The 144179-nt window shown below is 38.2% G+C and overlaps 1 protein-coding gene and 1 long non-coding RNA gene across 3 annotated transcripts; both read left to right on the forward strand.

Moving 5' to 3' along the window:
• Positions 1-990: 990 nt before the first annotated feature.
• Positions 991-114793, forward strand: LOC122683905. 2 transcript variants are annotated; one of them, XR_006337867.1, is made up of 6 exons: positions 991-1049; positions 45127-45222; positions 51475-51527; positions 108725-108869; positions 114400-114505; positions 114622-114793. It is a non-coding gene; the product is annotated as an uncharacterized LOC122683905 (long non-coding RNA). The 2 variants fall into 2 exon arrangements; XR_006337868.1 differs by lacking the exon at positions 45127-45222 and having other exon boundaries at positions 996-1049.
• On the forward strand, positions 22138-22601 carry LOC122683904 (cytochrome c-like). Its single transcript, XM_043887830.1, has one exon. The coding sequence runs from the start codon at positions 22209-22211 to the stop codon at positions 22524-22526; it is 318 nt and encodes a 105-aa protein (XP_043743765.1). The 5' UTR covers positions 22138-22208; the 3' UTR covers positions 22527-22601.
• Positions 114794-144179: the final 29386 nt, after the last annotated feature.

The raw sequence follows: 144179 nt of genomic DNA on the forward strand, positions 1-144179 counted from the left end.
CCAACTTAGAAGTCACCTACCACAGTATGTTTCTTGATGTTTTGATTGTGTGTGTGTGTGTGTGTGTGTGTGTGTGTGTGTAAATCAAAGAAAGGATGAAGTTCAATATTTAAAATGACACAATAGGCTGTTGGAATGGAGTTATCCATGAAAACATATATTTCCTGAAAATATGAAGAAAATTTGAGACAGCCCTTCACAAGCCGTGGCTGCTGCTGCTAAGTCGCTTCAGTTGTGTCCGACTCTGTGCGACCCCATAGACGACAGCCCACCAGGCTCCCCTGTCCCTGGGATTCTCCAGGCAAGAACACTGGAGTGGGTTGCCATTTCCTTCTCCAATGCATGAAAGTGAAAAGTGAAAGTGAAGTCGCTCAGTCATGTCTGACTCATAGAGACCACATGGACTGCAGCCTACCAGGCTCCTCCATCCATGGGATTTTCCGGGCAAGAGTACTGCAGTGGGGTGCCATTGCCTTCTCCGTCACAAGGTGTGGAGAGAGGGCTGAATTATATTATTTGGTTCTCAAGGGATGCTTGGACCTTAAATTCCAACATATTTCAATAATTTGATTATCCAGAGCATTGCTGTAACTCTCCACTTTTCCTTCCTTCCCTTACAAGTCCTTTGGAGATATAATAGACTCAGAAGTTCTCAATATTGCCAGAGATTTAGGGAGATTTGTGTAACAATTGTGAATAGAGGGAGTTTTACAAGGCTTTGCACCATAGAGTCGATTTGCTTCAGTGGAACAAAGTTCCCAAGTTATTTTATAGTACATCTTGGCTTAAGGCCTAACAGAAAGTTCTTTAGTGATCTAGCACTAACTTTGTGACTTGTAAACTCCCTGACTGATTAAATTAGAAAGATGTTCTATTATAAAGATAATTATTAATGCACTTATCTAATATTAACCTGCTGTGGGGAGAATAGTTGACTGACAGCCTGATGCTGAGGCCATTATTCTCCTAGACTGCTAACCAGCCAGTGGCTGAGCCTGGCAGAGGTACTGGAGTGGGGGCTATTCTCCGATTTTGGAATCTTCTAATAGGTAGGGACTCCCATCCAGCCTGCTGGAGGCTTTCACTGTACTCTGCTTTGGTATGAAGCTCTTCCTACTCTATCCTTTCTTCTATATCTCCCTTCACAAGTATCAGACTCACACAAGTATCAGAACTGAAAGCTCTTCCCACCTATTTCTGCTCTCTCCTCCTTTACTATTTGTACAGAACTTGACTCACTGTCTCTTGAGCATGTCTAACGCCATCTTGGTGTCAATGTGTTGAAGGGTCTGAACAGGCCTGGGATGAGTTCACCGTTGCAGGTGACAGTTGTGTCATACACTGTTAGAGTGGGCATGCCCAGTGTCTGGAATCGTCATGAAGAACTTGGGGTCCTGAGGAGACTGGGAATGGCGCTGATACATACTTCACTTTGATCTAAGCAGGGTTACATTTCAAGCATGGCATTTTATTTAGTAAATCAAAACAGTGTTTCATCACATTAGAAGGACTCTTTCCTTTAAAAATAGGATTTCCAAAATTGGAATGTGTTTTTCTAGGACAATTAAGTTATTCAGATTACTATGTTTGCAGTTTGTGACAGATGGATGAGGTGGTTCACTATAATATTAAAAAAAGAAAACACAATCAGTGGGTCGGGAAATGCATATTTGGATTGAGCTCATCTGTTTCCTGTGTTTTTAGATGTATTTTGATGTGTGCTGGGGAGGTTTGTCATTGACTGGGACCAAAACCCAGAATATGAAAACTTAGTTCATCTTAAGTTAGAAGAACAATCCAAAGCTGATACTTCCCTGGTAAAATCATGATAGCTTAAATTCACAGCAGGATTTATACACATCTTTTGAAAAACCCAGGAGACATTTCTGGTCTCCGTGATAGGAGAGTTCAAGTCCATCATGTACCCCATTATATCCTCACTTGTCTATATCATGTGTTGTATAGGGTAGATGGTCAAAAATATTTGTTGAAAAAAAGATGAAGGTCATTATAATCAGGATAGTTTTAATTGTGAGTAAATATGACTCTGTTTTGACCATTTTTATATGTAGAATAATCTGGTAACCACAACTGGTTACAATCATGTCTATTCTGTGATCTGTGTTTCTTTAACACTGGGTGGCGCAGTGGTAAAAGATCCATCTGCTAATGCAGGAGATCCAAGAGACACAGTAGGATCCTTAGGTCAGGAAGATCCCTCTGGAGGAGGAAATGGCAACCCACTCCAGTATTCTTGCCTGGAAAATCCCATGGACAGGGGAGTCTGGTAGGCTATAGTCCATGGGGTCCCAAAGAGTCAGACACAGATGAGTGACTGAGCACACTACTGGTCACATGACCAGTAAATACGGGAATGATGTTGGTAGGTGTTGACTCACACATGACTTTTTTTCAGAGTTTTTTTTTTTTTAAGTGATCAAGGTGAACTATCATAATAAATGTCTTGTTGTTGTTCAGTCTCTTAAGTCATGTCTGACTCTTTGTGACCCCATGGACTGTAGCATGCCAGGCTTCTCTGTCCTCCAGTCCTCTTTTCCAAAGTAGCTCTTTGCATCAGGTGGCTAAAGTATTAGAGCTTCAGCCTCAGCATCAGTCTTTCCAATTAATATTCAGGGTTGATTTCCTTTAGGATTGACTTTGATCTCCTTGCTCTCCAGGGAACTCTCAGGAGTCTTCTCCAGCACCACAATTCAAAAGCATCAATTCTGTGGCACTCAGCCTTCTTTATGGTCTAACTCTCACATCTGTACATGACTATTGGAAAAACCATAACTTTGACTATATGGGCCTTTGTTGGCAAAGTGATGTCTCTGCTTTTTAATACATGGTCTTGGTTTATCATAGCTTTTCTTCCAATGAGCAAGTATCTTTTAATTACGTGGCTGAAGTCACCATCTGCAGTGATTTTGGAGCCGAAGAAAATAAAATCTGTCACTGTTTCCACTTTTTCTCCATCTATTTTCCATGAAGTGATGGAGCCAGATGCCATGATGTTAGCTTTTTTAATCCTGAGTTTCAAGCCAGCTTTTTCATTCTCCTCTTTCACCCTCATTGTGAGGCTCTTTGGTTACTCTTCATTTCTGCCATTAGAGTGGCATCATTTGCATATCTGAGGTTGTTGCTGTTTCTCCCAGCAATCTTGATTTCAGCTTGTGCTTCATCCAGTCCAGCATTTCACATCATGCACACTGCACTTTAGTTAAATAAGCAGAGTGACAATATACAGCCTTGTCATACTCCTTTTCCAATTTTGAGCCAGTCAGTTCCATATAAGGTTCTAACCATTGCTTCTTGACCTGCATACAGGTTTCTTAGGAGACAGGTAAGGTGGTATGGTGCTCCTATCTCTTTAAGTATTTTCCACAGTTTCTTGTGATCCACACAGTCAATAGCTTTAGTTCAGTCAATGAAACACAAGTAGACGTTTTTCTGGAACTCCTTTGCTTTCTCCATGATTCAGTGAATGCTGGCAGCTTGATCTCTGGTTCTTCTGCCTTCTCTAAACCCAGCTTGTATATCTGGAAGTTCTCAGTTCAGATACTACTGAAGCCTAGCTTGAAGGATTTTGAGCATAACCTTGCTAGCATGTGAACTAAGTGCAAATGTGCAATAGTTGGAACATTCTTCGCTATTGTCCTTCTTTTGGATTGTGATTAAAACTGACCTTTTCCAGTTCTGTGGTCACTGCTGAGTTTTCCAAATTTGCTGACATATTGAGTATGGCAGTTTAACCACATTATCTTTTAGGATTTTAAATAACTAAGCTGTAATTGTGTCACCTCCACTAGCTTGGTTCATAGTAATGCTTCTTAAGGCCCACTTGACTTCACACTCCAGGATATCCAGCTCTAGGTGTGTAAAGGTTATAGCAACATATAAACCTGTATTAAAATACCTAAAACTCTATAACAGTGAATTCTTTTAGTGTAAGCTGTGCTTGTACTCCATCATGTTATACTACAGTGAATTTCAAGTGCATGTGAAGGAGATGGTGCTGCCATTTCCTCCCTTATTCAGTTCAGTTCAGTTGCTTAGCTGTGTCCGACTCTTTGCGACCCCATGGACTGCAGCACGCCAGGCCTCCCTGTCCATCACCAACTCCCAGAGTTTACTCAAACTCATGTCCATCAAGTCGGTGGTGCCATCCAACCATCTCATCCTCTCTCTTCCCCTTCTCCTCCTGCCTTCAATCTTTCCCAGCATCAGAGTCTTTTCAAATGAGTCAGTTCTTCGCATCAGGTGGCCAAAGTATTGGAGTTTCAGCTTCACCATCAGTCCTTCCAATGAATATTCAGGACTGATTTCCTTTAGGATAGACTGGTTGGATCTCCTTGCTGTCCAAGGGACTGTCAAGAGTCTTCTCCAACACCACAGTTCAAAAGCATCAATTCTTCGGTGCTCAGCTTTCTTTATAGTCCAACTCTCACATCCATACATGACTACTGGAAAAACCATAGCCTTGACTAGATGGACCTTTGTTGGTAAAGTAATGTCTCTGCTTTTTAATATGTTGTCTAGGTTGGTCATAGCTTTTTTTTCAAGGAGTAAACGTCTTTTAATTTCATGGCTGCAGTCACCATCTGCAGTGATTTTGGAGCCCCCCAAAATAAAGTCTGTCACTCTTTCCACTGTTTCCCCATGTATTTGACGTGAAGTGATGGGACTGGATGCCATGATCTTAGTTTTCTGAATGTTGAGTTATAAGCCAACTTTTTCACTCTCCTCTTTCACTTTCATTAAGAGATTCTTTAGTTCTTCTTCGCTTTCTGCCATAAGGGTGGTGTCTTCTACATATCTGAGGTTATTGATATTTCTCCCAGCAATCTTGATTCCAGCTTGTGCTTCATCCAGCTCAGCATTTCTCATGATGTACTCTGCATATAAGTTAAATAAGCAGGGTGACAATATACAGTCTTGATGTACTCCTTTCCCTATTTGTAACCAGTCTGTTGTTCCATGACCAGTTCTAACTGTTGCTTCCTGACCTGCATACAGATTTCTCAAGAGGCAGGTGAGGTGGTCTGGTATTCCTATCTCTTTAAGAATATTCAAGAGTTTTTTGTGGTCCACACAGTCAAAGGCTTTGGCATTGTCCATAAAGCAGAAGTAGATATTTTTCTGGAACTTTTTTGTTTTTTCAATGATCCAACAGATGTTGGCAATTTGGTCTCTGGTTCCTTTGCCTTTTCTAAACCTAGCATGAACATCTGGAAGGTCATGATTCATGTACTGTTGAAGCCTGGCTTGGAGAATTTTGAGCATTACTTCACTAACATGTGAGCTGAGTGCAATTGTGTGGTGGTTATTAAACAATGGTTAACAAATGAGGCTACTATCTGGAGAAGATTTTTGATTTGAGGAACATGTTTGTTTTGAAAGCAAAGGCCCTCCAAAAGTTCACATCAAAGAAGATAGAAGTGCCACAACTGAAGTTGGGAAGAATTAACTGTGATATCAGAAGCCAATGCCAAACATATTTTAGATGCATTTATGTTTTTATTGGGGCTTCCCAGGTGGCTCTAGTGGTAAAGAACCCGACTGCCAATGCAGGAGACATAAGAGACTCAGATTTGATCCCTGGGTCGGGAAGGGCCCCTGGAGAAGGGAATGGCAACCCACTCCAGTATTCTTGCCTAGAGAATCCCATGGACAGAGGAGCTTGGCGGGCTACAGTTCATAGGGTCACATAGAGTCAGACACGACTGAAGCGAAAGCGACTTGGAATGTATGCATGCTCTGTTTTATTATGATTGATATTGTTTTGTTAGTTCTCTGGATATAGTAGGCTTTTGGTGATCTAAGCCAACATTATTTTCACCATGAGATTTTACTGGAAGCATGTCCTCCCAACCCTGAAACACTTATGTGGCATGATAGCAAGAATGCTTGTATTTAGAAGAAAAGCATTATAGTAACTTGGTTAGGAATTCAGATGTAGAGTCAAATTGTTTGGATTAAAATTTCAGCTTTGCCATTTTCCAGATGACTGTGTTACTTACCTGGGCATGGCCCTTCATATTCTGTGCCTTCAGACCTACACTGGTGAAGAGGAGAAATACTAGTATTAGCCTCGTTGGGCTATTTTGTTGTACATGAGTTGATGTAATAAAGAGCTTAGGCAAGTACCAGGCACACAGTAGGCACTCCAATAATGTTAATAATTGTTATGATATAAAGTAGCTCTTTCTCCAACTAAACCATGTAAGAGAGAGTTCACCCTGGTATGTGGAGATATAGTGTGGTTTCATAACTGGTACCTTAATATAGAAGTTCCTTAAGGCTTGACTCATAGTTTTTTGCAGAAATTTTAAGAGCCAGTCCTTTTTTGAATTTGTAGTCACTGTTGCCACAACCTGTTTTTTAAATTTCCTCTGGCTAGAGTCACTAGACTGTGATTTAAATTATAACTTTAAAACTGATTTCCTCAAGTTACTTGTGCTCTTTAGAGTCATCACATACTTACTGCTTTTATTTGACATTTTCTCTTACTATTTTTCTTGATAAATTATGACCTGTTATGCCACTTCCCTTATATGTGAAATTGATACAATGTAATAGAAACAAGATGTACTATCAATAAAATGATCTATCATAAACACAACTAAAACTGGGAAACACATGTCCAAAATTAAGTGATTACAGAATTAAAATACACTTTTCTTTCTCCCTTGGAAGAGGCTGATGAAACCAAAGATTAACACAAGAAAGAAAACCTTTTGCTACCTCTAGCAATGCTTGTGTTCCTGAGAATATATGGGAAAACGGGATTAGTGCTATGTGAAAGTTTGCTTTAAGAGCAGGATCTGTGCATTGATGTGCCTTTTCTTACTTATATGCTTGGATTTCCAAAATAGTCATTTATTGTCTGGGGTTAAACAGTGCTCTCTTCCAGCTGTCAATTAAAAAGGACTTCAAAATAGTGAGTCAACTGCTATCAATGGATTAGGTATGATTATCAGGTGGAAGTATAGGTTGGATAAAAGGATTTCAAAGGGCCTTCAATTCTATGAAATGCTAACTAATAAAAAAAGAAGGTCCAACACCTGAGAACCAGCTACTGTATCTGTTTTACTTTCCACCATTCATGGTGGAAGGAAAATACTATGAGAAAAACAGTTACTTAGGCAGAAAAGGACCACGTGGAAACTAAAGTTGCTTGTTTTCAAATTCTTAAGACTAGGGTGGGTTGTGGTGTTAGAGAACTCTTGACAGTCCCTTGAACTGTAAGGAGATCAAACTAGTCAATCCTAAAGGAAATCAATCCTGAATATTCATTGGAAGGACTGATGCTGAAGCCGAAGCTCCAATACTTTGGCCACCTGATGCGAAGAATCATCTCATCAAAAAAGAGCTTGATGCTGGGAAAGAAAGAAGGTGGGAGGAGAAGGGGATGACAGAGGACAGGATGGTTGAATGGCATCATTGACTCAGTGGACATGAGTTTGAGCAGGCTCCGGGAGATGGTGAAGGACAGGGAGGCCTGGTGTGCTGCAGTCCATGGGGTCACAAAGAGTCAGACACAACTGAGTGACCACTGAACAACAACGGGGCAGGGGGGTGTTGCTCTATTATGAATTGTTGATGTTTAGTGGTGGGTTTCTCTGTTATGAATTGCTGTTGTTTAACTGCTAAGTTGTGTCCGATTCTTTTGTGACCCAGTGGACTGTAGCCTGCCAGTCTCCTCTGTCCATGGGATTTTCTGGGCGAGGATACTGGAGTGGGTTGCCATTTCCTCCTCCAGGTCATCTTCCTAACCCAAGGACCAACCCCATGTCTCATGCACTGGGCAGGTGGATTCTTTAGCACTGAGCTACCAGGAAAGCCCTGTGTTAAAATACACACAAGTAAAATTATGATAAGGGGAAAAAGTCAACTATATATTAAACACTTATGTGAGGCTCTGAGAATGACATCTACTATTTCGCGTAAGTCCCTTCTTCCTCCCCCAAAAAACCAATCCTGTGAGTTAGGTATTATTTTGTAGCTACGGGATCAGGTTAGAGGAAGAGTAATGATAAGGTTACTCAAAGTCTGTATTCTTGCCATTATTTAATACCTTGTCTTAGGATCTTCCTTCTTATTTACAGTACTCCTAGTTTCAGATTACTTGGATTGTCCTCTCCTTTTCTACCAGTTCTCTCACCTTGATTCTATGCAAGTCAGATTTTCAAGGAAAAGAGCCAGGATCAGAGTGTCACTGATAAGTAGGTCTGTTGGTTGTCTAGAGGAGACTCAGTGGTTCTTCTGCCTGGATGCGCCTACTGTACTGCTTAATCTAACTCTCAATCTTAACGGTTCAGAAACAGGTTTCAGCAGCAATGAGAGTAGACTCTGTTTCTCATGCTTGGCTTATGCTAACAGAATTCATACATGTTGATACATAAGATGAGAACATTAGTTGATTTGTTTATAATAAGAAGCAAACTGGCTAAGGTCCTGAACACTCATATTCAGTGGTCAATGCTTTCATTCTCTGCAGACGAGTGTCTTAAGAAGCTACTTTATCATCACAAACTTGCTGTGATTGGTAAGCCATTGGAACAGCAAGAATTGGTAACTCAATGAGGTTTGATGGCTTCTGGTAAATGAGAATTCATATCCAAAGTACATATGTAATACACTGATAGATTGACTCAAGCCCTTGGGCACTGAAGAATTTGGGTGGGTACTGTCAGTACTGTTTCTATTTATTTACTTATGTTTTCCTTGTCTTGTAAGTGCTTTGGTTTCTAACAGTTCACTTTTTGATTGACTCATTCCTCAAATCTTGTGGACTCCAAGGAGAACTTCTATAACTTACTATGACTTTACACATATGTGTTTCAAGCAATTTGATATTGATGTTTAGTTCAACTTTCAGGTAGCAGTCTTTCTTTTTCTTATCTGGAAATGAATTTTGGGTTGGATGGAGGAAATCCCTCTGTGCATATCAAAGCCATAGATACCAGATTGCTTTTCAAAAGAAAATGAAATTTACTCCTTTGAACAGAGGTATGTGAAAGATGACATTCTTGGAAATGATATCCAATTAAGATTTAGTGATATCTTAATAATGGGGCACTGTATTTATATTTGCTTTAGGAATTTTGTTTATGGTAAGTGAAAAGTGAAAGTCACTCAGTCGTGTCTGACTCTTTGTGACCCCATGGACTATACATTCCAAGGAGTTCTCCAGGCCAGAATACTGGAGTGGGTAGCCTTTCTCTTCTCCAAGGGATCTTCCCAACCCAGGGTTTGAACCCAGGTAACCCTCATTGCAGGCAGATTCTTTACCAGCTGAGGAGGGCCTAGTCTCAGAATATGTTTTATAGGAAGAAAACCCCATCAATGTCTGCCTCCAGGATAAGAGTTGTAAAGCCTTAGGAAAGCCATATAGGCCTCAGTATCAATACTTATCTCATCATCTGTCTGTTATTTAACCTTTGAGACAAATTTCTTTGCCTTACCATCTTTTGTTTCAAAAATTTCTTCTTAGGATGTAGATGTACCTGAGATATTTAATGCATTAGACTAGTGTTTAGCAAATGGATATTAAACAAGCTGCAGATATAATTTCAATGTCTAAAGAAATTCTGTAGAAGAATTCAACTTTAATAATGCAGCAATATGTATATTCTAGATCGCTTGAATGACTACTTTGTAAATCAGCACTCTCGTCTAATCTAAAGCCTGAACTTGTGTTTTAATTCCTTTTAGCATCAATTATTGTTACTTTAATTATCACTGGCTTATTAATAATGGGATGCTTAAAAAAAAAAAAAGGCCAGACACTATCATCTCATTCTACAAATCAGGTTTCTTAAAATTTTAAAGTGCAAAGAGAGATGAAAGAATTGAGTTCTACTAAAGGGTAATGTAAACAGATCATACCTAGGTAATTATTATCTGGATGACTACTGATTTGAGGCAAGTGGATGTTTAAATTCTGCTGATGGAGTGGTCAGATTAAAATCAAGCTACCTTATATCAATTACTTCCTGAATTTGAATTAAAGAAGATAATTTTGGTCCATTAACTTGTCCACTATAGAAAAAATATCGAGTGGCTCTGATTCCCAGTAGTGAAAAATAAAATGCATTCCCCTATTGCAGGAGATTAAAATTGTTTGGAGTGATTTTTCATCAGAGAATCACATAGTAGCCTTCTTTTTCTTTTTTGGAGTTTGTGGATTGATTGCTGATATACAGACTAGGTTTAGAAGATTGTGAGATATTGATTTGTGAGTCTCAAGTGATATAGATCCAAGAAATATGTTTTCCTATCCCCTTAAATGGATATACACCATCAAGCTTAATCTCTTCTCTCAAATTTAGGATATCATTTGAATTTTTGAAGGGAAAAAAAAACAAAACACTAAAGGCTCTGAAGATTCTAGTGGTTGTCACCAACAATAAAGCCAATTAGTTAATGTAATACACCTGATACAAGAAACCAGATATAATAGTTTCTTTGATGAAGGGTCTATGTGAATAGACTCAAGTTCTGATTGAAATAGCTTGAGTTGTTACTGCAGTGTGGATTCACCTATGTTTAGCTACCCTCAGTGTGTCTGGGGTAAACAATTCATGCCATAGACTTTAGAGAAATTCTTCCTAAGAAACTCATGGTAATATTAAAGTATTTAGCACACAGTTCAACTCTTTTCTTTTTCCTTTTAAAATTTCTACTTCTTCCTTTCATTTTCTTTCCAATTTCAAGATCTTCTGTTTTTATTACATTTTCTTTTCTTTCTTTCTGATTTTAAGACCTTATGTTTTTCTTATTTTTTATTACATTTCAGTTTTTTTCTTTCTGCACACTATGGGGAAAGTAAGGGGAAAAAGGGAAGAATTTTTGCTTAGGTTGGCTTTTATAATTATGACTGATCATTAATCCACATCCCTTACAAAGTAGGTGAATTGAGGTTCTGAGTGTGTAAAAAACAGCTTTAGCACAACTGAAAATTGATAGAGCCAGTTTTGAATTCATGTGTTGAAGTATTCTGTAATAAGAGTATTATTTTATCTCTCTATATAATATTTCTATGCATAATACAGATATCCACTATCCATGTATCTGTAAATATCTATGGTAGCACTAAGAAATATATTTTATTAATATAGTCATTTCCAGGACCCTATTCCCCACCCCAAAGAAAAGCAGGATGATTTCTGGCAAATATTTGGGCTGTAAATATTTGTTAAATAGAAAGCATATCTCAAAAGCTCACTAATAGAAATATTCTAATATTTCTGGGTCTCCCGCATTCCAGGCAGACACTTTAATCTCTGAGCCACCAGGGAAGCCGTTAGGTACAGTACAGCATATAATATTCATGACCATGGCTTTGAGATTTAATCAAAACACCTAAATCTAATTTTCATTCCTTTTTCCATTGCGCTTAGTCGCTCAGTCGTGTCCAGCTCTGCGACCCCATGGACTGTGGCCTGCCAGGCTCCTCTGTCCATGGGTATCCTCCAGGCAAGAGTACTGGAGTGGGTTGCTGTGCCCTCCTATAGGAGATCTTCCAACCCAGGGACTGAATCCAGGCCTCCCACATTGCAGGCAGATTCTTTAACATCTGAGCCACCAGGGAAGCCCCCATTTTCCATTAAATGCCCCAGATCTAAAGCTCAAAGAATTCAGAAATTTGAACATTCTGTCGGTACCAAGTATTATGCTTACCATCAGAATTTATATCATTCAAGAATATAGTTAATCTTATCATTAAAAAAAGAGTAATGACAGGTATAAAAACTGAGTTAACAACATAAAGATTACAAACTGAGTGTATTTATCTTTGAAGGTAATTAATAATTGTATGTGCCAGAGATCTATAAAAGAATGGCCTCAGAACTTACTATAGGGACTTTATCCTTTCCTCTACAAATTGCTCAGTTCCACCAAAGCAAAGACACTATTCCCCACTGAGGACTAAATAAATGACAAGATTGAAGTGGTGAAAAATAAATTCCTTCTCTGAGTTGCTTGAGTAAAAAAGCTATCCGAAAAAATATCACATTTTTCTCTTCACATAATGAAAGCGTAACACTTTTCACAACATTGTACTTATTTGAGAGGAAGCTTGAAAAATTCATTCTAAAGGGAAACATATATGGGATATTAGTTCTACCACACACATAAATAATGCAGAAGAGCACTGAGAATAAGGATGATTTGGCCTATTCGGTGCCTACCCCCTCCACCCCAACCTTTCATCTGTGTTATTACAATCCATGTATAAACATTTTCTGGTAACCAGGGAATAAGTTATTTACGCACTTTATTTTCACAACATGTCTATAAGAATGTAAAAATGTAAACATTGATCTACATAATCATATACACATATTAAGTGAAACTTCCTGCCACAGTGTGAGTCAGATCATTAAAAAATAGCAAAATTTGCTTTCAATGGCTTATTTGCTGAAAGTGGATGTTTTAATTATTCTAGATAGTTTAAATTCATGAATGACTTATTAGTCACTCATTCTGTTTTTTTTTTTTTTCTTGTTCATCATCCTTGTGAGCTTCTGATATTTAGATCATAGTCTTCAATGTTGTTTATTTAAATTCTTATTAGAATAGCCTGGGAAATTATATGACCAGCCAGAGTAGATTCGGTTCTTGATACAGTTGGCCATATGATTGTATATCTCTTTAAGGAAAAAAGGACCAAAAATGTAACACAGCATGCTAGAAGCAAGACTTTTTCCCCAATGCAGATGACATGATAGATACTGAATTATACTGGAAAGATACGTATATATATATACATATATTTTTTTTTCCTCCACATATTTTTGTTTCTAGGCTCTAAAGTAAAGAACATGGACTAGGAGTCATGAGACATGAACCATTACAAACAGATTTTTGTTGACTGCATTTTTCACCTGCTATAGTGCCCTGATCACTGTCATCAAAGTCCCCAGTGTCTCTGTTACTACTGTCCTGCTTGCTCACCATCCCTAAACATGCCCAGCTTCTATATCAAGACCTTTCCTGCATCATTGTTTTGCACAGTATTTCCCTTCTTTACATTTTATTTAATCATTTCCTAATCATCCCTTAGGTAACAATTAATAATCACTCTCTAAATAGGCCTTTTCCAAGCCCACCATCTATACGGGGCTCCTATATAGCATTCTTGCAGAATTACTTCATCACTACCTGCATGTATTACTATTTTTAAATGTAAATTTATTTCAATAATTGTTTCTTTATTGTCTAAATAATGTAGGTAATATGCTTCATTAAAGCAGAGAGTTTGTCTAGTACACTGCAGACACTCAGTAAATATTTGAGAAACAAATAGATGAATAAATTAGTAGTAAGAGTTGGGGTAGGATAAATGAGTTACAAGATTTCATCCATCTGGAGCAGTCTATGATACTGGGGTAAATTCATTGTTTCATTTTCATTCAAAGACAGCCCTGAAGGAGATTTTGTTTTAAAATCATGCTTCATGCACACAGTCAAGAACTGCAAGAAAGTTTCTTCAAAACACACTCTGAATTTTGGACTTTCCATCAGCCATTCACACCAAGGAGTTAATCTCTAAAACATAAATATGATCCCACAGTTTTTTACTTGACCTGGCTCTTTGAAACCTTGACCTGGCTCTTCACTGTATATAAAGCAAACCCTTTCACTGTATGAAAAGCAAACCCTTTGGAATGATACGCAAAGCCCTCATGGTCTGCTTGTGCTTCAGACTGTAGCTAAGACAGGAGTCCTGCATTTGACGTTTAAGACCTATCTACAGCTCCCAAAACCTCATCGTGCCTTTTCATGTTGTTGTTTTTTATTTGTTGTCATGCCTTTGTAACTACTATGTCTACTTTCTAAATAGCCATTCTTCCCATTCTTATTTTTTAGTTTTTGGTCACTAGGCAAATTCCAACTCACACTTTAAGATTTGGCTGGAATTTTGAATACTTAGTCTTTTTTTTTTTTTGTATGTCCAGAAAGATCAAAGAACTTTATTATATGCATGCCTCTAATATAGCACTTAACAGATTTCTATAATCATTTATCTGATTACCTGATCACAGAAACAGGACAGTTTTTCCCTTAATATTGACAATCCTGGAGAATAGGCATTGCATTCTTATCGTGTGGGTACCTGGGTCCCCAGCAGAGTGCCTGGCACACGTTAGGCAGTTCTTGAATGTGGAGTCAATGAATGACAGTCTCAATTTACTGTCTTGGCAGCTTAGCCTATGTTTACTAGTGCTTTCATATGTTCAGGTGTGAGTGGGAGAAAGTGGTCTCTAGCATCCCAATTTCCTTCTAATATTATAGTTTATTCATAATGGATCATTTTATATATAATGGTTGCCTTTATAATGCTAACACCTACAAACAAATATTTTTAATAATTTTATTAAAAATTATTTCATTATTTCCTCTGAACATTTGCCTTTTATTTTTTGCATTTTTGTTAAAATTAATTTATTCAAACTAGAGTGAATCATTTATGCACAAAGAGCATTCTCTAGATTTTGGTGGTCATAATCCTGAATACATCAGCTTCTTACAAGATTTTAAAATCAGAGAATTGTTTTTCAAACCTTTGTTCAGTTTTGTATTTATGATCACTTTAAATCTTTATCTTTCATATTTATTTACTGGTGAGTCTTCACTATTTACTGATTTCTTCCTATGATAAAAATGCATGATTAGCCCTTAGCTCCTTTCAAGAGAACACTCATTTTATTTTTTGGAGTAATCATAAATTCTATTTCTGTTTTCCAAGATGTTGGAAATAACAACCAAGCATTTTGCTTATGATTATAATAAGAAGAAATTCTGTATCACATCATGATGTAGTACCCATTGATATATTTCTTCTTTTACTAATTAATGAGAACTCAATCCAAAACCCTGAGCTCTTGTGACCCTCCAGTGGGTCATGGAGTGCAGACTCGTCCATCTCAGGTATAGGTGCTCAGAGTTGGGCATTTTTAGTCATGTCACCTCTTACTGCCGTTTATTTGGTGTTCAGTACCTGATACTCAGCCTATGATGAACTAGAAAATTCAACCAGCATTTCCTTGTAAATAAGAGTAATGAAATATCAAATATCTTGGTTACATGGTACAAAAAACAAGACTCTCATCTTTCAGGTTTGTACTTGTAAGAGAAATGAAGACAGAGAGTGACAAAGGAATGGTTTTATGGACACATGTTTTAGAACCACCCTACACTAATAAAACGCAATTTTAGAAGGCAGAAAAAATATTTCCCAATACTTTAATAGTCCTATTTTAATCGTGTCCATTGACTGAAGCGCCAAGTGCTAATGTGCCCTTGCTATAAATTATTTCAAGAACACACAATGAAAAAAAAAAAAATGAAGAACTTGCAGTGGATGGAGCCTCCCTGAGGCTGGGAAACAGCAGGGGGTCCTTTACCATCAGCCGGGCATCTTACGAACAGTTCAGTTGCTCCCCATAGACCACCACTTTCTCTTGTTGAGAGTCAGGCCATCTTAACTGAAGCTCTGCCAGCAAGACTTTTTGTTGGTAAAAACATTGTAAACTGAAAGAGAAGAGATTTGATAACCAGGAAGGCTCATTCCCTAATTTTAGGTCAGAGCAACAGGCCAGGTGCTATGAGTTACACAGTATCTCTAACTGGATAAGGAATTCAAAGGAAGACTTGAGAAGCTGTCTTTCTTGGGTGCCATTTTACCCTTAGAGATAACTCACAGCATTTTAAAACAAGAAGGATATGATAGCTCAAGAGTACCTTCACCCCCTCCATGTGGGACCAAGTGTGTGACTACCAACTAGTTTATACAGCATCCACAAGGGGTTTAAGTGTACAGAAAAATGTTTGCAAGGTTACTTACGCTATTATTAGTGATTACTCTGTTTATGGAAAAGGCATCTGGAGAGGGGCAGATGCATTGAGGAGGAATAAAAATGAATTTTTGCTTTATATATTTTATATTTTTTAAATGTTCTTTCACAACAAAAATGCTACTTGTTTTTTAAAAATATTTTCCAGACCACAAATGCCGCTTATTTTGTAAATAGTAACCCATGTAAGCTTCTCTAACTGTGGTAATAATTTAACTTCATCAGCTTTGCAAAGGCTGATAATTTTTAAAGTATTAAAATATTTAGTATACACTTTAATTGTCCTTTACCATTAGTAGGGCAAGGCAAATTATTGACCAACTGGAGAAAATCATATTTAGGGGACAGCAGAAGGTCCCCAACTAACCTACCAGTGGTCATTGTCATCATCATCATCATTATCATCATCAGCAGCATCATCAAGCAGCAGCTTTAAACAGTCCATCTGAGCACGGCGCGGCGCAGGCCTCTGCAAGGTTAATGAAACAGAGTGTCAAGGACTGCTGTTTCAACGTTCCCGTTCATACCACAGACCAAACATCAATAGCAATATGCATATACAGGTGTAGACAATTCTACCATTGTAAAAAAAACCTGACTAAAAAATGTTTTTGGAGATGCTGTTGGTCATTCCTAATTGAGGAAACCCAAATGCCACATAGAAATTGTTCTGTTTTCCTTTAAGCAGAAGACCCTTATTGGGTAGTTGTTTGAGAAGATATTCTGGAATACCATTGTTTTCATCTGTATAGACTTTGGTAAACAAATCTTTCTTTGAAGTGCTGGTATTATCATAGAACAGTTACTTGCAAATAACAAAAGCATAATCATTCTTAGTAAGCACTTGTTTGCTGCTGACTAGGATAGGACATGTTGTTCTAGTTATATTTGCTAGAATAGTTCTTTTGTTAGCTAAGAACGAGTACTATTTTTCTTGACTGAATTTTCTGCTGTTGGCGTGACATGAACTTCAAGAGCATCAAAGAATATTGAGTCTAGAGTCCTATTGTTGATTTTAATAATTTTATCTCATAATTGGCTTAGAAATTGATTTTATGTTGTCTTCATGCTTTGTAAGAAAAAACTGAATTTAAGTTTTGATACAACAGTAGAACTCACCTTATAAAGAGTATCTTGTTTTGTTTTTGGTGTTCAGAACTTCAATAAAATCTCTTTGAAAATGATATGTTGATCTTTCTGAAGATTACTACTGTTGTTTCTTTTTTTTTTTTTTTTTGTATTTACTTTTTTTTGAGGGACCGTGGAAGAATGACATAAAACTTTCTTGCTGAGACTTTTAAGAAGGCCAAGTAGAGCTTGATGCCATGCCTGTGAAAGCTTGTTTTCATGTACAATGAAAAGAAAAGGTTTAACATTTCAGAATCACTTTTATTTTTGTTTTAAATTAAATTAAAAATTGTTCTAATAGTTTTAAGTTCACAGCAAAATTGAGAGGAAGGTACAGAGATTTCTTATATACACCCTACACTTACATATACATAGCCTCCCCCATTATTAAGATTCCCAACTATAATGATGCACTGATGCACTTGTTACAATTAATAAACCTATATTGACACATCATAATTACCCAAAGTCCACAGTTTACCTTAGAGTTCATTCTCAGTGTTGTACATTCTGTGGATTTGGACAATTGTATGGCGACATACATCCACCATTCTGGCATCATACAGAGTATTTTTACTGCCCTAAAACTTATCTGTGCTCCACCTTCTCTCCTTCATTCCTGGAAACTGGATCTTTTGACTCTCTATGGTCTTTTTGTCTTTTCCACAATGTCACGTAGCTGGATTTATATAGTATGTACTCATTCAGACTGGCTTTTTTTTAAACTTACATTCAGATTTTCTCTATGTATTTTCATGAGTTGATAGTTTGCTTCTTTACAGCATTAAATAATATTTCATTGTATGGATGCACCATGGTTTATTTATCCATTTCTTACTGAAGGACATCTTGCTTGCTGTAAATTTTAGAAATTGTGGATAAAGCTGCTATAAAAATCTGTGTGTAGGTTTTCATGTGAACATGAGTTTTAAACTTTTTTTTTTTCCTTTGGGTAAATACTAAGGGGCATTCGCTATCAATTTTGGAAAGAAAGGCAGAGACTCAAATTGTGCTCTGTGTAGATTCATTGCTCTGTTAATCAAAGATTCTAGTAGATGATGCTATTAGCTGTACAGTCTCCACATTAAGCCTTTTTCTCATTTGGATAATGTTTTCTTTAAAAGAAATACTAATGAGAAATAAGGTTTCAAGGACTTTATTCTACAAGTAGACTGTAATTACTATGAGAACAAGAACTATTTCAAAATTTTGAGTATAATCTAATGTTATGGGTTCTCAATATACGTCTCTTAATGATAATGACGTGGTTAAATCAGCTTCATAAAAACAGTTCACCTGAAAGTATTATTGAGAAGTAGCTTTGGTTTTCTCAAGAATATCACCGAGTTTCTGAGGAAATTTTCTGAATTTGTAGCAGGCCATATTAGCTTTTATTGTTTTCTACTGATCCATTTTTTATTAAAATCAAGTGAAATAAACTGTGCAGTAAGTTTAGATTGATTATATACATATTCCTTAGCTTAGATAAGAATGCAACAATGAACAAGAACAACTCTTGTTCTGCTCCACTTCAAAGCCTTAGCAAACCTCTTACGACTCAATATGCTATTGGTATCATTGAAAAGATCCTGAGTCAGTCATCTAGAAATGCTCCCACACAGACTTACAAGAGATTACAGATCATTTTTCAGACTGGGGACAGTCAAATGGACTTAGGCCTGGAGAAAATGTAGTTATGAAGGAATCTAAAAGCAGTAAAAAATTTCCATTAACTATACAGAGGAGAAAACCATTACCATTCTGCCATTTCAGCAGTATGACATAAAACAATGCTCTGATAAAAGATGAAAACAAATCTATAAATCCAGTATATGCTTGCAGGGGACGCATCCAGAGTGGTACTAAATGTGACTTCAAATCACACGCAGACAACCTAAAGACCTTCTCAGTGATGGTCAACCTCAATATGATTGTGAAACTCAGAAACTTGGCTCTCCAACAAAATTTGCCCTTATTTCCTTGAGAGCTTTTATTAACTTCACTTATAAATCTCATTTGATATCTAGATAGGAGCAATAACATCGAGGATTTTGACCAGTCCATCAGCATTAGAGGAATGTCATGAAGTCAAAACAAAATATATCTATGTAGCATCTATTTTGTGCCCCAAATTGTACTAGACATTATGGGAGAAACCAAAGCCATTTTTAAAAAAGGAAGAACAAACTAAATTATTTTAGAGTTGACATTTACATGCGTGGAGAATTAGTGAGCCATGTAAGACAATTCACAGTAAAAATTTAAAATTTTCTGAACAGAATGTAAAGATGAATTCACAAGAAGAGACGCCAATGTGAATTGCAGTATTTGGGCTTTGTTAATAAAGCAGGTCTTAGGCTGTGCACTAAAAAGATGCTTTATTGGAGTGGTATAAAGCAAAGAAGTTTTGACCTATCTTAGTTGCAATAGCTACATATGTAATATGAATGAAAGCTAGCCGTTGAAACATCAACAAAAAGAACTCCAAAATACTGCATGGACTCTCCTAAAAAACTGGGTATGGTATTGTGCAGTTTAAAATATGTTAACAGGATAGATTTAATGTTAAATGTTCTTTAAGAAAGAAAAAAGGAAATAAAAAACTAAATAAAACAAGAATTCCTCCAAAAGAGCAGAAGTAAATTTTTGGAGGTGATAGACATGTTTTAAGCCCTTGGTTGTAATGATGTTAATAATATCATGGGTATATGCTTATGTCCAACTCATTAAGGCATATACATTAAATGTGTGAAATTTATAATATATCAATCATATACCAAAAACAACTGAAACATAAAATAATCTTAATATGTGGAGATTAGCAAAGAAAAATGATAGAGGGCCACAGTCAGGGCTAAAGTTTGTACATATTAGCAGAAACGACTGAGTGGAATACTTACTACACATAAGGAATAATTTTATAAACTTTGAAAATGGGTCTGATGTGAAAGAATAGTATCAAGAAGAGTGTATTCAAGACTTTGCAACAGAACAGATATCCAGAGATGTTTGTTGATGGCTTCATATACGTAGGGGTTTCCCTGATAGCTCAGTTGGTAAAGAATCCGTCTGCAATGCAGGAGACCCCAGTTCAATTCCTGGGTCGGGAAGATCCCCTGGAGAAGGGATAGGCTATCCCCTGGAGAAGGGATAGGCTATCCACTCCAGTATTCTTGGCCTTCTCTTGTGGCTCAGCTGGTAACGAATTTGCCTGCAATGCGGGAGACCTGGGTTTGATCCCTGGGTTGGGAAGATCCCCTGGAGAAGGGAAAGGCTACCCACTCCAGTATTCTGGCCTGGATAATTCCATGGGCTGAATAGGCCTTGGGGTTGCAAAGAGTCGGACATGACTGAGTGACTTTCACTTTCACTTTCACTTTCACATACATATGGTTCTCATGTGTGAAACCCAAAGCCTTAACATCATTTAAAATCATATCAAGCATGAATAATCAATATATGAATAAACTGCAATAGGTAAATTCAAATTCTAAATTATTGTGCGCAAACTCTAAGAGGAACTGCGTCTTCTCCAAGCTAGGTCAGTCCCTCCTCTTCCCTCCAAACTTCACAGAAAACTTATACCATCTTTAGCCCTTCTCTTTCTCTTATCTTTAATCTCTTATTGCTTAATAGGTCCTTCCAAAGAGCTTTTAGGTAAACTTGAGGCTCTCTCATGTTTAAAATCAAACAAAACAATAAAATGACCTCAAATACATACATATATATACCTTAACAAGCTAAATTTTTTGTTATTTATTTGTTAATTATTTGTCGGACCTCATCTTAAATGTTAATACTTACTGTGCTTAGTCGCTCAGTCGTGTCCGACTCTTTGTGACCCCATGGACTGTAGCCCACCAGGCTCCTCTGTCCACAGGGATTCTCCAGGCAAGAATACTAGAGTGGATTGTCATGCCCTCCTTCAGAGGATCTTCCCGACCCAGGGATCGAACCCATGTCTCCCGCATTGCAAGAGGATTCTTTACTGTCTGAGACACCAGGGAAGCCCATTAATACTTACTAGTGGCATTTAATAAAGCAATATAATTATTACTTCGGAAAATTTTTCTGACTCCTGGTGTATGGCTCTGTAAAACTTTCTACTTACCTTTTGCAGCCACTGAGCTCAAGCATTATCAGTTGGCAATCTGTGAAACAATTTGCTTATTGAATGCTTTCTCTGCTGGGCTGTAACCTCTCATTAGCTGTTTATGGCCACAGCACTGAATTCTCAGTGCCTAGAACATTGTTTGGCACAGAGGGGCCCTCAGGTGATTTTTGTTGCAAAATGAATAGCTATAATACTCAATCTCTCTAATATGTGAAATTATTGCATGTAACCTTATAAGATACACTAGGTGAGGGAGGACTTAGACATTTGTGTGTGTGTGTGTGTGTGTGTGTGTGTGTGTGTTAGTTGTTCAGTCTGTGTCCAGCTCTTTGTGACCCCATGGACTATAGCCTGCCAGGTTCCTCGGTCCATGGAATTCTCCTGGCAAGGATACTGAAGTGAGTTGCCCTGCTCTTCTCTAGGAGACCTTCCAGACTCAAGATCAAACCCGGGCTCCCGCATTGCAGGCAGGCTGTTTGCCATGTGAGCCACCAAGGAAGCCCGACATATCTTATGTGTGTCGTCAAACCTTATCTCGCTCATCCGTTCTCTTCTTTGGCTCCTTGTGTTTGGACCCTGGATTTTGCATGTCCAACTTGAAGGAAAGAATGATGAAGAATATGCTAGGGTCCTTTGAGGAGCATTTCCTACTTAACTCTGTCATCTGTACATATTTATAGCTTTACCAATTTATATTAGTCTGGTCCTGTGATAGAACATAAGCAATAAAGTATAACTTGAATGGTCATTATTCTTAGAGTACTTACTTAGATTACTATATGATTTCTCCTGAAACTCCTAGGCTTCTAATAATGGCTAAATTCTATATGGTAGTATAACCTAATTACGGCATAATTAATTTAGCCTTTTCAGCTTTTCATCTTTATGTCCTATCCTGCTATGGTTAGTTGTGGACCAGATTATTTACAAAGCCTCTCCAGAATGTATGACTTGACTCTCATAGACAATCTACTCACATCAATTAGACGCAGAAAGATACCAGACAAATATTTAAATGGATAGGGGCGGCTTAGAAAGCGGGGCGTTCGGCTTGCGAGCGGGAACTTCTCGGTCGCACACAGAGAAAGAACGATTTAAAAATGGGTGATGTTGAGAAGGGCAAGAAGATTTTTGTTCAGAAGTGTGCCCAGTGCCATACTGTGGAAAAGGGAGGCAAGCACCAGACTGGGCCAAACCTCCATGGTCTGTTTGGACGAAAGACGGGTCAGGCTGCTGGATTCTCTTACACAGATGCCAACAAGAACAAAGGTATCACCTGGGGAGAGGAGACGCTGATGGAGTACTTGGAGAATCCCAAGAAGTACATCCCTGGAACAAAGATGATCATTGCTGGCATTAAGAAGAAGGGAGAGAGGGAGGACTTGATAGCTTATCTCAAAAAAGCTACCAATGAGTAATAGTTGGCCACTGCCTTATTTATTATGAAACAGAAGTGTCTCATGACTTTTTATGTGTACCATATTTAAATTGATCTCACACACTAGAATTCAGATCATGAACGGCTGATGGAATAATTCTGTTGGACAGTCCGGATTTAAATAAGATTGGTTTGTGGCTAAACAAAAAACAACAACAACAACAACAACAACAACAAAAAATGGATAGGGGCTATGCTGTAAATAAGGAAAAGATCTTTTGAAATTTCCAAGCCTCCATTTCTAGGCAACGATTCTGTAATTACAGGGCAGTCAGAGTGAATATTATTGACTCCTTTTTAAGGGACTCTCTGATGTAAAGTTAAAGTAAACATTGGATTTTGGTGCAATTGAGATATTTAGTTTCAACAGCCTTGTATGAAGGTGGAAAATAATTTTTAATACTTGCTGATATTTACAAACCTCAAATTTAGAATTTTATTTAAGTGATGGGAAGAATACTGAGATTACTGAGGATAAAAGCAATTATAGTTACCACAGTCATATTTTGTAATTTATTCACACACAAAGGATAAAATGGAGCCTGGAATTCTACACAAATGAGGAGGGTAATTGAACCATTTAATATGGTCATTTAAATTTGAAAAAGCAAATTTGATGTGGTCATGCACTAGCACATCTCTGTACATCTTATTTCTGATGTCTTCTGATGTGTACTGTCTAGTTACAGAACTTGACTGCCTTGTTCCGTATGGTTGTATTCTATAAATTAGCATGAAACAAACAAACAAAATATTTCTAGTGAGCCTATACTTTTGTTTGGCCTTAAAAGCCTCTTGGAAAATCTGCCTCAAATTTTTGTACAAGTCTTTCGCTTTCAGTGGGTTATGAATGCAAAGGCAGTGAGATTTGCTTTCCAAAAAATTTAAGTGATTTGCTGTAAACTGTGGTACATTACCTTCCACCACTTGATCACAGGCTGCTTTTTTCAGTCAAACCAAAATCATCCAGCTTTCTTGTGAAATTAGAGTTGGTATCTATTTGATAGGAATTACTGAAAATACTTTTGAGAATATAATTGCCCCTACAAGTTAAAAATAAGTGACTAAAAATGTATGATATTTGTTTCTCTTTTCTAAAGAAATTAATATCAAGGAAATGCTTAGTCACTCAAGCAACTGGGACCTATGCTCACATGAAGATCAACATTAATGTAAAACATAATTTTAATATCCTTTTCCATGTCTCGAGAATGCAGGCTATTCAATTTGTGTAGTAACACTTTTCTGTACATAAAATCATGCAGAATACTTAAGGATGTGCAGAGTATGATGATCTCATACCTAAAAGTTTAGATTTTCACAAACAGGATGAAAAGCAAATGCATATAAAGTGGTTAGTATGAGATAATGTGTTAAAACATCAAAGAGAGGGGTATAGATAATGAATACTACACTGGTTCTGAGGAGAAAAATCAACTGGAGACATCAAAGACACTTCACTGAGACTGGAGGTTTGGGCTGGCCTCTGAATTAGTAAGGTCTGGGTAGACAAAGGAGAGATTGGGTGAATACTCCAGGCCACAGCACAACATAAGAACAAGCTGAGAGGCTGGAAAATGCATGGGAAGCAGTGGAGAGAATCACGGGGAGAGCAGGCTAAGGAGACTTGATATGAAAACCCAGTACTGTTATTCATTATTTGTGTCACCTTAGGGCACTTAATTAACTTCTTTTAGTTTCAGATTTCTCACGTGTGCAAGTGGGGTTAATAAGCTCACAGAGTTGTGTGTGTGGTTGGAAACAATGTTTATTAAGATTTTTTCAAAATGCCATGTGCATAGTGAATTTTGACTTTTTCCACTTTGTTTTCCTAGAAGTAGGAGAAGATTTATAATGAAAGAAGGAACACATCAAGTTGTTTTGGAAGACTTCAATGACACACAGGAGGCATTTGAATGTTATCCTGTAAGCAGAGGATAGATTTTGAAAGTTTTGGGGTGGATAGTAGGTTGGTTACAAAGAATGTATTTTATTTTATTTTTATTTATTATTTTTTTTTATTAGTTGGAGGCTAATTACTTCACAACATTTCAGTGGGTTTTGTCATACATTGATATGAATCAGCCATAGAGTTACACGTATTCCCCATCCAGATCCCCCCTCCCACCTCCCTCTCCACCCGATTCCTCTGGGTCTTCCCAGTGCACCAGGCCCGAGCACTTGTCTCATGCATCCCACCTGGGCTGGTGATCTGTTTCACCATAGATAGTATACATGCTGTTCTTTCGAAACATCCCACCCTCACCTTCTCCCACAGAGTTCAAAAGTCTGTTCTGTATTTCTGTGTCTCTTTTTCTGTTTTGCATATAGGGTTATCATTACCATCTTTCTAAATTCCATATATATGTGTTAGTATGCTGTAATGTTCTTTATCTTTCTGGCTTACTTCACTCTGTATGATGGGCTCCAGTTTCATCCATCTCATTAGGACTGATTCAAATGAATTAACGGCTGAGTAATATTCCATGGTGTATATGTACCACAGCTTCCTTATCCATTCATCTGCTGATGGGCATCTAGGTTGCTTCCATGTCCTGGCTATTATAAACAGTGCTGCGATGAACATTGGGGTGCACGTGTCTCTTTCGGATCTGGTTTCCTCAGTGTGTATGCCCAGAAGTGGGATTGCTGGGTCATATGGCAGTTCTATTTACAGTTTTTTAAGAAATCTCCACACTGTTTTCCATAGTGGCTGTACTAGTTTGCATTCCCACCAACAGTGTAAGAGCGTTCCCTTTTCTCCACACCCTCTCCAGCATTTATTGCTTGTAGACTTTTGGATAGCAGCCATCCTGACTGGTGTGTAATGGTACCTCATTGTGGTTTTGATTTGCATTTCTCTGATAATGAGTGATGTTGAGCACCTTTTCATGTGTTTGTTAGCCATCTGTATGTCTTCTTTGGAGAAATGTCTGTTTAGTTCTTTGGCCCATTTTTTGATTGGGTCATTTATTTTTCTGGAATTGAGCTGCAGGAGTTGCTTGTATATTTTTGAGATTAATCCTTTGTCTGTTTCTTCATTTGCTATTATTTTCTCCCAATCTGAGGGCTGTCTTTTCACCTTACTTATAGTTTCCTTTGTAGTGCAAAAGCTTTTAAGTTTCATTAGGTCCCATTTGTTTAGTTTTGCTTTTATTTCCAATATTCTGGGAGGTGGGTCATAGAGGATCTTGCTGTGATTTATGTCGGAGAGTGTTTTGCATATGTTCTCCTCTAGGAGTTTTATAGTTTCTGGTCTTACATTTAGATCTTTAATCCATTTTGAGTTTATTTTTGTGTATGGTGTTAGAAAGTGTTCTAGTTTCATTCTTTTACAAGTGGTTGACCAGTTTTCCCAGCACCACTTGTTAAAGAGGTTGTCTTTTTTCCATTGTATATCCTTGCCTCCTTTGTCAAAGATTTTAAACAAATCCACCTGGTAATAATATGCTAGATTTATTAACAGTGAATGAGAATGAGTCAGAAAAACTAGGTGAAAGACTCACTTGATAAAGCTGACTTTTTTTTTTTAATTACTGAAAGCAGGAATAAAGGTAATTTTGAAAAGTTAACATTGGTAATTGATAGGTTCTGATCAATCTCTTTTGTCATAACACCTCAACCAGGTTAAGGCTTATATAAGTCACTCTGGAATTCAGGGTAACAAAAATTGGATTCTTAATTGCAAACAATAGAAATATTCTTAATTTAGGTGAAAATTTTAAAAAAGATATCTGGTAACTCACAGATTCTCTGAGGCTTCCTCTCCAGAAACAATGCCTGAAATTGTACCATAGACCCTTTCAAGGCTAGAAAGCACTGATGTCATGGCTGGGCCCCCGGTATACAGCTAAAATCTTGGTACTGCTGCCCCTGGAAAAAAGATGGGTTTGCCTTGTTTTTTCCCAGAGTGCAATGCTCAGACCCCTCATTCTGTGTGTCACTGTGTTGTGAACTTAAGCTAGATGCAAGGAAATCTCGGAATGTGGCTTCAATGGTTCTAGGAAAAGATTCACAATGTAGGAGATTCCTCAAATATAAAAACACAGTGTTCTTATAGGCCGAATTGTGTGCCCTTAAAGTGCATACAGGGCTTCTCGGGTGGTTCAGCAGTAGAGTCCGCCTGCAGTGCAGAAGCCATGAATTTGATCCCTGGGTCGGGAAGGTCCGCTGGAAAAGGGCGTGACAACCCACTCCAGTCTTCTTGCCTGGAGAATCCCATGGACAGAGGCGCCTGGTGAGCTACGATTGAAGTGACTGAGCAGCAGCAGCAGCAAAATGCATACAGTGAAGTCCTGATGCCCAGGACCTCAGAACTGAGTGTATTTGGAGACAGGAGTCCTTGAAAGATTATTAAGGTGTTAGGAAGTCATTCAGAATGGACTCTAGTCCTACTTTTTTAGTGTCCTTATGAAAAAAAAAACATTAAAATATAGACATGCAAAGAGGGGAGACCATGTGAAGACACAGGAAGAAGACAACCATCTACAATCCAAGGAAAGAAAAGACATAAAGCAGTATCTGAAGGTAGCTGGATGGGAGAATGGGCAGAGATTTTTTTAAGATGGAAGAAGGCCGTGAATGTTTCGAGACTGACAGGATTGAGTCAGTGTAGGGGAAGATGTTGACTTTATTGGAAAGAGAAGCTATAATGGCCAAGCCACGGGCCTAAGACAACAAAAGGTTATGATACGTAGATCATGGGTGGAAGGATCCACATTATATCAAGACATATTTATTTCATGGTAAGGAAGAAAAGGAAGATGTAAGTATGTTTCAGTTTGGAGGTTGGAATGGTATATATTTCTAGTGGCTCACCTGTTTGTTTGTTGGAGGGGACAGGGCTGTGGTGCAGAGTTGTTGTTGCTTAGTCTTACACATTCATGTTCGACTCTTTGTGATCCCATGGACTGTAGCCTGCTAGGCTCCTCTGTCCATGAGATTTCCCAGGCAAGAATAATGCAGTGGGTTGTCATTTCCTTCTCCAGGGAATCTTTCCAATCGAACTTGTGTCTCCTGCATTGGCAGGTGGATTCTTTACCATTAAGCCAACAGGGAAGCCCAGAGAAGCTACAGTAATAAATTTAGATGCAGAAAAATATTTTTGTCAGAGGTTAGTCTTTGGAATATATCCATGAGTCTATTCTATCCTATGGTTGATTATGTTTGGCTGAGATTTCTAAGTACTGTGTCATAAGAAGTTATTATTTGAATAACTGAATTATTATGTAAGAGAAGGCTTGGCCTTCATGGATATAAACAAGTTTATAAAGATATTTGATTAAAGCACTTGACCTCTAGTAATGTCCTAAAACATCTCCCCAAAAATGGCAGTGCCAACACATAGTCAGCTGGATTATTATTATTATTATTTTGCCCTATGTGTCTTTTTTCCAGTCTTCATGAAGAAAAAAAAAACAGATGCAAGAGACAGAAAGGCAGATATGTGAGACAGCAATGCTGCTGCTAAGTCACGTCAGTCGTGTCCGACTCTGTGAGACCCCATAGACGGCAGCCCACCAGGCTCCTGTCCCTGGGATTCTCCGGGCAAGAATACTGGAGTGGGTTGCCATTTCCTTCTCCAGTGCATGAAAGTGAAGAGTGAAAGTGAAGTCGCTCAGTCATGTCCGACTCTTAGCGACCCCATGGACTGTAGCCTATCAGGCTCCTCCGTCCATGGGATTTCCCAGGCAAGAGTACTGGAGTGGGGTGCCATTGCCTTCTCCAGAGACAGCAATAATAGTGCATTATTTAGACAATCTGTATCAGTACAAAGTTTAGATCAGTGCCTTTAGCATTCTGGGTCTTCTGCAGTGGCGGCAGATTTTCTATATGAGAGGAAACAGAAAGGAAGAAGTGGGGCTGTGTGGACTGGGAAAGAAATTGTTTTTTTCCAGTGGATTGACTCTATCCCCTAATTAGGTAGGGATTGGAAGAACAAGATTTACTCTCACAAATTCATTTTTCTAAGCTAAACTCAGCTAGGAACCTAATCTTTGAATGCCTCTGAGTGTCACTATCTTTTAAAATATTGAATATTGAAGCTTCAAATATGTATTATCATTCCCATTTTCTAGATAAGAAATGGAGGCTCTGGTAAAACACAACTACAAGGTCAAATAGCTTGGTCCTGAACCTAGGTCTATCTGAATTCAGTCTATTTTCCATAACACTCAGTAACCTTCCACATGCTCTTCTGCCCAGAAATCCTACAAAAGTGTAAAGGATTAAGGAAGAAGACTTCTTATGTCGGTGACACTTTCTTCAGTTCCTACTTTTCCCTTTATCCATTCTTCTGTTTCTTTTACAGGTCAATAAATGGGTTCCTTGGCCCACCTTTATTTTCATCACATCCTCTACCACTTTCTTTCCTAATTCTCCTTCCCTCTTTCCCTACCTTTAAAATATCAGGGCATTTTGAGACGGTAGCAGGCAATGGTCATCAAACTGCAAGCCTAGTATTAAGGGAAGAATTGTGTTAGAGAAAAAATCGTGTCACAGAATGAGTTCCTTTTTTTTCACTGATCCCATTATCCTGTAAATTACTCTGCTTCATCCATATCCTTAGCTGTAAATGGACAGGCCATATTTCATAGGTTGTTTAAGCTAAAAATCTTGCTGGGTCCATCTGCTATGTAGAACCAATTTCCATCAAGAAATCTAAAAATCTGCAGCTGGAAGGGACTTGAAGAACACCTAATCATACTATGTCATTTTAGAACTTGGAAATTGGGTTTCTGTAAGAATAAATGCTTTCCCCAAGGTTACCAGGAAGAGCAGATTCATACCTGCCCAATGGAGGGCTTCGAACAAATGAGAGTCTTTGGCTTGAAGCATCAACATCTAATCAATTATTTAGCTAAAAAGGCTTTGTACATATTGTAATGGGATGCATAGTTAAGTCCATGCATCCTAGTAATAGAGAAGATGTAAGGTTAAATCACAACTCTGCTGCCTCTTGTGAGAAATTGTTTTGCTCTATGAGCTCTATAAAGGCAGTGGGCATGTATTTTTTGTGATCATAGTATCCCCTGCATCTAGCATGATCCTGCTAAGTTAGGAGTACTTTGACTTTATTTGAATGAATGAATATCTTTTATATGGTTGGGAGGTTTCAAAGAGAATTTAGCACAATGGACCTATAAGAAGCTCTATGCTTAGTTATTATTATTGCTAAAAGCACAGCTGAGTATCCCTTTGCTTCACAGTCCAAATTTCTGAATAGCAAGAATCCTTCTGATCATGTTCAGTAAGTTCTTTCATCTTGAATGCTTTTCTTAGAGCCAAAAAATGTTTGAAAAGTGAAAGTGTTAGTCCCTCAGTTGCGACCCAATGGGCTGTAGCCTGCCAGCATCCTCTGTCCATGCTATTCTCCAGGCAAGAATACTGGAGTAGGTAGCCTTTCTGTTCTCCAGGGGATCTTCCTGACCCAGGGATCAAACCAAGGTCTCCTGCATTGCAGGCAGCTTCTTTACTATCTGAGCCACCAAGGACTGTAGGCCACCAGGGTCCTATGTCCGTGGGATTCTCCAGGCAAGAATACTAGAGTGCGTTGCCATGTCATCCTTCAGGGGATCTTCCCAGCCCAGAGACTGAACCCACATATCTTATATTTCCTGCCTTGACTCACGTGTTCTTTACCACTAGCACCACCTGGGAAGCCCTAAAGAAAGTTTATGGGGTGCTTAAAAACAATTGACAGGCATAAAAGGACAAAGGGATAGAGAGTGCATTTACTGCAGCATAAATGAGTAAAGATGATACAATGGAAAGCGAGAATAAACCTCTGTGTGTTGGGAGGTTGTGGAGAGGAAGGCAGCATTAGCATTTCGATGTATGGCACTATTTCTGCCATGTTTTCCCTATGGCTCTCTCTCAGTGCTGAGCAGGTATAACCCTGTATCAACACCAAGTGTTGGCACCTTGGTTTTCTTTAGTTCTTTGGAAATTTCTAGTGAAACCACAAATTTTAACTAAATTTAAGGGACTCTTTTTCTTTACAGAAAAGTGGAACCCCCTAGTTTTGGAAAGTAAAATAAAATCTATTCCATGAATATCCAAATTTAGATAGGGATGAGTTGTCACTCTGGAGTGGCTACTAAGAGTCATTGTAAGTTTTCAGGGCGTACATAAATAACAAATAGTAGCTTGGTAAAGGATTGTGAAATTGTAGCTCTTAATCGTAAATGTAATGACTGTCATGTCTTTATTTAGTATTTATATTACTACAAGGCTTTAAAACAAGGAATGCAATAGAACAAGTTCTTTAAAAAATTAGTCATAATTTCTCAAAATGTATTGATTCCAGCAGATGATTGTACTGCATTTTATTTTCAGTGAAGCAGTAAACTAATATTGGTTTCTATAAGGATTTGGATCATATTTAGTTTTAGAAAAATAGTGACATGATTTCAGTGGCTTGTGAATTTCTGTTTTCCTTATAAGCTAAACAATTAATATGGCCATTTGCAAAGCTATACAGAGATCTTTGAAATATTGCTCTTGGAAGAGAATCTCCACTTGGGACAATGTTTTTTAAAATCCATTGCTTGTAAGGGGCTGTAAAGAAAATATCTGGGGTCAAGAATAACTAAACCCTATACAAAGTGCAGTCTGTCAAAAAATCAGGGCATCTGGAATCCTTATCTAAGTATCAGAGATGCCTATTGCTACTTGACCCACTTTTTTCTCTGTGTGTAAAATAATTCACATTTGTTTCAGCGATATGAAAAGGAAGCAGGCTACAAAATTTTATTTTGAAATGTCTTAAAGTAATCAAGAAATCCATTTTTAGATGTCAAAATTTATTAGGAATATATAACCCTGTACAGGTAATTTGAATTGTAACTATACATATGGACGACAGTCTTACTAAATTGGATTTTAAATGGATGGGGACACATGATAGCATCTGACATACAGAATTTCTCATTTCAACAGAATTTATAAAATCTGCATCAGCCAAGGTGAAACTCACATGGGCTATTGAGCCATTGATTAAGATATGAAAAAGTTTCTTTATCACACAAACATTTTCCAAGGGCTTACTCATCTGTAACTTAGTTTATAAGGTATCCAGTTATATTTTAGTTATATCATTTTTGAAAATTAATAATGAATCTTATTTTTCCTAAGTTGCACCTTTCTAATAGTACTTCTATCAGTCCTTCCAATGAACACCCAGGATTTCCTTTAGGATGGACTGGTTGGATCTCCTTGAAGTCCAAGGGGTTCTCAAGAGTCTTCTCCAACACCACAGTCCAAAAACATCAATTCTTCTGTGCTCAGCTTTCTTCATAGCCCCACTCTCACATCCATACATGACTACTGGAAAAACCATAGACTTGACAATGTGATGCAAGTCAAAGAAGTGGAAGTCACCAGGAGATAAACTATTGCATTCCTCTTTTGTACATTCTCCTTCTCCTATAATGGTTAATTCCTTCTGTGGTCAACAGCATGAGGTACTCCATTCCTCAGAACCACTTTCTGGGTCTTACCTTTCTGAAAACCTATTGACTATGGGGGAGACCTACCAGGAATCCTAGCTAACAATGATCCTCCAGTTTTAAATGGACATGCAGCATTAAGGTGTTCAAGGACTGTCCCCAGTGACATTGATGAGACCGAAAAGAAGGCCAAGCCCATACTCCAGAGCAATTGCCCATAATCGATGTCCTGAGCTCCTAGGTTGCCCCCTTGGTTTGGCTGGCATTCCACGAGAAGTGACTCACTACTCTTCAGAGTGTGCCTACTGCTGTCAAAGAGAAGTTCTGAGACTTACCATTCAACCAGTAAAATTAAAGTACTAACTTGGTCAGTGGAGATATTTGATCTTTTAGAGTTTCAATATCTACATGAAATGTTTGACATAGTAACATTGATAATTTTCACTGAAATACTTACATAGAAGCAACATCTTTAGGGTTTACAAATATAGTTTCCTGATGTTAACTATATTTGTAAAGAATTAAACATTAAATAACCCATTTTTAAGAGTCAATAAACTGAGGCAAAGGAGAAAAATGCATCATAATTCAATAGAATTAAAAAAAAAAAAAAACCCTCAGAAGCTTCATTCATATATTGATGTCCTTTTGGGCAGAATATATTTTATGGTGTCATTATAAGTCCAATTGTAAGTCTGTCTTTACAGATAAGTGTCACATTAACACTGACATACATTTCTTTCTGAATGGAAATTGCACTGGCCAAGCTTCTGTTTTGAGTGCACCAAATCAGAACCTTGATTAAAGTAATTGGTTTAGTAAGGGGCCACATTTTAAATCCACATTTTCTAGCATGTATGGATTTGTTAGGTGGTGGGTATTGATAGTTAACAAAGGAGACCCACTCTATTGCTCAGTTGAATCAGTACCTTCTTGCCCCCAGGACTGCCATTTTCTGTGAAATATTGCAGTGTAAGTACGTATATGTGATATGTGATATACCTAATATCCCTTATTTCTGCTACATCATCAAAAATAGATCAATTGTTACTATGAATGTCTTTACAAAGAATTATTCAGTTGCTATTGTTTAGTCGCTAAGTCATGTCTGAGTCTTTTACGACCTCATGGACTGGAGCCTGCCATGGAGCTCCTCTCTGTCCATGGAATTTCCCAAGCAAGGATATTGGAATGAGCTACCATTTCTTTCTTCATGGATCAAACTCACATCTCCTGCATTGGTGGGCAGATTCTTTACCACTGACCTCCATAGGAAGCCCCAAATTATCCAGTAGAGGCCTACTAAGAAGAAAAATTACTATTAATATATGCTTTTTCTCTGTTTGTGATCCTCATATCTTTGAATGTGGCACCTTTTCATCAGTCCTGTCACCAATATATGTGAAGCATGCATGCACAACCTATAATGATTCAGCTTATAGAGGAAACAGTAACAGTGATTACATTTAGCTTATAGAAGTACTCATTACTCTGCTTTCTCTAAAAAGATCATATGTCATATCATGGTTGTATTGCCTAATTAATACATTTATGTTTGTAAATACAGTCAAAACCTAAAAGCCAAACTTCATCAATGTCATTGTGCAAGGTGGCAGCCTTCCCTACATTAAGCAGAGCGTTTTCATCCTGGGACTAGCAAGCTGTCTCTTGATTTGAGTGAGTCAGCTGACATATATATGTGTGTTGAATTGTACCCAACTGACAAAATATTGACCATGTCTTCTGCAAGAGTCTTTCATTCTTCTGAATGTTTACTGAATGCCAGACACTGTATAGCAGAGTACAAGACAAATGAAGTCTCTTCCTACTTGGTGTTTTCATAAGCCTAGCAGGGGGACATGTGCAAGAGAAATAGATGCAACTAATATTGAATAAAGTGACAAGTGCTAAGAATGAATAAGTAGAGACTGTGATGGAGAGTCACAAGGGGACTTCTTTTACATAGAAGGAACAGCAGGGTGTAGGGTGATAGCAGAGAAGCAGTCTCTGCCCTCAAATTGCTGATGGCCCTGGGGTGGCTGAGATGTGTCCACGGAGAGTCATTACTCACTGGTGTGCTATTTCTCAAATAGGATTCTGCCAAATCCTTATCCTTATTTTACAAGAGAGATGTTAATAGGTATTTTATGAAAACAATGAAGTGTTCTGTGGTCGAGTGTATTTAGAGAGTTATGCATAGCAGTTTAGCTCCTTCTGGAAATTCACAAATCCTAGCATAGTGTAGCATAGGCTCTGAGAAGTCTGACAGGGATAAAAAATATATAGAAATCTGCTTAATCCTACATATTAAAAATATTTTTGACTTTGGATTCCGATTCCAGTTTAGTAAGTGCTTTATGATGCAATGAATTTGAATGATGTCAAAAGTGCATAAGTGTCATGAGGCTTGGCAGCATCAGATAAACCACAGTATTTTGTGAATGAAAATAATAGTTATGGAAAGTTTGGAGATCATCACACTTTGCTGATGGCCGTCACTGTCCAATAATCCTCAGAATTGACTTCCTAGTGGAAATGATTTTGGAATAGTACGTAGTTTGACTCATTAGGGATTTTAATGTATATATTGTTGTTCAGTTGCTCGGTTGTGACTGACTTTACAACCCCCTGGACTGCAGCACATCAGGGCTCCCTTTCCCTCACCATCTCCTGGAGCTTGCTCAATCTCATGTCCATTGAGTCAGTGATGTCATCCAACCATCTCATCCTCTGTCATCCCCTTCTCCTCCTGCCTTCAATCTTTTCCAGCATCAGGGTCTTTTCCAAAGAGCTGGCTCTTCGATTCAGTTGGCCAAAGTATTGGAGCTTCAGCCTCAGCATCAGTCTCTCCAATGAATATTCAGGGTTGATTTCCTTTAGGATTGAATGGTTTGATCTCTTTGCTGTCCAATGGACTGTTGAGAGTCTTCTCCAACACCATAATTAAAAAGCATCAATTTTTCAGCACTCAGCCTTCTTTATGGTCCAACTCTCACATCCAGACACAACTACTAGAAAAACCATAGCTTTGACTAGATGGACGTTTGTTAGCAAAGTAATATCTCTGCTTTTTAATAGGCTGTCTATGTTGGTCATAGCTTTTCTTCCAAGGAAAAAGTGTCTTTTAACTTTTTGGCTGCAGTCACCATCTGCAGTGATATTGGAGCCCAAGAAAATTGCCAGTCTCCTAAAAGTGGGATCTTGTTTCCATTTTGGCTGCTCCAGGACTATTATAAAGATACTATGTGTTAGTGATAGGTAACAAGTAAGTCTAGTCCATGAAATTCTTCTCTTTTGATTCTTTGTAGTTATGATCATAGAAAGTCTTTATTAGTCAGTTGGTACACACACACACACACACACACACTTGATATTTCAAGATAATTTGAAAAGGTGTCAGCAGAGTTTAAAGGAATCAATAGGAGATTGAAATACTCTAAGCCGATCAGGAAGAAGGTCCTTCTCATCCCTAGTCCTAAACCCAAATGTATAGCTTTATGGAGAGAGTGGTCTTGGATGAATGGTGCCCTTCACCACCGGGCATCCCTTAACTCATAAACACCTGGCAGATCAGATCAGATCAATAGCCTGGCTTATACTCATCCTGCCCTCAAATTGCCTACCTGTGCCTCCTAATGCCTAAAAAGAGCTAAAGGAAAAAGGACAAAGGGTTCCAGTTGATGACTTTCATTTAGGTCAGTTCTAATATCAGGAAAGGGTGAAGAAAGTGATATTGATTAAATTGAATAAATTGATTTTGGAGAGGAAAACTATATTCAGCACAAGATCATTTTTATGTTCTCTGTGATAGAAAGATGAGACTCATTTTATCTATTTCCATCCCTTTTTAAACATGAGGCGTGTTCCCAGCCTTCAATAAAGCCAGCCTGACTGCAGTAAGTATTAACTTGACTGAGCTTTGATTATCTTGATATTTAGGCTAATGCCCAGGCCATGAAGAGTCTGCCACAACCTGGCGTTAAGTATGAAATCATTGTACTACTTTATATTCTAGATTTCTATTACCACTAGACAGTGGGCTCTCCCCTTCACTGTGTTTCTTAACGTCAAAGTAGTGGCTACGCTGCCTCCCTGCTGCATTGAAAAGCAAACTGTAAACAAGATATCTGGGTAATCAGTCAGAATCCTTGCTTCCCATCCAGTTCCTCTTGCTTCTTAACACTTGGAGGAGGACTCTACCAGAGTTCTGCCTAGATCACCTTGGATGCTTTTTACCTCTTCTTGTCACCCACCACCTGCCCCCTCCACCACCTCAGCCCCTTGGATTGCATGAGTTTTGCTTCTCATGACCTGTCCCTGCAGTTCCATCCAGGTGGCTGTTTTTAGGTACTGGTACTACTTTGCTGCGTGTGGTACTCTTTTACTCACCTCATGCTGCCATAACAGAATACCTTAGCCTGACTGGCTGAAACAATGGAACTTAATTTGCTCACAGTTCTTGAGGCTAGAAGCTCAAGATCAAGGCTTATCATGGTTGTCTTCTGGTGAGAACTTTCATTCTGGCTTGTAGATGCCTGTCTTTTCTCTCTGTATCCTCACATGGTGCCAGATGGGGGTGGGGGAGAGCAAGTTCTCTAGTCTCTTTTTATTAATCCAGTAATAAAGATCCCATACTGCTTCATCCAAACCTAAATCTGTGGCAAAGGCCCCTTTACCAAATATCTTCACATTGGGGGCTAGAGCTTCAATAAGAATATGATTTTTTGCAGGGGGGATGGGGAATACAATTCTCCCATAACCAGCATGGTGATAGAAGTGCCTTGGAGTTCATATCCCTTGGGGCAGCGTTTAGTCAATGACTGAGCTGTGCCAGATTTTGAAGGCTCACCCCCTAAGGTCTTATGCCAGGGCAAAGCCATGAGGCATGGTTTACATTCCATAGGGATAACCAGTGTTAGGTGAAGGAGGCTGAGGATGGGTGTGTTCGGAATGAAGGGCAGTGCCTGGATGGCTTGCCCAGGTGCCTGGGCACGCTGTGTGACTGTACTGTAGGAGGGCCTGTCTTTGAATTTTTAGTTCCTGAGTTGACAAGGGCATAAAGAAGGAGAGGGACAAAGAGAAGGAAGGTTGGAAGTCAGCTTTCAAGTCTTAGCTTCCTCACTATTATTCCCAGACATGAGCTTTAGTCAGAGATTCTGTCTGAATCGAGGCTTTATATATCTCTGAATAGAGATTTATCACCCACAGAATAAGTCAATAAGTCTTGGACTATCCATGGTGTTCTTCACTAGTTCAAGCAGAATATTTTAAAATGGGAGAAAAGTCATTTTAGGACTATTTTTCTTCACAAAATAATCTGTATAAATATATTATATCCAACTGAAATCCTAATTTATATACTTAATAACAATAATTTGACGTGTTGGTATGGTACGTTCCTGGAGTTGTGGGATTGATTGATTTACTGACAAGTCTCAGACACAAGTTTATACAATCCTATGTATAAAACGTGCTAAGAGTCTGTTAAAAATACATTTTTATCCACACTAGACCTAATGAATGTGTGTAGTAAAAATACAGTTAATATCTTTGACATTTCTACTTAGCACAAGATGACCTGTCTTTAAAAACACAGACACACACACACAAAAAAAGATGTGTTTATTAATAGCCCTATCGCTGGTATTGTGATTGGATCAAAATCAATCTTTGGCTATGCATTATGCATAGTCAGTTCTAACTTGATAAGCTAAATATGTAAGACTTTAAATGTATGCCTTCCACTTGATACAGTAAATCCTGAAGTCAAATTTTTCCATCACTTTCAAAACAAACATTATCATCTATTTAGATTCCCAAGCTTATAACTTTTGAAAATCGCTGTTTCTTCCTGTGGAACATGCACCGCATATCCATCACCTGCCTGGCTAACTGCTTTAGTAAACTTCACCACCTTGGTACCAGGCAGCCCTGAGTCTTCACTGATTACCCTGCATCTAACCGTGCTGGCCCAGTGCACCACGCTCTGCAAATACTAGTGGGTTGAATGCTGAATTGTTCTGTTAATTAAACAATTCCCCAAGGGATCAAAATTAACTTTTGACCAATCTATTCTTTATGGATTTTCCACTTCTAGCTCTAGAAAAAATATGCCCTATAGATTTGTGAAGAGAAAACAATCTTTATTTCTCGATGGCAGGTAGAACTCCCACCTGTCAGGTTTTGCATCTGGTCTCTAGACTAAAGATTTGGAAGCTACATATAATCTCTTTTTCCCCCTTAGCATTAAAATGAGTAGCTTTCAAACTACTGGAACAATAGTTTCAAGCGATCGAAGGAAACTTTAGCTTAGCCAATGATACATAAAATAGCAACTAGATTACTGCTTTGTCAATCAGTTTTTATAGCATGAAAATAATATTTGCTTCTTTGCTTTTCATCGAGATGATGTGGAAAATAAGGGGGAAAACCTGGTTGTGGATTTCATCTCTGTGAAGCAAAGCTGCCAGGATGATTTAACTCCCATGTGGAGCTATTTTAAACTTGAAATATTTCGACCGAGCCCTTAGCTACCTAATACCCTTTATACTTTAAAGAGCCACCCTGGTTCTGCTGCTGATGTAAAGCACTGGTCAAAGCTTTTATATTTAAAATGACCACTCTGTATCTGGGGATAGAGAATTCTATATAACCCATATGAAGCAACTTTGGCTCTCTACCTTCAGCAGAAAACCATAAATGTCATACAAAAGCCAAAAAATCCAACCATCTCACTTTTATGCAGTAAAGAACAGCACTAGGGTTTTTCTTAGAGTTACTGAGGCAGAGTCCACTGCCATAGGACATGCCTGTATTCAGTAAAAAACTAGCTCAGTCATTTTGTTTGAAGTTTCTGCTCTCACGTTGTATAGAAAATTCTGATTTTAAAATGGAGATAGAATGAGAATACTTTATTGAAAGCCAGCAACAGGAACCAGAAATGGCAGGAAGGGCATAGGAATACGCTATCAGTTATGAAGCAAAACTTAGATATGCAAGAATCTGTCAAGAACTGTGAAGAGTCAGAGACTTTAATTGCAAGTTAAAAAGTTAGCCTGCCTCAGCTTCATGGATGCTGGCAGAAGATGCAGCCTCCTGTTAGAGACACAGGTCTTTACCACTCAGCACAGCGGGTGGCCTGAGCCTCATCTTTGCACTGGTTCCCTTGCCCATCAGTCCCACAGGGGTGAAGCCTGGGAAAGCTCTGAACACAGTGGGGGTGTGTCACAGCTGAGGAGCCCTGAGTTTAACAAAACCTTAATATTATAAAGGGGGGTTGCAGTGCTGCCCAACTTTTGCCTTAGGGAGAGATATTGTCTTTATTATTTTGTTCAGGAAACAAACCTGTCCTGTGCCCCAGATGGAGATCTTCTCTCAGTCTTCCAAGGGTCTTCACTATACAAGCATCCTTGATAGTCCAGAACAAAAACCATTGATACCTCTGCTCAGAAGACATGCAAAAAGGTGCAAGACCCATGCAGAGCTGCCTCCCCAAAATTGCATGAGGTATTGAACTGGCTCTGCAATGCCCTCAGTTGCCAATATTCCACCCTTCGTGAGAGCAATACCTCTCTATTGGTTGTGTGTGTGTGTGTGTGTGTGTATACACACTCAGGTGGCGCTAGTGGTAAAGGGCCCGCCAGCCAATGCAGATAGACATAAGAAATGCAGGTTTGATCCCTGGGTCGGGAAGATCCCCTGGAGAAGGAAATGGCAACCTACTCCAGTATTCTTGCCTGGAGAATCCCATGGACAAAGGAGCCTGGCAGGCTACAGTCCACAGGATTGCACAGAGTCGAAAACGACTGAAACAACTTAGCACGGGCATAAATGTGGACTCCAGTAAAGTACCTCACCTGACATAGTCTTTTAATAAATGACTTTAAACAGTTAACCAATGATCTGATTTTCTGAAGCCCGTGTAAGTCACTGTTTTCCCCTCAGGAATTCAGTTCTGCTCAGCCATCAATCACTCAATGGGAAACTTTGCAAAAGTGGCATGTCAGATAAATTCATTAACCAATTTAATCCATTTATGTGTACACTAGGAATTGCAGGGGGATATTTTATCGTATTTCCAACCAAGAGAAGCAATTTAATAGTAAATTACATCTGTCATTTCTTGCAGATCTCTGTATGTACCTTTTTTGGGTCACTTTGTTAGACTACAGATTTCCAAATCTTCTGGCATATCAAAATCCCTTGGAGTTCTTTTATAACATTCAAGTTCCCCAGCCACTCCCTCAGAGATTCTCACTTAGAGGTCTGGCGTGTAGTCCTGGATTATTTAATATAGAAAACTTCCTGGGTGATTTTGAGGGACAGTTTGGGGTAAGCACGTGTAGATTTTAGCTATAACTTCCCAGTTATTAAGATTTTCTGTTCATGGCTTAAGATAACATTTAAAATCTAAAATGTAAGGAACAGAGGAATGTTCAAATCATATCTGTGTAATTTTTTAAATGATCTGTGAATTACTTTAAAAATTATTTCATTAGAGTATAGTTGATTTACAATGCTGTGTTACTTTCTGCTGTGCAACATCTGTGTAATTTTAACTGGGAAAATAATACATCTTATGGAAAGGCATGGAAATAAGTTATTTTACATGTTGAACACCTTTGATTCTTTGTGAGAACAAATCAAAAGGCGTGAAAGAGCTGGTGAATTTCTAGGGCTGGATTACCCACCGTCTCATCAGAGTGGGGCTCTGGGAGTGGAGAGGACAGGGGTACAAGCCTGGTGACAAAGGGAGCGAGTGTCACGGCAGCACCTCTCTGGCCAGGTGACTGGAGGTCATGCTGACAGCGTGGATGGAAGGGACCAACCACGCAGAAGAAACAAGAGGAAGACTCAACAGAAATTTCATAGTTTGGCATAGTTTTTGAAGACAAATGCCTGCCAGGTTTCAGAGGATTAAGTAGAGGACAATTCTCAATGCTAATTCTCAACTAATTTAATCACTTTTAGCAGCCACTGGGTATCCAGTTCCTATTGTTAATATTATTATTGTGGTTATTTGCATTCTATGTCTCTGGCTGTTTGGTTGAAATTGTGGCGTTGGGGGAGGGAGTAGGCAACTATACTAAATTAGCTTGCAACAAGTGATAGTCCCAGTTCCAGTCTCTCCTGGTCCTTGCTTACTGATCTAAAACATGAGTTGTGTTCAGTTAGATGAGTGGTTTAGAAATGTCACCCCTTAGGTCACTGCCAGTCCCTAACAAAATTTTCAGTGATCTAAAACAAAACCAAAATATAGAAAATAGAAAAGTTAAAAAATATATATAAGAACAGTAAAGAGAAGTTTTAAAGTGTGATTCTTTATTCTGAGATACATGTACCCACCTCTTTGATTATAACTCTTTGTTTTACATTGTAATGGGAGAGAAAAGTTTTATTTATAGATATTTTTTAAAGGTTTTTACTTTTGGAAAAATTAAAAACAGCCCTATGTTGATTCGTGTGTGTGTGTGTATGCGTGTGTGTGTCTATTTCCTGATTTACTGAAATTTAAAAGTCTGGGAACTCTGTGGAAAACAGTTTGGCAGTTTCTCAGAAGGTTAAACATAGAACTATTATATAATCTAGCAATTCCACTCCTATGATTGAAAGCAGAGACCCAAATAACTATTTGTATACCCATTTCATAGCAGTGTTATTCATAATAGCAAAAAGCTGAAAATGACTCAAGCATCCGTCAACAAATGAATGGATAAACAACGTTTGTACAGATCCATAGAATATTATTCAGCCTTGAAAGGAATAAGATTTTGATACTACAATTTCGATGCACTGCTTAGGTGAAATATGTTAGACCCAGATATTATATGATTTGACTTGCATAAGGTATCTAGAGTAGTCAAATTCACAGAGACAGAAAGCAGAGTAGAGTTTACCTGGGGCTAAGAGGACGGGGCAGGGGCAGTTATTTTTTGACAGGCGCAGAGCTTTTGTTGGTCATCATGAGAAGTCGTGGGTATGAATAGTAGTGAAAGCTGCATGGTACCGTGAATGTTTTTTAAGACCATTGAATTGTCAATGGTTGTTGGACTTAGGCTATGCTCAGGCCCTTGCCATGTGGACCTCTTTGTATTAGTTATGATTTCCCAGAGAAACTATAAATATATAGAGAAACAGTTTTATTTTAAGAATGTCATTGTGGGGACTGTTAAGTCCAAAATCTTCAGAGCAGGCTGACTGGCAGGAGACCCAAAGAAGAGCTAATGTTTCAGCTTCAGTCTGACGGCTCTCTGCTAGTAGAATTCCCTTTTCCTCTGGGGACCTCACTGTTTTCTCTTATGGCCTTCAACCAATTGGACAGGCCCACTCAGGTTGTAGAGGGCAATCTGCTTTATTCAAAGTCTACTGGCTTTAGATGTTAATCATACCTAAAAAACACGTTCACAGCAGCATGTAGACTGGCATTTGACCGAACAACTGGGCACCATATCCTGGCCAAGTTTACACATACCATTATGCTTTCCAATATGCCAGCTTGCTTCATGTATTGTCTTGTATTTTGCAAAAAAAAAGAAAAAAGTTTGCTCATATTTTTTTACCTAACACTAGTCATCTATCTCCCTCCCTTCTAATTTGTGGCTTCCAATCTGCTTCCAAACAGGACAGCCATAGCCAGACTCTTTAGCATTAAAATTAAGTAAGGAATGAGTTGTGAGGGTCTAAAGAATTCTTTGGGAAGAAGGCAGACACACAGCCTGGTACATGGACTTACTGACATTTATTCTGGCATGCTAGGTGCCATTTACTTCCTGGAAGTTTCTTTTTTATGTTTCTGGAAAAAACTATCCAGGGATTATTAATTTGAAGTTTTTTAAAAATTGAAATGTAAGAGAGACATGGTGAAAGAAAAAGACAGAGATAAAAAATGGGCTTCCTGCATAAACTAGAGGAAAAATCTCACATTTTAGATTTGAGGCCACACTAACCCTGGAGTCATATTTTGAATGGGAAGAGTTTAGTCATCGTTTAATAGTTATGGTATTTTTGTCTTCAGCTTCAACATTTTCCTTTCACAAATTTCTTATCTTTGTGGCTACATCTTCTGATATTTGAAGAACCAGTGATTCAAAGTGAGGGCAGAAATGTCATATCATGTTTTGAGCAGAGAGCAGGCAGCAGAAGGTCTTGGGATTTATTTCTGCCTCCACAAGTAACTTGCAATGCAGTGGGGCATGCTGCTGCTAAATCTCTGTGAAGATTGCCAGTCTACAGTGTGGGCAGAGTCACTGAGTTTTGTAGAAGTATTTCATGTTTGTAAATACCCCATGACCCTTGAACTAAAGGTGCTATTGAGGTACAAAGTATTATTTTCAAGTGACTGAACATCGTGCACCCCTGAACTCTGCAGAATAAAGTGGTTTGTGTAGTCTACTTAATACTTCTTGTGTTTGGTTTTCCTGATTGCCAGACACAAAGAACTAGAGAAGATCCATATAAAGTTGTTTTATTCTTTTGTTTTAAAAATATCATGGCACAGAGTAAATTTCATACCGATTTTGAGGGTATTCCTTTTTGTTTTATTCAGTGTTTCTTCACTTTCCATGAATCCGTTTGGTTTTATGGATCTTGAGATCTAGCTGCGATTTAAAGGGGGGAAAAAAAAGGGTCTATGCCCTAGAGATATCTTCAGAATAATTTATGAACCACATAAGGCGACCAGGAGGTTCCCATATGAATCATGCACGCGTGGCGGTTTCTTTCCCTTATATTTGAAACTCGGGGAAGGGAAAGGTGACGCCGAGGGCAGCATCTTCGGCGGTAGAGCACTCTCCTCCTTCCATATCCCCTTCAGTAGGACTCTGTCAAACATATCCTCACCCTCTCACCTTTGCAAAATGTGAGAAAGTGTGGCCCAGTGGCTTTCATGCCGCAAAGCGGAAGGAGGGGGAGCATATGTTGAAACTGTCACCGATTTAAGCTCCCTCTTGCTTTCAAATGTCTTACACGTGGCAGGGAGGGGGGTGGGGTATCAGAACTCACACTTCAGTAGGCATTGAATTGCCTGCATAATTACCTTTCTCCAAATCTGTCTCACTGTTGAGAAAAACCTTCCTTGTTGGCTTTTTAGGATGAAATGTGGGTGTATTTTACAATTTTTTTCCCCCAACTTGTTTCAGGTACTACTGTTATTTGCTGTATCTCACAGCCATTTGGTTAACCTTATAAATGTCAACCTGACTGAATGGTTTCCCTTTACGTAGTGTCTGGAATTCTAACTAATGGTACCATTATAAAGTGAGGAAAGGAAACAACTATAAGAATCACAGTCCTTCGTGGAAATTGTCTTGTTCCTTCTGATTTGTGAAGTCTACCAACTGTTAAGAGTTTCTTGATTGAGTCTAACAGCCCTTGAACATAGGGGCTGAGTTGAGTTTTAATGCAATTGAGTCGAAAGTGATACAGTATTTTGTAGACCCATATCGATTGGCAGGCTGGCAAATGAGGACTGGCAAAAAACTCACACTGATAAAATGTCTCTTAGCCTCATCTACCTCACATGCTTTTTTCCTATCAGTGTTGGCATATTTGTCCCAGCTCCCTGAATGCAAGTCCTTGTGAGGAATTATAACTGAAATTTTCAAGATCACCTCTGAATCACATCAGTCACCACTTCCTTACCTCATGTGCAGCAAGATTTCTCTTTGCTAGTTTCTTGGATCTTCTCTACTTCTTTGGCTTCTATCTAATCCCTTCCTACCAATTTTCTTCCTGCAACTTTCCCAGTTTCTTCTCTGTCTCCTTCCTGATTTCCTTTTTCTTCTTAAGCTGATGCTGCCTTCTTCCCATTGATCTCCTCAGGTTACATTGTTTTCCTTAGAAGTCTCATTCTCACTCATCATTTTATAATAGCTTCAAAATGAATTTGCTCAGTCGTGTCTGACTCTTTGTGACTCTATAGACTGTAGTTGGAGAGGCTCCTCTGTTCATGAAATTCTCCAGGCCAGAATACTGGATTTAGTAGTCATTGCCTTCTTCAGGGGATCTTCCTGACCCAGGGATCAAATCCTATAATAGCTTAAGTGCTTATGATTCCCAAACTTATATATTGTATTGATCATTCCACTGATGTTCAGATTTATAATCTGCTCTGTTTATCAATTTATTTCACAGGCACCTCGGATGAACCCTGTTCTTGAATCATCCTCTCAAATTCTGAATGACAGTTACTGACACACCACCCCCTGAGCCAGCTGTCACAGACAGAAAGTCAGTATCATTCTGTTATTTCCTTCTTTACTTTTCCTATTTAGACAATTACACAGTCCTTTGCATTTCATCTCTCAAATATTTCAGGAGTCTCCTCCTTTTCACTACTGCTGTTGATGCAAAAGTCAAAGCTCTTTCCTCATCAGTCCTAACTAGGCTTCTTCTTTCTAGTCTCACTTTGCCTCATTTATGCCATAGAAGGATACTTCTAAGACACAAAGCTGACCTTAATGTTCTTACAATTAGAATGGTATTCTTTCACCTATTAAACTGATACCAAGAACCATAATATGACTCAAAAGCCTTACTTTGTTCTCTTATTAGATTGCAGTTTTCCTCCTCCAAACTGACCCTCCTTCTAGTCATTAGTAACTCTCACTCAGCTTTCAAGACTAAGTTCAAGCATAACCTTTGCTAGAGATCTTCCTTTTCCTACATGGGTTGAGCTAAGTGCCTCTCCTCTTACTTCCATAGCAACAAATTCACAGCATTCTTACAGTACTTGAGAAGTTATAGGAGAACTGTATTCATCCTAAGAGGTCCTCCACAGCACTATTCCTGCCATCCTTCCACTCCCAGAGCTCAGCGCAGAGCTTAGATCACACTTAGTGCTTAATGAATTTGAACTGAGCCAGAATATTCCAGGTGTTTATTTCACAGACAAATGCTGCAGTTGCTTCACAACTGATCTCTCTGCCTCCAATGTACTCTCACTATAGTCTGTCTTATACACAGCTGATGCGTGCATGCTAAGTCACTTCAGTTGTGTACAACTATTTGTGACCCTATGGACTGTAGCTGGCCAGGCTCCTCTGTTCAAAGGATTCTCCAGGCAAGAACACTGGAGTGGGTTGCCATGCCCTCCTCCAGGGAATCTTCCCGACCCAGGAATTGAACCCACGTCTCCTGAGGTTCCTGCATTGCAGGTGGATCCTTTACCATTGAGCTGCAGGGGTAGCCTTCACAACTGCTTGGTGACTATAACTAAAGCATTGTTCTTATGATTCTTCTTCCTGCTTAAAATCTACAAACATTTCCTCATGCTCTGTGAAGATTTACAATCATATGTGTCTGTCTTTCCTTGTGTATTTGGTCCTACCTTTCCTATTCAGATGCTCCTCAACTCTGTTCTCTCAACTCACACTGCTGTTCTTTGCCATCATCACTTGTAGGTTCAATAATCATAGACTTTCAACTTTACATAAACCTTTTCAGCATTCATAAAAAAATTTCACAATTAATGCTTATTCCCTCATCTAATAACTGTTGCTCTCCTTCCTGCCTGCTTTGCCTTCTTTGTGCCCTAATTTATATTCCTGTTTTCTTGAAGGTTCATCACTTCTACGATATCCACTACAAGAAAAGACCGCAGTCTTTTACTTCATCTATATTTCTCTAAAAAAGACACATAATCTTGCTTTATACCATACCTTCTCCCATTTTAAATACCTCCCCAAGTCTTCTTCATTTTTAGTGTTGCACATTTTATCTTTTCAAATTTCTTCAGAGTTTATCAAAGGTAAAGCCAGAACTTCTCTCTCTGTGTATATGTATTGTCATCCATGGTCCTAGGAACAGAAGAGATTTTCTTTGTGGGTGGCATCTACTAAGATTTTCTTCTTTTGTGAAATAAATTTTCTCCTCATATTCAACTTCATCCCTGGAATATAGTTGATGCATCTTTAAGTTTCTTTTCTTTCTGTATTATTATAGTATTTTTAGAAAGTCCTTCAAATATTTAGAAAAATTATTTTTTCTGTATCATGTCATTAATCTTGACCTGTCCACAGAAATGAGATATTGCTTTACAACTAGTAAGACTGCTGTTTCATGTGCAAGCAATAATATGTAACATAACACATTGCATTGATATAGCAATGGTGTAATAAACTAGACCTGAAATACAGGATAGGTTGAACTGTTTTTGTTTTTTAGTCGAATTCAGTAAGGTGATAGAAACATTCTGTTTGAGAAAAAAAAAAGATGTTTGTTTACAAGTTTGACTTCCTCTGATTGCTACTATGAATTTCTTTTTTGTTTTCATACTCATCAGCAGTGTTAGGTAGAATTAATAGTGCCTATATCATGGAGAGCAGGTCTTCGTCTCCCTTCAAAAAAATAAAACAATTTTTAAATCGAACAAAGTTGAGAAAACAATGATAGTAATACAAAGATACAGCATCATGTTCTGAGTAACAAGATCCACTGTTCAGCTAACAGCCATTTTTTCAGATGTTATAATTGGGTAGGATTTATGATTCAGGTTAAAGCTTCAGAAGCAAGCAAATTCTAGAGATTTTTAAAATGTAGATCAACAGTAACAAGAAATCCCCCCCTAGGGAGTCCAGCATTATTTACAAAGTCAATTGGGCTATGACAGTGATGCTTCTTTTTATCTCTTATAGAGCTTAAACTTCATTTTTCAGCTTTCTCTAGAGCTCTACAACCTATAACTTAAGCAGCATATATCACGCATGCTAAAGTCTGCTCTTCCCATCAGGGAACTTGTGCAATTGACTTGCTGTCCTGGTGAGCGGATGAGCAAATTGGTTTGGGGCAAAAGGTCAATCTGTATTCATGGTGTGCTAATGCCTTTGCAGATGAAAAAAATTACAATAACTCTCCTGGACATACCACACTGTATGCATAATTTGAAAAAAAGAAACACATGTGTAAACTCCTTGAACATACTTTAATTGAATGGTGCTACTTACTGATGGCCTTCTGCCTCCAATTTGAGAGGTACTTTCATGGGAAAGAATGTTGTCCTGTAACTCTCCATTCAGACAGGACATCTGACAGTGGCATCCAGCTTCCTTCATGTCTTTCATGTGTTAATCCCATATCAAATATGTGATGATTTCATAAGAGCTGCCCACTATTATTTAATTGTAGTGAGCACAGCACATCTGAATCTCAAAACATTAAATCGTAGTGTTTGTTTCAACATTCCGTGTCCTGCTGTATTAAGGAAATGTTTCTGGTGAAATAAATTAATTAACAGTCAATCACGAGGGCCCTATCATTCGGAGTCTTGTGCCAACGTGAACCTTACAAACATGATTAATAAAAGAACACCCTGGAGTAAAAGAGGTCAATCACTGCATCATGGCATTAAAAATGAGACTATGGCATGTCAACAACTTTAATTGAGTTAAGTGTTCCATGAAAAGAATTGAAAAAGTCAAAATGAGAAACAGGGCTCTTCATTATTTCCAAAATTGTTGATGCAAGATTTTTTTCAAGTAAGGGAATTTTGCATCCCTAAAAGAAATATCAAATTGTCAGTTGATCTTTTTGAAAAAGATAATTAAGCACTTCCGTCAATAGAAAGACTAAAACTTGATGTGATATTTATTAAATCCTTAGTAATTTTTGCTCTTTTCCATTTTATAAGACTAATAGTAAATTTAAGAAGAGAATTTTAGAAGATATAATTATGTACAGATTCTAAAGAGGAATTTTTGTAAGTATGGGTTGCTTTGCCTTTTATTAATCTAACTCAAGCATTATTTTTTAGATTTCTAAGAAAGTAATTTTTATTATTTAAAACAATCTATGAGTAATTTATATCCAATAAAATGTGTAGATCTTAAGTGTTCCCATTTGATGAGTTTTGACAGTTGCACACACTTGTGTGAAAGATAGTGTTTAATCACCCCAGGAAATTTCCTCACCATCTTTCTGTTGGGTTGCTCAGTGCCAACAGGTGCAACCACTTACTTTTTTCACTGTGTTTACATTTGGCTGATCTAGAACTTTAGGAAATGGAAACATACAATAAACAATGTGGTTGAGATTTCATCCATGTGGCAGTAGAAATATGGTCTGCTTCTTTTCCTGCTAATCACTACTTTTCAGTGTGGATAGAACATAACTTGTTCTGTCTCTGTGCTGATGGGCATTTGTGTTGTTTTCAGTTGTCTTATTACCCTTTCAGAAATTGCTCTCTAAAATTTGACTTCATAGAAATGCACAAATTCTTTACTACACTGTCCTCCCACGTGGGCAGCTAAACCTGTTTCTTCATTTTTCTGAAGAGGATGAGTAATTTTCGATGAATGATGGAAAAAACATGTTTGTAATTGATGAAGAATTTAGCTATGGCTGCTAATGCTTTGGAACAGTTGTATTTTTCTAAAAAGAAACCTAATTTATTAAAATTCTTATTTAGATCATAAATACATGCATATTTGAAAAATTGTACAGATAATGTATAAGAAATTGTAGTTTATAAAGATGGTAGGTATTGGATAATATTTTAAAAGTAATTTATTCTACTTAATAGTGTTAGAATTTTTTCATTTATTGATGTGCTTTAATTTCTTTTTGTTTCAGAAGTTTAAGTAAATCAGGGTATGCAAAGATATAGATTTGGATGCATATATTTTTAGCTATCAAGAAAATGTATGTTCTAAAATGCCATAATTATGTATAGAGTAATACCTCTGTCCAAAGACTATAATTATTTAGAATACAGTGGGCATACTGTTAGCATAATTTACTTCATTGTTCAAAATAGCTAGAGAAATGGTCCCACTTGAAATGATTGACAACTGCTTTGAAAGTCTCAAGAGACAGGCCCAAATATCAAATTAAAAGCATGTCATAACATATTTTTTAGCTTGTTATTTTGCTGCATTTGATTTTACATTATGATTCTGATATGAAATTAAATTTCCTATAATGGATTTTTTTTTGTTTTCCCCCTCCAAACTGTTAGCTCCTTGTGAGGAGGGTTTATTTTTTGTTCACCTCTGTATCTTTGAATTCTAATGTCTACCCCAATGCCCAGAACACAGTAGGAAATAAACATTGGTAGGATGATTGAATGCCTATGTACACCGTGACTAGGCTTGACTGATACGTGTCCTGTTTTTGTACTATATCAGATACCATACCAGTCAAAATGATCAAAAGAACAAATTTTTCTTGATTTTTGGTAACTTAAATAATTTTTCTAATTCAGTTATTACTGTATGCAAACCAGATTGACATTGTTTGCAATTTGGATGGTGTTCTTCATTTTCCAATGTGAATCAACTATCTACATTTATTACTAGGAAAAATGGTTTCTAGAGCTTAGAGGCTGTGGAAAAATCTGCACCAGAAACACTGATGATTTTTCTCAGCTGGAGGGATTGCCTATACTACTCCCGCTCATTCTGCAACCCTGGAATCTGCTTCTGACCAAAACACTTCTCATAATGTTGCCAAATCCAATAGACACTCATCTCTTTGCATTTCCCTCAAACTGGAATGAATAATATTGACAGCACTGTTCACTTCCTCCTTCCTTAAACATTCTTTCCTGGCACTAGCCTGATTTTTTGCATACCTGTAGGACATTTTCTGTCTTCTTTTGGGTCCCTTCTCAGCCCACATCAGAGTCTTCCTACAACCCACCTGGACCTTTTCTTCTTCCTCTCCTCTCTTCTTAGAAGACTGCAGCAACCTCCATGGCTTTACGTTCCTTACATAGACCGATGACATCTCACTTTGCAGCTCCAGCTGAGAGCTCTCATGAGCTCTGTATTTGCATATACAATTGCCACTTGACATCTGTTTTTAGATGTCTCAAAGACATCTCAAACTAGACAAAGATTGAAGAAGAGAAGTCTCAAGTCTCAAGCCAGAGTCCTTTACCAGTCAACTCCAATAAATGGAAACTACCTTCTTATTCCAGCTAGAGTCCTCTTGCAAAGCATTATGGACTCCTATTTCATATCACTTTTCCAATTCATCAGCAAATTCTGTCAATTCTATTTTCAATATATACATTGAAATCATCTGCAGATACAATGGAATATTACTCAGTCATGAAAGAATCACTTAAGCTCTCTATGCCTAAATTCATTTTCTTCATCCGTATGGACAATGATGAAAGTAATAGTTTCAATGTCACAGAGTTCCTCAAAGGACTAAATATGAGATGTTCCAAGCAGTGCACAGCAAATCCTGAGTGCTCAATAAGAGATAGCTCTTAGTACTCCTTGTTACAGTAGCATTGGACAGCACTCACTTCTACCTGCTTCTTATCCTCCAGTTCTCACTTTTAGTTTTATTTAAAAAAGGTCTTTCTTGAATACCTTGGCTGAAACTAGCCCTCCTTGTAATTTTCTATATTTCACTTCCTCATTCGTGTCTATTATAAGAGTTAGCACAATGTGTAAATATTTTATTTACTTGGTTTCCTTCTTTTCTGACTATGTGTCTCTTTCTTTCTCTTTTTTTTTCCCTTTTGGTTGCTAGAATGCAAGTTTCTGGAAGACAAGGATCCTTCACCTGACTTAGTGCTGCACATGGTAAGTGCTTTTTATTTATTTTTTGTGAATCAGTGAGTGACATTCTAGAATCTGAGAATTCATATACACTTCCCAGACATAAGGGTAGTCTGTGGGATCTTTGTTCCCTGACCAGGGGTTGAACCTGTGGTCTTGGCAGTAAAAGCACTGAGTCCTAACCACTGGACCACCAGGGAATTCTTAACCATCTTGATTTCTCTCTAGAAATGGGTATACTTTAGTGCTATATCAATAGACTGAAGAAGTTTACATACTTCTGCATAAATTTATGTAACTTTCATCAACTTTTCTAGTTCTTCTGTATATAAGTATATATTTTCATCATATAATTAGCTCTTACTTCCACCGGAGATAATTATTCCCTTTTAAATTGAATAAACATAATTAAATAACATTTTAACTAATTACCCAATGAGAAAAGTTGTATATGCAGCAGTTAAAATGAATCAAGTGAAGAAAGTCCATTTCTTGAAGGTTTCTCAGTTTTTTGTTGTTCGTTTGTTTTGCCTTTAACAGATACTCTAGTTTTAGATCTAAGGGCCTAGGACAGAGAAAGGGTTTTCCAGTTCAGTCACTTCGGGTAGTGGCTGACAGTTGAATTATTTTTCCTGATTCAAATAAAAAAAATGAGGCTTCTCTTGTGGCTCAGACGGTAAAGAATCGGCCTGCAACTCAGGAGACCCAGGTTTGATCCCTGGGTTGAGAAGATCCCTGGAGAAGGAAATGGCCACCCACTCCAGTATTCTTGCCTGGAGAATCCCATGGACAGAGAAGCCTGGCAGGCTATAGTCCATTGGGTTACAAAGAGTCAGACATGACTGAACAACTAACACAAATAAAAAATGGTAACCAACCCCATATAAGAGCATTCTATATATCTATTCTATTAATACAGATATTTTCACTTGTGTTAAATATGCTCCTTAAAAAAAAAACTTATGTAAGTAAAACATGTACAGAGTAAAGTTTACAAGTATTATATGTACCTCTTAGTTTCACAAAGTGAATATATCCATGGAACCATCATCCAGATTAATAAATAGACTGTCACAGGCATTGCAATTTTATCCATTCAAGTAGGAGTATATTGAAATCTTACTGGGATTTTAATGAATATCTCCCTGAAAAATAATAAGATTGTGTGTTTTTCATATATCCATTAACCATTTGGATATCCTCTTTGTGAAGTGCTTCCTCAGGTCTTTTGTTCATTTTTCCAATGGGATTTCTGTCTTTTCTTGCTGATGTTTAGAAATTCTTTATATATTCTGCATACAAATCCTTTTTGAGCTGTCACACTTGTTATTCTGTTTTTTGACTTAAAATTCTTTTGATGAAAAGAAGTTCTTACTCTCAATGTAATCTTTCCATCTTTGTTTAATACTTTTTTGTTATATATATATAATTTTCTAAAAATTTAAAGTAACTATATCAAAGTTTTGAAGATATTCTTTCATGTTATCACATAGAATTTTGTGATATTTTAGACTTAGATATATAATTCATATGGGATTAATTTTTTGGATGTGATATAAGATTTACTTTTCATGGTATGTTTCTATCTTATTTATTGACACCATTTATTAAAAAGACATCCTTATTGTACTGAACTATGATGTCTCTTTTCAGCAAACCAAGTATTTTTATAGTTCAAACAATGTCAGAAATGTATTTAAAAGAGACAGTATCTATCATTAACATTGTCAGCCACATTTAGTATGCAGTAACAGTGATATTTTAGCAGTAAATGTTAAAATGTTAAACCCTAATAACATGTTCTTTTTAACCTTTCTTGTATCAAAGTGACAATCTGATGAAAGCTTTCAACATTATTCACAGGAAAATGCACATTACACAAGAAGTTTTGAGTACAATTTTAAAGTTGTTTGTGAACATCTTATAGCCTATGTATTCTGATTTATGAACCCCTGAGCTATAATATTCCATGAATAAATGATGCTATTTGACTGTATAACATGAGAATTAAAATGTAATCTTTAGAGAGAGAAGAATGGAGGCAGTGAGTAATTTTTGAGCTTGTAGGTTTTTCACAAAACATTTAACTTTAACTTTGTGGTGTAAGTGTCTCATACCTAAATAACATACATTCATTCTTGTTCAGCAAGTTGATATTTACTCTATACTATGAACCTAAAACAAAAGAAAGAATGCTGAGTTTGGTGTTTAGTATGAGAAATCAATCAAACAGTAACTTATCTTTTGCAATAAAATTATATGAAAAAGTCAGAAGTTGTTCTAAAAAGCATGCATTGAGTAACCTAAGCTAAACTGTGGATATTAGGGGTTGTTGTTGTGGTAGTGGTGGTGGTGGTGGGCAAGAGTCAGAGAAGTCTTGCTTAAGAAAGGAATATTTTACTTGGAGTCTGAATGATGAATACGAAATTACTATACAGGGTAGGTGGGTACAGAACATTTCAGAAAGAAGTAGCATCAGGTAAAATGCCCATGAAGTAGGCAAAAATCATGGTCCGTTTGAGAAGAAAATAGCTGGTCTAAGCTGTTGATGCATGCAAAACAAGGAAGGTGCAATGTCCAGCAAGTTTAGAGAGGCAGGCAAAATTGAGGCATTTCTTGAAGAGCAATGGGAAGCCTATATAGACTGGGGAGGTCAGTGTAGCCAAGAATTGAAAGTGCTTGACTTTTGATCAGATCAGTCAAGACAAAGAAAAGTGATAGGATATGAAAGAAACTGGACTTCTCAGGTGGGTCTAGTGCTAATGAACTCACCCCCTAATGCAGGAGACGTAAGAGATGTGGTTTGACTCCTGGGTCCGGAAGATCCCCTGGAGGAAGGCATGTCAACCCACTCCAAATATTCTTTTTTTTTTTTTTAATTTTTTTATTAGTTGGAGGATAATTACTTCACAACATTTCAGTGAGTTTTGTCATACATTGATATGAATCAGCCATAGATTTACACTTATTCCCCATCCCGATCCCCCCTCCCATCTCCCTCTCCACCCGATTCCTCTGGGTCTTCCCAGTGTACCAGGCCCGAGCACTTGTCTCATGCATCCCACCTGGGCTGGTGATCTGTTTCACCATAGATAGTATACATGCTGTTCTTTTGAAACATCCCACCCTCACCTTCTCCCACAGAGTTCAAAAGTCTGTTCTGTATTTCTGTGTCTCTTTTTCTGTTTTGCATATAGGGTTATCGTTACCATCTTTCTAAATTCCATATGTATGTGTTAGTATGCTGTAATGTTCTTTATCTTTCTGGCTTACTTCACTCTGTATAAGGGGCTCCAGTTTCATCCATCTCATTAGGACTGGTTCAAATGAATTCTTTTTGACAGCTGAGTAAAATTCCATGGTGTATATGTACCACAGCTTCCTTATCCATTCATCTGCTGATGGGCATCTAGGTTGCTTCCATGTCCTGGCTATTATAAACAGTGCTGCGATGAACATTGGGGTGCACGTGTCTCTTTCAGATCTGGTTTCCTCAGTGTGTATGCCCAGAAGTGGTATTGCTGGGTCATATGGCAGTTCTATTTACAGTTTTTTAAGGAATCTCCACACTGTTTTCCATAGTGGCTGTACTAGTTTGCATTCCCACCAACAGTGTAAGAGGGTTCCCTTTTCTCCACACCCTCTCCAGCATTTATTGCTTGTAGACTTTTGGATAGCAGCCATCCTGACTGGTGTGTAATGGTACCTCATTGTGGTTTTGATTTGCATTTCTCTAATAATGAGTGATGTTGAGCACCTTTTCATGTGTTTGTTAGCCATCTGTATGTCTTCTTTGGAGAAATGTCTGTTTAGTTCTCTGGCCCATTTTTTGATTGGGTCATTTATTTTTCTGGAATTGAGCTGCAGGAGTTGCTTGTATATTTTTGAGATTAATCCTTTGTCTGTTTCTTCATTTGCTATTATTTTCTCCCAATCTGACGGCTGTCTTTTCACCTTACTTATAGTTTCTTTTGTAGTGCAAAAGCTTTTAAGTTTCATTAGATTTGTTTAGTTTTGCTTTTATTTCCAATATTCTGGGAGGTGGGTCATAGAGGATCTTGCTGTGATTTATGTCGGAGAGTGTTTTGCCTATGTTCTCCTCTAGGAGTTTTATAGTTTCTGGTCTTACATTTAGATCTTTAATCCATTTTGAGTTTATTTTTGTGTATGGTGTTAGAAAGTGTTCTAGTTTCATTCTTTTGCAAGTGGTTGACCAGTTTTCCCAGCACCACTTGTTAAAGAGGTTGTCTTTTTTCCATTGTATATCCTTGCCTCCTTTGTCAAAGATAAGGTGTCCATAGGTTCGTGGATTTATCTCTGGGCTTTCTATTCTGTTCCATTGGTCTATATTTCTGTCTTTGTGCCAGTACCACACTGTCTTGATGACTGTGGCTTTGTAGTAGAGTCTGAAGTCAGGCAGGTTGATTCCTCCAGTTCCATTCTTCTTTCTCAAGATTACTTTGGCTATTCGAGGTTTCTTGTATTTCCATACAAATTGTGAAATTCTTTGGTCTAGTTCTGTGAAAAATACCGTTGGTAGCTTGATAGGGATTGCATTGAATCTATAGATTGCTTTGGGTAGAATAGCCATTTTGACAATATTGATTCTTCCAATCCATGAACACGGTATGTTTCTCCATCTGTTTGTGTCCTCTCTGATTTCTTTCATCAGTGTTTTATAGTTTTCTATGTATAGGTCTTTTGTTTCTTTAGGTAGATATACTCCTAAGTATTTTATTCTTTTTGTTGCAATGGTGAATGGTATTGTTTCCTTAATTTCTCTTTCTGTTTTTTCATTGTTAGTATATAGGAATGCAAGGGATTTCTGTGTGTTAATTTTATATCCTGCAACTTTACTATATTCATTGATTAGTTCTAGTAATTTTCTGGTAGAGTCTTTAGGGTTTTCTATATAGAGGATCATGTCATCTGCAAACAGTGAGAGTTTCACTTCTTCTTTTCCTATCTGGATTCCTTTTACTTCTTTTTCTGCTCTGATTGCTGTGGCCAAAACTTCCAACACTATGTTGAATAGTAGTGGTGAGAGTGGGCACCCTTGTCTTGTTCCTGATTTCAGGGGAAATGCTTTCAATTTTTCACCATTGAGGGTGATGCTTGCTGTGGGTTTGTCATATATAGCTTTTATTATGTTGAGGTATGTTCCTTCTATTCCTGCTTTTTGGAGAGTTTTAATCATAAATGAGTGTTGAATTTTGTCAAAGGCTTTCTCTGCATCTATTGAGATAATCATATGGTTTTTATCTTTCAATTTGTTAATGTGGTGTATTACATTGATTGATTTGCGGATATTGAAGAATCCTTGCATTCCTGGGATAAAGCCCACTTGGTCGTGGTGTATGATTTTTTTAATATGTTGTTGGATTCTGTTTGCTAGAATTTTGTTAAGGATTTTTGCATCTATGTTCATCAGTGATATTGGCCTGTAGTTTTCTTTTTTTGTGGCATCTTTGTCAGGTTTTGGAATTAGGGTGATGGTGGCCTCATAGAATGAGTTTGGAAGTTTACCTTCTTCTGCAATTTTCTGGAAGAGTTTGAGTAAGGTAGGTGTTAGCTCTTCTCTAAATTTTTGGTAGAATTCAGCTGTGAAGCCATCTGGTCCTGGGCTTTTGTTTGCTGGAAGATTTTTGATGACAGTTTCGATTTCCTTGCCTGTGATGGGTCTGTTAAGATCTTCTATTTCTTCCTGGTTCAGTTTTGGAAAGTTATACTTTTCTAAGAATTTGTCCATTTCATCCAAGTTGTCTATTTTATTGGCATAGAGCTGCTGGTAGTAGTCTCTTATGATCCTTTGTATTTCAGTGTTGTCTGTTGTGATCTCTCCATTTTCATTTCTAATTTTGTTAACTTGGTTCTTCTCTCTTTGTTTCTTAATGAGTCTTGCTAATGGTTTATCAATTTTGTTTATTTTTTCAAAAAACCAGCTTTTAGCTTTGTTGATTTTTGCTATGGTCTCTTTAGTTTCTATTGCATTTATTTCTGCCTTAATTTTTAAGATTTCTTTCCTTCTGCTAACCCTGGGGTTCTTCATTTCTTCCTTCTCTAATTGCTTTAGGTGTAGAGTTAGGTTATTTATTTGGCTTTTTTCTTGTTTCTTGATGTAAGCCTGTAATGCTATGAACCTTCCCCTTAGCACTGCTTTTACAGTGTCCCATAGGTTTTGGGTTGTTGTGTTTTCATTTTCATTCATTTCTATACATATTTTGATTTCTTTTTTGATTTCTTCTATGATTTGTTGGTTATTCAGAAGCGTGTTATTTAGCCTCCAGGTGTTTGAATTTTTAACATTTTTTTTCCTGTAATTGAGATCTAATCTTACTGCACTGTGGTCAGAAAAGATGACTGGAATGATTTCAATTTTTTTGAATTTTCCAAGACTAGATTTATGGCCCAGGATGTGATCTATTCTGGAGAAGGTTCCGTGTGCACTTGAGAAAAAGGTGAAGTTGATTGTTTTGGGGTGAAATGTCCTATAGATATCAATTAGGTCTAGCTGGTCCATTGTGTCATTTAAAGTTTGTGTTTCCTTGTTAATTTTCTGTTTAGTTGATCTATCCATAGTTGTGAGTGGGGTATTAAAGTCTCCCACTATTATTGTGTTACTATTAATTTCCTCTTTCATACTCGTTAGTGTTTGCCGTACATATTGCGGTGCTCCTATGTTGGGTGCATATATATTTATAATTGTTATATCTTCTTCTTGGATTGATCCTTTGATCATTATGTAGTGTCCTTCTTTGTCTCTTTTCACAGCTTTTATTTGAAAGCCTATTTTATCTGATATGAGTATTGCGACTCCTGCTTTCTTTTGGTCTCCATTTGCATGAAATATTTTTTTCCAGCCCTTCACTTTTAGTCTGTATGTGTCTCTTGTTTTGAGGTGGGTCTCTTGTAGACAGCATATATGGGGGTCTTGTTTTTGTATCCATTCAGCCAATCTTTGTCTTTTGGTTGGGGCATTCAACCCATTTACATTTAAGGTAATTATTGATAGGTGTGGTCCCGTTGCCATTTACTTTGTTGTTTTGGGTTCACATTTATACAACCTTTCTGCATTTCCTGTCTAGAGAAGATCCTTTAGCATTTGTTGAAGAGCTGGTTTGGTGGTGCTGAATTCTCTCAGCTTTTGCTTATCTGTAAAGCTTTTGAGTTCTCCTTCATATCTGAATGAGATTCTTGCTGGATACAGTAATCTAGGTTGTAGGTTATTCTCTTTCATTACTTTCAGGATGTCCTGCCATTCCCTTCTGGCCTGGAGGGTTTCTATTGATAGGTCAGCTGTTATCCTTATGGGAATCCCTTTGTGTGTTATTTGTTGTTTTTCCCTTGCTGCTTTTAATATTTGTTCTTTGTGTTTGATCTTTGTTAGTTTGATTAATATGTGTCTTGGGGTGTTTCGCCTTGGGTTTATCCTGTTTGGGACTCTCTGGGTTTCTTGGACTTGAGTGGCTATTTCCTTCCCCATTTTAGGGAAGTTTTCAGCTATTATCTCCTCGAGTATTTTCTCATGGCCTTTCTTTTTGTCTTCTTCTTCTGGAACTCCTATGATTCGAATGTTGGGGCGTTTCACAGTGTCCCAGAGGTCCCTGAGGTTGTCCTCATTTCTTTTGATCCTTTTTTCTTTTTTCCTCTCTGCTTCATTTATTTCCACCATTTTATCTTCTACCTCACTTATCCTATCTTCTGCCTCCGTTATTCTACTCTTGGTTCCCTCCAAAGTGTTTTTGATCTCATTCATTGCATTGTTCATTTTTAATTGACTCTTTTTTATTTCTTCTAGGTCTTTATTAAACAATTCTTGTATCTTTTCAATCTTTGTCTCCAGGCTATTTATCTGTAACTCCATTTTGTTTTCAAGATTTTGGATCATTTTTATTATCATTATTCTAAATTCTTTTTCAGGTAGATTCCCTATCTCCTCCTCTTTTGTTTGACTTGGTGGGCATTTTTCATGTTCCTTTACCTGTTGGGTATTTCTTTGCCTTTTCATCTTGTTTAGATTGCTGTGTCTGGAGTGGACTTTCTGTATTCTGGAGGTCTGTGGTTCCTTTTTATTGTGGAGGATTTACCCAGTGGGTGGGGTTAGACGATTGGCTTGTCAAGGTTTCCCGGTTAGGGAAGCTTGCGTCAGTGTACTGGTGCGTGGAACTTGATTTCCTCTTTTTGGAGAGCAATGGAGTGCCCAGTAATGAGTTTTGAGATGGGTCTATGTGTTAGGTGTGACCTTGGGCAGCCTGTATGTTGACATTCGGGGCTATGTTCCTGTGTTGCTGGAGAATTTGCGTGGTATGTCTTGCTCTAAAACTTATTGGCTCTTGGGTGGTGGTTGGTTTCAGTGTAGGTATGGAGGCTTTTGGACGGTCACTTATTACTTAAAGTTCCATGTAGTCAGGAGTTTTCTGGTGTTCTCAGGTTTTGGGCTTAAGTCTCCTGCCTCTGGATTTCAGTTTTATTCTTCCTGTAGTCTCAGGACTTCTCCAACTATACAGCACTGATAATAAAACTTCTAGGTTAATGGCGAAAAGATTCTCCCCCGTTAGGGACACCCAGAGAGGTTCACAGAGTTACATGAACAGGAGAAAAGGGAGGAGGGAGATAGAGATGAGCAGGAGGAGAAAAAGGGGGACTCAAGAGGAGAGAGACAGATCTACGCAGCTGTCTGTTCCCAGAGTGTTATCCGTATCTCAGACACCTACAAGGATTCACAGAATTGGATTGGGAAGAGAAGGGGAAAGGAGGAAATAGAGGTGTTCTGAGGTAGAAAACAGAGAGTCAAGATTGGGAGAGAATAATCTTCGGTTTAAAGATAGGGCTTCTCTTTTTTTTTTTTTTTTTGTAAGGTTATAGTGTAGTGAAAATGAAAATGAAGAGTAGTAGAGGAGTACTAGAGGACTTTAAAAGAAATAAGAGAAAAAGAAGAATAGAAAATAAAAGAGAAAACGGAAAGGAAAAAAAAGAAGAAAAAAGAAAAAAAAAGAAAAAGAAAAAGAAGAAAAAAGAAAAAAAAGAAAAAGAAAAAAAAGAAAAAATAAACAAAAAAAAAAAAAGAAAGAAAGAAAAAAAAATTTTTTTTTCCCCTAATTAAAAAAATCATAAAAATCTATGAAAATGAAAGTTAAGGAGTAATGGGGGAGTAATAGGGAATTTTAAAGGAAAATAAAAGAGAAAAAAATAAAAAAGAAAAAATATAAAAAGAAAAAAAAAAATTTTTTTTTTTTCCTTACTTAGAAAAAAAAAAGTAAAAATATATCTAGGAGTTTCTCTGGAGCTGTTGCGGTCAGTGTGGGTTCGGCTCAGTTTCAGATAGCTCCTCGTTCCAGCTTACACTTCTGGATATCTACAGGGCCCTTCCGGTGAAGTCGGTGTTTTCTATAGGGATTTTAATCTGTTGCACCAGTCCCTTCTGAAGCGGTTCCCTTTGTTTATTTGGCTTCTGTTTGCCGGTCTCTTCAGAGCCTCATTTCCGCCCTGACACAGGCGGGCGGAGGTGGACTCTTATTCAGTTAGCTAGTTCCATTGCGCTGCTGGGAGGGGCTGACGCTGCGGGGATGGGCTGGCGCTGCGGGGCGGAGCTGACGCTGCGGGGAGGGGCTAGCCCTGCGGGGGCGGGCTGGCGCTGTCGGGAGGGGCTGACGCTGCTTTCTCCGGTCTGCGCTGCTCAGGCTCCCGGCTGTTCTATATGGAGCGCGCCCCGCGCTGCGCTAGGTTCCAGCCCTCGGGTGTTACACAAAAGTGCGGAAGGAAAAGCTGCGCCTGCTCTCTGTGCCTTCCCCGTCAGAGCGGTCCAGGCAGCCAGGGGCTTGATGGGCGCACTATCCCCAGGTGTGGCGCACTCACTCCCTTCCGCGGACCCAGTCTCAGTTTCCGCTGGCGCCAGTCGGGTGCGCGCGCCTTCCGCCCTCTGCGTCCCCAGCCCCAGTCCCCGCCCGCGCCGGTCGGGTGCCTGCGCCCTGTGTCTCGCCGCGACCTTCCCCTCCCCCCTGCCTCCTGCCTCCGGCAGGGCTGGGCCGGTCCGCAGCCTGCGAGCTCTTCTCGGGACTTTCTCAGTCCCTTTGTTCTGCGAACGGCCGGCAGTGTGTTCCGGCCGGTTAATTTTCTCTCTCTCTTTTGGTCTCCCACAGTTCAAGTTGGCACCTCACAGAAGCTCCCTCCGATTGTCCTCAGGGCACTCAGGCCCGGACCCTAGCCCAAGCAAGGCCGCCTAAGACTCCCTTCCCGGGACGGGTCTCCGTCTTTAGCTCTTTTGTCTCACTTTTTATCTTTTATATTTTGTCCTACCTCCTTTCGAAGACAATGGTCTGCTTTTCTGGGCGCCTGATGACCTCAGCTAGCGATCAGAAGTTGTTTTGTGAAGTTTGCTCTGCATTCAGTTATTCTTTTGATGAATTTGTAGGAGAGAAAGTGGTCTCCCCGTCCTACTCCTCCGCCATCTTGGCTCCTCCCACTCCAAATATTCTTAACCTGTAGAATATCATGGACAGAGGGCCTTGGTGGGCTATAGTCTGTAGGGTCACAACAAGTTGGACACGACTGAAGTGACTTAGCACACACAAGAAAGAAATTGAACTGGGGAAAACTCAGGATTTGGTGAGATAAACATTTGCTTTCTGGGACACAAAGAAGGGAAGTCTCAAAAACTATTTCTCAATTTTGGGTTAAACCATTGAGATAGGAACCACTGTAAGCCATGACAAATGGGTGAAATTTTTTCTTTCCTTTTTAATGGACAGAATGCAGAGATCATGCATTTAGTTTTAGATTTGTTGACTTAAACTGATTGTGAGGCAGCTACACAATGAGACTGAGTTGACAATATATAGATTGTTCTGAAGACAGGAAAATAGTATGACCAGAAGCTGTACATTTGGAAATCAGAGGAACTTAGATGACATTTAAGGGTAAGTGCGAAAGAGACTGTCAAGAAAGGCCCTGCAGGATATGTATTAAGAGAGTGGTCTTTATTTTTCCTGATTCAGATTGACTCTGCTTAAAATCAGCTGATGAAATATACTTTCACTTGAGAGAAAATATATAATAGTTCTCTTGGTCACTGATAATTTATCAAGATAGTTTAGTAGGCTCAGAGGTCTAAGCAGAATTCATAGACTTTCCATTAAGAAATGGCAATTCTGAAAATACATTTTATCCAAATCATCATGAAAAGGCAACATCTACTTTTCTTAAAATCAGAATTTGACACCCTCCAGTGATTATGGTGAAGAAGTGAAGTTGCTCAGTCATGTCCAACTCTTTGCGACCAGGCAAGAATACTGGAGTGGGTTGCCATTTCCTTCTCCAGGAGATCTTCCCGACCCAGGGATCGAATCCGGGTCTCCTGCATTGTAGGCAGACTCTTTACCCTCTGAGCCACCAGGGAAGCTTGGTAACTATGCATTATTTCTGTAGGAAGATATGTATGTGTATGTAAATTAAACTGGATATTAAATATCCGAATGCATATCTATACTACTTTGTCTTTAGCTTTTCTCCATCAAAATCTCATAATTTTATAAATATTGTTTAATGCAATGATACACAAATATTTATAAGATTAGACTGTCCGGCTGTCTCCAGAACTAGGGAAATGAGTCCTGAGACAATGGGCTATGGGACAAAATATGCTATTTTAGGGGAAGCGGGTAATCAGAAGAAGTTCAGAAATGGATGGCTGAACATCTGTAGGTTGCAGTTACCATAATGACCCTGTAGCTGCTAAAAAATAAACATGCTACTACTTCACAGTTTTGCCTGTCCCATCCAGTACCTGGCACACAGAATACCAACCATTGGGTAATTAGCACAAACTTTTTTAACCTTGGTACTATTGACATTTTTGCTGGAAAATTATTTCTTCTGTGTTATGTCTTATGTTGGGTGCTCTCCTGCACATTGCTAACTAACATCCCACTTGAAGCCAGTGACATCCCCACCCTAGTTATGACAGCAAAAATATCTCCAGATATTACCATATGTCTGGGGAGTGGAGTGGTTTGAAAGGGACAGTTTTCACTCAAGAACCACTGATTTATTGAATGAGCAAACATTTCCTTTCTGATAGATATTGACTATTCTGAGTCCTTTTTGTCTTCCCCACCTATGTCAGGGAGGGTGGAAGTGTCTTGGTCTCTGGACAGTATGAGAGGGAGAGCATCTTGGTCACCCTGTGGTCAGAGGCATAGGTCAGAGTTCAAGTCAGGTGCGGATGGCACACGCGTAGTGAGTAATGAGACAGGGTTCAAAGCTTTGGATTGTCTCTCAGCCAGTCGAGGTTCATCCGGGTCACACACACATGCCCATTTTATATCTTCAAGGCTTATGAAAGAAGGTTTTCACAAGATGACAGTGGAACCCTTGTGAGATATCTTAGTAGATAGGTCAGAGATTGACTCTAGAGGTTAAAAGTTACCATTTAATTAACTCCTTTCTCTTTTAGGTCAAATTACTTACAAAGAACAGTCTGAAAAATAAGGGAGTAAAACTGCCATTTCATGAGCATGAAGTTTCCTTTGAAAACAAAATTTAATGACCAAAAAAGAAGTACTTATGAACGTTCAGTTTGAATTGACTTATATATGTGACTAGTAATATCATCTGACATATTTCTATTCTTGCTAGTCCCATATACTGAATAGATCTGCAGATATCTGCCATACAAGACTAAGGATTATAGAGCACTCAGCTGAGGCTGCAAGTCTTCATAGAGTCTCTGCTTTGCACATGCCTTCTAACTTGTAAGGCTTACATGGAAGGAGGCAGAGTATATGCTTATACATGAAGGATGGTTTCTTAGAATAGCTCTGTCTGGAGGAAGAAAAGAGTGTGCTCTTCACCAGGATTTCTGCTGGTGTCTTTGACCATAGCTAATTCAAATCTCTGTAAACTTCTAAAAAACAGAGCTAAGCTGGATACTGGCACAACATGCCATAGGCTAGCAGCCAAGTGGAAACGTGTATTGTTATGACAATAGAGGGATATAAAATCATGCTGCCTGCCAGCAGGAGTGGGAACCTAGTGACCTAAATGAACTCAACCAGAAATCCATTAAATGATTTAATTTTTGGTTCATCCAGCTATTGATTATACTTATAGAGCTGGGGCAGCAGCAGTAGCAATATCAAAAGCAGCAATGAAAGCCTGAGTAGAATTATTAAGAGCATATAACTACCGTATAAGGTGAGTAGATGTCTGATACGAAGGGGCTACAATAACTAGAACAATAATTTTCTGACAACGCTGATTTATTCCCTGGGCAATGGAAAAAATAGATTTCTACAGGCTGTTCATGTCAAAACATCAGAATATACCAGGTGTCTCAACATCTGAATGCACTGTGATGTTCAACATCTTTTGCCTTTCAAGAAAAGACTAAAAACAAATGAACAATAGATTCGTGTACAGCAGGCCATGAGATCTTTCACGCTGGACAGGCTGGGTAGGGTACAAATCCTGCATGAAATGGGAGTGACAATATGTAGCTGTTGAAGGCTCACATTCACATTAAGAATATTGAATGTAGAACCTGTTCACAGATGTGAACTCAACTGTGTCGTAATATTTGTATAGTAACAGAGAAATCTCTCTCTTTTTTTTTTTTCTGGTGCTGTACTACAAGCAAGCTGGAATTCTTGCTTTAAAACACAATTCACAAGCAAGCAAACAAAATATAAGCCCTCTGTCTTAGGAAGTGAAAAAACAGAATTATGAAAAACTTTTTACAGTAATTTAAGGTACTGAGAAGGGAAACATGGGTAGAATTTCACTAAAATCCATTTCAGTTTTTTTTTTTTTTTCATTTATTTTTATTAGTTGGAGGCTAATTACTTCACAACATTGCAGTGGGTTTTTTCATACATTGACATTAATCAGCCATGGCATTTCAGTTTTATAGAAGAAGTTTTAAAATATTCATAGAGCTTATAATTTTAACTTTTCTTTTATTTTCACTAAGAATAAAACAAAGGGAGAATCCAACTGTTTGGGCATTGAGGACTATATTCTCATTAGTGTTGTATGGAAAGGAGGATAGAATAAAGGTTCATGTGATTGTGATGTTCTGTTTCAATGACTCAAGACAGAGGGAGTTTTGTCTTTGGTTTTCACTAGCTATAACTGGAGCAAAAGCAGAAATAAGTAACCTAAAAGCTGCTAAATTATGACAGAGTTCAATTTTTTTGCAAGTATGAGGTTTACCTATACTCAATCCAAATATAGAAGAGAAGATTTTTAGAATCAACTATTTCCTATTCTTTCCATTTTCAAATGAATATTATTAGTCACCAGAAATAAAGTGCAATAAATAATTCTGAGGTTCAGCTCAAACTTCTTGGCCTCTACAACACCTGCCTTGGTTCTGAAGGCAGAAATGACTCTGGTTTCTGGTGTTACATTCTGGTCCAAATCCTTCTATTGCTCTTGGTTACATTCCACTAGTATGAGTAACAGCAAGAATAATATTAACAGTCATAGTTTTAGTCATTGGGGAATCCTTTGCTTTGCAGAGACTACAGATTTTCACATTATTTGTTCCTCCAGAGAAAGGACGTTCATAGAAACAATAAATGAAATGAAATTTAGTTTCAGAACTAAGGAGTGAAACTAGATATGTGTACTTATTAGTAATTGCAGTGATTAAGTCTGAAGAGACAGATTTTCTGAATTCAAATAATGCCTTTGCAACTTACAAGTTCTAAGATCATGGGAAATGTATTTCTTTTCTGTCTCTGTATTGACCTCATCTGTAAAATGATGCTGATAATTCATTGAACTTCTAGGATTATTGTGAGAGTTAAATACACTTTTTTTCCTGGCACATAGTAAGTGCTCAATTAGTGTCAACTATTTTTGTTTACCATTGCTATATCTTATGTCTTTGGGTACAGTTCAGACATTTTGAAGAGGGCTAGTTTGGAAATTCCTGGGTGGAAACATAATGGAAAATTGTGATTCATTTTAACTGTTGAACCAAAATGAAAATACAAAAGAAAACTAAGATGTGTTGTTAGAACAAGATCCAGTTTCCCCCATGGTCAGTCTCTCTCTTTAGGAAGTTTCCATAAGCCTCTTATCCTTAATCATCAGAGGGCAGACAGAATGGAAATCACAATCACAGAAAACTAACCAAACTGATCACATGGACCACAGCTTTGTCTAACTCAATGAAACCATGAGCCATGTGTTGTAGGTCCACCCAAGATGGACAGGACACAGTGGAGAGTTCTAATAAAACATGGTCCACTGGAGGAGAGAATGGCAAGCCACTTCAGTTATTCTTGCCTTGAGAAACCCATGAACAGTATGACAGGGCAAAAGAAATATGACACTGAAAGATGATCTCCCCAGGTCTGTAGGTGCCCAGTATGCTACTGGAGATGAGTGGAGAAATAACTCTGGAAAGAATGACGAGATGAAGCCAAAGAGAAAACAATGCCCAGTTGTGAATGTGACTGGTGATGGAAGTAAAGTCCAGTTCTGTAAAGAACAATACTGCATAGGAACCTGGAATGCTAGATCCATGAATCAAGGTAAATTGGAAGTGGTCAAATGGGAGATGGCAAGAGTGAATATTAACATTTTAGGTATCAGTGAACTAAGATGGACTGCTGCTGCTGCTAAGTCGCTTCAGTCATGTCCGACTCTGTGCGACCCCATAGACAGAAGTCCACCAGGCTCCCCTGTCCCTGGGATTCTACAGGCAAGAACACTGGAGTGAGTTGCCATTTCCTTCTCCAAAGCAGGAAAGTGAAAAGCAAAAGTGAAGTTGCTCAGTCATGTCCAACTCTTAACGACCCCATGGACTGCAGCCTACCAGGCTCCTCTATCTGTGGGATTTTCCAGGCAAGAGTACTGGAGTGGGGTGCCATTGCCTTCTCCGAAAATGGACTGGAATGGGTTAATTTAATTCAGATGATCATTATATCTACTACTGTGAGCAAGAATCCCTTGGAAGAAATGGAGTAGGCCTCATAGTCAACAAGAGTCTGAAATGTAGTACTTGAGTGCAATCTCAAAAATGACAGAATGATCACTGTTCATTTCCAAGGCAAACCATTCAGTATCACAGTAATCCAAGTCTATGCCCCAACCCGTAATGACAAAGAAGATGAAGTTGAACATTTCTATGATGACCTACAAGAACTTCTAGAACTAACACCAAAGAAAGATGTCATTTTCATCATAGGGGACTAGAATGCAAAAGTAGGAAGTCAGGAGATACCTGGAGTAACAGGCAAGTTTGACCTTGGAGTACAAAATGAAGCAAGGCAAAGGCTAACAGAATTTTGCCAAGGAAACACACTGGTCATGGCAAACACGCTCTTCCAATGACTCAAGAGACGACTCTACACAAGGACATCACCAGATAGTCAATAGTGAAATCAGATTGATTATATTCTTTGCAGCCAAAGATGGAGAAACTCTATATAGTCTGTGAAAATATAGAGCTGACTGTGGCTTAGATCATGAACTCCTTATTGGCAAATTCAGACTTAAATTGAAGAAAGTAGGGAAAACCACTTGACCATTCAGCTATGACCTAAATCAAATCCCTTATGATTATAGAATGGAAGTAATAAATAGGTTCAAGGGATTAGATCTGATAGACGGAGTGCCTGAAATTCTATGGACAGTGGTTCATAACATTGTACAGGAGGCAGTTATGAAGACCATCCCCAAGAAAAAGAAATGCAAAAAGGCAAAATGTTTGTCTGAGGAGTCCTTACAAATAACTGAGAAAAGAAGAGAAGTGAAAGGCAAAGGAGATAAAGAAACATATACCCATCTGAATGCAGAGTTCCAAAGAGAGCAAGGAGAGATAAGAAAGCCTTCCTCAGTGATCAATGCAAAGAAATAGAGGAAAACAATAGAATAGAAAGACTAGAGATCTCTTCAAGAAAATTAGAGATACCAAGGGAACATTTCATGAAAAGATGCACACCATAAAGGAAAGAAATGCTATGGATGTAACAGAAGCAAAATATATTAAGAAAAGGTGACAAGAATACTACAGAACTATACACAAAAGTTCTTCATGACCCAGATAACCACAATGGTGTGATCACTCACCTAGAGCCAGACATCCTGGAGTCTGAAGTCAAGTAGTCCTCAGGAAACATCACTTTGAACAATGATAGTGGAGGTGATGGAATTCCAGTTGACCTATTTCAAATCCTAAAAGATGATGCTGTTAAAGTGCTGCATTCATTATGCCAGCTAATTTGGAAAACTCAGTGGTTGCCACAGGACTGGAAAAGATCATCTTCATTCCAGTCCCAAAGAAAGGCAATGCCAAACAATGTTCAAACTACCACACAATTGCACTCATCTCACATGCTAGCAAAGTAATGCTCAGAATTCTCTAAGCAAGGTTATGTGAACTGAGAACTTCCAGATGTTCAAGCTGGATTTAGAAAAGACAGAGAAACCAGAGATCAAATTGCCAACATCCCTTGGATCATAGAAAAAGTACAAGAGAGTTCCAGAAAAAAACACCTACTTCCGCTTTATTGACTATGCCAAAGCCTTTGACTGTGTGTATCACAACAAACTGTGGAAATTTCCTCAAGAGATGTGAATACCAGACCACTTTACCTGTCTCCTGAGATATCTGTATGCAGGTAAGAAACAACAGTTAGAACAGGACATGGAACAATGTACTGGTTCCAAATTGGGAAAGGAGTACATTAAGGCTGTATATCGTTACCCTGCTTATTTAACTTATATGCAGCGTACATCATGTAATATGCCGGGCTTGATTAATCACAAGCTGGAATCAAGGTTGCAAGCAGAAATATAAATAAATAGTGACCGACTCTTTTCTTGGGCTCCAAAAGCACTGCAGATGGTGACTACAGCCATGAAATTAAAAGACGCTTGCTCCTTGGAAGAAAAGCTATGACCAACCTAGGCAGCTTTTTAAAAAGCAGAGGCATTACACTGCCAACAAATGTCCTTCTAGTCAAAGCTATGTTTTTTCCAGTAGTCATGTATGGATGTGAGTTGGACCATAAAGACAACCAAGTGCTGAAGAATTGATGCTTTTGAGCTATGGTATTGGAGAAGACTCTTGAGAGTCCCTTGGAGTGAATGGAGATCAAACAAGTCAATCCTAAAGGAAATCAGTCCTGAATATTCATTGGAAGGACTGATGCTGAAGCTGAAACTCCAATATTTTTGCTACCTGATACCAAGAACTGACTCATTGGAAAAGACCCTTTTGCTGGGAAATATTGAAAGCAGGAAGAGAAAGGTACGACAGAGGGTGAGATGGTTGGATAGCATCACCGGCTCCATGGATATGAGTTTGAGCAAGGTCTGGGAGTTAGTGATGGACAGGGAAGCCTTGCTTGCTGCAGTCCATGGGGTCACAAAGAGTCGGACACAACTGAGCGACTGAACTGAATTGAAGACGTGTTGAGGGCTTGCTATTCACAGATATTTTGACATGTGTTGTTTCATTTAATACTCATATTAAGGCTGTAAGGGAGATTTTGTTACCAGTTTAGAACTGAGAAGATCTAAAGTGAGAAGAGTTTAAAGTTATTAAAATTCATGCATAGTAGCATTAGGGTTTGTACCCAAACATGCTGAGCAAGGTTCTTTCCACTTCCTAACACAGGGCTCCTTCCACTTCATGCTTTCCATTGTTTCTGGCTCCACAATGCACTTGAGTCTTGGAATGTCCAGTCTCTGCCAGTCACAGAGCTATTCCAACAGGATAGCTCCAGGCTGTGATTATTCAAAGACAACAATTTGAGGGATGAAATTGATAGATGTGATTTAAATGGAGGTACTTCCTTTTATACCTACTCCCTTTTAAGGTCCCAGACGCTATGTAAACTCCTGGCAAAACTCTAAGCAGCAGTGACCAATAGTCTGTCTTCTACCTGACAGTGGTTTGATAACCTGAAACCAGCTCAGACTTTAGAGATGATGGACTAGTGTATCCAAAGGCTCATTATCCATTTTAGAGCTCTTAGACCTAAATAAGTCTTATGCAGCTCTAAAGTATGTCTCGCAGAAAATAGCAGTGTGTGACTAGGTTAGTTTAAGAAAACTGTGGCTAGTGCTGCATCAGATGGGATTGGGGAATAGTTTCCAAGTGAGGTCGTCTGATTGCTGGAGGTGGTTACCTGTAAAACCACGTGGTGGGCATGTTGATAAAGATGCTGAAGCTGCATCCAAAGACAGAGGGACTGCTGTCATCAATTAATAACATTTGTCAGAGGTTCGGAATGGGGAATCGTTATCATGCAAACTGCCTCTCTGTCACTTCTGAGCTAGAAGCAGTGACAGGATCTGCAGTCAGTCTGGATGTGACTTTTGTCATCTGTGAATTATTTTTGCAGTCTCCTTGCTGCTCAGGTGGGCCTCCTTTCCTCACTAATCTTTAAGTACTCCTCCTGAAGTTGTATGCTGTCTTGAAATAACTCTTCTTTGGCCAAGTAGCTACATTATTCTGCCAAAAGCAACAAAAATTATTTTCTGAGAAGAAATGCCCCCACACCAATGTATTTAATTTGTTTTCAAGAGTCTTGGAAATTTCTCTTAGAATCTACACTGTATTACCAGTATAAATAGCACATATTTAAGTAATGGCAGTAAATTATGAAAACAACAACAAGGAACATTTTAATAGCTTAAACTGTTGATTTGAAGAATGAGCCAATATTTCTGCATTCTACTGGGCAAAATCATCCTATGAATATAGAATTGTATGAAACTAATTTTTGCAATCAGGATCTCTAAAATTTGTTGTGTTTTATTTTGATTTTACTGTTCATGGCTCATTTCCCAGGAATATATTAAATGATGGAAAGACTAATGCTGTGGGGAGTTTTAAGGATTTTTATTTCTACATTGACTGATATATTCTTAACCTTGAATGATATTGATCCATATTTAATATAAAAGCGGGTATATTCTTTCTCAGAATATCTCAAGTTGGGCATTAGCAATTCAAAAAACAACATTCCTTATATCAACTGCAAATGTGTTGTTTCAGATCTTAAATGATGGATTAAAGGCAGAAATTAGTAAAAAAAGCTAAGATGGCATTTCAGTATAGAGACATATTAAGCATTTGAGAAAATACATGTGTCTTTCTTAAATACTATTTTTTTTCTTTAACACTATCTTGCATTTGCTTACTTAAGCACTAAACAACTCTAAGGAAAATAAACAACAGTTTTATTACAAATGTTGTATTGTTATATACATACATATCCATACAGAATTGTCTTTTAACATGTGAAGATTTTAAATTATTCACTTTGAAGGCAAACCATTAATATCACAGTGATCCAAGTCTATATCCCAACCACAAATGCTGAAGAAGCTGAACGGTTCTATGAAGACCGACAAGAACTTCTGGAACTAACACCAAAAAAAAAAAAAAAAAGTACTTTTCATCATAGGGGACGGGAATGCAAAAGTAGGAAGTCAAGAGATACCTCAAATAACAGGCAAGTTTGGCCTTGGAGTGCAAATTGAAGCAGGGCAAAGGCTAAGAGAGTTTAGCCAAGAGAAAGCACTGGTAATAGCAACACAAGAGAAGACTCCATACATGGATATCACTAGATGGTGAATACTGAAATCATATTGATTATATTCTTTGCAGCCAAAGATGGAAAAGTTCTATACAGTCAGCAAAAACAAGACTGAGAGCTGACTGTGGCACAGACCATGAATTCCTTATTGCCAAATTCAGACTTGAATTGAAGAAAGTAGGGAAAACCACTAGACCATTAAGGTATGACCTAAATCAAATCCCTTACGATTATACAGTGGAGGTGACAAATAGATTCAAGTGATTAGATCTGATAGACAGAGTGCCTGAAGAACTATGGATGGAAGTTTGTGACATTGTATAGGAGGCACTGATCAAGACCATCCCCCCCAAAAAATAAATGCAAAAGGCAAAATGGTTGTCTGAGGAGGCCTTACAAATAACTGAGAAAAGAAGATAAGTGAAAGGCAAAGGAGAAAAAGAAAGATAAACCCAACTGAATGCAGAGTTCCAAAGAATACCAAGGAGATATAAAAAAGCCTTTCTCAGTGATCAATGCAAAGAAATAGAGGAAATCAATAAAATGGAAGGACTAGAAATCTCTTCAGGAAAATTAGAGATACCAAGGGAACATTTCATGAAAAGGTGGGCACAATAAAGGAAAAAAATAGTATGGATCTAGCAGAAGTAGAAGATATTAAGAAAAGGTAACAAGAATACACAGAAGAACTGTACAGAAAAGATCTTAATGACCCAGATAACCATGATGGTGTGATCACTCACCTAGAGCCAGATATCCTGGAGTGTGAAGTCAAATGGGCCTTAGGAAGTGTCCCTACAAACAAAGCTAGTGAAGTGATGGAATTCCAGTTGAGCTATTTCAAATTCTAAAAGATGATGCTGTTACAGTGCTGCACTCAATATGCCAGCTAATTTGGAAAACTCAGCAGTGGCTATAGGACTAGAAAAGGTCAGTCTTCATTCCAGTCCAAAAGAAAGGCAATGCCAAAGACTGTTCAAACAACTGCACAATTGCACTCATCTCACATGCTAGCAAAGTAATGCTCAAAATTCTCCAAGCAAGGTTTCAACAGTATGTGAACGGAGAACTTCCAGTTGTTCAAGCTGGATTTAGAAAAGGCAGAGGAACAAGAGATCAAATTGCCAACATTCTTTGGATCTTAGAAAAAGCAAGAGAATTCCTGAAAAACATATGCTTTATTGACTATGTCAAAGCCTTTGACTGTTGTGGATCACAACAAACTGTGGAAAATTCTTTAAGAGATGGGACTACCAGACCACCTTACCTGCCTCCTGAAAAATCTGTATTCAGGTCAAGAAGCAACAGTTAGAACCGGACACAGAACAACAGACTGGTTCAAAGTTGGAAAGGAGTATATCAAGGCTATATATTGTCACCTTGCTTATTTAACTTATATGCTGAATACATCATGTGAAATGCCAAGCTAGATGAAGCACAAGCTGGAATCGAGGTTGCAGACAGAAATATAAAAAACCTCAGATATGCATATGACACTACTCTTATGGCAGAAAGTGAAGAGGAACTGTAGATCCTCTTGATGAAAGTGAAAGAGGAGAGTGAAAAACCTCTCCTCTTGGTTGGTTTAAACTCAACATTCAGAAAACTAAGATCATGGCATCTGGTCCCATCACTTCATGGCAAATTGATGGCGAAACAATGGAAACAGTGACAGACTTATTTTCTTGGGCTCCAAAATCACTGAAGATGGTGACTGTAGTCATGAAATTAAAAGACACTTGCTCCTTGGAAGAAAAGTTATGACCAACCTAGATAGCATATTAAAAAACAGAGACATTTGCCAACAAATGTCCTTCTAGTCAAAGCTATGGTTTTTCCAGTAGTCATGTATGGATATGAGAGTTGGACTATAAAGAAAGCTGAGTGCCAAAGAATTGATGCTTTTGGACTGTGGTGTTGGAGAAGACTCTTGAGAGTCCCTTGGAGGGCAAGGAGATCCAACCAGTCAATCCTAAAGGAAATTAGTCCTGAATATACTGAAAGGACTGGTGCTGAAGCTTCAATACTTTGGCCACTTGATGGGAAGAACTGATTCATTGGAAAAGATTCTGACGGTGGGAAAGGTTGAAAGCAGGAGGAGAAGAGGATGACAGAGGATGAGATGGTTGGATGGCATCACCAACTGGATGGACATGAGTTTCAGCAAGCTCCAGGAGTTGGTGATGGACAAGGGAGCCTGGGATGCTGCAGTCTATGGGGTTGCAAAGAGTTGGACACCTCTGAGCAACTGAACTGAACTGAGAAGTGAATTACTTTTCTAAAGTACAATAATTATGAATAAGTAAATTCCATTTACTTCTAAATTATAAACCTTTCTTCTGCACTGGGTTCATCACACCTATAGATGGAGAAATGCTTTGAAATTAAGTTGACTACTAATGTGACCCATGACTATAGAAGTCAGCATTCCCATCCTTCGCCTGCAAATCAGAAAAAGAGCAATGACAAGAATGGAAAACAAAAGACCAAAAGCTTGTAAAAATGGTGTGCAATTAACCTGGGAGACAGAAATAATGCACATACTCCAAAATATATCTAGGAACTGCCCTGAACATCTGAGATCTGGTGAAACCATGAAGAAGACTCAAAGTAAAGACGACTCGTTAAAGGGAGAGTTAATGGGAAGAAGTACAAAACAAAACTAGAGCATCTAGGAAAAAACCTTTAGAAAATGGAAGCAAATAAATACTGCCTAACATGGCAAATGCTTTGTTCTTTGTTTTCACATTGTTCTTGGACTTAGGCTAAGCAAGGCTAGAGGCAGAAGCATTTCTGGATTCAGCTTGTCCCTAAGGAGATGAGGTGGACCTACACAGAGAGGGCAGTGATTTCAGGAAGCAGTGTGCCTGTGTTTGTGGCAATAGAGGAAGAACAGCTATAGACCTACAGTCTGGTCAGTCAACCAAGAGTCATCTGGAGAAACTTCAGTGAAAAGACTGGAAATCAGTGCTCGGTATATCTAATTCTAGCACAAAGATCAAAGTAAATGTGGAAATTAGAATCATAGTGAAAGAAAGTGAAAGAGTTAGTCACCCAGTCACATCTGACTCTTTGCGATCCCATGGACCATAGCCCACCAGGTTCCTCCATCCATGGGATTCTCTAGGCCAGAATACTTGAGTGGGTTGCCATGCCCTACTCCAAGGGATCTCCCAGACACAGGTATCAAACCTACATTTCTTAGGTCTTCTGCATGGGTAGGTGGGTTCTTTACCGTTAGGCCAGAATCATGGTATAAAATGTAAATCTCATTTGTTTTAACCGAAATAATAATTTCACTGATAATCATTGGGAAAGGAAGGATGGACGAAGGTGGGAATAAATGTGTTTGATAATGGCTTCTGAATCTCAAGTTTTTATTTAAAATGGAGAATGTATTAGGTTGAACTATATGGAATTGCCATCTTACAATCCCCAAACATTTGAATATCAGAAATCTCAGAGTTCAAACCATACCTAAGGCACTCTCAACCTGAAAGACTCTATTTTGATCTCTGCCACTTGTAAGATAAAAACCCACATCTAATTACAATTGTAACTTATCTTTGATTGTAAGACAAATTTCAGTTTTAGAGATATTAGTATGTGAAAAGATTTACAAGTGAAAATGACCCTGATGCTGGGAAAGATGAAAGGCAAAAGGAGAAGAGGGTCGCATAGGATAAGATGTCTGGATGGTATCACTGACTCAATGGACATAAACTTGGGAGATAGTGAGGGACAGGGAAGCCAGATGTCCTGCAGTCCATGGGGTCACAAAGAGTTGGACACAACTTAGGGACCAAAAATTTGGAATGATGGACTAAAGGGTTTAAAGCAACAGACAATTACAGCTCAGTTCAGCTCAGGCTGACAGATGTTTTTACTAGACAGACACTCCCAAGACTTGAGAGCAGTCTGACCCCAAAGGACGCATCATAATGACCTCTCTTGGCTTCCCTCTTTTTATACTGCCTGTCTCCTTTTGGTTGTGCCCTGTGCAAAACAGGGCTTGTACACACCACCAGTTTAGAAAGGGGATACAAATGGGCATACACTCAAGGCTGACTGACAATTGCAAGTTATGTAACAGTAGGCTCTGTTGTGTATGTGCTCCCATAATTCCATCTGTTATAATCAGATGTGTGTATGTGAGAATGTTCATGAACCCTTAATGGGCTCCTAGCTGCCTAAGGATACCTGAGGAAGTGCATGTGGTTAGTTTGTATCCATTGTGTGCCTAGGGTGCAGTGCAGGAGTTGGAAAAGTCTCTGGTTATTTTTGTAGCATATCTGAGAGTTCTCCTGGGTGTGTCTAGGATGGGGTTCAGAGATCAGCTTACATCCTTTACCACTAGGCCACCCCTCAGTTGCTCATGCCTAACTTCAGAAAACTAAGATCATGGCATCCGGCCCCATCACTTCATGGCAAATAGATGCGGAAACAGTGGAAACAGTGGCTGACTTTATTTTTTTGGCTTCCAAAATCACTGCAGATGGTGATTGCAGCCATGAAATTGAAACACGCTTACTCCTTGGAAGGAAAGTTATGACCAACCTAGACAGCATATTAAAAAGCAGAGACATTACTTTGTCAACAAAGGTCCGTCTAGTCAAGGCTGTTTTTTTTCCAGTAGTCATGTATGGATGTGAGAGTTGGACTATAAAGAAAGCTGAGTGCCAAAGAATTGATGCTTTTGAACTGCAGTGTTGGAGAAGACTCTTGAGAGTTCCCTGGACAGCAAGGAGATCCAACCAGTCCATCCTAAAGGAGGTCAGTCCTGGATGTTCATTGGAAGGACTGATGTTGAAGCTGAAACTCCAAAACTTGACCACCTGATGTGAAGAACTGACTCATTTGAAAATACCCGAGGCTGGGGAAGATTGAGGGCGGGGGGAGAAGGGGACGACAGAGGATGAGATGGCTGGATGGCATCACTGACTCAATGGACATGGGTTTGAGCAAACTCCGGGAGTTGGTGATGGACAGGGAGGCCTGGCATGCTGCGATTCATGGGATCACAAAGAGTCGGACACGACTGAGCTGAGCTGAACTGAACTGAACTGAACTTCCTACCTAATGGTGAGACTCTTCGATTCAGTAAAACACTGTAAGAGAAGAATAAAGCCTATGTTACAGCCAAAAGAAAACATAAAATGCTATTAAAAAGTATTCTGTGATAGAAGGAAGCAGAAAAATGCTAATTTTATCACTTCTTATAACAGAGAGCAAATAGATATGACAAAATATAAAGCACTATGGGTATGTACAAATTATAAATTAATTATAATGATCACCAATTCATCAAAAATACTATGCTATCTAAATATCAGAAGAGGTAAATGTACTGTAATGTAATACAAACAGAAAATGAATCAAGTGACAAAATTTATTCTGTACTCAAACAGAGCACACTAATACACTAAGTTAGATGTCACTGGTCATCAAGGACTTACCACAGTGCAGTAATCCAGACACCCTGGCTTCTTTGCTCTTAGGGTTCTGTTATCTCCTGGGGCTTCATCATCATTTGTCACCAGCCAAGGAAGGAATGCAGAGGAGATGCAAATTCTTCTTAAAAGCCTGAGCTGGGAGAAAGATCACATCACTTTCCTTCACATTCCATTGGCTCTGAAATCTCTCCTTTGGGTACATCCTTGATGAGAAGCTAGGGAGTGTTGAGTTGAGCTAGGTTCTCAGGGTAAGAGGGGGAAGAAATTGGTGAACATTTTATAGTCTCTGTCATAGCCTTCAGCTCAAAAAGTGTGAAAGGGGATTGCAAAGTAATCTAATAAAAATTAAAACAATAGAGAAAGATGAAAATAAGGGATTAATGAATTTGAAAAAAATTACAGAGCTAATCAGTAAACTCCTAAAGCAGGAGAGGTTGTATATATGCTCCTTTTAAGTTAAAAAAGAATGGGTCATTAAGAATATATGTTTGAACTACTGGTATGAGCATAAAGCAATGCTGGAAGGATAGAAACAAAACTAGTGAAAGTGGCTACTGTGCTTATTTGAAGGGATGGGGATTGGGTGAAAGGAAAAGGTATTAGGATCTTTTTATTGTGCATACATTTATATTATTTTCACTTCTGGACCATGTGAACATACTGCTTACTTGAAAAATAAATAAGCTAAAGGAAAATAAAAGAAAATTATAAGCTGAGGAAAACTGAATTTGTAAGCTTGGCTTCCCATGGTTACTTATGTTAACAGATTTTGAGGAGAAGGAAATTTTTTTTTTTTTTTACTAGGGGGCCTGCAAAACAATCAGCTAATGATACATTATTGTAATAGCATAGAAATTGTAGCTGTGAGACACCTTGGGTAAAAACATGTAAGGACAGATGATTTTCAGAGAGTGATGTTATGGTAGCTGATGAAATTTGGCACAGCAATTGGCGAGTGTGCTTCCACAGTCTGGCCTTTGTTGGATTGTCTCCCTAGGGCAATGTTGAAAACGACTGGACTCCTACCTTCATATCAGTCTAACATATTATGTGATGGGATTTTCCTGCTTGGTAGCAGTGAAAGTCCAGAAAACAGAAACCCCTGATCTTCATATTTTATTCCCTGAAGTGATTGTGTTAAGTTTCTTTGATGCCATAAAGTAGGCCTAATTCATTTTTATTTTCCCAGTATGTGGAAAATCTGAGGCTCTGAATTAATACTGAGTAACTATAGTGAAATTTGGTGTCCTGCAGGCAATGATTCAGCCACAGGGTAAAACCAGCACAGTGAGACCTTTGGGAGGCAGTAGAAAAATCCTGATGACTTATGAGGACCTTTGGGTATATTACTTCCATGTTCCTCTGGAAATAAAGGAAGAAAATGCCTCATAGTCAATATTAGAGCACTCTATATCAGACAGAGTTACTGCCTTGTTATCCAAAGAGAGTGATTGGCTGAAGACTGAAGACAGATATCAAAGAGGTAGTCAATAGGCCAAAAAAAAAAAAAAAAAAAAGAGAGAGAGAAGTAGCAAGAAGTAGTCTCAGAGTACCATATAAATTGCTTCTTTTCTTTGCACTGTACTCATCTTTGACCCCACTTTGCCCTTTAAATATCTCGAGATACTGAATGAAGAGAAGGAAGAGATACTTCAAATAATCCATTTTTAGTTCAGGATTTGTTTTTCTTCCCCCCACCCTTTGTTTTCTTTCTTATATAAGCAACAGGACTTTCTTTTTATCTTGGACCTCTTAAGAAAAAAAAACGACCCACCTGAGATGGGTCAGAGTGACAAATGAAAGAAAAAGTTTTGTGAGGCAGTGAGTAGCTCAGAGTCGATATTCTCCAATAGGCTGAGTGAAAGCTGCCCTCCACAGCATGGTCTTCTATGACCTACTTAGATATATCTGTTCATGTGAGGTTAACTCCCCAGACCTTTTGTGATTCGCATGAGTGGTTGAGGATGGACAATCAAAATACATCTAAGTCTGTGGTCATGGCCCGCTTATCTGGGAAAACAGTGCATAGACAGACACTACAGAGCATCCATGCTGTTTGAGGCCAAGGCAGAAGGAAGTCTCTGCTTGGTTCTAGGTCTCCTAGAGTGGTGATTTGAGAAGGAGACTTCCTTCACTGTTAAAGATGCTGCTGTATTTCTCATAATTCTCACATGAGAATTATGGGAGTAGTCAGGGTAGTTGTGTTTCCTGCTTGCCTGTGACAGTCTTGGCTTATGCCCGCAGTTGCAGCAAAATTATAAATAGTGCTAACTTTCATTCTAAAGAGTGTTCTGGTTTACATGATAAATTATATGATCTCTGTAGGAATTAACCCTTTTGAGATTTTAGGAATTTCATTTGTAAGAACAGCAACCAATACATTCAAGTCCCCTTCTTAACATTCAGGTGAATGATTGAGTTTTTATTGACCTCACTGGAAAGAGAACCCCTGGCATGTATATTTATTTAAGTCCATAAGTGGAGCAAAATTAAGTGCAGCATTACATTTCTCTGTTTTCTGAATTTGATTATCATATCACATATAAAACAAATTATTTAGAAATGTGCAGTCAGGAATTAGCCAATTTCTGTAATTCCTATGAAATCTATTTTAAGTGCTTACTCCGTGGAAGGAAAATTATGACCAATCTAGATAGCATATTAAAAAGCAGAGACATTACTTTGCCAACAAAGGTCCGTCTGGTCAAGGCTATGGTTTTTCCAGTGGTCACGTATGGATGTGAGAGTTGGACTGTGAAGAAAGCTGAGAGCCGAAAAATTGATGCTTTTGAACTGTGGTGTTGGAGAAGACTCTTGAGAGTCCCTTGGACTGCAAGGAGATCCAACGAGTCCATCCTAAAGGAGATCAGTCCTGGGTGTTCATTGGAAGGACTGATGCTGAAGCTGAAACTCCACTCCTTTGGCCACCTCATGGAAGAGTTGACTCGTTGGAAAAGACCCTGATGCTGGGAGGGATTGGGGGCAGGAGGAGAAGGGGACGACAGAGGATGAGATGGCTGGATGGCATCACTGACTCAATGGGTATGAGTCTGAGCAAACTCCGGGAGTTTGTGATGGACAGGGAGGCCTGGCATGCTGCGATTCATGGGGTCGCAAAGAGTCGGACACGACTGAGCGACTGAACTGAATTGAACTGAACTGAGGTGGTGATGTAAAGTGTTTTCTTCTTTTTGAGCGTCTAAAGCCAGGTGGACGGGATGCAAAATTTACTCACTCTCAGACACATGCAGTGAAAAATACAGAGTTATATGTTTGTTGAAGAATACTGAATTCTGCTTCAAGACAAATCTCAGGCTTTATCTATACTCAGGGTGCTTCCTAAACTGTGGCCTCTCCCTTTCCCCACTTCAGAGTGGGTTATCATCCATTGTGTGTCTTCTGCTTGCATCTTTTTGCAAATAAACCACTATTGTATTGTATTGAAAAGGCGTGTGTCTGTCTTGTCTTGTGTTCTTGTTCCTTGAGGATACAGGCCAAATCTTACTCATTTTCACATCTAGAATACCTTTCACTGAGCTTAATGTATGTCATGTACTCAATGTTTATTGAACCAGAACAAGAAAATGAATTATAAACAAGTAATTGATTCAATTAAATTAATTAAAATTCTGCTCCAAAAAATTTATCACAGCCTTGAAGAATCTATTTCAATAATAATAAAAACCAAAAAAAAAAAAAAACTAAAAAAAAAATAATAATAATAATAATAAAAACTAACATTTTCTTACCTTGATAATTAAATGATTCAAGTCCAAATTTTGAGGTATTTAATACTTGTGTATAGGAGAAAGCCTGAAGAAATAATAAAATTTACAGCATTGTCATGAAACCTACAAAAACAGATTCTCATTGGGACATTTTCTGAACACTCTATCCCGTGAGAAATAGAATAAAGTAGTCTTTGTAGTGGGATTCTGACTTATGACTCACCCAAAATGAATAGAGTAGACTTTTATTCCTCCTTTGCTCTGCTTCTTCTTTTCCTGAGGAAAAATGCTAAGCTATTTTGGGGATAATTTTTAAGAACATACCAAGAAAATGTGATAAAGACCAGATATATACAAGGTCAGTAAATCATTTCTGAACTCAGTTTCTGAGGGGTCTGTAATGTCTATTGGGCTAAAATATCTTTTCATTTCTATATTTAAAATATGGCTAATTGGATGCATCAAAGCAATTTAAAATCAATCTGGATATATTTGGTAGGGAGAAGACTGGTTTAATTCAATTTTAAGTCCTTGGTTAACACTTGAGTTTCTTCCTTAATATAGAGACAGACAAGACACAGTGTGAAACCATAAACTCAGAAGGAAAAAAAGATCACAAAAGAAGTTAACTTTCAGGATCTCTATAATCATCTTATATTAATATAATCCCACACTCCTAATGCACATTTAGCAATGAATTCATGACTAAGAATTAAAGCAGTGAGTTGCATAATTACATATTATATTGAATGAGCTCAGGACAATTCAAGTGGAAGTGGATCACAAAGCCTCAATTATCTAGATTGATTCTCTTGATGAAGATCAATTCACTGGATAATTGTTTGCTGCTCTATCCTTTTGCCCTGATAAACTTTCATTGAGTTAAGAGAAGGAGGGCCAAATTGCACTTTTTTGTTTTGTTTGGTGGTTGTTTGTTTCTGTGTCTCAGATTTAAATATGAATCATTGACTTTGACTAACACCTGCCTAGACTTAAAGGATGACTGGAAACTACTGGATTTTGTTCACCAGATGGATTTTTCTGAGTCTTGTCCAACACTCGTTGAAATGATCTGCATTGGTCTGTTGTTAGCTTGTGTACCACTGCATTATGCATCATTTCTGACTGCTCATTATTTGAAAAAGCTGTACAGTGCTCCAATGGTGATTGTCCTGATTGTCCATTTGTGCTCAGTCTTCAATTTTCCAACAGTATTTATTCAAGTATCATTTTCCCTGTATTACTAATACCTAAATTTTATGACATCAGAGATGAGTAACATATATAACATATATAATATACTTATGTATAATGTATATTTAAAGTACCAAAAACTAAAAAGTTGTGTGGAAATCATCTTCCAGTGAAATTACTCACTGAATCTATTTCCTCAATGATGTGAATATAACATTGATTTATTATATTGAAAGTAAATGCAAAACTGGGACTTTGAGAACAAGGCCTTATACTAAACATTTATAGTGTGAAAATAAATATTCTTACTAGTTTTGCTTTTTGAAACATTAATTATATTGGGGAAAGATAAATTAGTTTTCATTCCTTATATATCACTTAGCTTCAGAAGACATAAAATCTTTACCAATTTATTTGAGTAACACCGAGAAGCCTTCTATCTTGGTACTAGAATATATAAACATATAAAAGTGAGATGAGAGATATTTACACAGTTCTCTACATATCATAGGAGTTTATGTGTTAGGGAAGGAGAGGACTGGAGACAAGGATATGAGAACTGGCTTCTAGTTTCAATTCTGCTATTGAATGTTCTGTGCTAACATAGTGATTTTACTCTTCTTATAAAATGGTGATCATATCTGACCTGCCCATCTCAAAGTTTTTTTGTGATGATCAAATAAACTAAAGTTTGTGAAGATGCTTCACAAACTCTCAAACACTATATAAATTTAGGTACCATTATTTTATTTGCTTTTGGCACTATGTATTTGAGCCTGATTAATTGATTAAAGAATCATTAATTTCTGGGTATCTTTTGAAAAAGCCTGCAGTGAAAAAAGAAGACAGTCTCATCCCTTTTCTTTGATATGACAAGATAAAGATTTGGAAGAAAGGTTAGAAAATAAATTTAAAAAGTCATTGCCTCAAGAACATAGACATTAAAAAGGGAAAAAAAAAGTATCTTGAAAGCTAGTTCAGTAGGTTAGGAGGATAGCTCTGTGAGTCAGCTAACCAAATCATGCACACAAGGGTATAGCAGTTCGCTGGATGTTCACAAAATAGACACATTGACTATTTAGGTGAAGAGGAAGGCAAATTCAATAATGTACCATAAAGGCTGTGAGCTTTTGCACACCGTAGAAGGAAAGTGGGAAAAGAGCTTAGATTGTCTTTTAGCTCAGAGAGATTTAAGTGAAAACAAAATGAATGTCAAAGATCAATTGATGATGAAATGAAGCAAGAGATGTCTCTCCATGTATTGTTCCCTCTCTATCCTGAAAAAAATCACATTTAATATAGAAATATTCTCCATTATCTTTAAATGTAGACTTTCAAATTATTTTTTTATTAAAATGGTACACCTCACCAAATTACTGAAATGGTGTCTAAAACAAATTATTAACACAAATGGATTAAGATTTTTCTTTAATCATTATAAATCTTTTTTTTCTGTATGTGAACTGTTAATAAATCTTAAGAAGTAACTGGAATTTCACAAAACTGTCATCTTACAACCTTGTTATATTTTGGTGCAATGCTCAAAGAAATGTATTCCTTTGCTAACACTTCCAAACAGTGAATATAAATTCAGTGACAATAAACATTTTGGACATTTGTTAAGCCTGGAAAATTGATTTTTGCTGATGTTATTTAAATTTGATTGGTTTGAGATAGTAACACTTCACAGAAAAATCTTGTAAATCTCTTTTGCAGTGCTGAAGAAAGAGTACACCATAAACAAATATTAGTATTACAAATCATCTGGATATTTAGTGTGCTAAGGTATATATGTTTTACTTTAATAAAGGTAATATTTGCAAGAAATTGGTTTAGTGAGTTTTTAAAAATTTTATGTCCTCAGAAACAAGCCACATTTTATTAATATGGGTATAAATCTATTCTCTTCCCACTACTGTTCTTGGTATTTTACAACACCCAGTTTTACGCTCATAGGAAACACGACAAAATGATTTAGAAATGGAAGAACCCAACCATTTCCCTTTGGCAAGTAGTATCCGAGAGATGGCATTTCTAATCGGGTGTGTGCTAGAGTAGATGCTGAGGAAGGTATAAAGAAAGACATGAGTCCTCTCCTTTATGAACTTAGCACTTTAATGGGTAAAGAGCTACTCTGATTACAAAAATAATGACATTTAAAAATTTAATGTGTGTGATTTGGGGTCATCTTTTTAAATTTCATAAAACAGCTTACAAAAACAACTTCTTTCAGTCAACTTTTAAAAAATCTTATTCAGTTCAACACTCACTGATTTCTGTGCATTTCCCCCTTATTTTACCTTGTGGTGCCTTCATCTGTTAATTTCTAGATCTCTACTGCATGTTCCTAAAAACTATGCACAACTAATTTTATTAAAAAAAAAAAGTTGACAAGTTATTTCCAGTTTAGGATTCAATTTGTATTTTTTACCTATATCAGTTTCTTCAACAGACTGTGTTTAGCTGAAGATTATTAATAAAAATTTATACTCACAAGTATCTTTACTCACACAGTAAGAGGAGAAAAACTCACCTGAATTCATTGTAGTGGAACTAATGTCAACTTATCATCAATACTGGCACAGAGGAAAAGGCAAGAAGGAGATTGAACAGCCTGGGATGTGGGAGAATTAATTTAGTTAGTCGGCATTTACTTTTTTCCCCTGAATGTCTCAGTATCTTTTTAACATAGAAATTTGTATTCTTAGTTTAAACACTTTCAATTTGAAGCTCTAATTATAGTTTATATAATTCATGTTTTCCAAAGAACGCTGTTTCTTTTTACATAGAAACACTTGCGTAGTTCTTTCAGATGTTTAAATATTTCAGCATTTGTAATAGAGAAAAAAAAAATCCTTATAATAGCCTTATAATGGCCTTGTTGAATGGAATGGAAACCACATATTAGAAGTTTTAAAAAACCTTAATTTTGAAATTGGGCTGCATCATTTTTAGTGGATTTTCATGTGTAAAATGTATATTTAAGCAACATATATAATGTTTGCAGGCAGAAAAGCAACAGTAATCATAGCTACATTATATTAAATTCAGAAATCATAGTGATTGTAGATATTTGACAACCTAAAAATTGCCTATTGCTTATAATTTCATTTTAAAATTTCCAGGAAGAAAAGCTGCTAATCTATTCTTTGGCACTTTGCTAGGAGAGACTTTACCCTTTGTATCAAGTTATTTTACATTTTTGCCTTTTTTACCCTTTGCTTTAGAATCACCTTGCTATCCAGAGGAATGGAAGAGCTTCTAGAAATCACAAGAGTGACAGCTGACAGTGAAAGTAAAATACATATCCCGTAATTCATGGGGGGACCAAAGATAGGCCTTTTGTCCTTTAGGAGGAATTGTGGTTTATTTATAAGTTTGTATGTCAAGTAGGAAAGACGCTGAATTTTATTCTCTGTAGTGCTTCTCATGGACAAGACTCCCAGAGTTTTAGTACATTGAATTATAAGATCCTATACAAATTTAGGTGATTTGTGCAAATCATTTGGATGTTTAAAGGAAGAAGTAAATAGGTTAGCTGAATTATTCTTGTACATCCTACTTTTGATTGCATACAGTGTTAAGAGCCAATTCATTGCTAATAGCTAAACAGTCTTTAATTTTATTGGTATTTTCAGTATGACTGCAGTCAATAAACGTTTCTTCACTCTATAGAAGCTTGGGTATGTGTATATAAAGAGCATGTGTATGTAGAGATAGATATATGTATAACATATATAAATCCTTGGCACTGAAGAAACTGCAGGCACAGTCTCTACTCCCAAGAAGCCATATGTGATATGCGAGAGAGACAAAACTTCAGTTAAATCTCAAAGGTAAGAGAGTAGCAAGAAGACAGAGGAGGACTTTTCAGGTAGATAGGGTGGAAGGTGTGGTCCTGAAGGTGCAGGCTTGGTCCCAAGGCAAATGAGTTTTCAGCAACAAACATATAAGGAGGGGGAGGATGATGGGATCAAAGCTGCACAAACTGGATTATTCTGAGTGGAATAAGCTCCATTCAACTCAAATGGCTAAAGGGGATGGTATGGTCAGCAGGGACAATATTAGGTTGGTGCAAACATAACTGTGATTTTGGACCATGAATTTTTAAATCATTATAACCAAGCCCAAACACATCTTTATTAATCAAAATAAGAACCATTACAATCAACATATTTTTTCCAACGAGAAATAAGTTTGTTTATTCCTGTAGTGTAAAAATCTGTGCCTTGGGATTCTATGAAGCCTTGGAAAGCATTTTCTCCCGCCTACTGGTTGTGGAAGCATTTTCGCTGCAAAAAGTTGTCAAGATTCTTGAAGAAGTGATTGATGATTGGTGAGAGGTCAGGTGAATATGGCCAATGAGTCAAAACTCAGTAGCCCAATTTGTTCAACTTTTAAAGCATTGGTTGGTTGTGTGACGTGCCATTGGTTGTTGTTGTGGAGAAGAATTGGGCCCTTTCTGTTGACCAATGCTGGCTACAGTAGTTACAGTTTTTGATGCATCTCATCAGTTGGCTCAGCATACTTCTCAGATGTAATGGTTTCCCTAGGATTCAGAAAGCTGTAGTGGATCAGATGGGCAGCAGAACACCAGACAGTGACTATGACTTTTTCTGGTGCAAGTTTGGCTTTGGGAAGTGCTTTGGAGCTTCTCTGGGTCCAACAACTGAGCTGGTCCTTGCCAGTTGTCATATAGAATCCATTTTTCATCACACATCAGAATCCAATCACACAATGCTTCACTGTTGCACAGAATAAGAGAAGATGACATTCAAAATGATGTTTTGGTAAATTCACAAGGTGACCACTTATGGAGTTTTTTCACTTTTCCAGTTTGCTTCAAATGTTGAATGACCATAAAATAGTCATTGACGAGTTCTTCAGCAGCTTCTCATAGTTGTAAGAGGATCAGCTACAGTGATTGCTCTCATTTGGTCATTGTCATTTTCTGATGGCCAGCCATTATGCTTCTCATCTTCAAGGCTCTTGTCTCCTTTGCAAAACTTCTTGAGCTACCACTGCACTGTACATTCATTAGCAGTTTCTGGGCCAAATGTATTGTTGATGTTGTCTCTGCTGATTTGTGACCTATTTTGAACTGGAATAAGAAAATTGCTCTAACATCATTTCCATAGTCTAAAATAAATATAAAATAAACAGCAAGTAATAAGTCATTGGAGCTTCCCAGGTGGCTCACTGGTAAAAAAATCTGCCTGCAATGCAGGAGCTGAAGAAGAGGAGGGTTCAATCCTTGGGTCTAGAAGATCCCCTGCAGGAAGGCATGGAAACCCACTCCAGTATTCTTTCCTGGAGAATCCTATGGCCAGAGGAGCCTGATGGGCTACAGTCCAAGGGATCACAAAGAGTCGGACATGACTGAAGTGACTTAGCTTGCCCACTCAATAAGTCATTAGCAAAAAACATAAAGCGAGAAATGTGCATCAATCAAGTGTGGGTGCTCAGTTGTGTCTTGACTCTTTGAGGCCCCATGGACTGTAGCCCACCAGGTTTCTCTCTCCGTGGAGTTTTCTAGGCAAGAATTCTGGAATGGGTTGCCATTTCCTACTCTAGGAGTTCTTCCCAATCCAGGGTTTGAACCCTCATTTCTTGCGTCTCCTGCACTGGTTGGCAGATTCTTTACCACTGTGCCACCTGGGAAACCCAATGTATAACATAACCATATTTATTTAAGAAGGTATTCCAGTTTCAAACAGCAAAGTTCAACAATGCCAAACCACAATTACTTTTGCACCAACCTAATAGTTAGGGTTGAGTTTTGATATCTAAAGGAAGATGTAACTGGGTTTTCCAGACAGTTGTGATGTTCACTGATGGCAAATGTTAGTTTTTTATTTCTGGATGATCAATCCATTTTGGAACAAATCCTCTAGCAGCTGTTTGCTGTACACCTTGTCCTGAATTATCAATGAGCCGTGAAGCTGGCACCCACCAAGAGAAAGATGGGCACAGCAGCCCCTTTATGGCAAAGTCCTGTTCCCTCTCGCTCTATTTCTCTGAGACCTTACCTCTTAGCTCATTTTCAGGTACCTAAGTAGCTCCTGGATGCCTCCATTTTGTTTGCAGTTCTTGGCTTCATTCATTACCATCTTCATGGCTTCACTCTCTATCCTTACCACCCTGCTTGGCAAGACTTATGTTTACTCATTCTAGGTGACAACTCTGCCAGATGAGCTCTAGCCTCTAGGTCTCCACCTCACAAGCCACCCTTTGGACAGAGCCCATATGCAGCTGCTGTAGGTAATAGAATCTGGGCCCAGGAGGTCTCCCCTGTTTTGGATGGAAGCTGAAAAGAGCCAGGCAGGAGATCAGAGCCCCAACTAGGAAAGCCAGAACTCAGAGCAGAACTCTAGTACTAATAAGGAGGTGAAATTCAAATAAAAATTGAAATGAAGCTCTGCCACTGGATCGTCATGGCAAAGGGCCCGGGAAGGTTGCACTTTAGGAGCCTGCAGTAGATTCTCATTTTACAAGGAGGAATTTTATCCCCAGCCTCATTCCAAAAGCAGTATTGTATAAGGTGATTATCCATTTTTAGTTCAGGCATTAGGAAAGGATGAGCTCCCAGATGGAGACACTTCTACACAACTGAAAAGGCCAGGGGGAAGCAGAGGCTGAGGGTATACAAACAAGTGTGAGGCATATTCCTGTCGGTGTATGTGTGTGTGTGCTTACTCTTTGTGACCCTCTGGGCTGTAGCCTGCCAGGCTCCTTGGAGTATAGCCCACCCGGCTCCTCTGTCCATGGGATTCTCCAGGCAAGAATACTGGAGTGGGTTGCCATCCCTTCCTCCAGCGGATCTTCCCGACCCAGGGATCGAACCCATGTTTCCTGTGCCTCTTGCATTACAGGTGGATTCTTTACCTGCTGAACCATCAGGGAAGTCCCTGTCTGTGTAGTTCTGAGCAATAAAGAGAATCACAGCACAGGCTAGAGTTGACAAGCACGAAGAAATAAGTTTAGGGCAGAAATAGCAGACTTTTAATGGCAGGTATGAGGCTTGGATTGCTTTTGGGCCTAGGGAATTACTGAATATTTTGAGGACTGACATTCGTGAAGATTAGCTGGCAGTTGTCTGTGAACTGAAATATCGCGGGAGAGCAAGAGATGAGCCCAATTAGGGTACTCTTTATTCTCAGAGACAACACTCTGAGTTTTAGCTTTTCACTGTCTGACATTAAGTATGTGCTTAATAAATATTTATGTGATGAAAGAATAAAGTAATTAATTATGGTCTCCCTGAGTTAGTGGATAAATTCAAGTTCAACTATCTAACCCTTTATTTGTTGCCTTAACTGATCTGACAGCTTGTCTGACTATTTTTTGTCATGTGAAAAATCAGTATATATGGAAGTAGCACATTTCATTTGGTGTGGTGGCATTTTCCAATACTAAGAAGAGTTGAAAAAGGCGTAAAACATTCTTGTCTTCTTTCCCTTGCATGTAATGACCACACAAAGGCCTCTGAAATCATGTAAAATAAATATCATTGCCTCAGAGAGATCTTCTTAACCCCATAGGCTATGCCAGTGCTCTTGTAATACACTCCATTAGCACCTGTGACTCTGTGTTGGAAGTGCTCACTGCACGGGCAATTACTTACTAACATCTGTAATAAGTTATCAGTCTCATTCATTGCTGAATTCCCAGGGCTTTGCATAGTCCTGGCATGGAGTGGGTGCTCTGTAAATATTTATTCACACCACAATTTTCAACTGACTGTCTACAGTATAAAAGCCACTATTCTAGACATTGATGCAACATCAGAAAAAGTGTGATGACTTTTCTCATGCAGTTTCCATAGGTGTAGGGGTGGGACACAAATAATAAACAGATAACAAAACTATGAAATGTGTCCATGGCCATAAGTGCTATGACAAAAACTAAAAGAGGGTGAGAGGACAGGCTAGGAGGATGCTACTTGAGATACAGGGTTTGGGTTTAGGGTACACTCTCCATGGAAAGACATTTATTAATAGACAGAGAGTAGTATGAAATGATGGACCAAAATGGGTAGATTCAGGTACCTGGGGGAAGAAATTCTGGTTGAAGAGTAAGTAACTGTTGAACTGAGTGGAATCCTCTGTCCTTAAAGAGCTTCCCAGGTGGTGCTAGTGGTAAAGAATTTGCCTGCCAACGTAGGACACAAAAGAGATGCAGGTTCAATCCCTGAGTCTGGAAGATTCCCTGGAGATGGGCATGGCAACCCACTCCAGTATTCTTGCCTGGCGAATCCCATGGACAGAAGAGCCTGGCGGGCTATAGTGCATAGGGTTGCAGAGAGTTGGACACAACTGAAGCAACACAGCATGCATTCTATTTGATAAATTTAGCAAAACATATGACCAAGTGAAGAATGACAGGGCATTGAAAAGTAAGAGAACTGCAAGCTTCAGCTCTATTAGCTTCACGGCACATCCACCTCTAGATGCACTATGCATCAGAGAGGGAAAAAATTATTGCTCTTTCTATTGTCTCTTCTGTTTGTGTCCTAATAAGGAAATGGCAGTTTGAGGTTAACATAGTTGTTTTTCTAGGCAAGCATGTAGTTAATACTTGTAAATGTCCTTTCAAACACTAGGAAACTGGGCCATTTTGATGATGTGGATAAAGTACTTGGCTGAGATTCAGAGGCTCTAATTTTAGTGCTATTATTTGCTAGCTTTAGGAACAAAGGGCAAGCCAACCAACCAATCTGACACTTTCTCCCCTTTCTTAATATTTATTTATTTACTCCGATCGAAATAGAAGTGGAAAGAGTTTTATTGAGTGCTAAGACCTGTCACAGCACTAGATTTTTTAAAAATGTTATTTTAATTGCAACTTTAAGGGTTACTGTTCATTTACAGAAATTACAAAGTATTCACTATATTCCCTGTGTTGTATGGGGCTTCCCAGGTGGTGCTAGAGGTAAAGAACCCACCTGCCAATGCAGGAGACATGAGACATGGGTTCGATCCCCAGGTCTCAAAGATTCCTTGGAGAAGGCAATGAAGAAAGTTCCACTATTCTTGCCTGAAGAATCCCATGGATAGAGGAGCCGGGCTAGTCACAGTCCATGATGTCACAAAGATTCAGATGTGACTGAAGCAACCGATCTGTGTTGTACAACACATCCTATCTTACATCCAGAAGTTTGCACTTCCCGTTCCACCACCCGGTATTGTCCCCCTTCCATGCTTGCTTTGGTGGCCACTAGTTTGATCTGTATATCTATGAATCTGCTTCTTTTATGTTATGTTCACTAGTTTGTTATATTTTTTTAGATTCCACATATAGTGATACCATACAGTATTTATCTTTCTCTGTCTTATTTATTTCATTTAACATAATGCCTTCCAAATCCACCCATGTTGCTGAAAATGGCAAAATTTCATTCTTTTTATGGCTGAGTAATATTCAAGTGTGTGTGTGTGTGTGTGTGTGTGTGTACCACATGTTCTTTATTCATTCATCTGTTGATGGGCACTTAGGTTATTTGCATATCTTGGAAATTGTAAATAATGCTGCTTTGAACACTGGAGTGCATTTTTTTTTCAAATTAATGTTTTTGAGGGCTTTTTGGATATACACCCAGGAGTGGAATTTTTCAGTCATATGATAGTAGTTCTACTATTAGATTTTGATAAACTTCCATACAGTTTCCCATAGTGGATACACCAATTTTCATTCCCACCAACAGCGCATAAGGGTTCCCCTTTCTCCATATCCTTGCCAATAATTTTTACTTATTTTCTATTTGATAATAACCATTCTGACAGATGACAGACAATGTCACATTGTGGTTTTGATGTGCATTTCCCTTATGATTAGTGATATTCAGCGTCTTTTCACATGGCTATTGGCCATCTGCAGTTCCTCTTTGGAAAATGTCTGTTCAGTTTTTCTGCCTATTTTTGAATCATGTTTCCTTTTTGATAACTGAGTTGTTTGAGTTGTTTATGTTTGTCAGGTATTAATCCCTTATCAGTCATATCATTTGCAAATATTTTCTCCAATCAGTAGGTTGTCTTTTCATTTTGTTGATGGTTTCTTGTGCAAAAGTTTTTAGTTATATTAAGTCTTATTTGCTTATTCTGACTTTTATTTTTATTTATTTATTTACTTATTTTTATTTTAGGTAACAGATCCAAAAAAGTATTGATGTAATTTATGTCAAAGAGTATTCTGCCTATGTTTTCCTCTGAGAGTTTTATGGTTTCAGATCTTATGTATAGGTGTTTAATCCACTTTGAGTTTTTTTTATATGGTGTTAGAGAATGTTCTAATTTCACTCTTTTACATATAACTGTCCTGTTTTCCCAGCACCACTTATGGAAGAGATAACCTTTTTTTCATTATATTTTTGCCTCTTTCAATTAATCATAGATTAATTGATCATAAGCGCATGGGTTTATTTCTGGATTTTCCATCCTGTTTCATTGATTTACATGTCTGTTTTTGTGCCAGACATATAAACTGAACTGTTTTGGTGACTGTAGCTTTGTAGTGTAGTCTGAAGTCAGGGAGCGTGTTTCCTCCAGCTCTGTTCTTCTTGCTTAAGATAGTTTTGGCTAGTCAGGGTCTTTTGTGTATTCCATACAAATTTTAAAATTATTCTAGTTATGTGGGAAATGTCATGGGTATTTTAATAGGGATTGCATTAAGTCTGTAGATTGCCATGGGTACAATGGACATTTTAGCAATATTAATTCTTCCAGTCTGTGAACACTGGGTACTTTTCATTTCTTTCTAACATCCTCAGTTTCGTTCATCAAAGGCTTGTAGTTTTCAGAGTATAGGTCTTTCAACTCCTTAGTTAAGTTTATTTTTAGGTATTTTATTCTTTTTGATCTAAAGTAAGAAGAATTATTTTCTTTCTCTTTCTGATAGTTCTTTTTTAGTGTCTAAAAAAGCAGGGATAGGTTCTACATTAGTGGACCAGAAGCGCAGAGTGTTTGGTTTAAGTTGGCTTTATTCTTTTTACGTGTGTGTTCTCCTCCCTCCCAGCACGACACCCTCACCCCAGAGGGGAGCAGTGCTGAGCAAGGGGAGCTTGTGCAGGTGCTCACCGTGGATCTGGGCGGGGGCTGTGACTGCACTGACTGCAGTCAGAATCCTGGGCTGATTCTGATGCACTGCCTGTGTGACCACCAGTAATGGTTGCCCCAACCCTGCTGAGATGCTGCTCAAAGCCACCTTTGTCCTCAAAGATGAGCCTTCCCTAGACCATGGCAGCCCTTGTCCGAGTGTGGAGCTGCGTTGAGAAGCAGACGTGGCCATAGCAGGCTGTTGGCTCAAGCTGGGGTACAGGCTGGGCTGGTTGAGGAAAACAAGCCGCATCCTGTGCAGTGCCCACCCTTCCTCTCTGCCCTACTTTGGGAGTAACCAAGCCTGTGTGCATTCCTCACTCTTGGAGTCCAGGCTTCCTACAGCCTTCATGTTAGTCTTGCTAGCCCTCCAGCCAAGGGAACTCTTCTTCCTGGGTCCCAGATCTGGGGTACTTTATATGGGGCTCAAACCAGTCACTCCCCAGGGATGGTCTCTGTCCATGTAATCCCCCTTCTCTTTTTAAGTCCCTTCCCAGGGGCACAGGTCCCAACCAGATTGGTTCTCTTCTCTTCCTACCCAGTTCTGTGTGGCTCTTTCTTACAGCTTTGGTTGTACAGAAGTCTTTCTGTCAATCTCAGATTAGGGTTAGTATCATGTTTCCAGCCTCTATTCCTCATGGATGTTGTATGTATTCTCATATCTCTATTTTCTTACAGCTGTGAAGTGGAAGGGCTTTTCAGGTGGCATTCTTCCCAGTGGTAAAGAATCTGTCTGCAACTCAGGAGATGCAAATTTGATCCCCAGGTTGGGAAGATCCCCTGGAGAAGGAGATGGCAACCCACTCCAGTATTCCTGCCTGGGAAATCCCATGGACAGAGGAGTCGTAGACTGCAGTCTATGGAGTCACAGAAGAGTCAGAAATGATTGAGTGACTAAATAAATTAAGTGAAAGATGTCATACTAGGTCCCCTTGTTGTCTTTCCTGCAAAAGTTCTGCATCACTGAGACAGCTGATGACCCAGTAGCTGTCATCGTTTTTGTTGGCGTCTAAATCCCTGCATATCACTAGTGTAAATCTTGGCCTCCAAATTTGTGACTTCCTTCTCTCTTGTGATCATTTTCATAATTTCATTTTAGCTGCCCATCTCTGTATCTTCAACTCTGACCTCCAAAATCTCAGATGCAAATATCACACTCGATGACCCCAATCTTCTCTCTGCCATAATCCTTACTCAATAATCTTACTACAACTGTTTCTCAATAATATCTTGATCTCAAATCCAGTGATGTCAGTTTTTCATTATTTTATTATCATATCTCATTCTCCCTTCTCCTTTGGCAGTGCTTATGTTTCAGATGCATCATTGCAATTGCTCATTTTCCACTATCTTTTCACTATTCATGTTTCATTTATACTTTCATTTTGAGTCCATGGTCCATTATTCTATCACTGTCTTAAACATATCTTAAAAATCTTATCTCTTTCTTAATCTTTCTATAGAATACCAACCCTGAGTGAACTCAATAATATTTCTTCTCAGTGCCTGCACTCAAGCATCTGAATGAGAGTCAGAAGAATATTGCCTTTCATTGAAGTTAATTATCCCAAACATTTAACTTGGTTGGCCACTTCTTCACCTGGAAGCACTTCTCTTTCCTGATTTTAGGACACTTTATTTTCTGTCTAAACTCTATAGATAGAAGATATCTTCTAGTTCTCACAAATGTCAGTACTATCTATGTTACAAAAAAATTCAATTATATGTCTTTGGCTCAAATTCCTCTTCTAACTTTAGGCATGTCTACTGACATCTTCACATGTGTCCTATAGGTATATCAAGCTTACTAAGGTCAAAGTCTTTTCTTTCTTCTTTTCTTCTTTCAGTTTTATTGACCTACAATTGACACACAGCACTGTATAAGTTTAAGGTGTACAGCATAATGACTTACATATACTGTGTAAAACTATATACATTTATCTTAAAACTGAATCCTTCTTAAATATTTCTCATCTCACCAAATAGCACCACTAATCTCTCATTTGTTCAGTCCTTGCTTCTTTTCTCTTTCTCATCCCCACATTCAATCCAGATGCCACTTCCATTGATTTTAATTCTAATACATACCTTAAAAGATGTCATCCCAGCTCCCATCCCTCTTGCTTAGATAAGATGGTGATGGCCTCTGACTTGAACTCTGTTTTTTTATTGCTCCTCTACAGCCAGAGCAAAGGGCTTCCTTGGTGGTATAGTGGTAAAGAACCCCCCTGCCAATGCAGGACTTGATCGCACTTGATTCCTGGGTCGGGAAGATCCCCTGGAGAAAAAATGGCAACTCACTCCAATACTCTTGACTGGAAAATTCCATGGACAGAGGAACCTGGTGGACTACAGTCCATGGGGTCACAAAAGAGTCAGACACAACTTAGTGACTAAACAACTCACAACCAGAACAATATTTTTATAACATACATCTGATAATGCATTTTTCAAAAGGACCTCCAACTGCATTTAGTCCTATAATTATTGAAACTGTTGTGTTCCTGACAATTTCAGTACTCTCATCTCCTCTGTTTCCCCCTTCCAGTTGCATTGGCTTCACTTCTGTCCTTCAAACACTCCAAGTTCTATATAGCTTCAGTGCTTTTGCAAAAACAGTTCTTACTACAGGGCCTTTGCACAATGCCCCATTTAATACTTCTGCATACACAATCTACTCTTCCCTTTTTGAAGCTGTCTCCTTTTCATTCATCCCTTCTTGACTAAATAGCATCTCCTAAGACTGTTCTTCCTATCATATCTTATGAAGTACAGCTCTGACTTTTACACAGTATTTTCTTTTTATAACAAAAATCTGTTCATTTCTTTTCTATCACTTAGACAAGTTTTAAATAGTAGCATTATTTATTGATTGATTATTATTATGTGCTTTCCCATTGTATTGAAAAATATCTATGAAGGCAAGGTTATATATTTTGCTAATGAGAGCCTGCTGATTTTTAAACACAAAGCCTGACATTTGATATTTGTTAATTAAAATATATTTTGAATCATTAAATGAGTACATATGTTTTCATGGAAAATACATAATTGGTTAGTTGTGTATTTCAGTCGCAAGACTCAGCTGTTACTGGACTTCACAGATTTAATATAGGGTACTATATTTTAGTGACATTTACTTTAAATTTTAGGCATCTATTTATAATAAAGTAATCCTCCTAGTATTGTCTTGGAATTTTTTAACTAAAAAAACTGGAAAGCAAAAGTTATAGATATAAGTTCCCTCTAAAGACTCTGCTTGTTCTTTACTGTCAAATGTATATTTCTTTTGTCAAATGTATACACTCTGAAAATTTTTGATCACCTTTGTCTTCACTCACCTTGCCTCCTCTCAACTCAGAGCTTTCATTCTCAGTAACACTTATTCAGGACTTCTATTCTATTTTGAGTTGTTGCCCATATTTTGAAGCATTTATACCTTTACTCTAGAAGTAGAGTGTACTTATTTTCAAATCCCACTATTACCTTAGAACCCAGTAGTTACTGACTGTCTAATAGTCAGAAAATTGCATCATCCATCACTTTATTTTTGCTATTTATAAATGTCACTTGTGGGTTACCAATTATCAAGTTAAGTCAGTGATAAACAATTTCACATACATGTAAATTCACATAATCAGGATAAGGATATTATGGGGAAATATCTTTTACCAGCCTTCAGATATTACGTACCTCATTAGTCATTACCATACCTCATTAGTCATCTGTCTACAGCTGGACTTCATGACTGACCGAACAATAAGTTGTATTTCATACTCCATATTTATCAGTTCATTATTATTTTGGGGTAGTTGTGGGTTGAGAGGTTCAGTGGTGATAGTCCTTGTGTTCTACTGGAAGTAGTAATTGCAGCATAAACTTTGGCCCTTAGAAGGTATTCAGCTAATCTTGGTTAAATAAATCATTTACTAGTATGTGACTTAAGGTAAGATGCTTAATGGCATCACCACAGCCGCTGATACTACCATCAATAGCAATAACAGCAGCAGCAAAAAATCCAACATTATACATCATTTGCAGTCACTTGTACTGCTCCTGTCTTCTCTAGTCTGTCAGTGAATAACATCAGAGAAAACAGTGTGCATATTTCTTTGTCTTTTGATCACAACCTCAATAATATTTCCCCAAGTCTCTCTGTTAATAGTGACATGCCTACACTTTACTTCACCTGTAAAGAAGCTGTCTGACAATTGATGGATCTGGACGAGAGGGTAGCCAATTAGGTAATGGCCTCTAGCAAGAGCAGACTCTGAAGAAGAGTCGCCTTTGAACTATGTGGAGTTGAACTAAAGGGCACAGCTGTTACATAAATCAGAGAGAAAAGAACAAGGTTACACCTGTAGGTTGACTCAACAGCTAGATTTTCTCTGTTCAAATAGTAGAGTAGTATAATGATAGCTAATACAATACTCAGTTTAATTAAGTAATTTTGACTTCAATTTTTTAGATAACTCAAGAGAGTGGGGAATTATATCCAAAATTAAAGCGTTAATTTCAGAAATGGAGACATTGCCCTAAAGGATTTCTATCAGAAAGTAACTCATGGGGAGTCTGTTATTAAGAGACTTAACACTTAGATGGCAAAGAACATTATCAGCAGGACCAGTGGCTATATATTTAAAGCCAGAGATCTAATATCAAATTTATTAAGTAGATATAGAGAACATGTCACAAATATGTTTGTAGATATCTTTCTGTAAGACATTTTTTCTAACTACTTGCTGCAATCTGAACTTGGCTCTGACTTGATAAAGGAAACTAACTGGTCAAAGGAATAGATAAAAGTTTGTGCCCATCTGACTCTAATATATTAGTGTTAATTTTTTTCCCCCATAACAGAGATCATTCATGGTTTATGATTTGTACAAAAGTATTGTGCTGAAATTAGAGATGCACTATGGACAAAGACTCTTGCTACTCCCAAGTGTATGTACATTTATCTGCAGGCATCTCAGAATCTAATTATTGTTTCTTTACTGATGTGCTTCCTTTGCCTTCAGAATAGCTAAAAATTAAATTAATTGCAATAATGTTATAATTTTAATGAGAAATAATAAAATGTGAAAAGTCAAGTTTTTATTATGCAATTATATTTCTTTCTAAGCATTTAAACAGTGATATTCACTTGGTGCTGATCCTCAGGGTCCAAGGAAAATTTTATAAAGGTAATAGTTACTTAAGAAGTAAGCTGTACCATGATTTTATCATTTTTAAACTCTCTCTGCAGCTATAGACTGGGCCCTTAGAAACCTAATTCAACCATCCAAACATACCAAAGTTCAAAGGATAAAATAAATTGTATCTTTTATCAATCTTATTAATTTTTAAATTTAAGATGCCCACTTTTACTAGGCACATTTGTTCTAGAAAGTAAGTGATGTAAATTTTTAAATTTCACAGTAACATGACACTTGATATACTTGGCCTGTGAACACAAACTCAGGATAACTCAATACTAAATATATTGAATTAAAAATAAAAGATCAAACTAAGGAAATTAAGTAAAAGTATAAAATGAACCCTTACTTGTGAATAAATTGATGCAGATTACTTTTAGTACATATTGGAAATGTTTTAACTTAGATAATGATAATTTACACATATGTGGTGCTTTTCAGTTTACAAAGTATTTCACAAACATTTTTCTTCTCCAGGAAGCCCCATGGGAATGGCTAAGCAGGTATTTTTATTACCTAAAAAGAAACTTACTCACAGAAAGGTTATTTGATCACTTTACACAACTGCTAGATAGCAGAACCAGGATTTGATAGAATATAGAATTACTCTATAAATACTGTCACATTCATTTTCCCCTAACAGCCAACAGTATTGTCTATAAATATTCTTAATTGATTGACTGTTTTAGGAAGCAATACACTCCTTAAGATTTTGCCAAATAACTTTGTAGATATTTCATGTGACAATTTGTGTAGTAGCTTGTTTTTCACTAGACTGTACCCTCAAGATTTCTCTCTCTGTATTTAACTAGATGTATGTTTTAAGGGTTGTGTCCTCTGGCTTCCATTAGGCATAAGTGACATCTGTCTGTGCATTAATGAAGCACAAAGGCTGCTTTCCATCAATGAAGGAAGAGATCATTGATTTTGCCCTCATCCTTTGAACTATTTAATTTTACAGCCATCTGAGTCAACTTTTATTCTCTAGCATGTGTTCTAGAATTTTAAAAGGAAAGAAGGCAGAAAAGTTCAACACCTAAGTAGACAGCTTTGGCAAATGTTATTCCTACATTGTTTTACAAGTTCTTTTTTTCTGTAGTAAATGGCAGTGCCTTTCACTGAAGGAGTAATTTATAAATATCTCCTTTTGGTTTAGACTTCTATGGTCCTTATAGAACTCTTAAATTTAGTTCAGAGTATGTTTTTTTTTCCCTTTTGGGAAATAAGAGTGGAACATTTTATTCTCTGATATTAACAGTCTGGTGCTATTAAATAGATACGAGAGAGGTGGAAAACGGACATGCAAAAATCATTCTTCAGGTTTCTTTCCCCTTTTTTTAAATGGCAAGGTTAGAAGGAACATGATCTTCTGAGTTCTGACCGGAAAGATAAAAGGAGCATACCCTGGCATTCAGAAGCCCGCCTGGCACACACAGCTAGGTCATGTTATTCTCCAACTAGACGTAAACTATCTCACAGAATGCCAACCTCAGACAAGGTTACTCTGAGATCATCATAAAAGGAAATAAAGCAAGGCCACTTCATAATTCTGTCTAAGCCCAGACAAAAACAAGGTCACTGTGCCACCCACAAAATATCAAACACCCACTTCCTCATCCAAAATGCATGACTGCTACATCCTATCAGTTGCAGTTTTATTTTCATTCTTGTCTCCCCTCCTTCTCAACTAAGTTTACTGAGATACACAATCACAAAAGTTCCCCTGCTTCCTTTCAGCATGCAGTCTTTTGTAAGCCCCTGCTCCCTTAGATCCTCCTGCTCCAAATAATCCAATCAAAACCAAAATCCAATGAAAGGTTCTTTCTAACCATCTCTTCCTGAGACACCCCACAATTCCCAATACAGCAAATATTAAACCAAACCTGTCTCAACTAGAAATGTATTCCTGGTAATCTTGGCTGCAGAATATTGACACATTTTTCATTTTTGTCTCAGTTTACTACTAGTTTTTTTGAAATTAAATTATTTAGGTACTTTGGTCTTCATTTTTCCTCTGTAAAATGGAGATGTTTATATTTACCATAAGATTGTTAAGGTGTTCATTGAGGTAAGCAATTTAAAGTAGCCCAATCATGTCTAACACAGGAAGTAATAAATATTATTTCATTTCATAGTATTTTCTTTTTCCTTCTTTTTCTAATTTCCCCCAAATTTAATTGTGATAGTTTTCTCAGTTGTTTGATACATGATTTGCAACTCATATGATTTTTAAAATCTAAAAAAGAAACCTTTTTAGGTAGTTCTTTGTCTGTTCAGTGGTTAGGACTCTGTGTCTCCAATGCAGGGGGCATGGGTTTGATCCTTGGTCAAAGAACTTAAGTAAAACAATGCAAAGAAATACAGGAAAGCAATAGAATGGGAAAGACTAGAGAACTCTTTAAGAAAACTGGAGATATCAAGGGAACATTTAATGCTAGGATGGGCAAGATAAAGGACAGAAAATGTTAGAACCTGACAGGAGAAGAAGAAATTAAAAAGAGGTGGCAAGAATACACAGAAGAACTATATGAAAAAGGTCTTAATGACCTGGATAGCCATAATGTGTGATCACTCACCTAGAGCCAGACATCATTGAGTGTGAAGTCAAGTGGGCCTTAGGCAGTATTACTGTGAACAAAGCTACTAGAGGTGATGGAGTTCTAGCTGAGCTATTTCAAATCCTAAAAGATGATGCTACTAAAGTGCTGCACTCAATAAGCCAGCAAATTTGGGAAACTCAGTACTGACCACTGGACTGAAAAAAAGTCAGTTTTCATTCCAGTCCCAAAGAAGGGCAATGCTAAAGAATGTTCAAACTACTGTACAGTTGCATTCATTTCACATACTAGTAAGGTTATGCTAAAAATCCTTTTATCTAAACTTCAAAAGTACAAAAACCAAGAACTTCCAGACGTACAAGCTGGGATTAGAAAAGGCAGAGGAGCCAGAGATCAAGGTGCTAGTATTCATTGGATTACAGAGAAAGTAACAGAATTCCAGAAAAATGTCTACTTCTGCTTAACTTCCTATGCTAAATAAAGCCTTTGACTGTATGAAGTGTTAGTCACTCAGTCCGACTCTTTGTGACCCCATGGACTGTAGCCCTCCACGTTACTCTGTCCATGGAATTTTCCAGTCAAGAATAATGGAGTGGGTTGCCATACCCTTCTCCAGGGGATAGTTCTGCCCAGGGATCAAACCTGGGTCTCACGTATTGCAGATAGATTCTTTACCATCTAAGCCACCAGGGAAGCTTTGACTGTATGAAGCACAACAAACTGTGGAAAATTCTTGATGAGATGAGAATACCAGACGACCTTATCTGCCTCCTGAGAGACCTATTTGCAGGTCAAAAAACAACAGTTAGAACCAGACATGGAACCATGGACTGGTAGGGCAAGGATGATGACAAGGCATCACCCTGCTTATTTAACTTCTATGCAGAGTACATCATGTGAAATGCTGGGCTGGATGAGTCACAGGCTGGAATCAAGACTGCTGGGAGAAATATTTACAAACATCAGTTATGGAGATGATACCACTCTAATGGCAGAAAATGAAGATGAACTAAAGAGCCTCTTAATGAGGGTGAAAGAGGAGAGTGAAAAAGCTGGCTTAAAACTCAACATTAAAAAACAGAGATCATGGCATCTGGTCCCATCATTTCATGGGTATTAGATAGGGAAAAAGTGAAAACAGGGACAGATTTTATTTTCTTGGACTCCAAAATCATGCAGATGGTGATTGCAGCCATGAAATTAAAAGACATTGCACCTTGGAAGAAAAGCTATGACAAACCCAGACAGTGTATTAAAAAGCAGAGGCATCACTTTGCAGACAAAGGTCTGTATAGTTGTTGGTCCTTTATTTATTTTATTTATTTATTTATTTATTTATTAGTTGGAGGCTAATTACTTCACAACATTTCAGTGGGTTTTGTCATACATTGATATGAATCAGCCATAGAGTTACACGTATTCCCCATCCCGATCCCCCCTTTCACCTCCCTCTCCACCCGATTCCTCTGGGTCTTCCCAGTGCACCAGGCCCGAGTGCTTGTCTCATGCATCCCACCTGGGCTGGTGATCTGTTTCACCATAGATAATATACATGCTGTTCTTTCGAAACATCCCACCCTCACCTTCTCCCACAGAGTTCAAAAGTCTGTTCTGTATTTCTGTGTCTCTTTTTCTGTTTTGCATATAGGATTATCATTACCATCTTTCTAAATTCCATATATATGTGTTAGTATGCTGTAATGTTCTTTATCTTTCTGGCTTACTCCACTCTGTATACAGAATGAAGTTGTTGGTCCTTTAATAGACTGGAACCTGGTGGTCCAGAGTCGACGATGAGAAAGTGAAAGAAGGAAAGAGGCTAATATTCCCTGGGTTACACAGCCGGTTTTTGTGTTCCAGGGAATCAGCCAGAAATAGAGAGATAAAGAGAGGAAGAGAAAGAAAGAAAGAAAGACACAGGGATCAAAGCTCTGATGGAGCAAAGGTGTTTTAATCAACATGATGTGGGCATATATACTGTCTTACAAGGTAGTTATTCTCAGCAAAGATAAAGATTAAAATTCCAGACTTACAAAACACAAGATGATCCCTATTAAAGAGAGAGGAGGGTACTTATCACCATAATGAGAAACTAACAAAGGAAATGCCTGGAATCCTCAGCCCCAGGAAAGGTGTGCCTCTCCTTTTAATTCCTGAATATTCAGGAATTAATAAGGACCAAAGGATTCCTGACAGATCCAAAACAGCACACAGGAAGCCTCCTGTTAAATGCTTCCTGACATATAGTCAAAGCTATGGTTTTTCCAGTAGTCCTGTATGGAGGTGAGAGTTGGACCATAAAGAATGCTGAACGTTACAAAAAAAACAAAAAAAAACAAAACAAAAAAAAAAAAAGAATGCTGAACGCTGAAGAATTGATGCTTTTGAATTATGGTGCTGAAGAAGACTCTTGAGAATCACTTGGTCTGCAAGGAGATCAAAGCAGTCCATCCTAAAGGAAATCAGTCCTGAATATTCATTGCAAGGTCTGATGCTGAAGCTGAAGCTCCAATACTTGATCCACCTGATGCGAAGAGTCGCCTCATCAGAAAGGACCCTGCTGCTGGACAAGTTGAAGGCAAAAGGAGAAGGGATCAGCAGAGGATGAGATGCTTAGATAGAATCACCTACTCAGTGGACATGAATTTGAGCAAACTTCAGGAGAGAGTGAAGAACAGGGAAGCCTGGCACACTGCAGTCCATGGGGTTTCAAAGAGTTGGTCATAACTTAGCAACTGAACAGCAACCCACTCCAGTATTCTTGCCTGGAAAATTCCATGGACAGTGGAGTGTGGCAGGCTACAGTCCATGGGATCACAAAGAGTCAGACACAGCTGAGCAGCTGTGTACACAGAAGATCATGTATGCTCCGTGGTGCAGCCAAAAAAGAAAAAGAAAAGAAACCTTCCTTTCAACTGTTTAATTGGGGATCAGAATTTTGATAATATGTTTGCAGTTTTATAACTATATTCCTTTCTTTGCTTTACTGTCTTCATACTCTGAGAAATATTGTTGCCCCTGGAATTCATTTATGAAAACCCTGAGTTCCAGGGTGTGAGCTGGGCAAAGTGGGCACCAATGAATTAGATGTCACCCTGCCATCAAATAATACATATTCATCTCCAGTAATATTTCAAGTATCAGTCATACTAATAGTTCTTATGTTCCTAGTCCAGTGTATCTGGGGTTTATGACACAGTCCAACAGTCCTAGTGCTACACCAAGCTTCTCATTTGGTGAGATGGGATTCAGTGACAAATAGGGTAATAAATTCAGAGAATAATCCAATTTAGATACACTCTCAAAATACTTAAATAGAAATCTGACAGATATAAAAGGAAAAATTGAAAAACTCTTCATTCTCTGGGAATCCTAATAGAAACTATAAACTAAGCAGGCAAAAATAATGAGATGAACTGAGGAATGTGAACAACAAGAGAAGCTATCTGTATCATGTGTTTGTGTGTGTGTAGATTCACCCAAAAATCCAAGCAAAATCATGGTTTTTAGACATATGCAGAACATTTATAAGACTCAACCCCATTCCAAATGACAAAAGAAGCCTTGGCGGGGGTGGTGGTGGTTTAGTCGCCAAGTCGTGTCTGACTCTTGTGACCCCATGGACTGTAGCCCACCAGGCTCCTCTGTCCATGGGATTTTCCAGGCAAGAATACTGGGGGGATTTGCCATTCCCTTCTGCAGGGGATCTTCCCAACTCGGGGTTCAAACCTGGATCGTTTGCATTTCAGGAGGACTCTTTACCATCTGAGCCACCAGCGAAGCCCAAAGGAAGCCTTAAGAAATAGCAAAGAACTGGTAATCAGTCAGTTCAGTTGCTCAACTTGTGTCTGAATCTTTGCTACCCCTGCAGCATGCCAGGCCTCCCTGTCCATCACCAACTCCCGAAGCTTGCTCAAACTCATGTCCCTTGACTCGGCGATGCCATCCAAGCATCTCATCCTCTGTCATCCCCTTCTCCTCCTGCCTTCAATCTTTTCCAGCATCAGGGTCTTTTCCAATGAGTCAGTCTTCACATCAGGTCGCCAAAGTATTGGAGTTTCAGCTTCAGCATCAGTCCCTCCAATTAATATTCAAGGCTGATTTCATCTAGGATCAACTGATTTGATCTCCTTGCAGTCCAAGGGATTCTCAAGAGTCTTCTTCAACACCACAGTTCAAAAACATCAATTCTTCAGCGCTCAGCTTTCTTTATAGTCCAACTCTCACATAAATACGTAACTACTGGAAAAACCATAGCTTTGACTAGATGTACCTTTGTCTGCAAAGTAATGTCTCTGCTTTTTACTATGCTGTCTAGGTTGGTCATATCTTTTCTTCCAGAGAGCAAGTGTCTTTTAATTTCAGGGTTGTGGTCACCATCTGCAGTGATTTTGGAGTCCAAGAAAATAAAATTTTTCACTGTTTTCACTGTTTCCCCATCGATTTGCCTTGAGGTAATGAGACTGGATGCCATGATCTTAGTTTTTTGAATGTTGAGATTTAAGCTAGCATTTTCTACTCTCCTCTTTCACATTCAACAGGAGGCCATAAGGGTGGTGTCATCTGCACATCTGAGGTTATTGATATATCTCCTGGCAATCTTGATTCCAGCTTGGGCTTCATCCAGTCTGGCATTTTGCATGATGTACTCTGCATATAAGTTAAATAAGCATGGTGACAATATACAGCCTTGATATATTGCCTTCCCAATTTTGAACCAGTCCATGGCTCTGTGTCCAGTTCTAATGGTTGATTCCTGACCTGCATACAGATTTCTCAGAAGGCACGTAAGGTGGTCTGGTATTCCCAACCCTTTAAGAATTTTTCAACAACAACAACAGCAGAAAATAATTTTTCAGTTTGTTGTGATCCACACAGTCAATGGCTTTAGCATAGTCAATGAAGCAGAACTAGATGTTTTTCTGGAACTCTCTTACTTTTTCTATGATCCAATGGATGTTTGTAATTTGATCTCTGGTTCCTCCGCCTGGTGGCTCAGATGGTAAAACATCTGCCTAAAATTCAGGAGACCTGGGTTGGATTCCTGAGTTGGGAAGATCCCCTGGATAAGGAAATAGCAACCCACTCCAGTATTCTTGCCTGGAAAATCCCATGGACAGGGGAGCCTAGTAGCCTAAAGTCCACGGGGTCGCAAAGAGTTGGACATGACTGAGTGACTTCACTTTTCCTCTGCATTTTCTAAATCCAGCTTAAACATCTGGAAGTTCTTGGTTCACATATAGTTGAAGCTTGGCTTGGACAATTTTTATCTTTACTTTGCTAGTGTCTGAGATGAGTGCGACTGTGCAGTAGTTTGAACATTTTTTGGCATTGCCTTTCTTTCAGACTGGAATGAAAACTGACTTTTTCCAGTTCTGTAGCCACCTCTGAGTTTTCCAAATTTGCTGGCATATTGAGTGCAGCATTTTCACAGCATTATATTTTAGTTTTTTGAAATAGTTCAGCTGGAATTCCATCAATTCCACTCACTTTGTTCATAGTGATGCTTCCTAAAGCCCAACTGACTTTGTACTCCAGGATGTCTGGTTCTAGGTGAGTGATCACACCATCATGGTTATCTGGGTCATTCAGATCATTGTGTGTAGTTCTTGTGTGTATTCCTGCCTTCTCTTATTAATATATACTGCTTCTGTTAGGTCCATACCATTTCTGTCCTTTATTGTGCCCATCTTTGCATGAAATGTTCCCTTGGTGTTTCTAATTTTCTTGAAGAGATCTCTAGTCTTTTCCATTCTGTTGTTTTCTTCTGTTTCTTTGCATTGATCACAGAGGTAGGCTTTGTTATCTCTCCGTGCTGTTTTTTGGAACTCTGCATTCAGATGGGTATATCTTTCCTTTTCTCCTTGGCCTTTCACTTCTCTTCTTTTCTTAGCTATTTGTAAGACCTCCTCAGATGACTATTTTGCCTTTCTTTTTCTTAGGGATGGTTTTGATCACCCCCTTCTATACAATGTTAATGAAGCTTCATCCATAGTTCTTCAGGCAATCTATCATATCTAATCCCTTGAATCTATTTGTCCCTTCCACTGTATAATCATAAGGTACTTGATATAGGTCATACCTGAATGGTCTAGTGGTTTTCCCTACTTTCTTAAATTTAATTCTGAATTTTGCAATAAGGTGTTCATGATCTGAGTGACAGCTATCTCCCAGTCTTATGTTGCTGACTGTATAGAGCTTTCCCATCTTTGGCTGCAAACAATATAATTAATCTGATTTTGGTAATGACTATCTGGTGATGTCCATGTGTAGAGTCATCTCTTGTATTGTTGAAAGATGGCAAGTGATCTGACTAGTATGTACTCTTGGCAAAACCGTTAGCCTTTGCCCTCCTTCATTTTGTACTCCAAGACCAAACTTACCTGTTACTCGAGATATCTGTTTACTTCCTACTTTTGCATTCATATCCCCTATGATGAAAAGGCCATCTTTTTGGGGTGTTAGTTCTAGAAGGTCTTGTAGGTCTTCATGGAACCATTCAACTTCAGCTTCTTTGATATTAGTGGTTGGGGCATAGACTTGGATTACTGTGATACTGAATGGTTTGCTTTGGAAATGAACAGAGATCATCCTGTCATTTTTGAGATTGCACCCAAGCACTGCATTTCAGACTGTTTTGTTGACTTTGAGGGCTACTTCATTTCTTCTAAGGGATTCTTGCTCACAGTAGTAGGTGTAACATTCATCTGAATTAAATTCACCCATTCTGGTCCATTTTAGTTCACTGATTCCTAACATGTTAATCTTCACTCTTGCCATCTCCTGTTTGACCACTTTCAATTTACCTTGATTCATGGACCTAATATTCCAGGTTCCTATGCAATATTGTTCTTTACAGCATCGGACTTTACTGCCATCATCAGTGACATCCACAACTGGGTGTTTTTTGCTTGTTTGTTTGTTTGTTTTGTTTTGCTTTGACTCAACCTCTTCATTCTTTCCTGAGCTATTTCTCCACTCTTCTCCAGTAGCATGCTGGGCACCTACTGACTTGGGACGTTCATCTTCCAGTGTCATTTCTTTTTGCCTTTTCATACTGTTCATGGCATTCTCAAGGCAAGAATACTGGAGTAGTTTGCCATTCTCTTCTCCACTGGAACCACATTTTGTCATAATGGTCCAGTGTCATGGTGGTTTTGTCATGGCTCCACCATGATCCATCCATCTTGGATGGCCCTACAGGCCATGACTCAGTTTCATTGAATTAGACAAGGGTTTGATCCATTTGATCAGCTTTGTTTTCTGTGATTGTGGCTTTTATTGTGTCTGCTCTCTGATGGATAAGGATAAGAGGCTTGTGGAAGTTTCCTTATGGGAGAATCTGGCTGTGGGGAATCTGGGTCTTGCTCAGGGCTATCCTAAGTAGATCTTTAATCCAATTTTCTGTTGATGGGTGAGGCAGTGTTCCTTCCCTGTAGGCTGGCCTGAGGCCAAACTACGCAGGGGTAACAGCAGTAACCGGCATGCCCTGCAGCTCCCACAACCATTGTATTCAGTGCCCCTGACCCCATGGCAGGCCACTGTTGACCCACAGCTCTGCCGGAGACTCCTGGACACTCACAGGTAAGTCTGGCTTAGCCTCTTGCGGGGTCACTACTCCTATCTGCTGGGTTTTGGTTTTGTTTGTGCCCTCCAAGAGTCTTTTTCACCAGTCCAGTTAAGTTCTGTAATGAGATCCCACTGGCCTTCAAAGTCAAATTCCCTGGGAGTTCTCAGAATTGGTAATACATGGACAATATTCTCTGGCTAAAATTCAATAAAACTAAGAGTAAGCAGTAGGTCTGGAGCATTTCCAATTCTCTTTTCCAAAGCTAAAGGCTCTCTGGGACCAGGTGCCACTGCTGTTGAAGTAGAAAAATATTAAAAATAAAAACAATGACTCTTAAGAAGCCAGTACTTGATCACACTTCATCTTCTTGCCTTTTCATCCTTCCCAAAACTTTCCCTACATATACTGTCCAGATAATTGCTTAAGAAGAACAATTTAAAAAGAGAAAGGAAACATATACAAACTAATAAAACGGCAGTAGATCAGTACAAGAGGGATAAGCATAGGGATAAGCATAGTTTTGGTTGACAGAATGGGTTAAATAATATTCTCCGGTCTGGTATGACTAGAGCAGAAGTATTGAGTAGGAGATAATATGGCATATGATTGAGCATGAAGAGAGCAACCACATCAAGCACTTTGGGAAATTTTATACAAAAGAGTTTAGAATGGAAGCAGTAACCAATGGAGAACAACTTTGTTTTCTGAAATTATAAAATTGGACTCCTAGGAAACTCAGTTTGACAACTGTATAAGCATTTCAAGAAGGAGAGACAGAATTTGAAGAAAGAACACTTATGAGGTGATAAATATTTGATACCAGAAAATGTCAGAGTCAAGCAGGTGGATAGTTAAATGATGGTGTGCACCAGCATAAGAGGCCAATGTTTTGGTTATTGCTTCCACAGTGGTATGCTCAAGTCATCCCTGATAAATATTTTTATCTGAGCTTAAAGGAAGTAATGAGAGCAAGAAGTTCAAAGACCAGTGTGTAAAGGAAATTGAAAAAAGAGAGGTGGCTCAGTAGCAGAGAAATGAGTGGAGTCATTTTATAATCGATGAAGATATGAGTCCCACCATGCTTACCACCTTCACTTCTCATTCTGCCAAACACACTGGCAAGTGGGAAAAAATGGAAATCCAGGAACAGAAATCTGTTCTTTCATCCACATAAGGAAAAACAGTGTGATGCTACAGGGCATTTTGAATTTAATCCAATCCAGCTATAATCTTGAAGCTTCTATAAAGCTTAAGAAGCTTCTTGGCATAGAGAGCCCCAATGTTGATATCCAGAGAGGAAAGAAGGGAAATAATACTTTGTCAGCTTTTCTCTCCCTATTTTTCTCTTTCTTATACCTTTTCCCTCATGACTTTTTCTTTATCTTTATATCTGAGTTGGGGAAACCAGTATTGCTGCTGCTGCTAAGTCGCCTCAGTCGTGTCCGACTCTGTGCGACCCCAGAGATGGCAGCCCACCAGGCTCCCCCGTCCCTGAGATTCTCCAGGCAAGAACACTGAAGTGGGTTGCCATTTCCTTCTCCAAAACTAGTGTTAAGATGGACGAAAAAATGCTATCATGGTCTTTTTCTTGTTGTTCTGATAGATCTTTAAAAATTTAAATATTTTGGAAAAGTTTAAAAGACTGATTTTTTTAATATTGAAGCAATATGAATATGGATTTTAATTTAGCTTTTATTATATATTGAAATAAATTCCACTCAGTGATTTACTTAAGAAAAATTCAGAACACTAGATATTGAGGAAATAATTTTATTCTCTTAATTAATTGCATGTGTATTTTATTATATTGTAGATGTTTGAAATAAAAATATTACCCCATTGATTTAATCATGTATAACACAGAGTGATTAAAAGAAATTTTGAGCTCCATGTTTTAATTAAATTTTTTTGTAAGTATAAATGAACAATTAGTAAAATTTTGCTGTATAATCCTCTAAATAACCTTTCTTAACAATATATTTCATAGTTTATTTTTTCTCATTTATCTTACTTTAATCTAAAATTTCATAGAAGTATAATTTAATACACATTTTCAATTAGATATTTTCATAGCTATTGTAGCTAGTAGCTACAAAATACTTCTGAGCACCTTCATCAGAGCAAAGCTCCCACATCATAACTAGCTCAATAAAGCTGGTTAAACATTTGCTGAGAAAAGAAATAAAAACCAATTTTGCCTTCAGTTAAAAAAAAGGACAGCCTGAGGTATCCAGATCATCAACAGACTCAGCTGTCATTAAAAGAATGTTCAGATATCGAATTTTTCATTTAATTACCATTTGAACTTTGATAGTATTTTATAAATCATAAGGCTGTATTAGTAGGGTCCCAGCAGGAAACAGAGAACACAATTAATTGGATAATTGAGGAGAGTTTAATAAACTTCCGAAGGCATGGACAGGATTTAAGGGTACCAGTAAGGTACTTGAAGTTCCCTAGGCTAACAACTGAAGTCATATTTATCCTAAGGCTAAAAGATGGAGTGATCCCTGGAACACAGAGAAATGGAGAGGATCACCTGAGTGGCGGTGTGGTCTCTGAGGGAAGACACACAGAGAATAGATACCCTAATGTCGTTCTCCCGCCAGCCCTGCGGTGCTTCCCATTAATCAAAGTCATAGGTAAGCCTCAGTGCTTGGAACTCCACTGTTGCACTTTGTCCTAGTCAGTTTTACCTCCAAGACACAGAGCTGAGTAGAGAAAGACTGAAAAATTACACACGGGAGAAAAACAGAATACAGCCAGCTTATTGGCTCAGAAGGAGAATTTAAACACCCACTCAGAAAGTGTTTATTGAACATCTATTGTATATTGTGTTAGGCACTGGGGATAAAAATATGAACAGAATGTAATTCTCACAAGTGGAAAAACAACATGGGCTTTTTTTTTTTTCTTTTTCATTTTTTTCTTTCCTTCAGAAGCATGCAGATTAAAAAGGGACTAAGGAAAACAAAAACAGGAAAAACTTCATTATATAGAAAAGATATTATGAATTATAAAATATTCACTCCTAGAAAAAAATAGAAGAAAAAACTACTCTACATCCAAGCCTCCATCTGCCTCGAAAGAAAAAGGCTTGTAAAAATTATTCTGGACCTAAAAATTCCTATAAATGAATAGTAGGCCCAAGTTATATGAGGAGGCACAGGGAATTGATTCATGCTTAATAAACCCTGCAATTAATAAAACCTTGTTCCTGGGCTGCTCTGTCCTCTGGGGAGCTCTCAGTATTTTATAGCCCTTGTCTAAGAAGCCTTATAACTCCTCTGTGTTATAAAGAATGGAGTAAGTATGACAATTGGGTGGGTATTTTTTTCTCCGTCTTCTGTACCTGGGATCCTTTACTGGGGAATCAATGTTTTACAGTTCTGTTTTTTGCACTTTATACAACTACTGAAGGGTAGCTTTCTTTGCCTGCACTAATTATGTCCAGATTGCTGGAGATCGTACATCATCCAGTGGTTAAATTTTAATTAATTAAAAGAATGTTAACTAAGCCTTTTGTATATTTAACCAAAATATAAATAAGCACTACTTTCCTTAGTTTTCCTTTGACCTTAAGCTTAATTCTGTACTTGATAAAATGTTCTGTGGTACAATTCTAGACTGAATGTGACAGACAGTAGTGATAAAAGTGACCCATTTAATAATTGATTGTTTCCTTATTCTCCTCTCAGTTGCTTAAAAAACACATGCCTGCTTATGCACGTATTGCTGAGGTTGATTTGTATGGCTTAAAGCCATTGTGAGTTTCTTCCAGACCATTGCTTACCTAGCCCCTGCTACAGTTGTCATTAAGACTTCAGTACAAGCAAGAGGATGCCTTTCCCAGCCGCTCAAGACACCTTAGTGTTTTGTATTCCTGAAACTGACAGATGGATGAAAATTCTCTGTTAGGAAATGAGATAACCCACATGTCAATTGGAGTTTCCTAGCCCTTTGGGACTCGCCTGGACAGCTGTTTATGTCTAATGGAAGCCAAAGTAGCCCTCAAACTCCTGCACTTTGAGGGGAGGATGGTGCCTGTGTTTTCCAGGTCCCTTCTACCTCCCATTTCCTTCCTTTCCTACATACAATCATTCCAATGACATTTATGCAGACATGAAACAGATTCTAGCCTAATTTTCCCCTAACATGCACTCCTCATACAAAATGTCCTCAAGTGTTGTAGAATTGGAGAGGTGTGAGAAGGTAAAAGGACATTTATAGTGGAAATAACTTCACATTGAACCCTGGCACTTTAAAATATTAGTCTCTGCTTTTCCAGTAAATTTCCGAAGACCCTCCCCACCTAAGGACCTCTGCACCTCAGCTTCCTGCCCCGCCCCCATCTGCTTCCCTCTCTCTGCATTTCCCTCTGTGTTCTCCTCCTTCCTAAGAGAGATTAAAATTCCTCCCTTTGTCTCAAGGAGGCTTTTTCATCTTTTAGCTTTGCTGTGGCTTCTCCTACCAACATCTATAGTCTTAGGATCTTACAATACCAACTGCTTTATTGAGGTTCTTCCCCAGAGAAAGACTTGTTCTCTCTATAAGGGGTAAATGGACAGTTATTAAGGTAATAGCATTTTCCACTTTGCCATGGTGGGACATATACTTCCTAACAAGATAACCTAGTATTTCCTTTCTATTTTCCCCTGTAACCTTGAGAGATGAAGAAAAAATTTTACTTACATAATAAAGTAATTACAAATTTGGCAGCCATATGTTTTTGACAATAGAAGTGCATTATTTCAGTGTATTGATAATATAATTTGAGAGCCTGAACACATGCAGGTTGAACTTATGAGTTCTTTGGTTCATAAGTTAAGGACAGTCTTACATAGATTTGGGAACCAAATAGGAAAATATAAGATGTGCTAGGCTGAAGTTGTATATTTTCAGATTTTTTTTTTTTTTTTTTGGTATCTGAACCTTGAAAAGTAGGATAGGTGGTGTGATTTTTAAAGACCTGAGATGATCAATCCTAATTTTCTACATTATTTACAAACCAGCTTTTGGATGTCTAATCTCTTTGAACCAAAGTTTCTCTTCTGAGAATAAGTAATATTAAGGCAGAATCACAGAAAATGCACTGAGCATCTGAAAGGGAGGGGAAGTGAGTCAAAAGGGAAGGGCTGCAGTCACCTGAGCTAAATTTCAGCTGTGCTAGGAAAGCAGCAAAGCAGAAGGCAAGATGGATTCCATCAGGGTTACTTCCTGCTTATGTCTCTGACCTTTACTATTCAAAGTATGTATTAAATTGAGAAGTTCTCTGGTTGGTGACAAAGTGGATGTCCTATGGCTTTTGTATCTTAGAAGATAACTCAGGACAGGGCTTAAGTTCAGATTTATTGCAGTGCTATGAGTGGAAAAAAAAATAAAGCAAGGTAAAAGAAGATATCAGGGGTATAGAGGACTCATCAGGGTCAAAGAGAAAGTAAATGGAAATTGGAAGATATTTTTGTGTCATTTATGTCCTGATGCTCTTTTAATTTCATTTAAAATGAGTAATTTACCATGAACAAAAATGCTCTCATGGCCCAGACTCCAAGATGTACTCCAGACAGAAATACCTGCAAAGGAAAAATCAGGACAATGGACAGCACCAGAAAAGGCCACCTTTGACCAGGCTGGGGAGCTCCTCTTAGAGGTGTGTTCTTTTCTTTCTTTCTTTCTTCTTCTCTTTTTTTTTTAGTTGAATATTTACAATATTGCGTTAGTTTCGGGTATACAGTATAATGAGTTGGTTTTTTGTTTTGTTTTCAGGAAATGTCTTAAATATATTCAGAGTCAAGGCCTCTCCCAGAATGATTACACTGTTACAGTCTTGCCATTGGGCTTCCCAGTATAAAGCATAACGTCTGGATTTGAAGAGATCCTTACAGATACTATTTGGCTGAATACATTCAACATATAGTTTACATACAGATCAATAAAGATTGAGTTCCAATTGAACCCACGTCTTAGCTTCTAATTGTTTCCTCCAAATTACAGTATAAAGGAATCACTTTTGCATTTTCCTAACTGAATCAGGAATTTTAACTTATTTACTTTCACAGACTATGACCTAGGAGTACAAATACTCACCTAACTAAAAGCCTAGTGGACCACTTAGCAGAAAGCTTTTTTTCCTCCTAGCGCTTACTTATAGAAATCCAATAGGGCTTCACTCCCCTAGCTATCACGAGCTGCTCTGAGCTTTCAAAGGTTGTCTTCGTCTGTCTGATAACATCTGCTCCACACTCTGGTCATATGGTAGCCCTTAGGAAACAGTTCTCTAAGGCAGAAGCATATTTCATAAGATTCATATGATTTACAAACAAGAAATTTAAGTTCTAATTAGTACTTTCAGGGTGATTCATGCAAAAGAAAGATTTCCGTTTGCATGTCAATGAAAACCTGCTGCCTTAGAAACCCTTGCTAAACTATATGATTAATCTTTGTACATGAGGAAGGATTTATTTTTCTTATTCCCAGTCCTCAGGAACAGATTCAGACAAATTTTTTTTAGTGTCTTAGACATTTAAACATCCATGAGTATTGCACCATGTTTTAGGTTTGGTATGTGGTTTGGGGAGATAAAAACTCCTAGTAAGGGTTCCTTTTCTTTAAGTATAATATCCCAATTGTTTCTCTCTTTCTGTCTTCCTTTCCTCTGTCTTGTCTTTACCTCCTGTCCCTTTCTCCTTCCTCTGCCTTTCCTTCTCCAGTATTATATTTCTTTTAGAAATATTTATGACCAGTACTTGTTGTATGATAACTTTGATTTTGTTAGCTCTTAAGCTAGGGTGACTTATTTTCACACTGTGTAATTATTAATTAAAATGATTTATTTTAAAGTTCTGTCAAATTTTAACTAACCACTACCATGATAATTGGATTTCTAATTTTTAGAAATTAAGTCATTTTTTAAATGTTGGCTCTTGAATAAGCTGATTTAGTGGGAAAAAAATCAATACACGACTGGAACCTGGGAAATATTTGTAACGGTAAATAAGATGTACTTAATTCCTTAGGTTAATGCATGATAGTGCTCATGGAAGAAATGACTATATATATATTACATATATATATATCTTAGATATGTGTTCTTTCATGTCAGTACACCTCCTTTTGGAGGACTAGAACCACCCTTTCCTTTTTCATAGTGTCTTGCAAATTTGGGATTGTATATGGTTCAAACTAGAAAGAATAAAAGTTCTCTCTTCCATGACCACATTGATTCTGATCTGATCTAAGATTAGCTGATCAGAGTTTTTCTTAGGATTTGTGCTGGAGCTCTCAGGAGACATACGGCAATGAAGTATGTAAGACTGGGACTGGCAGTGGTTATTTTGCTGCCCTAGGAAGAGATCCGAAGAGCAAAACTAAACAGAGGCAGTGGAGTTGGATGAGAGCAATAGAGGAGATTGAGAGTACTGATTCCACTGACTGCATTCCTGGAGGTTTACACATGGAAGGTATAAATATATACACACACATATATGTATATATATATGGATAGATAGATAATGTATGACTTTATGGAGACAGAACAGTTAAAAAAATCAGGGATGAAAAATGGAGCATGGTATATCTGGGGCTTCAACTTTCATAATAGCTGAGGTTTCAGATTGCTGATTGTTTACTAACAGGGATGAGCTGAAACATATATGAGGGACTGATTATGAGAAGGACTTTGATTGCCAAGTTAAGGAGCTTGGGTTTGCTCTTGAAGGGAATAAGGAGCCATTAAAGGCATGTAAGCAGGCATCTGACATGATTAGATTTGCCCAAAGCTCGTCTGTGTTGAGGAAATATGTAAATTGGAATGAGTTTTAAATATCATCATTGCTGTTTACATTCAGAAACATCAAACTAATAATAGGAAAATTTGAACGTCTAAATCTAACTCTTAAAAATCAATTTAAAAAAAAAACTGCCAAGTTTATCTTGTCATTTATGATATTATAAAACTGTGGAGACATTGTTCTGAATAAATCGATTTGATCTTGAACATTTCAGTTATATTAAAAAAGCTAAGTTAGCAAATAAAAAGCACTACAACTGCTGAAAACTAAATCAGTAGAAATAACTAAATTTAGAAGATAGAATTCACTTTAGAGTGGGGGACTACAATGAGAATTACTTTGGTTCTGTTGCTTCAGAATAGACAGGCATACTCAGAAATCAAATAAACCATAAATTTTGTCTAAATATTCTGTATATCCATCTCAAAATCCTCAAACTATGTATTGTAGATACGTTGTGTTATTACTTAATATAGTGCAAGCTGTAATACCTGTTAAGTGTACTCGAGTTTAAAGAGCATTTTTATATTAATACACAGTGCTTTTCAGTGTGAAAAGTTCTTTTCTACCTGTGTTTGCTAATTCCAACATCTCTGTGATTCAGACTCTGCAGCTTACTTTACAGATAAGAAAACAGGCTCTGAGATGGTAGCAGTAACGTACTCAAGGGCACGCAGAGAATCCGGCCAAACTGAGATTTGCATGCGTCTTACTCTAAAGCCCAGGACTTTTTGGTTTCTTTTGACTTCAAATGCAGTATCCCTTGCTTTTCAAGGCAGCGTGACAGCTGACCCAGGGCAGCCAACTAGCCGAGTCAGGAATTAGGTGTCTACATCATACGGTGGATGCCAGGGGGTGAGTCTGGCAGTCTGACGGAGCCACCGCCTTGCACTACCCTTCTTCAAATGAGCCTTGTTCTTAGGCTTTTGATGGCATTTCCTCTGGTATTTCAGTTCCCTGAAGGAGAGTAAACTTGCCCTAGTCTTTTGCCCTTGAGTCTTTTACCCTTTTACTTTTCCTTGCCAGCTAAGGTAAAGGTCAGAAACTCTCCCCAGTGTTAAGGTGACTATGCACCCGTTTCAGACGAGCGACAACTTTCCTTCCAATGGGCTGCTAACCAGGTATCAATACTTCCACCCAACTTGACGCATCTCACTGTCGGAACTCTTGCTGTGACTCAGTTTGGTAACATTGCAGTCTACATCAGTGTGGGGCCACACAGGCTTTTGGATGCTGGATATTCAGTTAACGCCCCTCCCCTCAGGGATGAGGACTGAGCCCCACCGGCCGCCATGTTCCTTCGAGCTCCCGGATACCACCAGGCCTTGTGTCTTTTGGTGCCAGCTCTTTGGTCCTTCTTCTCCCTGTTACCAGGTTAATTCCTACCCAGTCTTCTCTCATCTGACACACCTCCTTCCCAAACCTTTCCAGACAGCTTTAGTGTTCATTTAGGTTTCTCTTCTGTGAGTTCCCACCTGTATTACAGTAGTTTTCACCTTGTACCGTAAATGTTTATTTCTCAGGCTCAGCACGTCTTAGGTGGAGGGCCTGTGTTTTCATCTTTTTTAGTTCTAATGTCATTTATAAGGAGTCTGAAATCAACGAATGTTTGTGGGACTAAACACTGACTGCCTGAAATTAAAAAAATGGACTTATGAAAAAAAAAAAAAAAACCCAAACAAATCCATAAATATATGTCTTAAGTGTATAGATGTTTTCTATGAATGACTGACACTTTTGGCTTACTTTGGAATTATTGAAAGAACCTCTTCGTGGAGGTGTGCTAGGAAACATTGTACCCATTCAGTAAAAGAAGGCAAAGAGGAATGAATTAATATTTGTTAAGGCCCATGTCCGAGGACTGATTAGAACTGTCTTATGTGTGTATTATCCCATTTAATCTTTACAGTCATTCTATAAGCAAATATACTTTATCTCTTCCTTTTATGAATGAATAAACTAGGTTTTAAAGAAGCTGAATTACCTTCCACTAAATTCTCACATTTAGTAAGTAGTAAAAACGGGACAAAATCACAGGAGAGAAAGCGCTTTAAAGTCTGATTAACTTAAATCTTAACACTTGCTCTGTATATAAAGTTTGAAATTTGGGGGTAAGTATTTACTCTCCCTAAGATTCTTCTGTGTATACACACATTTGTGTGTATGGCACATTTGTGTGTATGAACTATGGACCTGAGAATGCCTGTTTATGAGTATGTTGCAAGGATAAATGAGCTGATGTACGTAAGAATATATGTATTGACTGGATAGTGATTATTCTGCTTTAATAGCCCAATAATTACTGAATACTATAGTCTTCCCTCTTTTCACTATACAAGTCCAGGGCATGGATATCTCTTTTCTATTTCTTCAACTCCCCTCCCCCCGCAGAGAACCAGTTGACTAATTGAGATAATTCAGAAGAAAGAAAAAGAAAAAAACAAAACAAAACTATCTAACCTATCTAGTACATATGACATGGAAATACTGCCTGCATGTGGAAAAAGTTTAAAAAATGTGACAAAGTAATGAAGTTTCTTTCTGTAAATTGGAGTAGAGTCATCAGAGAAAGTTAAGGGGAAAAATCACAGGAGATAAAAACATTTCTCTGTCTGTAGTGGCTGTCAAGGCATTGTGCTTATGGATGCTACATTAACTGCCTAAAGCGTGCTCCTGTGCTTCTTAAGGCAGTAGAAGCTTTCAGGGCCAAGTAGAGCTGCACTTCACAGCTCCTGTTAATGAAGTCAGTGTGAGCCCTCTGAATAAAAATGCCTCAAAGGATGTGGAATAGAATGAGAATCAGGTTCACCCAAAATGATAAAAAAATTAAAAAAATAAAGATTAAGTAAAAGACATTTTCCCTCAGAGCATTGATAAGAATTGTCTCGGCTCCTTGGGGAGCTCAGCCCTGTGTCGGAAGCATTCATGGTAGAATTTCCTTTCTGGAACTTGGCTTTTTAAAAGCCACCATAACTTGAATCAATGGGTCTTGTGAAACGGAAGTTGGCATTTTTAAAACTTTATGAATTATTAGGGAAGCTCCTTCAAATAAATTAACTTTAGATCATGGGAAACAATGGCAAAAACCTATAAAACACAATTCTTGAGCTTCAGATGAACTAAAATCTAATAGTTTATCTACTGAGTGGGTGGAGAGGGTTTAAGAATTACTTTTAAAAGGGTTAAAACGGTTCAGAGATTTTCTTAAAAATATCTTATTTCATTGTAGAAAGATCTCTCCCTACTCTTATTGAAGATTTGGCTCTGTTAGTAATGATTTCTTACCTACAATCTATGATTCATTTTTGTTACAACATTCTCTGTTTTATGAAAAGGTTTTTTTCTTTCTTTTTTTAAATCCAATCTTACCTGTGATTAGTCCTGCCCTACTTTCCCATGTCACCTTCAAAAAAGTGATAAAGCCCGAGTTTCCTCCAAAAATAGACATTATTTGAGTCTCCTTGTTCTATAGCTGTGGTGTCATTAGGGACTTATGTGGCAGTGCAGATACTAAGAAGAAATATGTCATTTGGTTCTGAGGTCAGCCTAGTCTAGGGAGGAAAGAGCAATCTGGTGGTGAAACACCCTATAAAATAATATCTCTGATTCAACTCACAGAAAACTCACTGGAATTAAAAGACATCACTAGTATTTTTTTTTTTTTTTTTCGTGCTAACCAGGGCTGTATCTATCTGACCTAGATTATCAGACCATGAAAAGTGTATATGGGTCCTCTTAAGGTCTTGGGACTGAAAAGAAGCTTAACAGCTTTCTATCACAATGCTTTTAATTCTTGGATCTGTCTTCAGTAGTTTCTCCATGTGGTTCTCTAGTCTTTTTAGACAGATTTCTAACAAAAAAAAACCCCAATACTCTTGGGAATGTGAGTTCTTTGAGGACAGGGGTACTGATTTTTTTCTTCCTTACTGTTATCATCAACTGAGTATAAACCGTACCTACTATCTATTAAAACCTTACTAAAAATTTGATGAATGAATTAAAGAATGAAGGGTCACTCTGAACTACTCTTAATGGTGCAGTAATTTTGGCATAAAAACATTTGTATGAACCACTTTCTTTCTACTCCTTCTATATCAATCTCTTCTTTACCCATTCCTCCTCCTTTCCTAGCAAGGCAGTTATCCTGGAGATAAGAAGATCTAGCTTTCTGTTACACACAGGGTAACCTCTTATCTGTTCCTGTCATTATGTGTTTCAGAGAAGTCTAATTTAACACAAATTAGGGGATCACTAGTTAAATTACCCATGTTACTTAAGTTCTCCATGTCTCAGTTTTTTTAATCTATAAAATGGAGGTAAAAATTGCATATACTTGACATGTTTATGGAACTACCCAGTGCCATATTGTGTATAAAATACTTCTGAATGGCACCTGACACATAGTTTGCACTCAGTAAGCAAAAAATTGATGCCTTTTGAAACAGCATTTTCTACATTTGTTCATCTTTTGACTATTCTGGTTGTTTCTCATTGCACAAAAAATCACTGCTTTCATTCTTCTGCACATTGACTGAGCTCAGATATGTGATTCTCACATGTGTGAGTGAGGACTTAGAGACTTGCCTAAGTTGGACCTCTAAGAGGGCACATGCCACGGCTGGCAACTGAAGCTGGTGGTTGACTGAGAGCTCAGCTGAGACTGTCAGAGTGTTGGTGCCCAAACTTTTTAGTACTGTGAACTGGTTTTGTGGAAGACAATTTTTCTTATACTGAGGGATGTGGGGGGCATGGTTCTAGGTTGATGAAAGCACAGTACATTTATTGTACACTTTATTTGTAATCTAATGCTGCCTTTGATCTGATAGGAGGTACCAGTCTGTGGCCTGGAGGTTGGGGACACCTGAATTAGGGTATCCACACTTACCTCTTCAGGTGGTTTGAGCTTCTCAGCATGGTGGGCTGGGTCATGAAAGGTATTACCCTGAGAGTGAGCATTATAGTCAAGCCAAATAGAAATAGAAAGACTTACTATGCTCTAGCCTCAGAAGTTACATGGTGTAACTGCCATATCCTGTTGATCCAAACAGTCACAGGGCTTGCCTGGATATAATGGGGTGGATAAATAGGTTCCATCTCTTGAGTCAAAGTGACAAGGTTACAAACAGAATAACATGTGGGAGAGAGATAAATTGTTGTTGCCATCTTTGGAAAGTTATATCAGCCATTGACTATTGTATTTTTTCCCTTATTTTTGAGATTAATTTATTATTTTTCTTCTGAAACATTTAAGGCCATATAGAAAAGTATAAACCCTCAAACCCTCCTTTTATATGTTAAGCTTTCAAAAGTCTAAAAATTATTAAGTGACTTTAGTAAGGATTTTCTTGATAAATATTATCGACGCTTCAATTTTTCTGTGAAAAACATGGTTTAAAAATCTTTTGCTATTGATGTTGTTCTTATGGGTTGAATGTGGTGGACTGAAATAGATTTTTTTAAAAGTGGTTAAAAGCAGTATATCCATCATGGTTGGTTTCTTTGCCTTGAGTTGAATAATGTAGCTGGCCAATGGTTTCACTCTATTACTTTCTTATCACCGAACAAAAAGACATTTGAATTAAAATAGTTCACACCATGTGTTACTTGGTTATACATATCCTCATCTCTAGTTTAGCACAGTCCATCATAATAACATATAATATTTTATAGTCCCAGCTAGCCCACATACCATCTTCACATGCAATATCTTACCTGATCTTTATAATACAATTGAGTTACCTTGTGTGTGTGGCATTTCTGCCATCCCATGGAGGTACTGAAATTCAGAGAAAGTTAAAGGATTTTTTCCAGCAAAGGAGTGGGGATTCCTTTTACCTGGATACGTTTTAAGTGGATAAGTTACAGTTATCCACTTTTTGTAAGTTTAAAAATGTTGATTCAGTTATGAAATTTCTGATTCTTTTCCTTATATTCAAAATTAGCATAGGTCCAATGCTCATTCCCAACATCTGCCACTTGGATAACACCAATATAGTATCTGGGATTCTCTGGTGGCTCAGTGGTAAGGAATTCGCCTGCAGAGCAGAAGCTGCAGGAAGCACGGGGTAGATCCTGGGTAGGGAAGATCCCCTGGAGGAGGGAATGGCAAACCACTCCAGTATTCTTGCCTGGAGAATCCCATGGACAGAGTAGCCAGGCGGGCTATAGTCCATAACGTTTGCAAAAAGTTGGACATGATGAAGGACTTAGGACCCACAATATAGTATCTAGAAAAGCTATAACTATTTCTGCGAATTTCTTTGTAACTAAGATGTTCTTTCATCAAGAGCCTCTTTAGTTCTTCTTCACTTTCTGCCATAAGGGTGGTGTCATCTGCATAGCTGAGGTTGTTGATATTTCTCCTGGCAATCTTGATTCCAGCTTGTGCTTCTTCCAGCCCAGCGTCTTCCATGATGTACTCTGCATAGAAGTTAAATAAGCAGGGTGACAATATACAGCCTTGACATACTCCTTTTCCTATTGGAACCAGTCTGTTATTCCATGTCCAGTTCTTACTGTTGCTTCCTGACCTGCATACAGGTTTCTCAAGAGGCAGATCAGGTGGTCTGGATTTCCCACCTATTTCAGAATTTCCCACAGTTAATTGTGATCCACAGAGTGAAAGGCTTTGGCATAGTCAATAAAGCAGAAATAGATGTTTTACTGGAACTCTCTTGCATTTTTGATGGCACAGCAGATGTTGGCAATTTGATTTCTGGTTCCTCTGCCTTTTCTAAATCCAGCTTGAACATCTGGAAATTCACAGTTCACTTATTGTTGAAGCCTGGCTTGGAGAATTTTGAGCATGACTTCACTAGCATGGGAGATGAGTACAACTGTGTGGTAGTCTGAGCATTCTTTGGCATTGCCTTTCTTTGGGACTGGAATGAAAACTGACCTTTTCCAGTCCTGTGGCCACTGCTGAGTTTTCCAAATTTGGTGACATATTGAGTGTTAACACTTTCACAGCATCATCTTTTAGGATTTGAAATAGCTCAACCGGAATTCCATCACCTCCACTAGCTTTGTTCACAGTGATGCTTCCTAAGGCCCACTTGACTTCACATTCCAGGATGTCTGGCTCTAGGTGAGTGATCACACTATCGTGATTATCTGGATCATGAAGGTCTTTTTTGTATAGTTCTTCTGTGTATTCTTGTTACCTTTTCTTAATATCGTCCGCTTCTGTTAGGTGCATACTATTTCTGTCCTTTATTTATTAAGATCATGGCATCCAGTCCCCTCACTTCATGGCAAATAGATGGGGAAACAGTGGAAACACTGTCAGACTTTATTTTTGGGGGCTCCAACATCACTGCAGATGGTGACTGCAGCCATGAAATTAAAAGATGCTTACTCCTTGGAAGGAAAGTTATGACCAACCTAGACAGCATATTAAAAAGCTGAGACATCACTTTGTCAACAAAGGTCCATCTAGTCAAGGCTATAGTTTTTCCAGTGGTCATGTATGGATGTGAGAGTTAGACTATAAAGAAAGTTGAGCGATGCAGTTTTGATGCTTTTGAACTGTGGTGGTGGAGAAGACTCTTGAGAGTCCCTTAGACTGCAAGGAGATCCAACCAGTCCATCCTGAAGGAGATCAGTCCTGGGTGTTCATTGGAAGGACTGATGTTGGAGCTGAAACTCCAATACTTTGGCCACTTGATGTGAAGAGCTGACTCATTTGAAAAAACCCTGATTATAGGAAAGATTGAGGGCAGGAGGAGAAGGGGACAATTGAGGATGAGATGGTTGGATGGAATCACTGACTCAATGGACATGAATTTGGGTGAACTCCGGGAGTTGGTGATGGAGAGGGAGGCCTGGCATGCTGCAGTTTATGGGGTCACAAAGAGTCGGACACGACTGAGCAACTGAACTGACTGAAGATGTCCTTGTTGTTTAATCACTTAGGTCATATCTTACTCTTTGTGACCCCATGGACTGCAGCACACCAGGCTGCCCTGTCCTTATTATCTCCCACAGTTTGCTAAAATTCATGTCCATTGAATCAGTGATGTCATGCAACCATCTCGTCCCCTGCTGTCCCTTTATCCTTTGGCCCTCAGTATTTTTCAGCATCAGGGACTTTTGCTATGAGTTGGCTCTTTGCATTAGGTGGCCAAAGTATTGGAACTTCAGCTTCAGCATCAGTCCTTCCAATAATATTCTGGGTTTATTTCCTTTAGAATTGACTGGCTTGATCTCCTTGCAGTCCAAGGGACTCTCAAGAGTCCTCTCCAGCACAATTTGAAAGTGTTAGTTCTTTGGTGCTCAGCCATTTTTAGGGTCGAGCTCTCACATCTGTACATGACTACTGGAAAAACCATGGTTTGACTAGATGGACCTTTGTCAGAAAATGATATCTCTGCTTTTTAATACTCTTTCTAAGTTTGTAATAGCTTCTCTTCCAAGGAGCAAGCATCCCTTAATTTTGTACCTGCAGTCACTGTCCATCGTGATCTTGGGACCCAAGAAAATAAAACCTGTCACTGTTTTCAATTTTCCCCCTCCTCTTTGCCAAGAAGTGATGGGACCAGATACCATGTTCTTCATTTTTTGAAAGCTGAGTTTTAAGACAGCTTTTTCACTCTTTCACTCTCATCAAGAAGCTTTTTAATTCCTCTTTGCTTTCTGCAATTAGAGTGGTATCATCTGCATTTCTGAGGTTGTTGATATTTCTCCTGCCAATTTTGATTCCAGCTTGTGATTCCTCCAGCCTGGCATTTTGCATGATGTACTCTGCGTATAAGTTAAATAAGCAGGGTGACAATTTTGAACCAATTTAGCACTTGTAACAATTGCACTTCTCACCCGTGCTAAGCGAGGTCATGCTTAAAATCTTGCATGAGTCACTCAGTATAATGGGCTCCAGTTTCATCCATCTCATTAGAACGATTCAAATGAATTCTTTTTAATGGCTGAGTATTATTCCATGGTGTATATATACCACAGCTTCCTTATCCACTTGTCTGCTGATGGGTATCTAGGTTGCTTCCATGTCCTGGCTATTATAAACAGTGCTGCGATGAACATTGGCGTGCACGTGTCTTTTTCAGATCTGGTTTCCTCGGTGTGTATGCCCAGAAGTGGGATTGCTGGGTCATGTGGCAGTTCTATTTAGAAAGATAGTAACGATAACCCTATATGCAAAACAGAAAAAGAGACACAGATGTACAGAACAGACTTTTGGACTCTGTGGGAGAAGGCGAGGGTGGGATGTTTTGAGAGAACAGCATCGAAATATGTATATTATCTAGGGTGAAATAGATCACCAGCCCAGGTTGGATGCATGAGACAAGTGCTCGGGCCTGGTGCACTGGGAAGACCCAGAGGGATCGGGTGGAGAGGGAGGTGGGAGGGGGGATCAGGATAGGGATTACATGTAAATCCATGGCTGATTCATGTCAATGTATGACAAAAACCACTACAATATTGTAAAGTAATTAGCCTCCAACTAATAAAAATAAATGGAAAAAAAAATCTTGCATGCTAGGCTTCAGTATTTTGTGAACCAAGAACTTCCAGATGTCCAAGCTGGGTTTAAAAAAGGAAGAGGAACTAGAGATCAAATTGCCAACATTTGCTGGATTATAGAAAAAGCAAGGGAATTTCAGAAAATAATCTATCTCTGTTTCATCAACTATGCTAAATCCTTCGACTGTGTTCAGTTCAGTCGCTCAGTCGTGTCTGACTCTTTGCGACCCCATGGACTGCAGCACGCCAGGCTTCCTTGTCCTTCACCAACTCCAGGAGCTTGCGCAAACTCATGTCCATTAGGTTGGTGATGCCATCCAACTATCTCGTCCTTTGTCGTTCCCTTCTTCTCCTGACTTCAATCTTTCCCAGCATCAGGGTATTTTCCAGTGAGTCAGTTCTTTGCATCAGGTGGCCCAAGTATTGGAGTTTCAGCTTCAGCATCACTACTGCCAATGAATATTCAGGACTAATTTCCTTTAGGATGGACTGGTTTGATTGATCTTCTTGTGGTTCAAGGGAACTCCTTGGCTGTGTGGATCATGACAAACTGTGGAAAGCTCTTAGACTGAAATACTAGACCATCTTACCTGTCTCCTGAAGAACCAACATGTGGTCAAGAAGCAACAATTAAACTCTGTATGGAACAACTGAATGGTTCAAGATCAAGAAAGGAGTACAACAGGGCTGTCTTCTGTCATCTTGTTTGTTTAACTTACACGCTGAGTGCAGAGAAGTGCTGGGCTGGATGAGTTACAAGCCAGAATCAAGATAGACGGGAGAAACATCAGCAACCTCAGATATAAGGATGATACCACTCCAATGGCAGAAAGTGAAGCAAAATCAAACAACCTCTTGGTGAGGGTGAAGGAGGAGAGTGAAAGACCTAGCTTAAGGTTCAATATTAAAAAACAAAAAACAACTAAGATCATGGCATCTGGCCCCATTCAGTTCAGTCATGTCCTACTCTTTGCGACCTCATGGACTGCAGCACATCAGGTTTCCCTGTTCATCATGAACTCATGGAGCTTGCCCAAACTCATGGCTATTGAGTCAATAATGCTGTCCAACTATCTCCTCCTGTCGTCCCCTTCTTCTCCTGCCTTCAATCTTTCCCTGCATCAGGGTCTTTTCAAATCTTGGGTCTTTTCAATGCTTGGCCATCGCATCAGGTGGCCAAGCAGTTGGAATTTCAGCATCAGTCCTTCCAATGATTATTCAGGACTGATTTCCTTTAGAATGGACTGGTTGGATCTCCTTGCAGTTCAAGGGGCTCTCAAGAGCCCACACCAACAGTTCAAAACCATCACCACAGTTCAAAAGCATCAATTCTTCGGCGCTCAGCTTTCTTTATAGTCCAACTCTCACATCCATAAATGACTACTGGAAAAGCCATAGCTTTGACTAGATGGACCTTTATTGGCAAAGTAATGTCTATGATTTTAATATGCTGTCTAGGTTGGTCATAGCTTTTCTTCCAAGGAGCAAGTGTCTTTTAATTTCAAGGCTGCAGTCACCATCTGCAGTGATTTTGGAGCCCAAAAAATAAAGTCTCTCACTGTTTCCATTGTTTCCTCATCTATTTGCCATAAAGTGATGGGTCCAGATGCCATGATCTTAGTTTTCTGAATGTTGAGTTTCAAGCCAGCTTTTCACTCTTATCTTTCACTTTCATCAAGGGGCTGTTTAGTTCTTCTTTGTTTTCTGCCATAAAGATGTTTTCATCTGCATATTTGAGGTTATTGATATTTTTCCTAGCAATCTTGATTACAGCTTTTGCTTCATCCAGCCCAGCATTTCATATAATGTACTCTACACATACTGGAGAAGGAAATGGCAACCCACTCCAGTATTCTTGCCTGGAAAATCCCATGGATGGAGGAACCTGGTAGGCTACATTTCATGGTGTCGCAAAGCATCGGACATGACTGAGCAACTTCACTTCACTTTACTCTACATATAAGTTAAATAAGCAGGGTGGCGTTATACAGCCTTGGTGTACTCCTTTCCTGATTTGGAACTGGTCCCATTACTATATGGCAAATAAAATGGAAAAAAGGTGGAAATAGTGACAGAATTCCTCTTCTTGGGATCCAAAATCAGTGTGGACTGTGACTAAAGCAATGAAATCAGAAGAGGTTTGCTTCTTGGCAGGAAAGTGATGACAAACTTGGATAGTGTGTTGAAAAGCAGGGATCATCTGCTGACAAAGGTCCATATAGTCAAGGCTATGGTCTTGCCAGCAGTCATGTGCAGTTGTGAGAGCTGGACCGTAAAGAAGGCATAATGCCAAAGAATTGATCCTTTTGAACTGGGGTGCTGGAGAAGACTCCTGAAAGTCCCTTGGACTGCAAGGAGATCAAACTAGTCAATCTTAAGGGAGATCAACCCTGAATATTTACTGGAAGGACTGATGGTGAAGCTGAAGATCCAGCATTTTGGTCATCTGATGTGAACAGATGATGCTTTAGAAAAATCCCTGATACTGGGCAAGATGGAGGTCAGAAAGAGAAGAGGGCATCGGAGGATGAGATGGCTGGTTGGCATCACTAATGCAATGAACGTGAACTTGGCCAAATTCTGGGAGATGGTGAGGGACAGGGAGGCCTGGTGTGCCTCAGTCCATAGGGACGCAAAGAGTAGGACACAACTGGGTGACTGAACAACAACAAAGTGCTACCTTGTAAAACATTTTCAACCAGGGAGATATAAATGGAAGTCTTCTGGGAGCATTCTGGAGATATTTTTATTTCTTTGTTGAAAAGATAAAGCGGATTCTCTTCTTACCAGTTTCTTCCCACATTGACTGTAGTAAAAGTGACTAAAACTGCAGCCATTATCTAGTGTCTGCAAGGAAAAGACATGAGGACTACAGTCATGCTGGTTCCAACATTTTGTAGCCACTAATACAAGAGCAGCAAACAGCTTCTTCCTGATCATTTTCTAAACGCACAAAGACAAGTGTTGAACAAGCCCAGTCTTCTTGGTTTAAGCTGATCATGGCTTAGTATTGTTACCAAAAGTAGAACACATTCCCTGCCCCACTAGTTTTCCTTCCTCCCTCCTTCCCTCACTCCCTCCTTCTCGCCTTTAAAAAAAAAATTTTTTTTTTTCCTTTTCCTTTATTTTTTTCTTCTGCTTGTGACTGATATTTGAAAGTGTGAGTGATACTAAGGAAGAGATAGCTTGTTTGAGAGGATTTCAATTAACAGATTTTATTGATGAATTTTCATTCACCAGTATAGGAAGAGAAATCTTCAAAGTAATGAGAATGATAAAACACTGAATCTAGAAATATTTTAGTTGGCTAACAAGTTGTAGGAATACTGTTTGTCCACTTGTCTGATTTACTCAAAACAAACACAATACATTAATTGTTTAACTAATTAGTTAATTTACTATTCTACCACCAGAAATAAGCATTGGCCATTAAGTTAGCCATAAAATTAGAATAGATATTTGGAAGTATTTCTTTGTTGCTATTTTGGGAAAGTACACAATGAACTACTAATTCATTATAGTGTGTTAGATAAACTATGCTACTATGTCTGAAGTATTAATATCTGTAAAAGAATGAAGTAGAAGTATCAGTCAATCAGTCAGTTCAATTGTTCAGTCATGTCTGACTCTTTGTGACCCTATGGACTGCAGCATGCCAGGCTTCCCTGTCCTTCACCAGCTCCCAGAGCTTGCTTAAATTCATGTCCATTGACTTGGTGATGTCATCGAACCAGCTCATCCTCTGTCATCCCCTTCTCCTTTTGCCTTTAATGTTTCCCAACATCAGGGTCTCTTCCAATGAGTCACTTGTTCACATCAGGTGGCCAACAGGATCAGTCCTTCCAGTGAATATTCAGGATTGACTTTCTGGAAAGATTGATAATATGTTCATCTTGGTTTGTCACATCTCTTTCCATTGCCTTTTTCTTTCTTTCTTTCTTTTTTTTTTTTGCTTTTTTCTTATTCTACACTTCAACTTGGGATATGTAAAATGTTTTGTTGGACCCTTGTATGTACTATTCCCACTGTCTGGACTCTTTTTTTTTTTTTTTTCCTTCTCTAATTAGCTCTAATTATACTGACAGAATGTGGTCCACTGGAGAAGGAAATGGCAAACCACTTCAGTATTCTTACCTTGAGAACCCAATGAACAATATGAAAAGGCAAAAAGACAGGACACTGACAGATGAACTCCCCATGTTGGTAGGTGCCCAATATGCTACTAGAGATCAGTGAAGAAATAATTCCAGAAAGAATGAAGGGATGGAGCCAAAGCAAAAACAACACTCAGTTATGGATGGGACTGGTGATAGAAGCAAGGTTTGATTCTGTAAAGAGCAATATTGCATAGGAACCTGGAATGTTAGGTCCATGAATCAAGGCAAATTGGAAGTGGTTAAACAGGAGATGGCAAGAGTGAACATCAACTTTGTAGGAATCAGCGAACTAAGATGGACAGGAATGGGTGAATTTAACTCAGTTGACCATTTTATCTACTACTGTGGGCAGGAATCCCTTGGAAGAAATGGAGCAGCCATCAAAGTCAACAAAAGAGTCCAAAATGCAGTACTTGGATGCAATCTCATAAAGGACAGAATGATCTCTGTTTGCTTCCAAGGCAAACCATTCAATATCATGGTAATCCAAGTCTATGCCCCGACAAGTAATGCTGAAGAAACTGAAGTTGAATGGTTCTATGAAGATCTACAAGACCTTCTAGAACTAACACCCAAAAAAGATGTCCTTTTATTTATAAGGGACTGGAATACAAAAGTAGGAAGTCAAGAAACACCTGGAGTAACAGGCAAATTTGGTCTTGGAGTACAGAATGAAGCAGAGCAAAGTCTAATAGAGTTCTGCCAAGAGAACGCACTGGTCATAGCAAATGCCCTCTTCCAACAACACAAGAGAAGACTCTACACGTGGACATCACCAGATGGTCAACACTGAAATCAGATTGATTATATTCTTTGCAGCCAAGGATGGAGAGCTCTACACAGTCAGCAAAAACAAGACTGGGAGCTGACTGTGGCTCAGATCATGAACTGCTTATTGCCAAATTCAGACTGAAATTGAAGAAAGTGGGGAAAACCAGTAGACCATTCAGGTATGACCTAAATCAAATCCCTTATGACTATACAATGGCAGTGAGAAATAGATTTAAGGGACTAGATCTGATACACATAGTGCCTGTTGAACTATTGACGGCGGTTCATGACATTGTACAGGAGACAGGAATCAAGACCATCCCCAAGAAAAAGAAATGCAAAAAAAGCAAAATGGCTATCTGAGGAGGCCTTGCAAATAGCTGTGAAAAGAAGAGAAGTGAAAAGCAAAGGAGAAAAGGATAGATATACCCATTTGAATGCAGAGTTTCAAAGAATAGGAGAGATAAGAAAACCTTCCTCAGCGATCAATGCAAAGAAATAGAGGAAAACAATAGAATAGGAAAGACTAGAGATCTCTTCAAGAAAATGAGAGATACCAGGGAACATTTCATGCAAAGATGGGCTCAAGGAAGGACAGAAATGGTAGGGACCTAAGAGAAGCAGAAGATATTAAGAGGTGGCAAGAATACACAGAAAAACTACAAAAAAGATCTTCACAACCCAGATAATCACAATGGTGTGATCACTCACATAGAGCCAGACATCCTGGAATGTGAAGTTAAGTGGGCCTTAGGAAGCATCACTATGAACAAAGCTAGTGGAGGTGATGGAGATCCACTTGAGCTATTTCAAATCCTGAAAGATGATGCTGTGGTGTGTTGCACTCAATATACAAGCAAATTTGGAAAACTCAGCAGTGGCCACAGGACTGGAAAAGGTCAGTTTTCATTCCAGTCCCAAAGAAAGGCAATGCCAAAGAATGCTCAGACTACTGCACAATTGCACTCATCTCACATGCTAGTAAAGTCATGCTCAAAATTCTCCAAGCCAGGCTTCAACAATAAGTGAACCATGAATTTCCAGATTTTCAAGCTGGATTTAGAAAAGGCAGAGGAACCAGAAATCAAATTGCCAACATCTGCTGTATCATTGAAAAAGCAAGAGACTACCAGTAAAACATCTATTTCTGCTTTATTGACTATGCCAAAGCCTTTCACTCTGTGGATCACAATAAACCGTGGAAAATTCTGAAAGAGATGGGAATACCAGACCACCTGATCTGCCTCTTGAGAAACCTGTATGCAGGTTAGGAAGCAACAGTTAGAACTGGACATGGAACAACAGACTGGTTCCAAATAGGGAAAGGAGAATGTCAAGGCTGTATATTGTCACCCTGCTTATTTAACTTATATGCAGAGTACATCATGAGAAATCCTGGGCTGGAAGAAGCACAAGCTGGAATCAGATTGCCAGGAGAAATATCAATAACCTCAGATATGCAGATGACACCACCCTTATGGCAGAACGTGAAGAAGAACTAAAGGGCCTCCTGATGAAAGTGAAAGAGGAGAGTGAAAAAGTTGGCTTAAAGTTCAACATTCAGAAAACTAAGATCATGGCATTCTGCCCCATCACTTCATGGCAAATAGATGGGGAAACAGTGGCAGCAGAGGCTGACTTTATTTTTCTGGGCTCCAAAATCACTGCAGATGGTGATTGCAGCCATGAAATTAAAAGACGGTTACTCCTTGGAAGGAAAACTATGACCAACCTAGACAGCATATTAAAAAGCAGAGACATCACTTTGTCAACAAAGGTATGTCTAGTCAAGGCTATGGTTTTTCCAGTGGTCATGTATGGATGTGATAGTTGGACTATAAAGAAAGTTGAGCACCAAAGAATTGATGCTTTTGAACTGTCCTGTTGAAGAAGACACTTGAGAGTCCCTTGGACTGCAAGGAGATCCAACCAGTCCAATCTAAAGGAGATCAGTCCTGGGTGTTCATTGGAAGGACTGATACTGAAGCTGAAACTCCAATAGTTTGGCCACCTGATGCGAAGAGCTGACTCATTTGAAAAGACCCTGAATCTGGGAAAGATTGAGGGCGGAAGGAGAAGGGGACGACAGAGGATGAGATGGTTGGATGGCATCACCAACTCCATGGACATGGGTTTGGGTGGGCTGCGGGAGTTGGTGATGGACTGGGAGGCCTGGCATGCTGCGGTTCATGGGGTCACAAGGAGTCGGACACGACTGAGCAACTGAACTGAACTGATACTGCCAATCTCCAGTTAAGGCTTTACTTCTTCCAAAAAGATTTCCTGACACAACAGTTTAGCTGCTTTTTCCATATGCTTCCATACACCTTTTCTCTATCATAACTTGTAATTTGTTGTTTACTTGTCAATTCCTTGCTAAACTCTACGTTTCATGAGAATAAAGAATACCTTTCATCTTTGTATCCTCAGAGCCTTGCCTGATACACAGTGAGTACTTAAAACTTGTTGAATAATTGACAGAATCAATTTAATTATCCTTTTATAATTCTTACATTTGCTTTAAACACAGAGTCTTTAATTAGTTGAAAGAAGCAAGTCTAGATTATTAAATTCAATTGTATGATTTTATTTTTGTCATCATTACAGAAAGAAATAATCCTTTCTTTTGAAGTTTTCTTCCTTTATATATTCAATACAGAGTCTTCTCTAATTTTCCAATTTCTTCTTTGACATTCTATATAGGCCAGAGAGCTATCAGTCTTCTCCTTTCTCAATCTTTGTTTTGTCAAGTGTGAATGTTCAAAGCCAGAATAATTTCCACATAACATACACTACATTTTCCTACCTAAAAGTTCAAAGAAAAACACTATGTCTGACATGATTTATTTTTGACAAATATATGTAGCCTGCCTTAACATATGAAAACATTTTTCATTAGGTTCCTGAGGGGGACAGTTGTGTCTCACTGCATATACATCTCCATTTTAACAAAGTGTTACTCATTCCAATTTTGTTTTGTTTTGTCTCCTTGCAAGGAGAATCCAATCAGTCTATCCTAAAGGAGATCAGTCCTGAATATTCATTGGAAGGACTGATGCTGAAGCTGAAGCTCCAGTACTTTGGCCACCTCATTCGAAGAGTTGACTCACTGGAAAAGACTCTGATGCTGGGAGGGATTGGGGGCAGGAGGAGAAGGGGACGACAGAGGATAAGATAACTGGATGGCATCACCGACTCGATGGACATGAGTTTGAGTAATCTCCAGGAGTTGGTGATGGACAGGGAGGCCTGGTGTGCTGCGATTCATGGGGGTCTCAAGAGACGGACATGACTGAGCGACTGAACTGAACGGAATATGAAAGTGAAAGTTGCTCAGTCATGTTCGACTCTTTGCAAACCCATGGACTATACAGTCCCTGGAATTCTCCAGGCCAGAATACTGGAGTGGGTAGCCTTTCCATTCTCCAGGGGATCTTCCCAACCCAGGGATTGAACTGAGGAATTGAACACAGGTCTCCCACATTGTGGGTGGATTCTTTACCAGCTGAGCCACAAGGGAAGTCCAAGAATACTGGAGTGGATAGCCTATCCGTTCTCTAGCAGATCTTCTCCACCCAGGAATTGAACCAGGGTCTCCTATATTGCAGGTGGATTCTTTACCAATTGAGCTATCAGGCAAGCCTAGTATATAATGTAGGTGGTTTTAAAACATCTAGTATATTTAAACCTAATTTTAAGTTCATTCCTGGATTTTCACTTGCAAATTTTTTTATCAGATTTGTGTATTAATAGCATCAGCTAATGGCTAAATCAATATTTTGAAGTTCAAATTTCCTTTTTTCACCTTTCAAGTAAGCTGCTGCTGCTAAGTCGCTTCAGTCGTGTCCAACTCTGTGCAACCCCATAGACAGCAGCCCACCAGGCTCCCCCTTCCCTGGGATTCTCCAGGCAAGAATAGTGGAGTGGGTTGCCATTTCCTTCTCCAATGCATGAAAGTGAAAAGTGAAAGTGAAGTCGCTCAGTCGTGTCTGACTCGTAGCGACCCCATGGACTGCAGCCTACCAGGCCCCTCTGTCCATGGGATTTTCCAGGCAAGAGTACTGGAGTGGGGTGTCATTGCCTTCTCTGTCAAGTAAGCTAACTGATCAATTTTTTCCTTTGCTAACTTCAAAATTTTCAATTCATTTACCTAAATATTTTAATTTTCTTTTTGTGTTTTATTTTATGTTATGGCATCTTTGACAGTATTGTTTTATTTATCTTATTTTATGTCATCTTGAATAATTGTGGCTCTTTTCAGTTATTCAGCTCTTAGAAAACTTCAAAATTGAAACTCATTATCCTGCTTGCTTTTTTTTTTCTCCTCACATTTTTAGGGTGTGATAATGATACACAGTGGCTTTTCTGGTGGCTCTCCCCTGGAGAAGGAAGTGGCAGTCCACTCTAGTATTCTTGCCTGGAAAATCCCACAGACTGAGGAGACTGATGGGCTATAGTCCATGGGGTCGCAAAAAAAAAAAAAAAAAAATCGGACATGACTTAGAGACTAAACAACAAATGATACACAGCTTCTTCTTCTCCAGTACTCTTTTGCAAATAAAGAGTCTCAAACACCATAGGATTGCTTAAGCAATGATTGGACACCATTTTTTTTTAAACTCTTCTATTTCATTACCTCTCCATATGAAATAAATCTCAACATACTCTCCATTTTACTTTCTCAGGACCTCTTGTGTATTTCCATCTTGTCCCTGCTGCTACCGCCCACTGTGATTTCATTTCTCATCTACCTTTGTGGGAAAACCTAACATTTCTACTTTCCCATCCTACCACATTTCTTACCAAGTACTCTTTCCAAAGATTATTTTGGAAATCTCATCATTTTAGTTCTCTGTATGCAATCACACAATTATTTCCATCTCTCTTGGGAAAAAGTAAAGTTCTTTAATGTGGTTAGGACTCAGCCCTCCTGAATATTTTTCACGTCTTCAAACAAATGTCATTATCTTGCCTTCCTGATCTCCTGACCTTTTGCGTATTATGGTTACTTTGGCTGGAAAACCTACTTTCCTACCCCCACTGCCCATCCACTTTCTGGTTCTTCCCAAGGCTAACTCATGCTGCATGCCTCAACTTCAAGAAGCCTTGGAAGCTCAGCCTCCACCCTCTTCTCCCGAGGAGAAGGGTTAATTCCCAGCCCATGTTTTCCCATGAAGTCTTCTCCTTTCCTTCTCCTACTCTTAGCCCACTGGCCTCTTAGTTGTTCCTTTCGCCTTGTTGGAAATTCTATCTATATTTTTTCCTACCTTGTTCCTGTTACAGAGCACTTAATTATTATTTAGAAGATAAAGTAACCCAAAAACGTTTCTTCCTGAATTGTTTTGATGGTTTCCTGTTTTCCACTTAGGAATATCTCTCAGAGAGAAACTATTCCTTTAGGAAGGTAAAATGCTGTAAATTTTTTCCATCAATGTTTTGAGCTTTTGAAAATTACTACTGAAGTCTGTATTTTTATCTTTCTCACACCTCTGTTAGTATTTCAGACTATACAATTGTATGATCACTATCTTTCAAATTGTCTTTCTTGTGCAAAATGAGTCACTGTTTGACTTTTATGTTCACCTACAGGGACCTCACCGTGTTATTTTATTATGCATAGCTCATAGTGCTGTAGATGTATTTAATTGGGAAGGTCTGTATGTGTGGTTTCTAATTTTGCTAATATAATGCTGTTGGGCCAAAGGGAGGTATAGAAAACTTTCAAAATTACTTGCCATTTCTATTAATTAATAATTGCTTTAAATATTCTTAGTAAAAATGTAGTATCCTTTTAATTGTACTAAGATCCCTCTATTGTATATATAGTCTATATATATATTGTATATATAGAGTGAATATAAGGTAAAAAGTCATGTGGCATTCTGTTTTAAAGACACAACCTTGTTCAGAAAGGCTTATAGAATTGGTAACTGGTACTTTGCCAGTACATAAAATAATTATTACCTCTCTAATCTAATGGAGAATATTTCATATGATGGGTAAGTGAGATGAAATAATTGCCTTCTCACATTCAAGTTTCTGTTAAAGCCACCAGTATAAGGGAGAAGAGAAATAAGTTTAAATTAACACAGCATTAAAGGCAATAATTTAGGGTAAGATGTTTTTTCAGAGCTGTATTTTATTAGTGAAGTTTCAAATCCATAAGAACATGAAATAAGATACTTACCTTTTATAAACTCACTGTGCTAGCCTAAAGATGGAAATTCTCTTATAGTGCATCTTTCCTTCCTTAAATCCTTCAGGAAGGCTAATTTTAGTTCACTGAGCCTGAATTCACTTAACAGTGGCAATTAATAGAAGAATGAAAAAGTACTGAGGCATTGAGTTCAAATGTCTAGCCATGAGGTGGTTTCTTAGGATTTTTTGGCAGTCATCTCACTTGCCTCTTCAAATTCTTCCTCCCCCTCGTCCTGTTATCTAATCACACTCTTAACTACCAGCTTTAATATTTTTGTACTTACACATTCACCAGGCTCCACTTACCTTATTCATCATATATGTGTAGTGTACCCCTATTTGGGTATCAGCAATTCCTCTCTTTTCTGCTCCCCAATTTGCAGAACCTCTCTTTTCTGCTCAGAAAGAGTTAAGCCCTATGCAAACTTGTTTCTACTATATGGCCCTACTTGCCTACCCCTAATGGCATTCCCGTGTCTGCTTTATTGAACCTCTGTATATCTCATACTTAGTACCATCACTGTTTATGATGGATGCTCAGTTACTTTTGAATGAGTGCATAAATAAGTGATTGGATTCCTGACTCAAGCTCAGCTCATCAAACCTCTCACTTGAAAATTACAACTGAGAAACATGTTACTGAGAATTGGTGGCTGAAGTGAAGTGAAGTGAAGTCGCTCAGTCATGTCTGACTCTTTGAGACCCCATGGACTGTAGCCTACAAGGCTCTTCTGTCCATGGAATTTTCCAGGCAAGAGTACTGGAGTGGCTTGCCATTTCCTTCTCCAGGGGATCTTCCCAACCCAGGGGTTGAACCCAGGTCTCCTGCATTGCAGGCAGACTCTTTACCATTATCCACACCTGATCAGGTTCCTATTCCACTGAAGTGTTGCGTCCATCTCTACCTTAGACTATGTGAGATACTCTAGTACGTATCTGGTAATCAGTTCTGTACAATTGCTTTCCTTGCAACCACTAATTCACACACTCTAACACTCTCAACCATCACCTTTTTTTGAAAGTATTTGTTCAAATGTGAGTGGGTACCAATAGATTGCACATATACACATGTATATGAGTATATATTGTATTCCTCTAAATAAACCAAACACAAATGAAATACATCAACTGCAATAGTGTATCTGTTAATGCATGCTGTTTATCAACCTAGAATTACATATGGATCTATTACTTTTTGTATCTGCCTCTTAGCATTTGATATATATGTATTTGGACATAAAAATTTGAGAAGGCATATGTTTTAAATTAGTATAGTTTATCTATGTACAAATAGATATATTTAGGACAATGTGTGATTTTAGTGTAACCTACCATTTGCTAATTATGAATTGAAAGCCACTGTGCTCCTTGCTATCTCTTTCATATTATGGGAGGATTTTATAACTTTTTTATTAACAGAATTTTTATTAATAACTTATTTTTTGTAACTGTGTTTTTGTCTTGTTATCATTAACTTAAAGGTCAATCTATTTTTAAAAGATGGTCTGAATGAAGAATTAAAAACACTAAAAAAAAAAAAATGAAGACTTTTTAAGCTACATATTCTTTGCTTCTTCCTTTTTCTCCTCCTCTATTAGTTGTATTTGTTCTGGGTTCATTCATCAAACAAGGAATTTTATGTTCAAAATGTTTGTGTTAAGAATTTCTTCCACTTGAGACATGAAAGTATTATATAGTCTGATATTCAAGCTTCTGTTTCCTTTCTATTATATTTCCTTCATACTAAAACAGTGTAGTCTCTTTGAGTAATGCCATTTAATTAATCTTTCTTTAATATTAAGGACTTTTTAAAAAAGAGAATAATCTCAGTTTGCTGGTTATCAAATGATATTTGGATCTCTAATTTCTGATTATTTTGTATAAGCTGAATATAATGAAGAGATAACTGATTAACCTAAATTTGTACTTCCTTCTAAAACAGAAACTTAAAACTTCCTAATAATAATGAATATGTGATTGTGAATAAGAGTGGATACATTTTCCTGCTAAGAAAGGATGTTTTTAAGGTGTACAGATAAGAAACTCAAGGTTCACCCAGGGTTTCTTATAGGAAGTACCATTCTAGGCTTGCTAATTATCTTCTTTTCTTAAGATTTGTTTTTTGATGTGAGCCATTTTTAAAGACTTTATTGAATTTTTTACAACAATGCTTTACAACATTGTTTTGTTTTGCTTTTGTTTTTGGCCATGAGGCATGGGGCATCTCAGTCCTCAACCAGCGATCAAACCCTCACCCCCTGCATTAGTAGGTGAAGTCTTAACCTTTAGACCATCAGGGAATTTCCATAGACTTGCTAATTACCTTCTAATGGAAAGAAACTCAAAGTGTCTTAATACCCTATGATCTAGAATTTAAAATCCATTATTGTATATTACTTTATATGTGTGATGGAATGATTGCATGAGCACAATTCAATATTTGATGCTAGAATCTTCCCATCTCTAATCTCAGGACTAGATGGGAACACGAAAAGATAGGCACAATAAAGGACAGAAATGGTATGGACCTAACGAAAGCAGAAGGTATTAAGAAAAGTTGGCAAGAATACCCAGAACTATACAAAAAAGATCTTAATGACCCAGATAACCATGATAGTGTGATTACTCATCTAGATCCAGACATTCTGGAGTGCGAAGTCAAGTGGGCCTTAGGACGCATCAATACAAACAAAATCAGTGAAGGTGATGGAATTCCCGCTGAGTTATTTCAAATCTTAAAAGATGATGCTGTGAAAGTGCCACACTCAATATGACAGCCAATTTGGAAAACTCAGAAGTGCTCACAGGACTGGAAAAGGTTAGTTTTCATTCCAATTCAAAAGAAAGGCAATGCCAAAGAATGTTCAAACTACTGTACAATTGCACTCATCTCACATACTAGCAAAGTAAAGCTAAAATTTCTCCAAGCTAGGCTTCAACAGTACATGAACCAAGAACTTCCAGATATTTAAGCTGGATTTAGAAAAGGCAGAGGAACCAGACATCAAATTGTCAACATCCTTTGGATCTTAGAAAAAGCAAGAGAATTCCAGACAAACATCTACTTCTGCTTCATTGCCTATGCTAAAGCATTGACTGTGTGGATCACAACAAACTGTGGAAAATTCTTAAAGAGATGGGAATACCAGATCACCCTACCTGCCTTCTGAGGAATCTGTATGCAGATCAAGAAGCAACACTTAGAACTGGATGTGGAACAATGAACTGGTTCCAAACTGGGAAAGGAGTACATTGAGGCTGTATATTGTCACCATGCTTATTTAACTTACATGCAGCATACGTCATCAGAAATGCCAGACTGGGTGAAGCACAAGCTGGAATCAAGATTGCCAGGAGAAATGTCAATAACCTCAGATATGCAGATGACACCACCCTTATGGCAGAAAGTGAAGAGGAACTGAAGAGCCTCTTGATGAAAGTAAAAGGGGAGAGTCAGAAAGCTGGCTCAACATTTGAATGCTGAATGCTGAAACTCAACATTAAAAAAAACTAAGATCATGGCATCTTGCCCCATCACTTCATGGCAAATTGATGGGGAGACAATGGAAACAGTGACAGACTTAACTTTGTTGGGCTCCAAAATCACTGCAGATGGTGACTGCAACCATGAAATTAAAAGACACTTGCTCCTTGGAAGGAAAGCTATGACCAACCTAGACAGCATATTAAAAAGTAGAGACATTACTTTGCCAACAAAGGTCCCTCTAGTCAAGGCTATGGTTTTTCCAGTAGTCATGTATGGATGTGAGCGTTGGATCATACACAAATGTGAGAGCCAAAGAATTGATGCTTTTGAACTGTGGTGTTGGAGAAGACTCTTGAGAGTCCCTTAGACTGCAAGGAGATCAAGCCAGTGAATTCTAAAGGAAATCAATCCTGAATATTCATTGGAAGGACTGATGTTGAAGCTGAAACTCCCAATACTTTGGCCACCTGATGCAAAGAACTGACTCATTTGAAAAGACACTGATGCTGGGAAAGAATGAAGGCAGGAGGATAAGGGGATGACAGAAGATGAGACGGTTGGATGGTATCACTGACTTGATGGACATGAGTTTGGGCAAGCTCCAGGAGTTGGTGATGGACATGGAAGCCTGGTATGCTGCAGTCCATCCGGTCGCAGAGTCAGACACTACTCAGAAGTGAACTGAACTAGTCTCAGGACTATTGTTGGATGTTTGTTTTTCTCCAAACTTCAAAATTTTCTGAAGATGATTTTTCAGTAGGGCAAAGATAGGAGTCATTCCAAGGGAACTGGCTTATGCTTTTTTGGGGGCAAATTCTTCTTCCTTTGAAGAAGTCTAACTCCACCACAACAGTTCCCAAATATACTTCCTCTCCAACATTGTCACAACCAGTCATTCCTCCCCAATGAATCTATTCAGTTTCAATTTTTTCTTTAATAAAAAAATCAGTTGTATCCTGCTGAATGTATATCATAGATAAGTGAGTGCATGCTAAGTTGTTTTAGTCATGTCAGACTTTTTGTAGCCCATCAGACTCCTCTGTCCATGGGATTCTCCAGGTAAGAATACTGGAGTGGGGTTGCCATGCCCTCCCCAGGGGATCTTCCCCACCCAGGGATGGAACCTGCCTCTCAGGTCCCCTACATTGGGAGGTGGGTTCATTACCACTAGCACCACCTGCAAAGCCCACAGATAGGTTTATGTTTCTTGGTTTCAGTTTGTTTATCATAGTAATCTATCTTGCTTGTCATGTCATAAGGTTTTCCAAGATGGGTCTGAAATTTAGGCCTTTGAGGTTAAACTGGTATCTGAAAGGGAGTGAGGGTATGTTTCAAATGAGGTAGGACTGATTTAGGTGCTAAATCATGGTAGCCTGTGATCTGTCACTATGTACGATTTCCTGCACATTCATAGAGCAAAGACAAAGTTTGTTATATATCAGAGATTACTGTACTGGAAACAGGTAAGAAATTCGAGTTTCTTCTTGAAGTTTATAAGACTGTTTTCAAGTAAATGATTTTCTAAAGAAATTAGCCTTTGGTGAGACACCAGGGAATAATGGAAATAGATTCAGAAAAATGCCACAAGCTTATTTTATTGATTACATTCCCATGAGTTTAAATGTAATTTTTAATTAGAGTGTATCACCGAAAATACCTTTTTCTATTTATTTTAAAATATCGACCATATTTTGACCCTTTTAACTTATAGCTAGAGTGACAGAGTCTGTAAAGGGTTTAGAAAACAATCTATGATCTGTCCTTGACATGATTAGCTAGTTAATTCCTGAATAAGTCATAATGACACTGAACAAGTTAAGACAGTTTGTGCTTTTTCTCAAATCGGATGCATTAATATTTAATTTAAAACATTTTAAAATGGTAAAAAATGCATTTGGAAAAAACACTATTTTTCTATATTTAATGATGCTGATTTTAGAAAAAGAGAATGATGATATAAATACTAAGATACAGTGATGAGTATATGTGAAGTATATAATGGTTGTATTTATCCAAATGATTTAATGCAATTAGGTTTGCTTGATAAGCAATATAAATGGACTTGTTATTGACATTTGCATGATACATGTCTAATTTAGTTTTTGAATTGAAGTATAGTTGATGTACAATGTTGCATTAGTTTCAAGTGTGTAATATAGTGATTCAATATTTTTATAAATTATATTCTAGTTGCAGTCATTGTAGGGAGTTTCCTGGTGGTCCGGTGGTTAAGACTTCACCTTCCAATGCAGGGGATGCAAGTTCAAAGCCTGGTCTGGGAGCTTCGATCCCACATGCCTCATTGTCAAAAAAACAAAACGTGAAACAGAAGCAATGTTGTAACAAATTCAATAAAGGGTTTAAACATAGAGCACATCAAAAAATCTTTTAAAAAAGTAGAATGAAGTTATTGTAAATTATTGGTTATATTCTCTGTGAAATAAACTGAATCCTTGTATCTTGGTTGTTTTATGCCTGGTAGACTGTACCTCTTAATTCTTTCCCTCTATCTTTTGCCTTCTCCCTCTGCTGTCTGCATTGATAACCACTAGTTGTTCTCTGTGTCCATGGCTTGTTTCTTTTTTTATGTTCGTTCATTTTATTTTTTTTTTAGATTCCACTAATGAGTGAAAACAGACCACTTGTTTTTCTCTGTCTGACTTATTTCACAAAGTATAATACTCTTCAGGTCAATTCATGTTGTTGAAAATGTCACAATTTTATTCATTTTATGACTGGGTAATTTTCATTGTATATATAGTCCACAGCCTCTTTAATCCTTTTAATTGTTGATGGACATTTAGGGTGCTTTCATATCTTCGCTATTGTTAAATGATGCTGCTATGAACATAAGGTGTATGAATCTTTTCAAATTAGCATTTTCTTTTCCCTTGGATGCATATCCAGGAGGGAGATTGTTGGATTGTATGGTAGTTTATTTTTAATTTTTTGAGAAACCTCTGTACTGTTTTCCCTAGTGGCTCTACTAATTTACATTTTACATTCCTACCAACAGTGAGCTGGGGTTCCCCTTTCTCCACATCCTCACCATATTTAACATTTGTGGTCTTTTTGATGATAAACATTCTGATAGGTGTGAGGTAGTATCTCACTGTAGTTCTGATTTGCATTTCCCTGATTATTAGTGTTGTTGAGGATCTTTTCAGGTGCCTGTTAGCTGGCTGTGTGTCTTTTTTTTTTTTTTTAAAGCCTATTCATTTTTAGATTGATCTTTTCATACTGAGTTCTATGAGTTATTAGTATATTTTATATATTAACCTCTTACTGGTCATATAATTTACAAATATTTTCTCTCATTTAGTCAGGTGTCTTTTCATTTTGTCCATGGTTTTCTTTGCTGGACAAAAGCTTTTAAGTTTGATTCAGTTCAGTTCAGTTCAGTCGCTCAGTCATGTCCGACTCTTTGCGACCCCATGTACTTCA

This window comes from Cervus elaphus, chromosome 25 (assembly GCF_910594005.1).
Source record: "Cervus elaphus chromosome 25, mCerEla1.1, whole genome shotgun sequence".
NCBI classification, from domain to species: Eukaryota; Metazoa; Chordata; class Mammalia; order Artiodactyla; family Cervidae; genus Cervus; species Cervus elaphus.

Bases quoted from the DNA above. Each gene is read 5' to 3' on its own strand.
- LOC122683904 (XM_043887830.1), top strand. From the start codon at position 22,209: ATGGGTGATGTTGAGAAGGGCAAGAAGATTTTTGTTCAGAAGTGTGCC.